Source organism: Rhinopithecus roxellana, chromosome 9 (assembly GCF_007565055.1).
Source record: "Rhinopithecus roxellana isolate Shanxi Qingling chromosome 9, ASM756505v1, whole genome shotgun sequence".
Lineage (NCBI taxonomy): Eukaryota > Metazoa > Chordata > Mammalia > Primates > Cercopithecidae > Rhinopithecus > Rhinopithecus roxellana.
In genome coordinates, this window is record NC_044557.1 from 78,372,216 (window position 1) to 78,516,394 (window position 144,179).

Consider the following 144,179-nt stretch of genomic DNA (forward strand, 5'->3'; position numbering starts at 1 on the left):
TTTGAGTCTTTATTTCAAAGATCAATAGCTCTCTTATTTTTAAAAACAATAATAAAAAGGGTGAAGGGAGGGCAGTTGCATCTCTAACAAGTAACTAAGAGCTTTTCTTCATCCTAAGTAAGCGTTTTCTGGACTGAACTACTGGTTTCGGGGTAGCTGAAGGTGAGGTACAGATTAGTAGAAACCCAGAAGCAATGCTCCAGGAAAAAGCTGAGGATAAGAGTCTCAGGTTTGAGAAGCAAAGAATTCTTTAAGCATTTTATGGGTCTCAGATTCTGGAAAATATTTTTCTGGACTGGCTAAGCACTTTGATCTGTAAGCAAGAGACTTGGAATGAAGGCAACAATATGTAAGAGAGGGATTAAAGGACTTATAAATCTCCAGGTTTCCATATGCAAATGTCAACATTCATACTTGTGGTATAATTTTTAAATGGTTTATATAAAATATTTTGTACTCTATACTCCCAAATCCTCCTGATAAGACCTTAACTATTGTATTCCAAGTATTCATGTACATTTCTTGCTTACCTATGTGTGTTCATAAACATTTTGATTCCAAAGACTTCACTCATCTCTACACCTACGAATTTAGCACCTGTGCTTGCCTAGATCAAGCACTCAGAGAAGATAAATGAATTAACAATAAGCAAATCTTCAAAAAGCAACTGCTAGAATGGAAGATGCCATAGTCTTACAGTGAATGGGCTTTTGCCCAGAACTATAAAAGCATCAAACATAGGGAGGAACCCTAATAAATTGTAGTTTTTATTATCCGTCTTAAAGTAAAAGCAGAACTGCGAAGATGGAGAAAATATTTTTTTTAATTCTTAACATCAATTTCACAGTGCATTAAATAAAGTTAGTTACCATTCACCTAATTGAACATTATTTTATGTAATAATATTAACATAAATGTATGTGAAGTAGCTGCATACTAATAAATTTTTATGAAAATTACTCAGAACAGATTTTATTTAATGGGCAATGCTAACTGGGCTCACAATATATTAATTTATAATACCTGAAACAGAAACAATGCTTAAACATTTAATTTTCTCACTCACTGATCAGGAACATATACATAAACACACATGACTATGCACATGTTTATGCATACATACAAATACATATATAGTGTATGCATGTGTGTATCCATATGTGTATATGTGAATACATATATGCAAAAGAAAGAAAAAGTCTGGATCAAGGCATATTGCAATCTATGAGAATCTATGAGAATTATTCATTAATGTAACAAACTATGACTAAAAAGCAGGAATAAAATCTCATTATTCATTTGGCATTCAGCACATACATTAAATCTAGTCTTTACAGTTTATACAGTTTCTAGTATTGGTAATGTGCTGATTTAAGAAGACACATATCTTTTTCAGTATGAATTCCTGTAACCTTCTTGTCTAAGAATTCCTGATTATAGCCCTGATATTGACATTTTGTGAAGTAGCAACTAACTTTTTGGAAATACCAGTATAGTAGTTCTAGAGTCATTAAGTTGACAGAGAACACTGTAAATTATAATATAGTGATTAATTATAACCCTGATTTTCCTGATAAATTAATTAAATTAATTTTAAATATGTTATAGGTTAATGATAGACAATTACAATTATAAGGCATTTTATGTTATCCATATTAAATTTGTCCCTACTTAAATAAATTGACCTATTTATGTGTATGTGCCTATATAGATACATATTATTTATTAATAAAGTTATTTTTAATATTATTTGCTATATTTCTCTTTTAAAACTGCAACTTAATATTTAGTCTAGCATGATATACTTTTACTTAATTGTCAGAAAGGCCAGAGTTTAAATCTTGGCTCTGCCCTTTGCTATCAGAATCCTATAATACACTCAGTAAAACTGTTGAATAATTCCTTTCAAATCAATTAATTTTTCTGTACCTTACAAAAGGAGGGCACACATTCTTCTCATGTACACATGAAGTATATAAAAATTATGTTCACCAAAATGGCAGAGTAGAAACAATCTGGCTCCACTCTTCCTCAAAGGAAACCAAAACCAAATATACAGTGCCAACATTATCACCAGCGATATCCATGTCTAAAAGCTGAGGATCATATAATCCCCAGGGCCACTGAGAAGTGAAAAACTCTGAGAGGATTTTAAGAGAAATCGACTTCTGTGTCTATCATGCCCCTTTCCCAAGATGTCAGGTACCATGTAAAAAATACCTCTTGGAATCATGGTTTCTACACTGGAAAAAGATTAAAGTGAATAGTCAACTTTCTCACCATTTTGGGTTCTTTCAAAGGAAAAATGTCCCTATTTCAACTCACAGGAAGCATGATGAGTGCCTGAAAATAGAGAAACTGCTGAGGCAGCTTGATACAAAGAGAGAAGGCAAGACTTGCAACCCTTGCCTGCTAAATGCGCTGTTTATCTAAGCCAGAGGCGATGTCAAATCAGAGTGGCTGCTCAGTGACAACACACTGTAATAGGCGCATTCTATGAGCACCTGAGCATGAACTCTAGCCAGACTTCTCACGTAACCAAGGTATCTCCTTTGTAATCCCCGCCATCTGGAATGGGCAGCGCTCCAAACAAACCTGTGCTTAAAATGCCATCTAGAGCTGAATAAGAAACAGTAACCTAAGGTAAAGAGGATTCAACCTATGAATTAAAAAAAAAAAAAAAAAAAAAACCTCTAAGGAAACATACCCCAGTGTTACAGTAGGTAGCCAGTCAAACCATGAGTGGGGCAGGAGAGGGGCCCCTGACCTCCAACAGGAATGTCAGGCATCGATGAGGTGATTGTCAGGAGACTGCTAAACTTTCTCTATAAAATAATAATTAGTCCCAGCTGGTGCCAGGGAAAGACCGTCTCCCAACAGGTAGAATAAAACTGAAACTGGTGATCAGCAGCCTCCTGATAAGATCTCAGAAATTGGGCGAGTGGACTCAAACATGCACACTACCTGGCAAAATTAAGAGTTTAAGTGGTATATGACCTTCCTGTAGCAATGCTAGGCTAGTAAGGGAAGAAAGATTCAAGTGAGCATGTATACAACTCCAGTAAATACACTGCATTTGCGGCTCCTCCCAAGTGCTGGCAGGACGCGGTGCATGCAGACAGTCCACCCCAAGTGAAGAATCAGGGGAAAAGGGACGCAAGAACCCGGAATAATGGACACATGTAAAACCCAGAGTCAAAAGTCCAACAGTGCACTTGATATCTCAAGTCTCCTGCTTGGCCCTCTTCCGAGGGTACTTCATTTCCTTTCATTGCTGCTCTAAAGCTTATTAATAAACTTTCACTTTTGCTTTAAAACCTGCCTCAGTCTTTCACTCTGTCTTATGCCTCTCGGTCAAATTCTTTCTTCTGAGGAGACAAGAATTGAGGTTGCTGAAGACCTATACAGATTCCACCATTAACCCTGGAAAGACCAAAACAAGTGGACAGAGAAGACTGAAATAAATAACTAATCCCTCAATGTGATGACACAGATGTATGTCCACAAGAAAAAGATGGCAAACAGGGAAACATGACCTCCCCAAATGAACAAAGAAAGAAGCCAGTAACTGACCCTAATGAGACACTGACATGAAATCAAAATTCAAAATAGCCTTTTTAAGTAAACTCAGTGAACTACAAGGTAACACAGAAAAGCAGTTCAGCAATGTATCAGAGAAATTTAACAAAGACATTGAAACTTAAAAAAAAGTGAAAATCATGAAACTGAGAAATACATTTGCTGAGGTGAAAAATGCATTAGGGACTCTTAATAGCAGAATGGTTCAAGCAAAAGGAAAAAGACTATTTGAAAATATGGTTAGTGTGAATTTCTTCTTGTCATCATGATGCTAGCTGGTTATTTTGCAGACTTGTTGATGTAGTTGCTTCATAGTGTCATTAGTCTTTATACTTCATTGTGTTTTTGTAGTGGCTGGTAAGCGTTTTAATTTTCCATATTTAGTGCTTCCTTCAGGAGCTCTTCCAAGGCAGACCTGGTGGTGACAGATTCCCTCAGCTTTTCTGAAAAGTATTTTATTTCTCCTTCAATTATAAAGCTTAGTTTGGCCAGATATGAAGTTCTAGGTTGAAAATTATTTTAAGAATGTTGAATATTGTCCCTCAATCTCTTCTGGCTTGTAGGGTTTCTGCTGATAGGTCTGCTGTTAGTCTGAAGGGCTTCCCTTTATAGGTGACCTGCACTTTCTCACTGGCTGCTCTTAACATTTTTTCCTTCATTTCTACCTTGGAGAATCTAATGATTATGTGTCTTGGGGTTGACCTCCTCACGGAATATCTTCCTGGGGTTCTCTGGATTTCCTGAATTTAAATGTTTCCTGAATTTGAATGTTCCTGTCTTGCTAGGTCAGGGAAGTTCCCCTGGATAATATTCTGAAGTGTGTTTTCCAACTTGGTTTCATTCTCCCTGCTTCTTTCAGGTACCCCTATCATCATAGGTTCAATCTTTTAACATAATCCCATAGTTCTTGGAGGTTTTGTTCACTCCTTTTCATTCTTTCTCTCCAATCTTGTCTACCTACCTTATTTCATCAGGATACTCTTCAAGCTCTGATATGCTTTCTTCTGCTTACTCTATTTGGCTATTGATACTTGTGTTTGCATTGTGAAGTTCTCATGCTGTGTTTTTCAGATCCATCAGGTCATTTACATTCCTCTCTATACTGGTTATTCTGATTGATAGCTCCGGTTATGTTTATCATGGTTCTTAGCTTCTTTGCAATGAGTTAGAACATAATTTTTTAGCTCAGCCAAGTTCATTATTACCCATCTTCTGAAGCCTGCTTCTGTCAATTCATCCATCTCAGCTGCAGCTCAGTTCTGTGCTCTTGCTGGAGACATGTTGTGATCATTTGGAGGAGAAGAGGCACTCTTTTTGAGTTTTGACATTTTTGTTTTGATTCTTTCTCATCTTCATGGACTTATTTACCTTTGATCTTTGAAGCTGCTGATGTTTGGATAGGGTTTCTATGGAGTCTGTTTTGTTGATGTAGCTGTTGCTTTCTGATTGTTTTTCTTTTAACAGTCAGGTGCCTCTTTTGTAGGGCTGCTGCAGTTTGCTGGGGGTCCACTCCAGATCCTGAATAATTAAAGCAATCCTGAGCAAAAAGAACAAAGCCCCATTAAAAGATGGGCAAAGGAGATTAACACACAGTTCTCAAAAGAGGACATTCATATGGCCAACAAACATGAAGAAAAGCTCAACATCCCTGATCATTAGAGAAACGCAAATCAAAACCACAATGAGACACCATCTCACTCCAGTCAGAATGGCAATTATTAAAAAGTCAAGAAACAGCAGATGCTGGCAAGGTTGTAAAGAAATAGAAACACTTTTACACTGTTGGTGGGAATGTACATTAGTTCAACTATTGTGGAAGATGGTGGCGATTCCTCAAAGCTCTAGAACCAGAAATACCACTTGATCTGGCAATCACATTACTGGGTATATTCCCAGAGGAATGTAAGTCATTCTATTACAAAGATACATGCATACATATGTTCACTGCAGCATTATTCACAGTGGCTAAGACATGGAATCAACCCAAATGCCTATCAGTGATAGACTGGATCTAGCAATCCCACTACTGAATATATATTAAAAAGAAAAGAAACAAATATATCAAAGAGATATCTGCATTTTTGTGTTTATGGCAGCACTAGTCACAATAGTCAAAATATGGAATCAACCCTTGTGTTCATCATCACATGAATATGTAAAGAAAATGTAGTATATCTACATGATGGAATATTATTTAGCCATAAAAATGAAATCTTTTTTTTTAGAACAATATGGGTGAAAGTAGGGGACATCATATTTAAGTGAAATAAATAATCTCAACAAGGAAAGATAAATATTGCATATGCTCACTCGTATGTGGAAGCTAAAAAGTTTATCTCATGGAGATAGAGAATAGTATAACAAACATCAGAGGCTGGGAATGATACGTGAATAAGAAAGGATGGGGAGAAGTTGGTTAAGGGATACAAAAATGCAGTTAGATAGAAGGAACAAATTCCAATATTTGATAGTACAGTAGATAAATTACAGTTAGTAATTTATTGTACATCTCAAAATAGCTAGAAGAGAACATTTTGAATGTTCGCAATGTGAAGAAAAGACAAATGTTTCAGGCAATGAATGTCCAATTACCCTAATTTGACACTGACACATTGTATGCATGTATCAAAATATCGCATGTACCCTAAAATATGTACAATAATTTTGTATCAATTACAAAGCAAAAATGCAGGAAAATTCAAATAAAAATATTAGAATCAGCAGCAAGAAACAACAAACATGGATGAATATTACTGACATAATATTATGTGTTAAATATCTGGATAGTAAGCAAAGAATGTCAACATTATTATTAAATAGTAATTGATGAAAAACATTAAAATATATAAACTATAGGTGGCAGTAAGTGTGCAAATTATGACAGTGGGTCATTAATCAAGACCATTAGTAGTAAGTTCTATACAACTGTGGTTCAATTAGAACAAAGAAAGAATAAGAATTTTGGGGATGTAATGGGATGCAGAGATAAGTCTAAATGAGAAACAGAGACAAAGAGAAGTCACTATGGTTTCTGAATATACATGTGGAGGTATGCAATAGGTAGTTAATTCATATGGTATCATGGAATGATAAAATAATATTATTTCTGTTTCGTACTGTATGACCACTGAACATATCTAAATGTGTGTATGTTGGTGTCTACCGATATAAATATATGCATTTAAAAGACTTAATGGATAGAGCAATATTATCCTACACATATGTAACAATTTCCAAATAGTGTAGAGAAAATATTAATGAAGTAATATTTGAAAACTCATTAGTTGAGAATTCTCTATGATTGAGGAAAGATATGTTTGTAAAACAAAATTATATTGTGACCTAAGAAAAAAAAGAAACATAAATTTATAGTCCGATACATTATAATGAAATGCAGAAAAACAATGAAAATTCTGCTTATCCAAAAATAAATGCTGAGTGAACTAATAGCACATAGTTTGCATCTATGAAGTTAGAAACACTATATATCTTGCAATGCTGAATAATATTATCACATTTGAATTTTACAAACAGATAAAACATCTTGAAAGATTGAGACCAAAAGAAACACATTTTTAGAAAAGTGATATGAGCATTTACCAGGCAAAAAATACTTAAAAATTATTATTGTAAAGCTCACTTAAGGAGACAACAAGTTAGAGATAAATTTGACACACCAAAACTGATGTAATTTATTTGTAAATTGCATTTATTATTGAAAGTAAAGTAAAACCAAAGGAAAAAAATTGAAAACTGGGAAAATACAATTAACTTTCCATATATATGGGCTTCATACCCATGGAGTCAACCAAATGTGCATAAAAAAATTTGGAGGAAAAAATGGATGGTTACATCTATGCTAATTATATACAGACTGATTTTTCTTGTCATTATTTCCTAAACAGTACAATATTACATCTCTTTACCAAGCATTTACATTTTTAGGCATTATAAGTAATCTACAGATGATTTGAATTATACAGGAGGATATGCATAGGTTATATGAAAATACTATGGCATTTTACATGTAGGATTTGAGCATCCATTTTGATATTCACAGGGAATAGTCCTGGAAGCAATTTCCCACAGATACTGGCAGACAAGTATACTTCAATATTGACATTTGTCATGAAAGAGATAAAAGTATAAAATAAAATCAGGACTGCTCTCAGATACCAATAGTCAAATACACAATTCCATTGGCATATGTTTCTCCATTTTAATGCACCAAATTTAGATCACTTTTTGACAATATTATTTCATCCTCTCTCTTAATTTCATCTGTCAATATAATTTTATCACACATTTTTTACTTAAATCAGTATCAAATATGAATATGTAAAAATTTAAATTTAAGGATCAAATAATGAACAATTATTGTATTCATACAATTTTGTCCTTAAATATATCAGTTGGCTAATTTTTTCATTGCTTTGACTTTTGTGTACCTCGCACCATATATTTGGCATACTTCCATAAACAGATCTTGTCCAAATACTAACAGACCTCAGATATTCACTTTTTGTACCTTCCTTTTCTCTTGGGGCTGCCTCTCTTGTTGTTACATTGGGTTATTCCCACATTGGATGAAATAACTCCCATCTGGTCCTTCCCTTTGACACTTTTCTGTATTAGATTACATATCTTCTCTCTTGTTTCCCACCCCCGCCTTACATTTCTGGAGAACAGCTTCCAGTAATTTTTTAAGAAAGAAGACAGTAATTTGGTAGGTAAAATATTGAGCCCCGGTGTGCTTCAAAACAACTTAATTTGTTCTTTGTATACATAACTTGCATATTTCCCTAGAACATGGAAGTATTTTATTATTTTATAAATGTTGCTATTGAAAATCTGTTACTGCCTCATTCCTGCGTGGGTGATTTATTGTGTTTCTCTGTGTATGTTTCTTTCTTTTCCTTTATGAGATATTTAAAATCTTACTTTTACCTGGCATTCTAAAATTCCACAATGGTGTGTCCTGTTTTGTATCATTTATTTTATTGAACTGGGCTCCCAGTGTGTATTTTCACTCAGAAAACTCATATCTTCACAAATAGATAAGTGTTTATTCATTTGTTTTAGTTTCCACTTTCATGTTATAAATGAGTTGAGGCTTGATGATCTATGTAAAATACTTAATAATTAATAGTGAGAATTTTAAATAACTGGTACCATGCCCTTTGTGCATGGAGGAGGTTAATCAGCCAGTTGACACTAATAGATAATCTGGTGATAGTTTGCCATGCTATTCAACTTGGAAACCTAAGGGACAGTGTCTGGAGCTTTTATTCTTCTAAGCCTATTGAGTTTTCCAGTGGTAATACATGAATCTATTATGGGAAAGGGTAGGATTGGGAAGACATGTATATTATCAGAAATCTGTGAACAACCTGACTGAATGTTCCTTGGGACTCTTTTCTGTAGTCACCTAAGTTACATTATGTCTATATTTGGCCAAATTAGGTCTTATATTTTATTTTCCTAAAAGTGGAAAATCCCATCCATTATTGTCACTTTCCTTATTCTCTTTGTCCCTGTGAATTTACAGCTTTTTATATGTCATTTCTATCATTGCAACATGATTGCATTAAAGAAAGAAGATAAACATAAATGGTCAATTGATGATGTTTCATCATTCAGTTGGCATAAAGTGCAATAAAGTTCATATTTTCTTTTTCCTAATGGTGATATAAGCCTTGTTAGTGTAGACAATTGACATCTAAAATGTCTTTGGAAGTAATTAATTATTTGACTAAGCATGTATAGATATGTTAGATAAATTAAGTAAAAGTACTTAGGATTGACACTGAAAATAGTAATTGACAGGCCAATTTCAACCTAGAGGGCTGATATTATTAAACAGTTTTCAATTGAACTTTGTCTTTAACTCTGTCCTTTTCATATCTTATCAGTAGATGGGTTAAGATAAAAAGGTACAATAATAAAAATTTAGTATGACCTGAAGCTTGTAATGAAAATTTATATATCAACTGAAAGATCAAGTTGCAGAAAGACACATCATGAAGTAAAACAATGTGCCTAGACCATAAATATAAAATTTAATGAATTGAAAGTATTTCTTAATGTAAGTTAAATAATTGAAGAAATAAAGCACTTAAGATCAATGGATTGATAACAGTTCATGTAAAATGACATGAGGATTTTAATTGGCCTCTTTAAAAGGAAAGAGAACATATTTCCACCACACAATAATAATAGAAACATATTTCTATTTCTCACTTTGATAAAATAACTTATACCGGAGTTGCCATTCCATACAACACAACTATAAAGCTAGATAAACTGTATCAGGCACTTCTCACAGTCATTAGACAATAAATAATACATGACTCTATTTTTTGAAAGAGGAGAAACACACAATTTAAGTTTTACACTTGACTTGAATTTCCACCCAGGACCTTTTTTTTGAACTGTGGTACAGGAAGGTGGAGCTAAGACAGAGTACAGCACACTTTTTTGAGATGGGTATGGGGGAGATCAGAATTTGAAGATAATAAAACACCTGGAATGAGGATTGGTATAGGGTAGAAAGAAGTTGTACAGCGTGGTGGGTTAGCTGTTGATCCTTGACTGCATGCAAAGGGTGATATTCCACATCTCCTGAAAAGTCTGCGATCCTTAGAACTGATCAGACATAGCTGACTAAAGCCCAAATTAAAATAGATTAGCTCTAACAAAGAATACAACCATCATTATCGGATCAAGTGAATTTGTAAAAATTAACTGTCTGCCAGAACAAAATTAAACAACCCTTAAAAAAATGCAACATATTCTAGACTTTTCACAGTATATAAACCATAATGTACAGCATACAATAAAATATGTGAAGAAGCAAAAAAAAAAAAAAAAAAAAAAAAAAAGACCCATAATCAAGATAAAAGAAGTCAATGTAAGAACCAAGATGACATACAGGTTCAAATTTTTAGGCAATTGTGTAATACACACGTTATATGTATGTCAAAGCATTTAATATACAGATGAGAAAAATGAACTACCAAATGAAATATTTCAGTCTCAGCGGAAGAATTGAAAGTGAAATAAAAGAGTCTGGGCACAGTGTGGCTCATGCCTGTAATCTCAGCACTGTGGGAGGCCGAGGTGGGAAGATTGCTGGAGCCCAAGATTTCAAAAGTAGCCTAGGCAACAGAGTGAGACCTCTTCTTTACAAAAAAATTTAAAAATAGCCAGGCATCGTGGTATGTTCTTGTGATCCCAGCTACTTGGGACGCTAAAGTGGGAGGATCATTCAAGCTGGGAAAGTCAAGGCTGCAGTGAACTATGATCCCATTATTGCACTCCAGCCCGAGCAACAGAGCAAGACCTTGTCTCTAAGAAAAAAAAAAATTAAAAAGAAAAATCTAAAATAAAAAATTACAATATGTGACACTGATATATTAAAATGGAAATAGCAGAAGTTTGAGGATGACAGAAGAAAATAGCAGAAGTTTGAGGATGACAGAAGAAAATATTAGTTAATGTGAAAAAAATAGAAATTTCAAAATCTGAAGATCCAAACAAAGGCTTAAATTAAAAAATAAAAAGAGAGAGCCAAATGACATGTGAGACAACCTAAAACAGTCAAATATATATGTATATGATTTTACAAAAAAAGAGAAATAAGAATGATTTCTCTCATTTCAAAAATGCAATATTTTTTAAAATTTCAAAAATACAATATTTTTGAAAAGGTAAATGTCGATGATGTCCCAAATGTAGTGTAGCATAAATTGCGCGATGGTTTGAATATTTATGCCATCCAAAACTCATGTTGAAATTTAATTTCCTTTGTAACAGTATTAAGAGGTGGGATCTTTTTTTTTTTTTTTTTTTTTTAATTATACTTTAAGTTCTAGGGTACATGTGCATAACGTGCAGGTTTGTTACATATGTATACTTATGCCATGTTGGTGTGCTGCACCCATCAACTCGTCAGCACCCATCAATTCATCATTTATATCATGTATAACTCCCCAATGCAATCCCTCCCTCCTCCCCCCTCCCCCCTCCCCATGATAGGCCCCAGTGCGTGATGTTCCCCTTCCCGAGTCCAAGTGATCTCATTGTTCAGTTCCCACCTATGAGTGAGAACATGCGGTGTTTGGTTTTCTGTTCTTGTGATAGTTTGCTAAGAATGATGGTTTCCAGCTGCATCCATGTCCCTACAAAGGATGCAAACTCATCCTTTTTTATGGCTGCATAGTATTCCATGGTGTATATGTGCCACATTTTCTTAATCCAGTCTGTCACAGATGGACATTTGGGTTGATTCCAAGTCTTTGCTATTGTGAATAGTGCCGCAATTCCTCAAGGATCTAGAACTAGGTGTACCATATGACCCAGCCATCCCACTACTGGGTATATACCCAAAGGATTATAAATTATTCTACTACAAAGACACATGCACACGTATGTTTATTGCGGCACTATTCACAATAGCAAAGAGGTGGGATCTTTAAGAGCTGATAGGTCATGAAAGCCCCACCCTCATGGGTTGGATTATGAAAGGTCCAGTTCGGCCCCTTTTTGCCTCTTTGCCCTTTGCCTTCTACCATGTGAAGATATAGTGTTCCTCCCCTCTGGAGGATGCAGCAAGAAGGGGCTTGTCAGATTACAGTACCTTGATGTTGGACTTCCCAGCCTCCAGAACTGTGAGAAGATAAAAATTTGTTCTTTATAAATTATCCAGTCTCAGGTATTCTACTATAGCAGCACAATTGGACTAAGGCATCAACCTACTTATGTAAGTTTTGTGAACTCAAAAAAGAAAAAACCTCTAAAAAATTACAAACAAGTCACAAACCCTAGATATATTATTATAAAATTGCTAAATACCAAAATTAAAGTAAAAATATTACATGTAGTCAGAGAATAAAGATTTAATATGTCTAGGGTTTGTCAGCCATTTAAATGCATGACTATATCTTAATTAAAGAGAACATAGCACTCCCAGAACTTTACTAACAATCTCTACTACTTTATTTTGTTATCCACAATATCTACTTTAAAACTACTCTTCCTTGAGGCTCCTTTCTTCTGACACAGCAGGGATAATAGTGCTGGGTCACTCTTTCATGATTCAGGACTTCTCTAATGAACAATCTTTGCTCACAAACTGCTTACCAAGCTAGTCAAGACTTTCTTAGAAATCTCCTGCTGTCTAACATTCATCTTACCTAATTCTTTTTCTCTCTCTTTTCACATGTCAGACCTGTATTATGGTCTATAATAATAAAAGTCTTCATCTATGAGCCACTCGGTCTTAAATTATTCTTCCTAGGCATTTCTCCCAAATAATCTCTTAAATCCCTATTTCCTCTTGACATACGTTTTCCAGAGACCCAAACTGGTATAGGAGAACAAACTGAATTTTCATTAGAAACAATGAAGATTGGAAGATAATTGAGTAGTAGATCTAAGATGATAGTATCTCTGAAATCAATTCATTCATAATAAATTGTCTGAAATATTATTCAATAATTAAATTGATTTGGATTTTATACATTAAAAAACACAGCATACTAAAAAAAAAAAAAAAGGCTGAGTAATCAGCAGAATTATACTAGAAGTATTGCTTAAGCAACACTCCTTAGAAGGAAAATGACATGATGTGAGAGACCAGATGTATAAGGACTGAAAAGCCTAATAAATCTTAAATATGGTAATCAATACTAAAAATATTATGAAATATTATCTTTATTTTAAAGATAATAAAAATTTAAACAATAAATGAAATATAAAGCATACCTAAAATTGAGAATATTTAAAAGTCAAGTTAGTTTTTGAAGAGATTCATAAAATTTTTAAGCCCCCAAAAAAGTAATGAAAAATGATTTAAAAATAGCAAATAGTAATGAAAGAAAGATATTGATATAGATTGTATGAATAATAAAGAATAAGGAGAAATTATTAACTAACTTATGCTAATAATTTTAAAAACTCAGATGAAATGGACACATTACTTGAAATGCAAGTTATAAAACTTGCAGAAGAAATAGAAAACATGAATAGCTTTATAATCTTGTGAAGAAATTGAGTCCATAACGAAAATCTTTATCAGAAAAAAGGTCCCAATTCAAACAGTTTTATTGCTGATTTTTTTCAAGCAATACTCCTAAGGATAGACATAAAAATTATTAACACAATATTAGCAAAGTGCATATAGTAATGTGTAAAATGGATGACACATCATAACTACGTGAGGGTAATTTCAATAGTATAATATTGGTTTCCAAATGTTCATTCTTGTAATAAAATGAAGAACATTATTTCAGAAAATACAGAAAAATAGATGACAAAATTCAATGTCTAATCATGGTTCTTTAATCTGAATTAAACAATCTGACAACTGTTTAGGTATCATCATGCATATAGCTAACATAATACACAAAGGTGAAATATTGAACTTCCCAGGGCAAGATGTCCATTCTTCATTTATATTCAGTTTGATCCTCAAAGTACTAGTCAGCATAAAAATGGCAATTAGACCATCATGCAAGTTATAAAGGCTATAAATTAAGTAAAGTTTATTTATTCAGAGTGCAAAATTGCTTATTTAGAATAGTAACATGAATATTAAGCTACTATAATTAACACGTTAGCAACATTGTAGCATGCAAGATCATTATCCAGATATAAATTGTATTTTACTATGTTGACAGTAAACAATTGAAATATTACATTTAAAAATGTAATTTACATTTTCTTAAAAACATAAATATATTAATAATAAATTTAACCAAATTGAAGTAAAAACTTTTCTTATTGATAAAAATTAAAAGACATTCCTAAGAGAAAATAGAAAGAACATAGAATAAAAAGAAAACTATGTATGTAATGGTCGTAACTGTGAAGGCCTAGTTTTGTTAAGATACCAGTTCTTCCCAGATTGTTTTGTAGTTTCAGTACAATCTTAATCAAATTCACATGGCACGATTTTTTTAACAGAAAGTTAAAAACTGATTTTAAAATGTATATGGAAATGCATGGGACATATATTAGCAAGCATAATTATTGAAAATAAAAAAAAATTGAGGAAATACACTCCCTGATTTCAAGGGACAAGAAAAAAATCAGTAATCAGTGATATATGGCATTACATTAGGATAGACAAATCAATGAAACAAAATTTGATGAGCAATATAAAATTATTTTTCTCAATAAAAAAAAAAAAGCCTCTCATCACGTATGCTGGAAACATTGAATAATATATTTAAAACTACAGCCCTCAGCTCCCACATATTCCCATATATATACTAGAATTAATTTAAGATGAGTCATCAACATGTATGTAAAAGTTAAAGCTATAAAGCTTCTGGAAAATAATATAGGAGAAAAACGTTTTCAGGAATGGTTTTTTAAGGAAGATCAAAAACCACTTCATAGAAAAGAAAATGGGAAACGTAGCCTTCATCAAGATTAAAATGTCTTCTGATTAAACAATACTGTTAAATAAATGAAAAATTAAGGCACAGACTAGGTGAAAATTCAATATCTACTAAAAAAGTTGAATATATTAAAATCAAATGAATAAGAAATAAAAGCCTGATTACTCAATAGAAATTGGCAAAAGATGTGAGTAGGTTTTTTCAATGAAGAGAACATAAAAATGACCAATAAGTACAAGAAAACTGCCCAACACAATTCATTAACAGGAAAATATACGTTGAAATCACATAGAAGTATCCCTTATATACACTAAAATGGCCAAATTAAAAAGACCAACAATACCACATGTTAGTAGGGGAAGTACACAATAGAATAACCAATTTGAAAAGAGATAGGGAGTTTCTTTTACAGTTATACATACCGCAATACCCTATCATTCAGGATTTTCATTCCTGACTATGAATCCAAAAGAAAACAATGTTCGTACCATGAAAATCTTGTAAAGGAAAATTTCCAGCATTTCTGTAAAGTCCCAGACTGGAAACAACCTGAATGTCCTAATAGAAGAGTGGTCTAATTGTGGTCTAATTAAATAATGGAATAGTAATAATTGATAACAGAAAAAAACTGATAACATTCAAAAACATGAAATAATCTCCAAAATATTAGGTAGAACAAAATAAGTCAGACACAAAAGCATATATACTGTATAATTTTAATTATGTGAGTTTCTGGAGAAATAAGCTGTGGTGGTAGGAAAGGGTTGCTTTCCTCTCAGTAGGGAGAATTGACTGGAAACCATCTAATGGGTTTCTGTAATAGATGCTTAAAATCCACTTTTCAGTTAAAACTGCAGATTTCATGGCAGCAGAGTTATATCAAGTGCTTATTATGTCAGAACCTGTGCTAAATGCTTCAAATGCATCAATTTACTCTTCATAGCAACCCAATAATTTAAATGGTACAATTATCCTTATTTTAAGTAAGTCAGAACTGAATCTTAGAATTCTTAGGTAACTTGTCAATGACTATAGGGCTCACGTTCGGCAGAGTCAGTTCTAGTTAACACAATCTAATTTAATAGTTTTGCTTTTACTTTTGTGACATTCTATCTCTTAATAAAGCATAGATGTTTTCCATGAGTTTACAACCACATTATACATGTTTAAACCTTAAAGTGCCTATATTTGCTACTGTTTTCCAACACTTTAGTAAATAACTTTAGCAACTAGCTAAAACAGTGCCCAAGGTTTTCAAGTGTAAAGACCCTGAAGACCCTGAAGTTCCTCTTCACTGAAAGTGGAAAACATCCATACTATTCACTGACGTTAGTATCAGACTAACAGTATCGGAACCTGTTTTGATGTTACAATGACAATGACTTTTTCTGGCATATAACTGGCCAGAAAATTAATCCTAGAGTTTGTGTTTTGTTTTTGGAGACAGGGACTCACTTTGTCTCCCAGGCTGGAGTGCAGTGGTGTGAACATGGCTCACTATACTCCGGACTTCCTGGGCCCAAGGGATCCTTCTGCCTCAGCCTCTTGAGTAGTTGGGGCTACTAGCATGGGCCAGTTACAGCATTTAAAATCAAAAATCTAGGAGTTAAAATATCAATAGCAATTTTTGGTAAATATCCACCCCATGGTATTTTTCTGAAGCATATAAATGGACATTGCAATCTCAGTTTTGGAATAAATTTCTCAACTATGGTGGATTTGGAAAAAATGTAACATTATTTGCAATGTACCAAATTGAAAAGTTTGACAACACACCGTGGAAATAATGGTTTGATAACTCTTAACTAGATTCTTCTAAATTTGCTATTGCTAAATACGGTAACTAAAATTTTTTAAATCCCTTAGCTACAATAAGCATTATCTTTTTTGGAGATTAGATAAATGTACAGGAAGCACTATAAAGGATTACTATGTGTTTACCAGTCTAGTGAATTAAATTAAGGAATATGTAGCTCCCATTCTGGAGGGTACTCAGGAAGGCAGTCATGAAAAGTTACCAAGACACTTAGACGCTTCTATGGTTTTACATGTCATATGCTTTATCTTGACTTCTTATAAACTGTGTAGTAACATGGAACTACACATTGGGTCCGGGCATATTAATCTATGTGTTCCATCTCTGCTTGTAATGTAAGATCTTTGATTATTGATGACAGGTTGTGCCTCTGTGTTTTATAGTATTAGGTGCTTTTAAGTCAAAATGGCACTGAATTATCTCTTAGTTTTGCAAATCCACATTTTTGTGATTCTTGGAGAGGAGAAAATTTTTCTTCAGAAAGAAAAGATTACATCTTAAAGCATTTGTAGAAAATATATAAGCTAATGCTTGTAAGTATACTAAAGAAATAAGGAAAGTCACATCAAGTTAATATATTATTGAGTAAAAATTAGTCAATGTTTATATATTTGACACACTTCTAATATTTTAAAGAAATTTTGATAGCATAATTCCATGAAAATCAGTCATTTAAACACTAAATGAAATGCCTCACCAATTATGATAATAATTCAGTTGCGTTTACCAAATAATATTTTATTGGAAGTGACAGCAGTAAATCTCAAATCAAATCAAAATGTCAAAAAATGTCAATATCAAAAATATCAATATGTTTTAGGGATAATTGAAATTCTGGTGACAGCTAAATGTTTCTCACTGCAATTCATAAGCTTTTTGTATTATCCATGAGGTCCCCTAACTGATTGTTCAATACCTTCATTTTAATGCAAGTTATGTAAAGAGTCTAGATATTACCGTACTGTTGAAATTAAGAATTATATTTCTTGCCTTTATCTGAAGTGTGAAAAAACATTTATAAGAATTTTATGATAGGACTTTTTAATATCAGACCTATATAACTAAATTATCAACCCTTTACCGAGAGATTCTATACTGAGGTTATAACATCTCCACCAGAACGGAGTTATGACATGTAATATGAATGGTGTAGTTGAACTTACTAACTTTATCACATTTTGAAAAAGGGAGACAATTTAACAATGTTTCCAAATTTTGAGATTTTTATGAATACATTAGTAAATACTATTTATGTATCATTATTTTCAACTCCCAAAAAATAACTTTAAATTATACATATATTGGGATATGACATATTTACCAGTGCTAATTCTACTCTTGTATAGTGGTACATGGTTCTAATTATTAAAGTACTTGGATCAATTTGATTTTCTTAGAAATAGTGATCATACATATTTTACCCTAATATTTTTATGACAATCTTTTAAAAATAAATTATGATATTTAAAAATGAATGTGTACAGCAATATTTAAAAATACTTTCTGGTATTCTGTGAAGAATTCAAATAATGTTTTAAATTTAATATTATAATGATTGTAATATATATTAAGAAAAAAATCATTAAAACTTCATGTTTACTCAGTTATTTAAAAATTCTAATTTAGGAGATATTTTCGGTGGCCACCTAATATGTTTATGCACCTACCTTCACAAACACTGGCAAAGAGCCTATTCAAGAAATTCATTCTCTGTCTCATAGAGCTAACTTGTTTTAGAAATAAACAAAAATCAGACAAAAATACTCAAAACACAGAAGAATAGTTTAATTGTTGAGGGAACCCATGAAGATCGGAGTTTATATACATTTTTCACAAGGGAGTCACTAGATTCTTGCTTTTTCATCAAATCTTTGTGTCCCTTTAGTTTAATAGTCACTTGAATATAAAGATGAATAGGGATAGTCTATGCCCTACATGAGTTTATTAGCCAGTTGGAGAAAGAGAGCTGTAATATAAGGGAAAAATACGTAAGGTAAATGGCAAATAGAGCTTTGAATAAAACAGGGTGGATTACAAAGGAATGTGTTATTAATTATGCTCCAGAGATTAAGATAGAGCTTTCAGGGGAAAAGATATTTGAATGTGGCCTTGAAAGAGAGGAGAAGTTAACCAGTCAAAAATAGGAAGGATGCCCTAGAAGGAGGCAAGTCACATTGCAACAGTTCACACATGTGAAACATCAGGAATAACTGGAGTACATGATCATGGATCCAAAGAATTTCTACTACTAGACTTTATTTCTCTAGCAGTTTTAGGACATTTGTAAAAGCTCCTTGACTTAAACAACTGCTTCTAAAAGACTGACATTTTCCCAAGGCATGTCTGAAGGAATATAATTTATTAACACATATATTAAATTACAGAACAATAACTCTCAGATAATTAAAGTTATTTACTGAAATATAAAAATATATGGAAGGCACCTAAACAAAACTTTTGAAGAGTTTATTAAGAATAAGTTGGGAACACTATGGAAAGGAAGAGATAATAGGAAAGTTTCCAAAATTTTGCTAAGTAATGATCTCTCTTCCTCTTCCTTCTCCTCCTCCTCCCCCTCTTCTCTTTTTTGTTTAAACTAATATTTACATCATTGCATGGAGTGGGGAGGAGTGGTATTATACCTATAGCATCTTAAAAACATTGTGGTAGAATTTGCCTCTTATTAATAAGTTCCAGGATTATGTTTCAGGACCAGAAAACAGGAGATAGAGAGGGAAATGGGGGGGAGGAGGTGAGGGAGAGCTAAAAAGAGAAGGAAAATAAAGGAAAAAGAAAAGAAAAATAGTAAGATGGCTGAATTCTCTAGACAATGAATTTCTGGTTCAATAGAATGTGAATGTCTTAACAAACTGAGTCACATTAAATGTCTTCATCTCAAAACTGTATCAGAACTGAAGCTGTTGAATCAGAAACACATTTCTGGAGTGAAGTTGGGCAAGGTGACCTCGTACATTCTTCTTGTTGTTGTTGTTAAGTTACATTGTTTCAAAAGGCCAGTTTGGAAACCATAACACATATAGTGTACATGGTGAACACACTTTTGGTGATTATGATTACAAATACTATTGGTCTTTTCCATTAAGTTTGATAAAAATGTCTCTAAAAGAAAATAAGAGGGAAAACTGACCGGTGTGTTTGTTTGTTTTCATCCATAAGGATTCCATGCTTTAGGAATCTTAATTGCCTTCCTCCTATGTCTGTGATTTGAGAATGCAAGAGCTAAGTGAATTCTAGAGAGGAGTGCTTCTCCCCACTCTTTCCTGTTAATAGAAACTAAAAGAATATCATATAATGTGTTAAACTAACAGTTTTGTGAACTCGGGCACACTCTGAGCAAGATTTTAAGGCTCTTATGTTAAAATTCTTAACTCAAAAATATAATATCAATAGCTTGTACTTTGTAGGACTGAGGATTAGATATGGTAATACAAGTTAAGTGCCCTTTAGTATGCTTAGCATACAGTTAGGAAAACATTAGCAAAATGCCTTAATTATTGTTTTGTTGTTATTTTCATCCCTGTATTCCCTTAATATGCTTAGATTATAATTTGAAGATAGTTATAGATATAGATACACATACATACACACACAGACACACACAGACACACACACACACACCTTCTTAACTTTAGGAATATAGCCTAATGTTTTGAATGTAATTAACTTTAGGAATATAGCCTAATGTTTTGAATGTAATGTTAATTCAAATATATATATATATATATGTGTGTGTGTGTGTGTGTGTGTTTATATGTATATACATTTCCACACACCCTCTATGGCATATGCACTAAATACTGTTGAAGGAAGACAAAATAATTGGTAGAGAACAGAGGATGCAAAGGTACTTCGACCTAGCATCTATTTCCCATGATTGAATTAGAGAAAATACATTGTTATGAAAAGCCATTCAGATAAGAAAAGCCATATATATGTTTCATTGGATAGATGTATGGGAACAAAGCATCATCCAACCTAATAACAATTCTTCATTCTTTTATTGGCATATTGGTGAATTTAGCTTAAACTAATTCAAAATGATATCATTTATAACTTCTGCCACATCTTATAGTCAACTTGAAACTTAAATTTCTACTCATTGTAGTTATTCCAGTCTCACAACACTTTTTTTCTCCCATTCTTTATGATACTGCTGTAAGGTTATTATTATTATTTTGGGTTTCCACAATGTTTTTCAGAAAATTATATTTTTCAAAGTCCTATGAAAAAGGTGAATGGAATCATTTCACAGGAAAATGAAATTAAAACATTGAAGCATTAAATAACAAAGTTTCACAGCTGTGACTCTTGATAAATAGTGTAGATTCTAGGTGACTTTTAAAATTCTATTTTGGTATTGTTATCTTGATCATTTTCTATGCAGTATTGGGTCTCCAGAGCATTATGGTAATCTTTGTGGGCTTTTTCTGTTTTTTCTTTCTTTAACTACTTGTGAAAGATTTGGCTGGCTTTGTACTGCTTGCAGATTATATTCTGCACATAGGGACATACCATTAATTCCTGTTTTATTTGTCTATATTAAAGCCAACACCTGCATCTTGTTTAGCAATTAACCTGCAGAGCAGGATAAATTGAAGTGATTAAAAGGATGTGTGAGATTTAGTCCACATTGTCTTTATATTTTCAACTTCCTAATATCTCAAATCAATCAATTTTTTCTTAGTATCACTGATGTTTGAGTGTAATGCATGCACAAAACTTTACTGTTTTGGAGATTTGTTACATTGTTCTATTCAACAATGTCTATTTAGTTTCCACTATACGTTAGATGATTTCTACATTTTCCTGGAAGATAAGCAGTAGAGTTCCATTATACAGATGAACACACTGAATCTAATGCATATAAAATGCTGTGATCACATCTCTGTAGGCACAAAGTGATGAAGTTCCGTTCTGTTTGAATTTCATATACTCTTTCCATTAAAGCTAAATTTCGCGATTGGGATTGCATTAGTCAGCGTTCTCTAGAGGGGCAGAACTAACAAGATTACATATATATATATATATATCCGGGAGTTCAGTATTAAGTATTTATATATATATAAAGTTACATATATATATATGAATTAAAGATTAACTTATACAATCAATAGGTCCCTCAATAGACTGCCTGCAAGGTGAGGAGTAAGGAGAACAAGTCCGAGTCCCAAAACGGAAGAACTTAGAGTCTGATCTTCGAGGACAGGAAGCATCCAGCACGGAAGCAAGATGTAGGTTGGGAGGCTAGGCCAGTCTTGTCTTTTCACATTTTTCTGCCTGCTTTATATTCTAGTCACACAGACAGCTGATGAAATGGTACCCACTCAGATTAAGGATGGGTCTGCTTTTACCAGTCCACTGACTCACATGTTAATCTCCTTTGGCAACACCCTCACAGACACACCCAGGATCCATATTTTGCATCCTTCAGTTCAATCAAGTTGACACTCAGTATAAACCATTACAAGTCCACCCCTCCCTTGTCAACTTGAGCCCATACACATCTCCTGAGATTATATGTAATTTTCAAATAAAGACAATAATAAAGTCATAATTACACCTAACATAATACAATTATCCTTCGTACAACTGGAAACACACCGATCCCCAAATCAAATACTATAGCATAAAGTTAACAATAAATGCTGATGTGAAGTCAATAACTCTTATGTCACATGATAAAGGAAAAGAAAATAAAATGAAGATATTTTCTTAATACAAGTGTATACTTGCACAAACACATTTTTAACAAAAGAAGGAGGAAATACTCATGACAATCACAGTCCTTGTTTCTGCCACCGGTTACATGATCATAGCTGGTATTGATGACTGCCTTCTTCTACTACCCATTCTGTATTCCCTTTGCCTTCAGCAAACACCTCAGCAGGGTGTGTGTGTGTGTGTGTGTGTGTGTGTGTGTGTTTGTGTGTGTGTTTTCCTGGTGGAGTGACCCAAATCTTCATTCCAGAAGAATCTGGGCCATTTATAGTCCTTCCTGGTAGGGCTGTTGTAGTTTCCCATCAACCTTAATCACAGGGCATGGTAATATTAAGAGATGCCCTAATGGATTTGTATTCCATGCTTACTCTTCCTTACCTCTGTTGTGGAGCAGTAGACAGATTTCATCTTGATAGTCTGGGTCAATCACCTCAGCCAACACTGTAACTCCTTTCTTAGACTGTTGAATACACCAACAGCGATCAAGTGCAGAATCAAATCAAGAACTCAATCCCTTTACGATAGCTACAAAAAATAAAATAAAATACTTAGGAATATACCTAACCAAGGAATTGAAAGATCTCTACAAGAAAAACCACAAAACGCTGCTGAAAGAAATCACAGATGACACAAATAAGTGGAAACACATTGCATGCTCATGGGTGGGTAGAATCAATACTGTGAAAATGACCATACTATCAAAAGAAATCTACAAATTCAATTCAATTCCCATCAAAATACCACCATCATTCTTCGCAGATTTAGCAAAAAATATAAAATTTATATGAAATAAAAAAGAGCCCGCATAGCCAAAGTGAGACTAAGCAAAAAGAACAAATCTGGAGGCATCACACCCCCTGATTTCAAACTACACTATGAGGTCATAGTCACCAAAACAGCATGGTACTCATATAAAAATAGGAACATATACCAATGGAATAGAATAGAGAACCCAGAAATAAACCCAAATACTTACAGGTGATCTTTGACAAAATGATCTTTGACAAAGGAAACAAAAACACAAAGTGGGGAAAGGACACCCTTTTCAACAAATGGTGCTGGGAAAATTGGCTAGCCACATGTAGGCGAATGAAACTCTTGACTTAAAGGAATCAGGAGCCCAAAGTGTCCAGGTGGCACTCTTCCAGTTTAATAAAATTGTTGTTATGTCTCCTGGTGGCAGGGTTCCTCCCTCTGAAACTAAGATCTCTAGACCAGCACAACAGTATGTCATGGGAACAAGAAGCAAGCATTTTGCTAGTGGATCACTAGGGGTGATGGTGAGGGGTGCCATTATCACTTCCACTCCTTGATTCCTGTACCCATGAATCCTGACTATGGGAGAAACAATACCATATATTGGATGCTGATTCAGAGCATACACAGTCTTCTGGAGAACTTTGCTCCAGCCCTGCAAAGTACTGTCACCAAATTGACGTTGTAATTGTGACTTTGAAATGACATTCCACAGTTCTATCAATCTGGCTGCTTTAGGATAGTGGGGAACGTGGTAAGACCAGTGCATTCCATGAGGAGCACGAGCCCACTGCCACATTTCTTTAGTCGTAAAGTTGTAAAGGGACAGCTTTCGTCAAAGGTAATGCAGTGTGGAATACCATGACAGTGTATAAGGCATTCTGTGAGTCCACTAATGGTAGTCTTGGCAGAAGCACTGCGGGCAGGAAAGGCAGACCTATATTCACAGTGTCTATTCCAGTGAGGACAAACTTCTGACCTTTCCATGGTGGAAGAGGTTCAATATAATCAACCTGCCATTGGGTAGCTGACTGATCACCCCGAGGAATGGTGCCATATCGAGGGCTCAGTGTTGATTTCTGCTGCTGTCAAATTGGACACTCATCAGTCATCATAGCCATGTCAGCCTTGGTGAGTGGAAGTCCATGTTACTAAGCCCATGTGTAACCTCCATCCCTACTACCACAGTCACTTTGTTCATCGGCCCATTGGACAATGACATGGGCGGCTGTGAAAAGAGGCTGAGTGGTGTCCACAGAACAGGTCATCCTGTCCACTTGATTATTAAAATCCTCCTCTGCTGAGGTCACCCATTGGTGAACACTCACATAGGATACAAATATCATCACAGTTTTTGATCATTCAGAGAGGTCCATCCACATACCTCTACCCCAAATTTGTCACCAATTTTTCAATCATGCTTCTTCCAAGTTCCTGACCATCCAGCCAAATCATTGGTTACAGCCCCTAAATCACTACATAATTGCACATCTGGGCATTTCTCCTTCCATATGAAGTGCACAGTCAGATGCACTTCTCAAAGTTCTGCCCACTAGGAAGATTTCCCATCACCACTGTCCTTCAGGGATGTCCTAGAAAGGGGCTGCAGTGCTATAGCTGTCTGCTTTTGGGTGGTGCCTGTATGTCATGCAGAGCCATCTGTGAACTAGGCCCTAGTCTTCTCTTCCTCTGTCAACAGATCATAGGGAACTCTCCATGGGGCCATCAGTGCAAACCGATGAGAAGGCAGAGTTGCAGGAGTGGAGACCATGGACATTTGAGCCACTTCCCCATGTAACGTACTTGTGCCTTCAGGACCTGCTCGAACCTGATCGTGTATATACCACTTCCATGTGATGATGGAATGCTGCTGTGCATAACCCACTTTATGGCTAGATGGGTCAGAAAGTACCCAGTTCCTGACAGGCAGTTCAGGTCACATGGTGATTTGATGACCCATGGTCAAACATTCAGTTTCCACCAAAGCCCAATAACAAGCCAAGAGCTGTGTTTCAAAAGGAGAGTAGATTATCTGAAGAAGATGGCAGGGCCTTGCTCCAAAATTCTAGAGACTCCGCTGTGATTCACCAGTGGGGGCCTGCCAAAGGCTCCAAACAGCATCTCTTTCTGACACTGACACCTGAAGCACCATTGGATCTGCTGGGTCATATGGTCCAAGTGGCAGAGCAGCTTGCACAGCAGCCTGGACCTGTTGCAGAGCCTTCTCCTGTCCCGGACCCCACACAAAACTGGCAGCCTTTTGGGTGACTCGATAAATGGGCTGGAGAAACACACCTAAATGAGGAATGTGTTGCCTCCAAAATCCAAATAGGCCCACTAGGCTTATTTTGTGCCTTTCTTGGTTGTAGGAGGGACCAAATGCAGCAAATTATCCTTCACCTTAGAAGGAATATGTTGACAGGCCCCACACCACTGGACCCCTAGAAATTTTATGACACCTAGAAATTTTACTGAGGTAGAAAGTCTCTGAATCTTAGTCAGATTTTTTTCCCATCCTCTGGCATTCAAATGTCTCACCAATAAGTCCAGTGTGTTTGCCACCTCTTGCTCACTGGATCCAATTAGCATAATGTCATCAATGTAATGGACCAGTGTGATATCTTGTGGAAGCAAAAAGCAATCAAGTTCTCTCCAAATAAGATTATTACACAAAGCCAAAACATTAATATACCCCTGAGGTAAGACAGTAAAAATATATTGCTGGCCTGGCCAGCTGAAGGCAAATTGCTTCTGGCAGGCCTTATGGACAAGAATGGAGAAAAAGGCATTTGCCAAGTCAATGGCTGCATACCGGGTACCAGGAGATGTGTTAATTTGCTCAAGCAATGAAACCACATCTGGTACAGCAGCTGCAATTGGAATCACCACTTGGTTAAGCTTATGATAATCCACTCCCATTCTCCAAGACTCATCTGTCTTCTGCACAGGCCAAATGGGAGGGTTGAACGGGGATGTGGTGGGAATCACCACCCCTGCATCTTTCAAGTCCTTGATGGTGGCGCTAATCTCCGCAATCCCTCTAGAGATGCAATATTATTTTTGATTTACTATTTTTCTAGGTAAAGGCAGCTCTAACAGCTTCTGTTTGGCCTCTCCCACCATAACAGTCCCCACTCCACCAGTCAGGGAGCCAATGTGGGGGTTTTTCCAGCTGCTGAGTAAGTCTATCCCAATTATGCATTCTGGCACTGGCGAAATGACCACAGGATAATTCTGGGGACCCACTGCACCCACTGTAAGTCAAACCTGTACTAAACTGCATTAATTACCTGTCCTCCATAAGCCCCTACTTTAACCAGAGGACCACAACATCATTTTGGGTCCCCTGGAATCAAAGTCAGCTCAGAGCCAGTGTCCAGTAGTCCCCAAAATGTCTGCTCATTTCCCTTTCCCTATTGCAAACAGTTATCATGGTAAAAGGCCAGAGGTCTCCTTGGGGAGGATGGGAGAAAAGTAACAGAATAAATTGTCGGTAGTGTGGTGGGGCCCTTCCTCAAGGAGACCCAGCCTCTCCTTCATTCAACAGGTTCTGGGTCTGTAAACTGGCTCAGGTCTGGAAATTGATTGAGGGGCTGTGATTCTCTGTTTTTATAATTTAAATTAGTTTTTTGTCCATTCGACATGGAAGTTTTCTGCTTATATAAGGTAAGTAAGAATGCAGTAGTCTTCTGATCAATTTCACTTGTAGGAACAGAGTTATTAATTAGCCAATGCCAGAGCTCTACACAAGCCTGACTATTCTGACTGCTGCTTTACCTCTTCTGTCCATTAGGTAGCTATGCCGACCTTGCCATTGATTGTTGAGTGTCAATGCTCGGCCCCTGCCACCTCGGGATCTAATTATTCCCATTGTATTTAAATTTTGTAGTTGAGTGACTGTGGTCTCCACCCACTGTTAGATCTGAAAAGAGCTATTACAGCATTCTTCAAAGATGCAGCTGCTGTCCTCACAAATCTATTTTGCAAACTGCTGATCACGGGTATGTCTTCTGGACCCTCTCAGCTGGGATGAGTAAGTCTAAAGTGACTAATCCACTCCACCATCCCAATTTCCCTAAGCCTTTGGATCCCTTACTCTACATTAATCCAAGGGAGATCAGGCATTTCCAGCTCACTCACTGTGGGCCATCTTTTAATCCATATTTCAGCTAACGAAAGCAAATAAACTATTAGAACTTTTTTTTTTTTTTTTTTTTTTTTTAAACTCCCTGAGCTGCAACATTAAAAGCAGAGTTCCTACTTTGTGGGCCCAAATCAATACATTCAGCCTGATTCAACTCTATGTTCCTTCCACCTTTATCCCACACCCTTAATATCTATTCTCATGCCTGTTCTACAGATTTCTGTTTATATAAATTAGAAAACCCAAGCAGTTCTTTTCAAGTGTAGCTCACCTCCTCATGGGTCACACTTTCAACCTCACATCTAGGGGCCCCCTGGGACTTTAGTTATAGGTCTAGAAGCAAATGAGAGGTGTTGGGGATGGCTCCTGAGGAGAATCAACATTATCTTGCCTGGCAACTGCCTCAGTGGAGGCTATCACTGTTGCCTTGGGCACTGTGGGTTTTATATCCTCAGACAAAGGTGGAAAGACTGATGGCAGCTTGGGCCAGGGAGGGGATGTTGCTGCTAGTTGGGATGTGGAAGCTGTTCCTTCTGGCAAAAAAAAAGTTCATCAGAGTTTATAAACTCCATGTCCCAGCTTCATCGGGGTCCTCCCACACATCCCCATTCCAAGTTGCAGGGTCCCATTCTTTTCCAATCAATGCCCTCACTTTAACAGTAGACACCTGGTGAGGCTGTGCATGCACCTTTTGTTGCAGGTCAGCCACTTGCATGATAAGAGCTTGTGTCTGTTATTCCACAACTTCAGCTCTTTCTGTACAGGAGATAAGACTCTCACTCAGGGCAGTCTTAGCAGATTTGAGGCTCAGTATCTGCTTCTGAAGCTGGGAGATAGTATCCCTGAGATCATTATTTTCTTTCATCACTTTGTCCGCTGGTAGGAGCAACCAACTAGCTTCATTATGTTCCCTGGTTCTCCACATATAGTCAAAGGTAATATGTATAGAGTTACTAAACTCCTTGTCTCTCATAAGTGATTAATCAGAAGTTTAAAATGCATTTATTTGCATAACTCTCTAAACAGTTCATGCCAAGGGCTATCAGTGTTTGCCATACTATTAGAAGTAGATTCCTTAGCATTTTGGGGTCTAATCAAATTAAGCAGTCAACTCTAGAAACCCCAAAACCAGTGAAGGAACTCCACCCTTAATATTCTGTTTCTCTAAAACCACTCCTGTTATCAACATCTGTATTAGTCAGGGTTCTCTAGAGGGACAGAACTAATAGAATATATATGAGAATTTATTAAGTATTAACTCACATGATCACAAGGTCCCACAATAGGCCACCTGCAAGCTGAGGAGCAAGGAGAGTCCCTCTGAGTCCCAAAACCAAAGAACTTGCAGTCCGATGTTTGAGGGAAGGAAGCACTAAGCTCGGAAGAAAGATGTAAGCTGGGATGCTAGGCCAGTTTCATCTTTTCACATTTTTCTACCTGCTTTATATTCTAGCCTCACTGGCAACTGATTAGATGGTGCCAGCACAATTAATGGTGGGTCTGCCTTTCCCTGCCCACTGACTCAAATTTTAATCTCCTTTGGCTACACCCTCACAGACACACCCAGGATCAATACTATGCATCCTTCAATCCAATGAGGTTGACACTCAGTATTAACCATCACCACGATAGCATTCTGTGTTTCTGTTTGCAGAAGTGCTTGAAAAGGACACTGTCACAAATCTATAAATATTTCTATCACATTGAATTATTTTGTTTGTTTTTTTGTTTGTTTGTTTTTTGAGATGGAGTCTCTCAATGTTACCAGGCTGGAGTACTGTGCTGCAAATTTGGCTCACTGCCTACCTCTGCCTCCTAGATTCAAGTGATTCTCCTGCCTCAGCCTCCAGAGTGACTGAGACTACAGGCACCCACCACCATGCCCGGCTAATTTTTACATTTTTGGTAGAGACAGAGGTTTCACCATGTTGGCCAGGATGGTCTCGATCTCTTGACCTCGTGGTCCACTGCCTTGGCCTCCCAAAGTGCTGGGATTACAGATGCGAGCCACCAGGCCCGGCCCATTGAATCACTTTTATATTGTTTTCTAAGAAGCAAAAATTGAAATACCACCGAGGAAGTCTAAGTCTATGCCTGTTAGTCACTTACTATCAAGTATACTGAACAAATCACTTTGACTTACTTGTTTCATTTATCTGTAAGTGCGGGATCCATTACAGTTAGATCTTAATTTTGGTGAAATTATGTATTTAAAAGAACACAAGATAGGGTAGACTAATTTATAATTCATAGTTTAGAGGTATTTGTGTGATATTAGGCTGTTTTCTATTCCCTAACAACAGAATGGAACAGAGTTGCAGAAAGAGAGTCAACAAAATTAAGCACACAAGTAAATAAGTAGGCTGTATTCTATTTAATAACTAATTACTTTTGACCAGCAGTGCTGTTTTTCTTCTCCCCTGACTTAAGAGAGCATAGTTGTGAAAAATGTAAATGTTGTTAAACTTCTAACATAGTGACTTAAAAAAAAAACTACCACAATTCTTGAGACTCTTCTGCTCTCACTGCTTTCATTTTTACCACTGCCATTCCTTTCCTAAACCGTATCAATCCAGCTCTGTCTGCACCCCATTTCACTGAAACTGTTGTCACTTTGCTGATTCTTCCTATGTGCATGACTCCATTTTCATTTTAGACTTGTATCATGGTTGCCACTTTTACCCTTTGGAACCTATTTTCTCATTGCATTTCCTATTTATTTTTCTTTGTTCATCTACATCTTTTGGATAATTCTTTCTCTGCTTTTTTTTTTTTTTCTCTATGTTCTTCTCCTTTAATTGTGTAGGTCTCCAGGTGCCCATTATGAATACTCTTGACAGCCTTTTGTCAATGATATGCTTGTTTTTTTTCGAAATGGAGTATCCACCCAGCTGATTAAACACCTACTCAACGTCGAAATCAGCTTTTCCATCCCCTACTGCCATTAAAAAGAGCTGTGTTCTTGTTCAGTACATTTTTTTGCCATATCTAATTAGACCAAAAGCATGTATACATCCAAGCTGAGAAAACGTGACTCTCTCTCTCTCTTTCTTTCTCTCTCTGTGTTTCTCTCTCTCCTTCTCAGCAAAATTCACACCCAGAGCTGGAAGACTGCCAGTCAGTTTTTGCTTTTTGACAAAATAGTAACAGGTAAATTTAGATAATGAGGGTTAACAAATGCTGGTAGGAGGATGGAGAGGCAGAAAAGGCTGGTGAGCAGTGATAGAAGCCATTTAGCAGATGCTAAAAAAAATAAATATGAGATATAGAAATAGAAAGTGCTTTTTATGTTTTTGATCTCTCTTCAAGTCCTGATTTCTTTCCTGGAATTTTGGGATAAACATTTTCTAATGTATGTATGTTCACTGTATTTTCTTAAACAACAGACTATTTGTTTTTATTAAATTCACTGAAAACAACCTTAACGTTGCAGTGTTTTAAACTATAGTTGATATATTTTCAGGCATGTATTTTCACACACACACACACACACACACATACAAACACACACACACACACATATATGGAATATATAAAAGTAATTCTATATACCACCTGCACTATAGGTTATTTCAAATAGAAATGCCAGCAATTCAAACTTAAAATGCTACTAAGATTTCTCATTTTTCTTTTTACCTTCATCTCTCTCTTTGTAACTACAATCCCTTCGCCCTAAATGGTAATGTCTTTATTCAGCCCAATAGAAGAAAAGGTATGGCCATTTTTATATTAAGAAAGTGGCCCGAATGTTTTCATAGAAAGTCAGAGAGAGCTGATGAAGCTGCAGATCTGTGTTCAGAAAAAAAGAACCCACTGCCAGGATCATTAGCAACTGACTGCATAAATTTTGCAAATAGTAGTTGTGGAAACATTGTCTGAAATATAAAACTTATAAAGCGTGTACTTAAAGAGAAGTTGCAGCAAGGTCAAACGACAACAGAGTTTAGTATTTTCTGCAATTAATAGAAAAACAGATATCATCTATCTTTCCACTTCTCTTCTATAATCGCATCACATAAAAATGGAAAGAAGTGACATTTAAGATGGATTCACCTAAAATACAACTTCTGTGTACAGTATACAAAGCTAATTTGGGTGCCCTGATAGAGGTGGCTTCCCAACAAGTTGGGAGTATGGAGACTTTTACATGGGGGATTGAAGACTTTTACGTGTATATCAGAAGGAAAAGCATATAGAGGGTCGTGGCTAACAGAAATGACTTTAATTCATGCCATTTTCCAGAAGGATTTCAAGGAAGGAGATTGCCATAGAATTGTGAACATGCCCTTCTTATATGTATATACGTTATGGTTCAAAGAAAGATAAATCCAACATATGAATGCCCTGTCTTTGGGTAAAATGTAGGAGGCAGCAATTCCCAGTAGAGCTAACGAGGCTAACATAAAAGGGCATGTAGATTGATACAAAATGGAAAGCTCTTCCGCTATCCTGCAAAGGAAGCTGGCATATTACCTCGGTTGGGTTTGTTCAAGAGAAGAAGCTTTTTCCCTGCTTATGTTGTACCCTCCAATGTTCCTATAATGACCCATCAAGTTCAATGACAAAAGAGTAGAAGGAAAAGTTTAAAGGCTTCCAATTCAACCTCACTAAGGGATGCAGAAAGAGCATCTACCAGTTTTTACAATTTTGTTCTTTGTCCCCGGGAGCTGGAATCTCTTTCTGAACTCCCACTTCCTTTCCCATCATTTTTAATCTGAGCTCCAATTTTCCTTCTCATCAGTTTTAACCTCTAAGCAGGTGACTTATACTTCTTTTAAATTGTAAATCCGCCTTTTCTATCCTGGTGAATGCCTATGGTCTTGAGGTCTCCCCCTTTGTTTTTTTCTTTCTGGTGCACTCTGTAGACTAAGCAAATACTTGTTGAATAAATTGGTAATTTTACAGGGGGAAAAAGCATAGGCAGTTATCTTGCACAGTGGCTGAAAATATTTCTAGGGCATGCTTATCAGGATCTGACTTAAGACAGACTTTATGTGGCGTATACAAAATGAAGTCTGTGGAAAACTTGGAAGCACTTCACAAAGTAGACATTTGTCATCTAAGGTAGCCAACTGCCTGTGAGAGTTTCTTATGACATACTACATGCATTAGATGACTGTGATTCTGAATTTCAGATACTGATGTGTTTAGGCTGCCTCAGACATGGACCACTCTAGTTAGAACACTACCGAGGGAACTGTAATAGAAATGTACTTACTTACTTATGGCTACCTATCTGCCAAGTCCAAAGTCATACTCATTAGAAATAAGTATCTTGAATGCAAAGCTAGCATTCTAGTTCAGAACCAGAACACAGGAGCTATACATAACTAGCCTACTTCGCTATATCTCTATATAAGCTACATATCTATGTATAATTTTAGTATTTTTTCATTACAGAAAAAAGTGTTTTAAGACATCTCAGACTAAACTAGAATTAAGACAATTAAGGGTTTCACAAGTTTCTTGTAATGAGAAACTCACTATATGTCATTCAGTATTTATTATATGTACTTTATTTGTAAGTATGTCTATGTTTATATTTCTATGTTACTCTATTTTTAATATAAAATACATCTCAATGCTTTTTAATTGCTTTGATTAATATGTATATAAAAATGCCATCTAAATATTAACATTCATTACAGCTAATACATAAAACTGAACTGATTGGGACACACTAGAATGTCTATACCATGTAAGGACACTGTCCATATTGTTGTAATTAGGTTTTATGTGTCTGCTCATACTACCTATTTTGATATATGAAAATTTGTTAATGGGACAAAAGCTCATAGAACTTGTTAGAAATTTTATATATTAGCAAACAAATATTGGATGAAAGTTATTACAGCCAGTTTCAAAAACAATTGTAATTATTTTAGAGAATGTGTTTAAACATTTTGAAGTGTTTTCAGATAAAATGCTTCCAAAACTTTGTTTTCCATTTAACATTTATTAGGTATCTAAGTTACACTGACTTTCAAATTAATGTTTTTATTAATTAAAGATCTCTAGAAAGCTTTCTATTATGAAGCTGTTTAGCTGCTTAGGAATCAAATGGGTGTGGTTAAGTATAAGGAAAGGTACAAATATCTATTGTTTTCTACATTCTACACTTTTTGTATCTGCTCAGCATTTTCCTCTTTATCTGAAATATGCTACCAGTGGTGATGAGATATACAGTATACATAACACATTTACAAAGAATCTTAGCTTTAGGAATATACCCTAATGTTTTCAAATAATGATATTATTGGGTTCTATTGGTAGTTAAGAAAAACATGTTTACTTATATCATATACATGGCTATAACTGGATAATTATAAACATTAATATTTGTCAGAATAAGATTAATCATAAGATTATTGGCCAGGTCCGGTGGCTCATGCCTGTAATCTCAACACTTTGGGAGGACGAGGCAGGCAGATCACGAGGTCAGGACATCTACACCATCCTGGTCAACATGGTGAAACCCCATCTCTAATAAAAATACAAAAAATTAGCTGGGCGTGGTGGCACGTGCCTGTCATCACAGCTACTTGGGAGGCTGAGGCAGGAGAATCACTTGAACTGGGGAGTCAGAGGCTGCAGTGAGCCGAGATCACACCACTGCACTCTAGCTGGTGACAGAGTGAGACTCCATCTCAAAAAAAAAAAAAAAAAAAAAAAAAAAAAAAGTTACAGGATTATTGTATTTTATAAATTTTGTCTTTGTTGTCACCTTCACATTAAAAACAAGGTTTTGGCTAATGTAATGTTATTTTAACCATATCATGCAACATTGTCAGTAATGTAGACGTGATTGTAGTTCATTTTTTCTTCTCAATTATGGATGATATGAACAATAATAATTATCTGGAGAGAAAAATGAAGCCTTCTCAAAGTATTAAGTGGTAGTTGTTATTTAACTTTTTGACTAAGTAATGGGGTAGAATATGATGTTTAATATCCAGTTATACCAATTTAAATTTTTCTCAAATGATGATGCAATACAGGGAGAGCCCTGACTTTTATCAGAGTCAATTTTTGCCCCATCCTTGTTTCAGAGATAGTTCTTTCTGTATGCAATGCTAAGTTGCCTAATTAAATATTATGATGACAAAATGTGGTGAAGTAAAAATTGCACAGTATTTAGAACTCCAATATCTGAAATACAACTCAGCTTTATGATTTTTCTAACAAACTCAAATGTTTCTAAGTCATAGTTTCTTACTTTGTAATATGGGGGTACTGGGGCTTACCTTACCTGTTTGCTTTCGTTCTCAAATAAAATATTATCAATTCATAAATTTGTTTCTTTATTTTAAATTAGTTTATTCAATCTATCTTTATGAATACCTGTATTGTACCAAGTACCATATGAAGTTCTAGGAAAACTAATATGAGACATCTACTGAATAACCTAATATTAATTAATATTATAAATTCATAATCATATAGGTTATACATATTAAAAGACCTAAATTTTTCCCACTTAGGGCAATGGAGAGCATACCAGCTATCATTAAATGGATTACCCTATGGTTGATATTATATAACCTAAAAATTTGAACTAATTGTATTTCTCTGACTCCAAAAAAAAATAGAAAATAAAATCACCTGAGAATTCCACGAAATACTTTCCGCTCTTTTATAATGTGTCAAAGAGTTTAGTGAAAGATTTGTAATGCACTTGAGATTTTGTTAAACAAATTTGTAACAATTGGGCAGCCATCCCACAAAAAGAAATTGGAATTAATATATAAAAATCATATTCATCTGTTTTATGGTTTTTCTAGATGGGGTTTGCGTATAAATTACATTAAAGTTGATGCCTATTCATTTAAAAGCCAATACTCTAACAGGTTCCACTATATATTAGAAATAGTAAGTATGGTATATTATAGCATCATCATGATGGAGATAGAACATGTCATTTATTATGGTAATAAGTCAAATAATAAAATATAACTTATGTTGGAGCTTGAGGATTAAAATATATTTTATGTCAATTTAAAACAGTAAAATCCAGACATTTAAAGTTTATGCTAAACTAAGATAGAGAATTAACCTCACTAAGAATAAAGTGCAAAGTCTTGTCAGGAGTTCAGTAGAGCTAAGAGAGAGTTGAGCTGCCAGTTGTTGATGCTGCCAATTGAGTAAGCCAAAATGAAAGTAATGGTCAAGCTTTTAATCACTTACTGTATTAGTACAAGTGATAGTGAAAGAGACCAAACCAAAGAAGGTGCCAATTTCTCCCCCTTCCAGTTCCCCCCAACCCAGAACAGCACGAGGTCGAGAGTCAGGTGGATCAGCACAGTGGAAAAGTACTGAGTATACGGGCATACCCTAGAGATAGTGCAGGTTTTGTTTAGACTACTGCAATAAAGTGAATATCCCAATAAAGCAAGTCAGACGATTTTTGTAGTTTCCCAGTGCATATAAAAGTTATTATATATTCACTATTCCAAAGTTTATTAACATGTAATAGCATGATGTTTAAAAACTTTACATACCTATTTTTAAAATATTGTTTAAAAAACTGACACAGAGACATGAGAACATGCTGTTGGAAAATGGCATCAGTGTAGGCTTGCCACAAAACCTTCAATTTGTAAAAAACACAATATCTGCAAAGCACAATAAAGCAAATCACAATAAAATGAGATGTGCTTATACTATCAGGGTGGAGGAAATTTCAAGGTTCCCTCTCTCACCCAGTAAGGTCTCCTCAGAGGCTCCCAAGGAACACCATGGCCAGCAGAAAGCTCCAGATGCAAAGACCTCTGAACCCAGCCTCCTAGTTTAGGAATGCAAATATGCATAAAAGCAAGGGCAGCCAGGGACACCTGAGTCCTTGACCGCAACTCCTTTCTGAGACCAGCAATGCATTGACTGGATCCTTTGGTGTGGGAAGGGCCAGTTCCCCCAAGACCCTTGCCAGGTAAAGTCTTTGTAATTGTCTGTTTGAGCCAGAAAAAAATCACATATAAGTTTATTCAAGCAAGGGCTGCTCAATCCTGTTTAATCCCTGGAGTCCTAGAGATTCATACATGTCACTGAGACTCGTTGCTTATATTTATACATACCATGCTATGGTTTGAACTTTTGCCTTCTCTGAAATATATGTTGAAACTTAAATCTTCAATGAAACAGTATTTAGACATGGGGCATACAGGGGAATAATTAGGCCTTGAGGGCTCTGACCTCCTAAATGGGATTAATGTCTAATAAAAGGCTTGAGGGAACTAGCTAGGGCTCTTTTGTCATTCCATCCCATCTGCCATGTGAGGATATCATGTCCAAGGCACCACCGTAGAAGGAGAGACCAGGCACTCACCAGAAACCAAAGCTACTGGCACCTTGACCTTGGACTTCCCAGGCTCCAGAATTGTGAGAAACATAGTTCTATTATATATAAACTACAGTCTCTGTATAGCATACAAATGGACTAAGGCATATGTAATTTTAATTGTCTTTCTTGTTTATAGCAGACATTTGTTGTCCCAAAGGGATATTTCTGCATATTTTCATGACCCTTCTTCCTAATCTTGCATGCTCATGAGAAAAGGTCGGTTTTGTGTGGCAAAATCACCTTGCTATATTTCCATTTCACTTCTCACTTTTTCCACTGATTGTTTTGATTGTTTACAATGTATCTATTTATCTTTTTTGGGGGTTGGTGTTAACCAAACAACGGACTGAATTTAGTCTAAAGTCCTCAGAGAGGTACCATGAGCCTAGGATTGGTGTATTGAGGTCATGGTATGGCAATTGACAGAATGATAAATGAGATGTAACTTAGTTTAAGTCTCGACATTCATCACACATTTCTCTAGTTCCTCTCATGGAAACTACTAAATAGTTTCATATTTGGAAAAAAAAAGTCTATCTTCTCGTATGAACCTTAAATACTTTTCATCCGTCAGTGACACTCCAATGTATTTAAAATAGAATTCCAAATTCTTAATATGCCCTACAAGGCAATATATTAAATGATCCTGACCAACCTACGTAAATCTTATCCTATTCTCAGCCTCTGTCCCTATACAACAACACTGGACTAGGAGCTAGTTAGCATTCAGTACATCTATTATATGTTTAATACAGAAATAAATAAAAGTAGCACAATTAGTGAAAAAATTCTGTGTGATATATGGAACATACTTTCATATATATTTATTAAATTTCATAGGGATGACTTCAAAGATACGTTACCTTATTTGACAAAATCTTCAGACACTAAAATTACTACAAAATTAAGCAACTGAAGCTGAATTGTAAACATAATTGCAAAATTAAGGTTATTTTAATTAAGATTTTTATTTTTAGATAATTTTAGATTTGCAAACAATTTAAAGAATTAATGCAGTGAGATCCTGTGTATATTTTACTCAGCTTCTGCAATGTAATGTCTTGAAAAACTGTGTATGATATTACAATCAGAATATTGACACAGATGCAATCAAACTGAAAACATTTCTGTTATGACAAGAATTTCTCCCATTTCTTTGTATAGAGACTCTCATCTCTCACGTGTTTCCAGCACCTTCTTAACCCATGGCAGTTACTAATACGTTCCCCAGTTGTATAATTTTATCATTTCAAGAATGTTGTATAAATGAAACCATGCAATATGTAACCATTTGGGTTGCATTTTTTTTTTTTTCAAACAGCATGATTCTATGGAGATTCACTGAGGTTGCTGTGTATGTCAGTTGTTTATTATTCCTAAGTGGTGTTCCCTGGTATTGATATACTGCTGTTTGTTTAACCATCCACCATTAAATGACATCTGGGTTGTTTGCAGTTTGAATCTGTTATAAACAACGCTATAAACATTCATGAACGAGTTTTTGTTTATCTTTATTTCTCTATAATAGAAGCACAGGAGTGGTGCAATTGCTGGGTTCCATGGTAGATGCATGTTTAGTCTTTTTGCTTGTTTATTGTTATTTTTGTCTTTGTTTAAATAAACTCTCAAGGCTGGTCTGAAGGTGGTGAGTTACTTCAAGTGACTGTTCACAGTCAGTTACAGATTGAACTCCTTGTTCCACTCTTTCCCCTCGTCTTACTACTACACTTGACTGGTCATAATAAACAAATTATGTTTATTAACCTATAAATAAATAACTACCAAATAAACAAATAAACTACCAAACTATTTATTCCATAGTAGCTGTATCATCTTACATTCCTACCAGCAAAGTATGAGAGATCCAGTTGTTCCGTAACCTCTTCAGAATTTCATGTCTCACTATTTTTTGTTTTAGGAATTCTCATAGGTATTTAGTGATAGCTCACGCACGGTTTTAATTTGCATTTGCCTAATGGCTACTGAAGTTGAATATATTTTTATGTGGTAATCTGCCATTGTCTATATGCCTTTTTTGTTGAAATGTTTCTTCATGTCTTTTGTCAATATTCAAATTGTTTTGTTTGCTCCTACAATTTGGTTTTGAGAGTACTTCCTACATTCTAGACACTAGTCCTTTGTGGATATGTGGTTTGCAAGCATTTTCTTTCACTCAGTGGCTTGTCTTTTCGTACTCTACAGGATCTTTCGCAGAGAAAAGTTTTTAATTTTGGTGCAATCCAATTTATATTTTTTTCTTCTATGACACACAGTACTTATTTCACATCTAAGAATTTTCTGCCTAGCCCTACATACTGAAAATTTTATACTATTTTTTCTCATGTTTATAGATTTATATCTTACATTTAAGTCTGTGATACATTTCAAGTTACATTTTTCTTAATATGAGATTAAGGTTGGGTATTCTTTGCCTTCCTGTTTTTCATTATTATTATTATAGATTTTCATTTACTCCAGCACCGTTTGTTGAAGAGGTTCTTTCCTTCATTGGATCACTTTTCACTTTTGTCAAAAATTGTTTGGTGATATTTGTGTTTATTTCTGGGTTCTTTAGTCTTTTCCACTGTTCTATGTGATATCTACCCCTCTGCCAATACCACACATTCTTTATTACTTTAGTAATATAGGAACTCTTGAAATTGAAAGAATGACACTTCTTGAAATCGGAAGAATGACACTTTATTCTTCTCTTTCAAAATTGTTTAGCTATTCCAGTCCCTTGCTTTCCATATAAATTTTGTAATTTTCTAAATCATGTCTAAAATTGTTACTGGGATTTCCTGGAAATTGTGTTAAAACTATAAATCTGTATGTCAATTTTGGGAAGATTACTATCTTCACTATTTTGAGTTTTCCAATCCATGAAAATGCTAAGCTTCTGCATTATTTAGATCTTTGATTTCTTTCATTGTGTGTAGTTCTCAGCATACATGTTCTGTATATGTTTTATACCTAATTATTTCCTATACTTAAGTATTTCCTTTTTTCACATGATTGTGTTATTGTGCTTTTAATTTTTCTTTTCGTATGTTCAGTGCTAATACATAAAAATGGAATTTATTTATTTAAATAGTTAAAATAAAATTGATACTAATTCTGTCCTGTTTAAAAGAATTCCTAGTGAAACCATATCTGAATACTCATTTATTAGCAGTAAGAGAGGAGAATTTGTCAGTTTTTTGTTTTTTCTTTGTTTTGTATTCCTTGATATTCTCTACATAGAAAATCATGTCATCTGTAATGAGGGACAATTATATTTCTTTCTTCTGGTCTATATAACATTTATTTTATTTTCTTGCCTTTGTGAACTAATTATAACTTCTAGCAGTGAATCGAATAGAACGGTGAGACTAGACATCATTGTCTATTGATCATAGAGGAAATTTCAGTTTTTCACCATTAAGCACAAAGTTAACTGTAGTTTTATTGTATATTTTATCTATTGATAATTTTTAAATTTTTGGTTAACTTAAGAAAGTTCCCTCTATTCAAGTTTGCTGAAAGGTTTTGGTTGTTTGATATTTGTTGTTGTTGCTGTGTTTGAGTGTGTCATTCCATCACCCAGGCTGGAGTGCAGTGGCACGATTAAGGCTCATTGCAGTCTAGGCCTCTCAGACTCATTTGATCCTCCTACCTCAACATCCCAAGTAGATGGGACTACCAGTGCGTGACAACACACCCAGCTAATTGTTTCGTTGTTGGTGATGGTGGTGTTATTGTTGTTCGCTTTGTTGTTGTTGTTGAGACAGGGTTTCACTATGTTGGCCAGGATGGTCCCCGACTTCTGGGTTCAAGTGATTCATCTGCCTTGGCATCCCAAAGTACTGGGATTATAAGGATGATGCACCACTCCCAGTATTTCTTTGGTATTTTTTAAATCATGAATGAGTGTTGAATTTTGTCAAATGCTATTTCTGAATTGATTGATATGATCATGGAATTTTTCTTTCTTACTTAGACTATTACTCTGATGAATTGCACTACTGAAATAAACCTTTTACCCCTGAAATAAACCCTATTTGATCATGATGTATGACTTCTCATATATTGCTGAATTCTATTTTCTTATAGATGTCTGCATCGACATCAATAAGGGATATTGGCCTGTGGTTTTCTCTTTTGCACTCTTAGTCGTTTTAAGGCAGTGGGGTAATACTTAGCTTCATAAAATGAATTGGAAAATGCCCTCTAGTCTTCTATATTTTTTTAAATAGTTAAAATAAAATTGATATTAATTCTGTCCTGTTTAAAAGAATTCCTAGTGAAACCATATGAGTTTGGAGAATCTGTTTTGAAAACTTTTAAATTATGATCTCAACTTCTTTAATGGTTATAGAACTATTCAAAGTACTTATTTCATATTGAGTTAAATGTGTTTTTTTGAGGAAGTAGTCCCTTTTGCTCAAGTTATCAAATTTGCATATGTAGACTTGTTTTATGTCATCATTATGCTTTTGAAATCTGCCAGAGTCAATAATAGTAGCCATTTAAAAAATTACAGGCATTAGTAATTTGTGTTCTCATTCATTTTTAAAATCAGTCTTGCTAGAAGTTTGTCAGTTTTATTGATCTTTATGGTGGACCATCTCTTCGTTTCATTAGCATTTTCCATTTATTTTTCCGTTCTTAATTTCAGTTTTTTAAATTATTTTCGTATCTTCAAGATTTCTTTCCTTCTTCATGATTTGGGTTTAGTTTTCTCTTCTTTGTTAGGCAGTTGTCTAAAAGTTGTCCAACTTACTACACTCCTTCTTTTCTGATCCTCTTATAAGAGAACAGGCAGTCCTTGAGGCATTGATTTTCTCCTCCTTTTGGAATTTCCAGATTTCTGACTTCTTTAGCTGCGAGTCTGGTGCGTGAGGAACACAGAAAACTCACATCTGTCTTGTTATTTGAGGCCTGCACTTTTCAGTGTCGTCTTCTGTTTGTTTGATATATGATGTCAAGGTTTTATGTTTGTCCTTAGCCGGAGATATAAGGAAAAGTATTTCTTTTCAAAAAATGACATCTTCTTTGAAATATCTTTGACATATCTTTTTCAAAGAAGTGTCTTCTATTTTCTGCTTAATAATAGAACATTTTGATCTTTGCTACATTTCATAGAACAAATGCAACAAATTAAGTACATTTCCCTTAGGTATGAAGTATGAAGTTAATTTACTATGCAGATAAAGAAGTAAATGGAACTGAATTATAATTTACAAGACACAAAGTCAGAGTGAATTTGGTTTTTACCAGTAGTTGTTTTTCATACATTAAAATACATATGTAAGCAAACTTGACTGGGGGAAAAAAGAAAGCTATTACCCAGGGAAGTAAGCTTACAAGTAAGCCTGCTAAAGCATTTTAAGAGAAACAAAATAGAAAATTATACTTAAATTTACCCTGTGGTAGTTAGACTGATGCACCTTTTTGTGCAAAAAGTTTATAAAGTTATTTGCTATGCAAGCATGTTTTGTGAAAGACTTCATGTTTTTCCCTACTACTTAAGAGATACCTTTGTATTCATCTTAGTGGCCATATTTCAGTTTTGAAAGCAGTAAGAATGTTAGAATCTGTTGGTGTCCATCTAAAAAAGTTTTACTTCTTATATGTCCACATTCCTTTATATATCTTTGTCTTTCAACCATGGTATTTACCCATTTATGGTAGCGGTTTTAGTAATTAAAAAATGTCTATAAGGTGTTTATTTAACAAATAATTTTCCTTTGTTTTTATAGGATTCTTATTAAGTTTTCTAAAGTGGGTAGAGAAGGAACAAATGAATATAATACTTACTAAAAGACAACATAAATGGCAGGCACATAACTAAAGCATCTATGCCAACTAAATGAAAACCATATATATGTGTATGCATATCTATATCCAGATTTAATTATTTTACTTGAATCAGAGTAAGATTTGAGAGCTGATCTGGTTCTACATTCTCTCAAGAGTTTCCTCATTCTTTTTGGCTTCATCTCATCAAAATGCATCTTGGGAATGATATTAAAATGGCAAAAGGCCAGACCCTTTCCCCAACCAAAAATATCAGCATTAGTGTGGGCCTGTAGATAAAGGTACAATTTTAATTTTTTCAAATGTCTACTGGTTGATAAGAATATTGTATACATTTGGAATAACATTGTTTAAAAATTCAAATTCATATTGGCAAGGAGTTTCGAAAGGTCTTATAATTAAAATTCCTCTCCATATTATATAATGATGGTCTCAGGTAATAGTGTAGATGGAAAACAGTAAAAGTATGTTAAACACTTGTTATTGTATCCAGGGAAGATAATAGACCAGGTAAGTCTCAGAGGGAAAATGATTGCCTGCAGTAGATAATTATGCGCAAAAGACTGCCTGTCACATAGATGATTACAAATGACAATGGAATTAGTAGACTCCTCAGGTCATGGAGAGTTATCTGCCAATGGCTGGGCAGACTCAGAAGGAAAGTAGTATTGTTCTGAAATTCATGTATCTGCCTAAGCTTATTCTTATTTATTCCCTCTTTTACTCAATATACATTAAAAATCTGTGTACACAGGGTGTGGCTTCAGATGTAAAGAAAATTATAAGTGTTTCTCTGCCCTCAAATAGCTTAGAAACTTTCGTGACTTTGACTGTATGCCATATAGAATAGCAGATGGGAAGATACCTAAGATTAAAAGAAAACACATAAATAATGTAGGCAAAAAAAATTCTGAAAGGAAAATGAGACCTTACTGGAGCCAGTAAGATTTAGGATAAATGACAATTACAATGCATAGAAGTCAGATGTGCAAAAAGAAGAAGGTAAGTAATCTAGGTAGTAGGGTTCTCAGCCTCGGCACTACTGAAGTAGTGGAAAATTAATTATTCATTGTGGGGACTGTTTTATGTCTCCAGACATTGAAAAACTGGCTCCACGTGTTAGAGTTGCCAGATTTTGCAAGTAAAGTTAAGTAGTTTACCAAATAAAAAATAAAACACCACTTAAATTTGAAATTCAGAAAAACAAAAATAACTTAGCACAATTATGTCCCATATTAACCATTGTCTGAAAATCAAATTTAACTTGCCTGGCTGTCATTTATCTGGCAGTTCTAACTGGAGGATTAAGTCACCACTGGCTGCAAACCACTGAGTTAGAGGAAAAGCAAGACCAGATTTCACATGTGGGAATTCACTAGCTGTGTTTGAGGAACAATGAATTGACTAGGTTTCAGCATAACTTTTTAAATAAGTGTGTATCTCCTATGTACCTGCCTAGGATTGTTCTTGGTAGAGGGCAAAGAGTAGGGAAGAAAATGCAAAAATTTCCCTGCATGGTGGAAATTATGTTAAAGCAAGGTGAAGACAGTAAAAACAAAGCTGAGTAAATTATGACTCACTGGTCAGTATAAACCAGATTTTGTCGCTACAGGATCAAACAACCCCCAACATTTCTATGACTAAGAACAGCAAACATACATTTTGTTGTTGTTTGTGACATGTGCATCCCTGTGAAGAGACCACCAAACAGGCTTTGTGTGAGCAATAAAGCTTTTTAATCACCTGGGTGCAGGCGGGCTGAGTCCAAAAAGACAGTCAGCGAAGGGAGATAAGGGTGAGGCTGTTTTATAGGATTTGGGTAGGTAAAGGAAAATTACAGTCAAAGGGGGGTTGTTCTCTGGCGGGCAGGAGTGGGGGTTACAAGGTGCTCAGTAGGGGAGCTTTTTGAGCCAGGAAAAGCAATTTCACAAGGTAATGTCATCGCTTAAGGCAAAGACCAGCCATTTTCACTTCTTTTGTGGTGGAATGTCATCAGTTAAGGCAGGGCAGGGCCTTTTTCACTTCTTTTGTGATTCTTCAGTTACTTCAGGCCATCTGGGCGTATATGTGCAAGTCACAGGGAAGGTGGACCTGCAAGTCACAGGGGATGCGATGGCTTGACTTGGGCTCAGAGGTCTGACAGTTTGCTTGCTTGTTTGCTTCTTCCCTGTTCCTGTGTTTCATGTCCATCATGACGGTTCGCTGTAACCATGCTTCACATCACCTTCACTCCAGCTCCAAGGTTGATAGAGAAGTCTGCATCTGCGACGTTTCTGCTTTTCTTGGGTTAGGAAAATGAGAGTGCAGCAAAACATAGGCTGACTCTTCAAGGTTTCACTCAGATTTCATTAACCAATGCAACCACATTGCCCTAAGTAGAGGGTGAATGTGTAAAACCCCCACCAGTAAGTGTAAAAACTACAAAATGTTAAAAATATATGGTAAGTTAAGGATCATGATATCTTGGATTTCTTTCCCACGGAAAGGAGCATGAGATATGGAGTTGGATTTAGGTAGTTTTTATAATATGTCACTCCAGAAAATTAGAATCAGGCTGTGTGGAGAGTGAGACAGAGAAGGAGGAAAGAACTATTATGAGAATACCCTACAGAGTTCACTGTGCTGCTTTGGGCAAGGGGGGTTTGTATTGTCTTTGCTAGCACTTCCCGGGTAGCATCAAGAATATTTATTAGGGATTGTCCACTAAGAAAGAGAGAATGCTAGAGCATTTCTCCACTGGCTCTGCTCCTCAGTGAGTGACACCAAATAAGAGAGGAGGAATACCATCTACCATGTATGGAGTTTCTGATTCAGGCTGGTAAGTGATACTGAGATAAAGGGAAAACAAAACAAAGGAACAGAATGGGGATGAATATACAACAAAGGCAGTGGACATTTGATTTTTATGATATTTGTTGGATGGTTAGGAGAGGTGACATTTGAGGGAAATTCTGAAAGCAATGCAAGAGATCTTCACGGATATATCGGGGAAAAAAGAATCCAGGCAGAGCAATGGCAGTTACAAAGTGCCTGACGCAGTACATGTGGGACATTCAGGCAACTGGAGCTGGAATGCTGCCAGGGAGAAGGACAGTTGAAAATATTAGGTCAAAAGGACAGTAAGGGCCGAGAGATTATGTAGATCAATGTAGGCCATTGTAAAGATTCAGGATTTACTCCAAGTGAGATTGGGAGCCATTGGAAAATTTAAAGCAGAAGAGTGACATTATCTAACTAGTTTTTAAAGAATACTCTTGCTGGTGTGCTGAAATATGCTGTAAAAGGGCAAGATCAAAAGCAGAGAAACTAGTTCAAAGGCAAGGACAATAACAGAAGTGAGGATCACACATTCAAAGAAGGTGGTAACAACAGAAGCAGTGGAAAGTCTATAATCTGGATATATTATGAAAATACAAGGTTTGCTTTTGCTGATGAATCTGTGTGTGATGTCAGATAAAGAAAATAATCAACCTAAGTAATCCACAAGCTGAAGTTCCTGAGATAGAAAGCCCCTAAGGAAAAAATTCTAAACATACCTGCATGTGACCACCCCCCCCCCCCCCCAAGCTTACACAAACAACTTATCTAGAAAACCCCTAGCCATTTGAGGTTGCGAAAAAGGCGGGAACCAGCCAGAAACTACCGAATGCTCAACTTTAAATGTTAACCAATAATAAGCTTGTAACTACTGTTTCTCTGTGACTTGTTTGTACCTCGCTATAAAAGAAACCCTAAAACAGCAGCCGGGGCCTCTCTCTTTACCTGCCATTGTATAAAGCGGAGAGGTCCGGGTTCGAACTCCTAATAAAGCGACCCCGGCTATTTGGCTTTGACTCTGGACTCTGCTGGTCACTTACTCGGGTCTCGCTATGTTGCCGAGGCTGGAGTGCAGTGGCTATTCACAGGCGCGATCCCACTGCTGATCAGCAGGGGAGTTTTGACCTGCTCCGTTTCCGACCTGGGCCGGTTCACCCCTCCTTAGGCAACCTGGTGGTCCCCCGCTCCTGGGAGGTCACCATATTGATGCCGAACTTAGTGCGGACACCCGATCGGCATAGCGCACTACAGCCCAGAACTCCTGGGCTCAAGCGATCCTCCCACCTCAGCCTCCTGAGTAGCTGGGACCTAAAACAGCAGCCGGGGCCTCTCTCTTTACCTGCCATTGTATAAAGCGGAGAGGTCCGGGTTCGAACTCGTAATAAAGCAACCCCGGCTATTTGGCTTTGACTCTGGACTCTGGTGGTCACTTACTGGCGTCTCGCGACTTCGGGCACAACATTCCCATTGAATTTAAGAAGACCTCAGAAGATTTAGGAGTTGAGCACAAGAGGCTTTTGTCCTGGTCATGCTGAGTTTGAGATGCTTACTAGACATCTAAAGCGAGAAGTTTTATAAGCATTTGAAAATGAAGAGAGATTCAAGCTAGAAGTATAAAATGTAGAATTTCAGTGTGTTAATTGACTTTTAAATCATGAGATTCAGCAAAATGATAAAAAGAGTAAGGTAAGAAAGGCATAATTTTTTTTTTTAATCTTTTCATTCCCCTGGAGAAACAAACGTTATCTTGACTATTGTATGCGTCCACCAAAAGCTAAAAATAATTGTTTCTAGAAACACACAAAAATCAGCTCTTCCTATACCAGTACTATTCTGTATTATAATATTTGCTTCAGAGAATAGGGAAAGATATAACCTGTGTGAATTATGCCAAAGATAAAAAGTGTGTTCACATAAATAACTGTGATTGATATTTTAAAACGTTACTTTTTATTTCAAATTTGCAATACTTTTATTATGGGGAGACAATTCTCCATAGATCTCTTACATTTTGGCACATCTTTTGAATGGACTGTCATTCTTTTGGTTTATCTTTTTTCGTATGATTATGTAACAAAAAATCTTGAAATTCTGCTATAGTGTGTTTCTCCTGAGCAAAGGTCAGGCATGCTTTGTTGCATGTTTTAATAGCTTCAGGCTCCTCAGGTCTGAATTCCCCTCAGACAATGCAACCCACTCTAGGTCCAGGTTGAACCTGGCTCTTCTTGCATTGCCTTGCATAATCAGGGCCTTAGGAAACTAGACCAAAACAATCCTGATACATTGGCTATTGCTTTTACTGAGGACTAAAGTCCTTTGTCTCTGACCCAGGATACTTGTGTCATCTGCTAGTATCTATGAAACTGTGGCTGGTTACCTTGACAAGTTGTACTCTGAGTCAATATCTCATACTTTTTACAGTTCTAAATAGTTGCCCACTTTGCTTCTCAGTGATCTGATGTGTCTCTAAGAAGCTGCAGCAAAATGTCATATCCTCTTCACTAACCCTCAGGATTCAGATGCTTTGGAGATATCTGCTATTGAGAATATGTATCTTTCGAGACTCCAGAGCAGAAACTCTCAATAAAGTTAGGATTCTTCAGACCTCTCTAATCCCTGCCCTACATCCCTTCCCCCAGGGGTCAGGTTCTGTGACCCTGAGCTCTGCTACCATACTACAAGATTATTCAAAAGCCCATGAATATCCCCCCTCTTTCCTGTGGTTTACTTTTGACCTGCAGCACCAGAAGCAAAGAAGACATTGAGGTGCAGAAGGCCATCCATAGCTCAATTTTCTAAGCAGTTTTCTGTAGTAGAATGCATTTTTAGTCACCTCATACCCATTTACATCTGGATCATGCTAGAAAACCTCTAAGGCTTCTGAAATTCACCTGCTATCCTGCCATATCTCTCAGCAGTCTAAATATTACCTTATGTGTATCCCTTCCTGGTTAGACGGAAATTGCCTTTTTTCTGTCAAAGGACTGAGCTAACTGAGTAGTAAATGTTACCAAAAATGAGGCTGCCACAAAGATACTCATGGTGGGGGTTTCTCTGAAATGTAATCAGTAGTGAGTAGCCTCCTTCCTGCAGTACACCAGGTCAGATGACCATCTCTGTAACACTGTGCGGAAGAACCATGCCCTGGTGGAAAATTGGATTAGAGGACCTCTGAGGCTTCTTATAATGCTTCTGAATCCTGAAAGCCTTTGTATGCACTTACTCCCACACACAATGCATACACATGAAAAAATACACACACAAAAAAAAACTTACAAAATCCAAACTGATTGTTCTTATAAATTGTGTGTGTTTTTGAGTGTGTGCTGATTTTGTTTCACCAATAACTTGAAATTCATATCTTAGAATATTCTAGCATTTTATGAAAGTCACAAATTAAACACTAGTCCTGGCATCACTTATTAATAGCCATGAAGTTGATAAATGTTTTATTTTACCAAACAGTTTGCCAAAACTGTGATGTTTAAGATAAATAGTATTTACAGAGGTAACACAAATATATCATTCTTACTGCAATAGGTTTAAGAGCAACAAACTGTATCTAATTTATATTAAAGCTTCAAAGTATCTAGAAATGTGAGAGTAACATCATAGGTTTGTTAATGTCTGCTAAATTAATAGAATGTAGTTTTCTCAAACAAGAAAAATAGTTTGTAAATAAAATTCAAAATAAAAATAATAAAAGAAAAATAACTGCAATAATAAAAGACATTAATAAAATAATGAAAATAAAACGAAGCAACTATAACAATGATAACACCAAAGATAAAGCAATCAAAATAAATATTATTTCAGTTATTTCCTATATTATTGTAAAACTAATAGGGCATTGATATCATAGATTAGACTATCAAGAGTTGTAATGAAGTACCCTTATTTTGTAAGTAATCATAAATAACTAGGTTATTTCCCCAATAACCTAGGCTGTTGCTTATAATAACCCAATAAACTAGGTTATTTTCCCCAATTACTAGGTTGTTTCCCCAATGGGGAGATTCAAAGGATCTAAGGATCTAGAAACAACTTTAGTAGGTTGAATAGTGTCTCTCCAAAATTAAGGTACAGCAGGAACCTCAGAATATGATCTTATTTGTAAATAGTGTCTTGACAGGCATAATTAGTTAAGATGAGATTATACTGAATTAGAGTGGACACTAAGTGCAATAACTGGTATCCTTAGAAGAAGGTGATGTAAAGACACATGGAGATACATGGAGGGAATGTTATGAAGATGAAAGCAAAGACCCTAGTGATCAATGTACAATCCAAGGAATACCAAGGATTGCTGGGAACCACCATAAGGTAAGAGAGAAACAGAAACAGATTTCCCTTCAGAGCCTTCGGAAAGAACCAACCCTACCAATATGTTCATTTCCAAATTTTTCCACTGCTATGGATATTTTGTGTTCCTCCAAAAGTTTTGAATTCCTAACCACCCATGGTTATGGTATTAGGAAGTGGGGCATTTAGGAGTTAACTAGGTCATGAGGATGGAGCTGTTAGGAAGGGAATTAGTGCCTTTATAGAAGGAAACCTAGAAAACTCTATTGCTCTTTCTCCTGTGTGAAGATAAAATAAGAAGGCTGCAGTCTGTTACTCAAAAGAGGGAGCTCACCAGAAAGTAATCATGTTGGCACCGTACTCAGGGACTTCCAGCCTCCTGAACTCTGAAAGAATAAATTTTTTTTTGTTTGTTTTGATTAGGTTCATTTTTCATCATAAAATTAGTCCATATTCCTTTTTTGCAGTCTCTATTTTAATTTTTTTAATGTTTTATTTCAATAGTTTTGGGGGAACAGGTGGTTTTTGGTTACATGGATAAGCTCTGTAGTGGTAATGTCTTATATTTTGGTCCACAAAATTTTCTGATATTTTAAGCCACACAGTTTGTAGCACTTCGTTCAAGAAGTCCTGGGAAACTAATATACAAACTAAAAGAAAAAAATAGAATTGGCATTTTGGAAAAATAGTCATTTTACTAACAATTTGACAAAATGACAAAAACTCTGGTAAGCAATATATATGTCATAATTTGAATTTTCTAATATAGACAGAACTGTACAGTGTTACATTTTCAATTACATAAACACTTATCGTTGAAGAAGAGTCCATTCTTTCTCCTGTGTTTGAGCTTGTCATTTATTTTTATTCATTATCATCTTCATCATCAAATTTGCACTGTTATCATTATCATTGTATCCATTATAATCATCTTCAACAAAACTATAAACAAATATCGAACTATTTAAGCACTTAATTTGGTTTAGCATAATTTCAGATGTATGATCCCTGTCATAAAGGACATAAAGAGGAACCAAATACAGAATACCCACATAAATAACGGAGAGTGCACTTTTCTTTCTTAAACTCATTTATAGCAAACATCATTACAAAGAAATGTTCTTCTTAACCAAGTTATTTCTACCATAGGCAGATGGCCAATATTGAGTGAACTACAATAATGTGATTGCATCGAACCTTCTACAATGAATCAAATTACAGTGTAGATAATTCCTATGGTCTCAATCCCAGAGACAGCCATTATCAAAACAGAATATAAATGTCATTTGCATTACCAGAGTAAGTCAAGTGAGTCCAAGCCCAAAAAGTCTGAGACCAAAGAAACTGAAATGGAGATATTATTTTTCTAATTCCTCCATTACCCATTTTCAACTTATATACTTCTAAATCTCAAATATTGTCATCCCATTCCCCAAAGGCCTCCTACAACTTTAAACCACTCATTGAAACTAAATGTTCAGGATCTTGCTGAGAGAGAGAGAGAGATAGAGAGAGAGAGAGAGAGAGAGAGAGAAAATTTGGCAGTGAAATAAGGGAAAAATAAGAGAAGATGGAAGAAGAGTGAGAGGGAAAGTGTGACAAGAAAAGAATTAAATTATTTCTCTAGTTTATTGCATAGGGATATAAAGATGACAGTAAACATTTCCCTTTTTCCTCTGCTGAGTTCAAAGTATTTTTTTCTCACTAATGAATTAGAAAAACTGGGCATCAATTCAAATTTTACTCAAATTCTGCTGACTGGAAATTTGATAACAAATAAAAGATTCATTATAAGATAAGCCTATAACGACAAAACAGAGTGGAAGTACTGCATTTCATCACAATGGAATTTTACCTCTATCAGCCTCCTCAACATATTAATGAATTATAGAATAAAAGTACAAGTATTTGAAATTCAGAGAATTTTTGTTTAAAATTATGTGACGATGACACATTTGTACCAGACAGTAAGCACTTACTGTATTTATAAAAACTGCATTACTATTATATATGATGTAATTGCCATAAATTATTTTTAATGTGAAACATGTAATTCTGTAGTTTAATCTAAAATAGTTAGTGTTTATTAGTGAGTTAGTATAAGGAGTGATGTTCATTATTTATTTATTTTTCAAGATAAGAAATGGTACATGTTCAGAACAAGTGATGCATAGAAGGTCCATTGAAGGATGAATTTTTGTCAGAAACTTACATTTTCAAAATTATTCTTATGAGATTTTTCTCTTCCCAGGATATCCAAGCAGGTCAAGACTAGTCACATTCTGGGATGGGAGACCTAAAGAGTCCTTTGGGACTCTTGACACCTATTCGAGAATTAGGTAATGTTCTAGACTTCCTTTAAGTTCTGCTAAGGCAGCAATGACTAGAAATAAGGTCCCATCACAATTCCATTTCTCATGATGTATGTTCAATAGGCATGATCTTTCCTGTTTTTGTGAGAACAGAGGTCTTTCACAAAAGCTTGGGAAGTGTAAATGTTCTGTTTCTTACAAAATGTGCAGTTTACTTTTTCCTAAAATGGATACACAAGAATCTTGATGTGATTTTGTAAAAATTATCATCAAAAGTTATAATTTTTATTTCTATTTTTATCTAGAAGTGAGGTGGCATTAAATACAGAGTGAGAGGAAGCTTTAGGCCTAAAAAGAAATGTATAAGGGTCTCCTAGCAGAATTAGAAACATACATCTTAGTCCCAACCTAAGAGGACAAAAATAATAATAATAACCATGTCTGATCAAGTAACTTTGGAGGTAACAGTAAATTTGTAAATCTATTTTTGTTTACTCCGCATAGCACCACTATTGACATAGGCATCATAATCAATATGTTACTTGTGAGAAAACTGACTTAAGGTCTCCTATCCAAATAAATAAAACTCATCATTTGTAATTACAAATTATCAGTCTAAGTTCTTTGCTACATCCAAGAAATAAAAAAAGCCCATGGTACTAACATGAATTGCCTGTCCTACTGCAGACCCTGAACACTGAATATTCAAAAAATGATTTGCCAGTTTTAAGCTATAAAACACATTATTACTAACTGGTCATGATGCTGTCCAAAAAATCACTAAACTTATTCTTCCAGTCTAACCGAGACTTTGTACCCTTTGATCAACACCTTCCCTTTCTCCATCCCTCTTTCTCCTACCCAGCCTGTGGTAACCACCTTTCAGTTCTTTTTTATGAGACTGACTTTTGTACATTATATATATAAGTGAGGTCATATAGTGTTTGTCGTTTGTGTCTAGCATATTTAACTTAGCATAATATTTCAAAATCGCTAAAATAATAGATTTTTAATGTTCTCACCACAAAAATAAGTTGGTGAGATGGTGGATATGTTAATTAGCTTGACTGGATCTTTTTACGATCAAAACATCACATCGTACCCCATAAATATACACAATTAGTATTTGTCTATTGAAACGAACTAAGTAAATTAGCCACTGTCTAGTAAGGAGAGCAAATATCTGACAGTACAGTGAAATAAGCATATAATGCAAACACAAGTCCTATCGGATCACAAAGGAGAGACATTAAATCCAAACAAGAAGCTCACCGGAGAGAATGCAATAGGCTGAAGATTTGTGTTCCCAAAAAATTTCTTAACCCCCCACAAGGTGATGGTATTAGAAGGTGGGGAATTGGGGCGGTAATTAACTCGTGAGGGTAGATTCCTCATGAAAGGGACGAGCACTCTTATCAAAGGGACTCTGAATAATTCTCTTGCCCTCCTGCCACCATAAGAGAATACAACAAGAAGCAGGCAGTCTACAAATAAGGAAGCAAGCCCTTATCAGAACCTGATTATATTTGCACTTAAATCTTGGACTTCTTGACCCAATGCTGTGAGAAATATATTTCTGTTTATTAAAAAAAAAAAAAAAAATGACCTGCCGTTATGGTGTGATTTCAGAAAAAAATTCTTTTGTGATTCTGTTCTCCTTTTCATCAGACTGAAAAACGACTGCCACTGATCTTGCAATTGCTCAGATATTTAAAAGCAAGGTCATTAACGTGAAATTCTGCATTTCTGTAAAACTCTTTAGACAAACCTATCTCAAAGTCTTATTTCCTCTCCTTTCATGCCCTGGTATTACCTGCGTAAATATTGTATCTCCTTGTCTAATTAGATAAGTGCCCTGAAAGTACAGGCTATTTTATTTCTTTTATATTCCTGCAATAGTGCCTAGAGTAATACACATTTTTAAGAAGTCTTCTGAGAATAGTAGGGGGACTTTATATAGGCGGCTTCTCCCTTTTCTAACAAGTCTTCATATTTTGAGTAATAAAAGCATATACTTTTGCACAAGATTTTAGTGGTGGTTCCTTGGGCAACAATCGGGGGTTTTTCTAACAGAGGAGATCTCTTTCTACTGGCCATAGAGGCAAAGACATTACTCATTATGAAGAAAGATAACTAATATATATTGAGCACTTCTAGAAGGCAGAAATATGATTGGCAAACTTAACCCTCACAGCAATCCTAAAGTGTATTTTCTTACCTCCATTTTGTATATGAACATAACAAGGTTAATAAGGTTTGCAAAACTCTTCCAAATTACTCCCCTTTTAAGTAGCAGAGACAAGACTAGAAATTAATATTTTTTATTTCAAGTATCTGCTTTCATCCATTATAGTAAGGTATATAAAGAGATCTTCAAACCAGAGGCTTCTGGCTTTCATGATTATCGTTTATAGATTGAAACTCACAGCAGTCTCTTGAAAGCAGCCATGGCTTTGCAGCAATAGGGATTTGTACACGGGAACACGCGCAGCAGCGAAAGCAATGAGTTATCAGACAAATCTGTAGCAAGCTGACTGAAAAATGGGAGTGAAGGTTGAGAGGGCTTCTACTGAGCAGACAATGGAGGACTTGCCCTCCAGGTGGAGATAATGCCATGAGCTAGGGCTTAGAACTTTCAAGTGTATGTTGTGATGAAGCAAAACAAAGCAAGCAAAGAACAAAACACAAATTTCTCTTAGTGGTGACAAGAGGAAAGTTTCAGAAAATCAACAAGGTCCAAGGAGTATGCTTCTGTTTCAGAAGGAGGAATGTATATTTGAAGAATTAAAAAAATGAAGAAGTGAAAGAGATGGAATACATTCTGAAGATGCTTTTATTGTATGGGGCTAGAAATTTAGCAGTGGCTTTATAGAAAAAGTATCCTATTACTTGAATACAATAAGATGAATAATATGTTAACAGTTAAAATGATTAAATACTAAGTGTTAATAGATTTCTTTAGATGATTTTTCTCAGAATTGTGTAAGTTTAAATGCATGGTGCAAGTTAAACAACTATACAGAAATAGATTTTGCTTTTGTAATTATATAAAGTTTTGAAAATGAAGTTTATAGCACAGAAATGTATAGAAACAAATTAACATAACAGCTCACCATCTAGAATGAACAAATATTCATTTGGCTTTTTAATTTTAGACTTTTTTTTAACACAAGAAAAAATACTACAGATAAGCTCATTGTTCCTTTTCTCTATTCTTTCATACCATTTCTCCTCCGTCCTTAGATGCAGCTCTGGAACTTATATCATTATCACTGAATGTGTCTGGTTTTTTTTTTTTTTTTTTGTCTTTTTAAAAATGTATAATAATATTACACATATGCATTAATACATAAAATGCATTGTTGTTTTGTTACCTTAAAAATATGCGATAAACACAGGATATTTACTTCTTCCCCTTTCATCTCTTTTCTACCAAATGCCTTTAAATCATAAACCAGCTTTTGATTTTTTTTGGAATAAAGAAAACTAGGGACAAGAAGATTTTCTGGCAATAAAGATACTTCCTTTAATTAAGGATTAAGAAAAAAAAATCTCGGAAAATACAGTGTGAAAGAAAAATGTTCTATATTTACAATGATATGAGTCAAACATATTTAGCCAACAACCAATCTTATGTAAGTTAGATAACGACCAAATTATGATATTCCCATGTTGAGTTAGGGTGAATCTAAAATATAATATGATTAAGGTCAAACCAAAATAAGATTATTCTTTTTCAAGTCTACCAAAGGAGTTAATTTATTAAAATATATGAATATGAGCTTTATAAACACCTGAAATCACATCTTTTTGAATTTAGAAAACACACATAGTTTTAAGGGAAGTTCCTGATTGCTGTGGGTATATACTGTAGTTAGCAAGAAGATAGAATTCAGAAATGTTTTTATAACCTGGAAATGACCTATTCATATTAATAGTCTTTGTTCAAACCAAGCCCTTTAATTTTTTCATCATTCCCTCAAAGGAGTTCTATATTGTTGTTTAAACCCTTAAGTAAATAGTTTGAGGAGAATTCAGAATGTGAATAAAATTCCCAGAGTTCAGAATATCTGAGCTATTCATTTAACAACTTGGAGATGCAATTCAACAAACCATGTATGAATACCCATGTGTTCTGACATATTGAAACAGCATTTTCAATTAATTAAGGAATTATTAATTAACTTTCATTAGTACAGCTATGGTATGTCTTTCAGGATTAAATCTCAGTGGAATTAATTTACTCCACAAATGTTTATTGGGTGCTTCCTAAGTTCTGGTCATTATTCAAGGTTTCAATGATACTACCAAAATAATAATAATAAAAACAAAAGCAATGATAATAAATACATTTCTGTCCTTGTGGAAGTCTAAATAAAAAGACAGAAGAACAAAAAATTAAACAAACCCTTTATGAAGTATTGCATAGTATATTCTTAATTGGAATACATGAACTTCTCAACCAGTTCCTTACTCTCTCACTCTAGGTTTCTTTTGTCTCATGTATGAGAAAATGTTTTCAGTATTAGAATTTTTAAATTTTATTCTTTTTCATCTCTCTCTGCTATTTTGAGCTTATTATGTGTTTTTGTAAACAAATATTTTTATACTTTCAAAAAGATTAATTCATTCACTCAAATTCCATGGGTATATACTGTAGCCAAAATGTGACGCTGAATAGTTGGAAGGAAAGTGTATCTACAATGTTTCAAATAATATGAATAAGTCATTGACATTAAGTCATCATTAAAATAATATAATTTAATATATTATACAATATTTTCCAGTGTGTTTTTTTCAGAACATTATTTTTGTTAAATATTCCTCCAAAAAATTTTCTCAAGAAAATGCTGCTCAAAATACTTATAACCTATAAGAAAGGTTATAATGCACAATGGCAGATTAAATCTTTAAAGTAATCATGTAAAAAATGTACAGTTTTACACTAGTATTTTTAAAATATCTTACCCTAGGATATTTTACCTCCTTATTAGCAATTAATTTCCCAGGGAACCATTACACAACATAATATTTTGCTGCTTCTTTATATTAAACCAAACTTTGGGATCATTATGGCTTTAATGATAAATGTTATTTCCATGGACACTACTAATTCCCCACAATATTCATTTTTGCCATTTAAAAAAAGAAAAGAAAACTACTTGTTTTGTTGAGGAGCATCAGTGCTCAGAGGGAGACTATTATTTTGTTTAAAGACACATTTGCTTATCCTTCTCTTTCTCTTTTGATTCCTTCTGTTTGTGAAGTAGTAAAATGAATACCTCCCTTAGGTTCAGTGAGCTTGATAGAATTGTCCAGCTAAATGGGTTCCACTGACAACCTCATGGAAGAGAGAAGTAAACATCAATATTATGTGAACCGTTGTATCTTTGTGTATCTTTGTTATAAAGATTAATATGCATCCTAAATATTACAGAAATAATATTTGTTTTTGTTTCAGCTAGTTTCATTTTTTTTTTCACTTTAACATTAAGCTCAACCTTTCATGCCCAAATATGGTGTAGATTACTTAAAAATTGGCTAAAATAATTTTCCTTCCTATATTCACACTCCCTTGAAGTGTGACTTTGAAATTATTCCCATAAATGTCTTAATGCAGCTATATATTACTCTTTGACAGTAAAATTACCTTTTAAATAAAAGTAAATGTGGATGAATAAAACATCATCTTTATTCTTCATGCAATCATATAACTTTAAATAAATTGTTGAAATTAGGATTTAAACAATACTATCCCTATATGCCAAGTACAAATAGCAGCATCCATGTACAAATATCTTTGTGAACATAAGATTTCATTTCACTGGGATAAATGCCTAAGAGTTCAACTTTGGGTCATGTAGTAAGTTCATTTTTAGATTTTTTTTAAAACAGCCAAGCCCTTTTCCAGTGTGGCTATAATACATTCCTATCAGTTATGTATGAGTTATCAAGTTTCTCTACATTCTTGCTGTCATTTAAGTTTTTGTTGTATTTTAACCATTCTGATATGTACGCTTTTAATTTGCATTGCATTGTAGTTTTAGCTGGAATTTCTATAATGACTAAAAATGTTGAATATCTTTTCATGTTCTTATTTGTCGTCTCTGTAGTGTCTTCAGTGGATTGTATTTTTATGTCTTTTTCTCATTTCCTGATTGTATTATTGTTGCTGTCATTTAATTTGAGATTTAAGAGTTATTTAGAGGTTTGGATCATAACCCTAAAAGACACAGTCTCAAATGCCATAATTCTAACTGTTAAATTCCTGACAAATCAATATCCCTAAAGATCAAAATTCCTAATCTCTAAAACCCATAAATCACAATCCTGAAACATTAAAATCCCAAATGTTGAAGTCAAAAAGCCGAATTTTGGGAATGGAATTACTACATTTTCAGTTGTATGCAGGATGGTTACATCATGTTAATTGCATCATTTTTGGTGGAGCTATTACCTTGCTATTGCCTTTATTTGCATTTGGCAGAAAACTCAGTTGAGTGAGTTGGCCGTGTGATATGGCAATGACAAAAACTTCACTTTAAAAATTCATCATTTGCGGACATTGGCATTACTTCCAGTTGATGACATTCAGGACCTTTTAATGAATTAAAGCCTCATTTGCCTGAAGAATCCAGCAAAGTGACTGACTAGTTTGAAAGTAATTATGTGCATGGTAGGATATGAGAAAACATGCCATGATATTGCTGTTCAATCACCAGTATTGGTTCCACTGAATATGTGGCCTGAATATGTATGCACATGGAATGGATTTCTAGGTACACAGAACAACATAGGACCATGGCACAGAAGATGAGAAATTTAAAAAGGAATGTTCATGTTGGTCAATGTCAAATTATAGAAGAATATCAAAAAAAGAGCAGTGCCACATAGAAAATACGTGTGGACGCAAACTATAAAGGGAGCCATGTCCTAAATGTTTTTAAAGCTATTTAGCATGACACGAAGCTTCAACGTACAGTAAATGATTGTGAAAATCCATCAACTTTTATGTTCCATCATTGCATAACTGCCTGCAATCAATTCCTGCAGTATATTTTTTTATATTTCAATTTTTAATTGATTAATTTTTTTTTACTATTATAAATTGTCAGGACTATATTTTACAATATATGATTCTATGTATTTTTATCTTCACATTATTTCTAATACTAGAAGTACAAATTGTGGAGAGACTTTTAGAGAGATCTAATTTGTTTTATGCATTTTTGCAAACTTAGCTCCAGGAAATTGCATTATCACACATTGACTTTTTGTGTAAATATTGCACATGTACGTAAAAAGGCTGAAGCTTCTTCAATATATAAAGTGATGACTATTTTGTTTATCTGGACTAGTGAAAGATGAAATATCTCGAGATCTTGGCTTTTTGGGTGACTTCCTATGCGGTGGTGACCTACTGCAGTATTTTATTGATCTCATCAAAAGGCTTAGGCTTTCATCACAGTATTTGAGATAGCCACAGTTTTAAAGCTGGGTACACACAATTAACAACCATAGTGAGGTCCATGTATCCAATTCTCCTTTTGACTTATTTCTTTATGAACATGTTTAGTTTGCTTGCAACTGAGCTACCATACCCATACTACTTTCATTAGTATACCTGAGTGCTTATGACTTCCAAAAATATGTATGATTGCCTATTTTGTTGTGTAAAGTGGCATAAGATGCATTCTGTTATGTTTTATGTTTTGCAAATAAATTATCTCTTAAAAATGTAAATAAATATATTTTAAAGAACTTGTAATTATTTTTCCCAGAATTGTATTTTTAGGATTCTCATCTTTTATAGTTCTGATTTTCAGGATTTTAGATTTTAAGAATGCTGTTTTTTCAGAATTTTAACACTCAGGACTATGGCATTCTGGATATATCTTTCAGGAATTTTTTTTTTTTTTTTCTTTTTGAGACCAAGTCTCGCTCTATTGCTCGAGCTGGAGTGCAGTGGGCCAATCTTGACTTGCTGCAACCTCCACCTCCTGGGTTCAAGCGATTCTCCTGCCTCAGCTTCCTGAGTAGCTGAGATTACAGCCTCGCACCATCACGCCTGGCTAATTTTTGTATTTTTAGTAGAGACGGGGTTTCACTGTGTTGGCCAGGCTGGTCTTGAACTCATGACCTCAAGTGATGTGCCTGTCCCGGCCTCCCAAAGTGTTGAGATTACAGGCATGAGCCACTGCACCCGGCCATCTTTCAGTATTATGAATGCCTCTTATTCTTTAAACACTCTAGATACAAAGCAAGACAGCGTGGTACTTGCAGAGTGATACACACATAGATCAGTGAAACAGATATAGACTCACACCAATGTGTCCCCTTGAAAAAGGTGTAAAAGCAATTTAATGAAAGAGGGTTAGATTTTTCTACAAATTGTGCTGGAGCACCTTGACCTAAACTTTACATTTTGCAAAAATTAACTCAAAGTGGTTCATGAACTTAAATATATATGTAAACCTACGTAACTTTTAGAAAATAAAAGCATAGAAGAAAATTTTCAGAACTTAAGAGTAGACAAAGTTCTGACTTGACATTAAAAACATGGTTCATGCAACTATAAATTTATAAATCTGACCTACTATAAAATTTTGCTCTGTGAAAATCCTTGTTAGGAGGATGAATGGAGAAACGGGAGACTGGGAGAAAAATGTCGCAGATAATTCCAATATTTTTAAGAGCAGGAATTATGTTTAGGTCTTTTCCTCACAGTCTACAAAAAGTACCTAAGTATACATAACACACAGTAAACTTGAGTATACCTGTTGAGAGAAAACTTGCAAGTTGACTCACAGAAATATTATCTTTCTACTTCAATGCCAAAGAGGGCAAGTTATTATGGAATGCAAAGAGAAAAGTTCAATTTGGTATTACATAATTCATGAAAAATAATGCAGAACTTTTTTTTAAGCGCACTGATCTTCTGTGGATCTTTTTAATACGATGTTTCTGTGAAAACGATTTGCATTGTTTACCATGAATGGGTCATAGTCTAATGTCCTTGTTGACAAGTGCAATTGATTGCAATGGAACTATTGTTGACAGGGCTCAGTCTCCTTGCTTTGCAGAATATGAGTGTCCTACCACAGGATTGCTCCAAGTCAAGAGGAAAAAAAGTACCAATCTCCCTGAAAAGTCCTTTTAGGTATAGCCTGGCTATCAAATGTCAATACAGCTGACAAAGTGGCCAGCAAACTGCAAGTACTAGATATCACACAGTGATTATAAAAATGTACAGCTGTCAGCTAAAATGAAAATGTCTCCCATGGGTGTGAAAGTAAAATGTGAGGATTAGCTGATAAAGCATTCTGCTCTGGCTTTTTCTTTCATGAACTAAGATCACAGAGATGTGAAAATGTCATCCACAAGGTTTAACAAAAATGTTCACCAAGATTTAGGACACAATATTGAATTTTTCAAAAATATCTTCCTTGTACAAGACAAAAATTTTTAACTACTTAGAAAGACAGATAAAGTTGTTAATTGGCAAGATAAACTCAGAAACTATTTAAATGCCCTTTTATTAGCATCCTACATTTTAAACAAAAAGTCATCTTTCAAAGTAAATATTAATTGTGGCATAGGTATTTCTGTAATGTTAAGGATACTCCTAATTTAAAAATAAGAGTAGGGCCATTATCTTATCTATCATGTCTAGAGAAGTTTAGAGCTTTTGAGAAAAGTCAGGCTATCACTAAATTTTGACCTAATACTTGCATTCCTCTAAAATAAAATTTTATATTCAGTCAACGTATTCATATTATTATTTGGAGACATGTCTTTATGAAATACTACTGATGGATTCAATATTTTGTTATTAGAATTTTGCCTGAATATAGACAGACTCCTGTTTAAATAGAGAAGTGGTTAATTCAGCATGCTAAATGGATCAACAGAACATATAAAAACTTCCTAGAGGTGAAAAAGACAGATAAGGAATGAATAAGAGACACACACAATTTGTTCCCTGTAATTCAAAATTTTTTCTTACTTCATCCTAGTACCACATTCATGAAATCAAGCTATCTTCCTAGTACCCAACTTTCTAATCAAACTATTATCTCTAATTCAACACGGTATTGTCTCTCTTGATTGTGTGCTGCCTAGATTTCTCTATTCTCCGGATTCCACTTACATTACCAGGGAAAATTCTCTAAAGCACAGTTCTGATCACAGTATTTACACACTCACAAATGTCTGTTATTCACTTTTGGCTTTCAAGTTAAGCCGTACCAATTTCACATGGTATTCAGAGTCAGCTGTTAGCTCTTTGGCTCCAATTTACCACTGCAGGAGTATTTCTCACTCTTTCTCCTCACTTATCTAAGTGAATTAGATAAACCATGTATCGTGCCCACTCTTACTGGATCCTCTCTTCACTGAAATTTTCCTGCTAGAATGCATCATTTCATTTCAAGCAAATTACACTTGGAATTAGTATAAAACGTTGGAGAAGCCTATTCTTACAATTTACTAGGAAAATAGGCAATGCATATACTGGTACATGTGTAATGACTTGTTGAGGAAAATAAATCTCTTAAAAACAAATTTTCTTTTTCAACAATTTGCACAGGAAACAATCATTTGGATGAGTTGATTAGCAATGAGTATTGATGCTAGGATATGTGTATGTGGGAGCCTTGAAGTTTGATATATAAATCACTACCATACAATGGTGCATTCTCATTGCTTAAAAGTTGGATGCCCTCAGGCATGATCAAAATATGTTAATACCGGCACCAGAGGCAAACTACGTAAGAATTCAGCAACTAGAATACTACAGAGCAGGAGTCCTGATGGTATTTTCAGTCAAAGGGAATCTTACTTGACTCTAGTGCCCATAACACCCACCCAGAAGATAATGATACTGCATTAACTGGGTTGAAGATTTCAATTCCGTTAGGTTTGTTGAGAAATTATTTTTTCTATTCCCACCGATCCTTCAATATGGTTCCAAAAATTCTGTCTAGATGCCTGCTTCCCATCAGGTTCACATAAGTGGTAATGACCTCAGAGCATGCCTAAGTGTATTCTGGGAGACTCGCTCATTTCCAAGGTCATGATTTGAATAGTAGTCCCAGAATTCATGCCATTATAAGCTTATTCCTAGAATAAATTTTAGAATGATTGCAATAGTTTCTACTCAGCAGGTTCAGAGCAGGTTTCATTTAGTAGGTTCAGATATTTTCTTATGTTTATTTTTAAAATAACTTTTACAAATCAAGTACATGACAAACATCACGATTAATATAATTGCATTTTTAATTACTCATTTAAGAAAATGGAGTATATCAAGCAAGCTAAAGTCTTTATATCATTTTACTTTTTTTCATCCTTGGTTCAATAATCTTGGGATTATTCCAACTTAAATATAGCCCTCATTAGCATCATATCAGCATCAATTAACTGACTAGAAAAATTAAATTCTTTATAAAAAATGATAAAGACTAGAAGGGATATATAATTAATAGAAAATAGCAACAGTAAAGACAACCCATACATACATTTTATGTTTACCTATATTCTCTTTTTATTTATATGTATTTATTATTTTATCTTTAAACACTGGCAACAAATATTTTTACAATTACAGTTTTTCAAAATATTAATTTTCAGTATTACACCATTCTAAATTAACAAAAATTAATTAAGACAGAAAAGTGCAATGAAATTAATGTCAGGAATCATCAATATTTTTAAAACATAATAAAAAATTTCAAGTGAAATATGTTCTTGATATATTTTCAAAATATTTTCTGGGATTTTACAAGTACCAAGACTTAAAAGTCAAGTTTTGAATTAGATTATGACAAGTTCCATTTACATATTTTATTCCTCTTACATTTGTATAGTGCCCCTCATACTTTCAAAAATAACTTTTAGCCATTTCATATCCATTTTCACAAGTTTTGTTCTAACATCACAATAGCTAATTCAGCAAGTGATAGCTACAGAATATTTCAAGTAAATAACTCTTGGGGGTTGATTACAAAGAAGCAACAGTTTATTTGAATTGTCTCTCATTGAGACTTGTAAAGCAAGGAGCAAAACTCTCCTGTTTACCTCTTATCTTTCTTATTTAAGAAATTATGGTTGCAAATCAATATATATATATATTTAAGACTTAGACATGTTATGTTGAAGGAGCTAAATTGGACAGCCTGTTTCTCAAGTATTTCCATTGACTTGGGTCCAGAAAGGAAAAAATATGATCTCCATGAAAATAATGACTGTCGTATACAATCTTTGTAGTTGTAAGGATGATGGGGGGTAATAATAGATATGTTTGATGCAAGAGATCAACTGTAACAGTCAAAGGGCACATCACCTGACCCTTTACTGTAAGAAAACAATAATAATAATTGTATGAAAATGGTTCTTTATATTACTGCAAGATACCAACGTGGAGGGATATCTTGTCTGATACCCTCAAATATCTTTAAATATCTTCTAATTATATTACTGCACCCAGCTATGGAGGCATGATTGCCAAGAGATACCTCAAGAAAGTTTCAACCTCTTCATTGTACCAGTCTTCTCTGGAGACTAGGAGAGAATATGGGCTCTAGAATACAGTCCCTGCCTCCATTAATTTGCTTATCTTTGAAGTGACTTTGTCTGGATCTAACAAATATGTTCGCTCTTAAGAATATATTCTAATAAAAATTTTGTCTATCTATGTAAGCATGGAGCAATCCCTCCTTTCCATTTTTTAAAATAAAAATAGCCAACAAGTATAACACAAGGAAACACCTCAGTAATAGATTTAAGACACAAAATGTTGTTATCTGTGTGCCTGACACAGTAAGAAATTTATTTTAGATGAATGCAGATGAAATTCAATAGGAGGCATTTAAAGCTCATAGCATATTCTTCTTTCAACAAAAAGAGGGGTGTACCTTCACAACAAATAGAGGACACATTTTCAACACACCACTAATAATTTTAACACCAATAGCCCATATGGTAAAGGGCTTTTTCCATAACAAACCTATGTCACAAGCAGAATCCTCCTAAAGAGGCAATTAAAATAATTAGACAAGTTCGTGTTTTGTTTTGTTTTTTTCAGGATAGTGTATCTTTTGACTTAAATGGAGAAAACCCTCCATATTTCTCACCTGAACCATAGCATCTGGCATAACGTAGATTCTCAAAATGTCAACTGAACATATTTATTGAATAAAATCTGTTTGAAACTGTATGTCAATATAATTTTAATCTAATATTGTGAAATATTTTCAACATTGCAATAAGAGAATATAAACTAAATTAACTATCATTAATTCTAAAAAAAAAAAAAAAAAAAAGTATGGTTTAAAAAATTCCATAGTATGAAATTAGAAGCAGGGATTTTGTTTCAAACACTGAGATAAACAAGTTGCATAGACCAAAGCATAAAATTTGATAGGAAATATCTCTAAAAATTATCATGGTAAATTAGAAAGCACTGCAATCAACCACCATCTGGTGATTGTTTATAAGATGAATTGTACAGGGATCTAGGCATTTCTGTTGGGATTTAATGAGTTAGTTAGAAGGAACAAGAATGCAAAAAAAATTCTCTACAAATATTTTAACTAGGTAGTGTTCCAATTTCATACAATAAAGATTACTGGCAGATGAAATGATATCATATATTCAATTCTTCCTTCAGTTTTGTTTTGCAACATGTATGACATTCATCATCCTCATTCATGTTTCATTTCCAAAGTCATTTCAGAATTTTTTGTATGTGTATATGAGAGTTGAGTGGGTGGGGCATTCAGAGGAATAGTTAAGAATTGTGAGATTCTACATTGAAAAATCCTGGTCAACATTAAGTGATAATTAGGCTCTAGAAATTAAATACATTTGTTTTGATAAAAGGATAAATACGCGTTTTCAAATTTAAAAATTTTTTTATGTTAAAATAGTGGCAATTTAAGCAAATAATAATTTATGGAAATTTACATTTTATTCATTTTCCTTCTCTGTGTTAGAAAACAATTCCCCATTTTACTTATTTAAATAATTAACAGGATAGCAGTATATTTGACTGCCTCTTTGAGTAACTTGAGCCTCTTTAATTTTAATTTTTTAATTCATATTAGAATCATAAACTACATTTACCCAGAGAATAACTGGCAAAATTAACAATGCTCTCTTTCACTGCCTTTGTGAGTTAATGAGTCATTACAGAATGAAGAAAAGAATACATGAAATTTTTGACAAAGTATCACAGGACGTCTTATGATTACTGGCATAAGATGTATTGAGCTTTCATGACAATATATCAGTCAAATACATTATGCCACCAGATAGATACGTTGCTAGATAGATAGATAAGTAGATAGATGACTTAAATGGAGAAATATATATACATGATGTGTGTGTGTGTGTGTGTGTGTGTGTGTATAGTACGTGTGTATACATATCTATGCCTTAAATGGAGAAAACCCTCCATATTTCGTATCTGAAACAGTGAGTGACATAACATAGATTCTCAAGATGCCTACTGAATATAGTTATTGAATAAAATCTATTTGAAACTGTATGTCAAAATAATTTTATATATATATTATATATTATCTATAGATAGATATGTGGCATAATGTATTTGATAGCTTGGCATGAAAACTCACTACATATATATGTTTTATGTATATGTTTCTGAATAGTATAAAGGATCTAGTAATGTGATTATATATTACATGAAGAAACTGTTCAATTTTGAAACTGCTTCTTTTACAAACTTAGCCATTTTTACAAGTATATCTACGTAATTTTATGGGATAACAAGAAAATATGTATATAGGTCATAGGAGGATAATGGTTAATGAAATAACAGATATATTGGAATTAAGATTTGTAGATAGAAATAATAATTCTATTATAAACTAATTAGTGATGTGAAAATATTAAATATCATTCTTTGTGTATGTGTTTATTTTATTCTTTCTATTTCATGATCATTTATTCACTAAATCTTAGTATTTGGCATATTGAGTGTCCTTATCCTCTTACGAGCATCTTCCATTTCAACGATATGAATCATAGTGGAAAGATATCAGTATCATTGAGGCAAAATATTGAACTGGCAGTCTGGAATGAAGGTCTGAATTTGGATCAAGTAAAAGAAATGTTCAGGACTACGTCTCATAATGAAATATATTATTAACTGAAACTCATTACCTAAGATGTTTCCTTGGTCCAATCAAAAGTATTTGGAAATAATTTTTCTCTTGTACTATCTTGTAAGCCTTGTTGTTTCATAAGTCTGTGTTGAAGGATGTTCATAAATGATATAATACATATTTATGACTAACAACTTCACTTGTTTTATATTTAAACAGGGATAAAAGATCTATTTCTACTTGTTTACTTTTGTAGTTACACTGGAAATAGTCACATTTTATTTTAGGTAAATCTTATGCTTTGCTGAGCATCAATGTTTCCACTAAGCCATACATGTGCAAAACAAACAAATCTATGTGCATAGTTACACTTGTCTGATTTTAGAATTAAAGATGAACAGAGTCAGCCTAAGGCAAATTCGTGATGAAAGAGATAAAGTTGAACATCAGCTCACCTACTTCCTTCTGTTTGCTTTCAGAATGTAACATCTCCTTTTCTAAGCTTTGAGAACTCTCTTATTCTTTTCTGTGCTCCCTGTCATGAAGTATGCTGAAGTATTTACGGCTAATCTGGTAATTTAATATTTGAAATGAAAGAACATAAGTAGAATAATGACTAGAGAATTTCCGTCAATTTATTCTGTCTCCTACATTGTACACTACTAACACAAGTAATCAAACTGAAAAATACCATGTAAAAGTCTGCCTTGGGAATGAGAGGTCATGAGAGTGGACTCTAGATTGTTACAAAGTTTGTATGTGTGTGTGAGAAATATTTGCTAAGGACGTCAAAGACCCAAATTTTTCCTTCTCTTATCTTCTTATAAATTGCCCTGTGGCAAAAAGCATGATAACACCAGGTCTTTATGACTGTTACTGCCCAAACTAAGTCCCTATTATAACATATTTCTTCACTGAAGTGGGTCTTAAACTGTGGTCTCCCTAAAGCTGATGGTCCTAGAAACCTTTTCAAGATATCTAGAATCTCACCACTCTTTTTATAATAATACTAATGAGTTATTTGCCTTTTCCACTGTGTTGACATTTGCACTGACAGAGCAAAAACAATGGTGTATACAAATGCTAGTAGCTTAATAAAATCAAGTGAGTGCCTGAAATCGCACTCATTGCCATAATGTTCTTCACTGGCAGGCAATTGTGGTTAAAAATGAAGAAGAAGAGTCGGGGTAAGATGGCCAACTAGATGCAGGTGGAAAGTGCCACTCCCACACAGAGAGACTGGGATTTCGACTAAATCAGCAAAATTTGAACAGTTATTCGGACAGAAAATGCTGAATGTGGATGGAGAAAAGATGCAAACAATGAGGCTTAAACGGGAGGCACCTGGGAGTGTCGCCTGGGGTGCCTGAATCTCAGGGCTGGTTCCTAGCCCTCAATGGTCCCTGAAAAAAGGGTGAATGAAAGGGCTGGGGGACTGCTTACTCTTGCCATGGACCTTTGATATCCTAGCTGCAGGCGACCCCACATCCCTATGGGCATCTGAGCTGGCAGGGGGATTTTCCCAGAAATTAGATGGAGCTGGAGCTGTAGCAAGCATGGAGACAGGAAACTTTTAGTATGGGATAGCTCTGGCGGAGCCTAGCTGTAAGTGCCCACCCCTGCCTCTCCAGGGCTGCCCATCTCCCTCTTGAGAGGTTCTGGCCCCAACTAATCACTGTGGAGAGACCTGGGCTTGCCTCCTTGCAGAACTGGGGAATGCCTGTTCTGCAGGCCCACCTATCCATCAGTCCCATTCAGGGCATCTGCCTGGCCACCCCGCAGGAGAAGGTACACAATGCAGCCTCCACTGCTAACCTGGGCACTTCGTTTCTAGAGAGTGCATTGCATTAGCCTAGGAGTATTTGGGGTCACCCAGTGAACCTGGAACCCCACCCTGAGGGTCTGGAGGAAATAGTCATGAGCAGATCTTGGAGCTTGAGGGCCGTAGCCTGTGGTTCAGGGGTGCCAAGACAGGATCTGTGCCTGGCTCTTGATGAGGGGAAGAGCAGACACTCTCAGAAAATGAGAGGGGTAAATGGCACAGGTCCATGGGTTGGTATGGGACCTGGACATACCTCCCTCCACAGGGTTTGTCCAGTAAGTGTGTGGCTCATCTTCCTACTGGACCTCTCCCCAGGAGAGCCCTCTGGTCAGACAGACCTAACAACAACAACAACAACAACAACTTTGTGGGCACAGTGCCAGTGTTTAGAGATGGCTCCCCCAAAACCCAGGAGTGCGAGTATTGAGGGGATCATATCTCTCCCCCTCACATGGCAGTATATAGCTACGAAAGTGAGAATACACAAAAAGCCATGGCTGAACAAGAGCTTATTTACTGCCCATTGCTTTCAAGTGCCATCTACTGGCTGGCAGCCTAAACTACAACACCAAAAAGTACGCATTCTCACCCCTGTGTAATCAAGGACAAGAATTCAATAACAAAGACCCTGTACAGAGCCTTAGCCCTCTGAAAATTTCCAAAACAAAGCCTAACTGACTAAACTCAATTTACACCACAGTTAACGGAATAACAAACCTCCCAGACGAAAAAGAATCAGGGCAAGAACTGATTCAAAAAGCCAGTGTCCCCTTGCCCCCAAACAAGCCCACTAGCTCCGCAGCAATGATCCATAACCAGTCTGAAATGTCTTAAATGGTAAACATGGAATTCAGAATCTGGATCACAAGAACACTCATCAAGATCCAGGAGAAAATAGAACTCAATCCAAGGAAGCCAAGCAACCCGGTAAAGTGAGTCAAGAGCTGAAAAATGAAAAAGCCATTTTATGAAAGACCCAAACTGAACTTTTTGAGCTGAAAAATTCACTATAAGAATGTTATAAGATGACCGGGCATTGTGGCTCATGTCTGTAATCCCAGTACTTTGGGAGGCTGAGGCGGGTGGATTACCTGAGGTCAGGAGTTCGAGACCAACCTGGCCAACATGGTGAAACCCCATCTCTACTAAAAATACAAAAGTTAGCCAGGCATGGTGGCGGGTGCTTGTAATACTAGCTATTCAGGAGGCTGAGGCAGGAGAATTGCTTGAATCTGGGAGGTGGAGGTTGCTGCGAGCCAAGATCAAGCCACTGCACTCCAGCCTTTCCAAAACAAAGGGGGAGACTCTGTCTAAAAACTAATAAAAATAAATAAAGAAAAGAATGTTGTAATACAATTGGAAGTATTAATAGCTAAACAGACCCAGATGAAGAAAGAAATTCAGAGCTCAAAGACCAGTTCTTCAAATCAACTCAAGTTTTTTTTTATTAGAAAAATGAACAAAACCTACAAGAAATATTGATGTGGTATCATTGTCTGGGGTAAATACCTGGGGCTTGTCTCGCACCAAGAAGATTAAGGACATGAACATGCACGAGGAGTTGGTTTAGGAGAGGAGGTTTTTAGGCAAAAGAAAAAGGAGAACAGCTTTCACCCTTGTGAGAGAGAGGGGCTTCCAAAAGGAAAACCCAGCCCATGGCAGACTGCATTAGATTTTATAGGCAGGCTTGAGGAGGTGGTGTCTGATTTATGTAGGGCACAACAGATTGGTTCTGTCAGGTGTGATGTTTATATAGTTCATGAGGTAGGCTGGTCACCCCACACTAATCTTATTATGTAAATGGACTTTCCACTTGGCCGGCGCTATATTGTCTGCTCTTCACTGTACACGTGGTTGGCAAAGAGAAGGGAACATGGAGCTGTCATTTTGCACATGCCTTTGAACATCCCAGGTAGCCTTTCCTATTGGCACAACTGCCAGCATTCATCTGTGCAAGCTTCCAGCTTGCTTGTCTATGTCTGCAGCTTGTTTTTACAGGTTTCTTTTGTTAGAAAAGAAAATGATTTAGGGGCTACTTTTCATTAAAAGGAAAACCTTTCTGAGGACTCCTGTACCCTCACTGTCTACCTAAGTAATCTCTTCTTAACTCGTATATCAATATGGGATTATATATAGAGATCAAATCTACAGTTCACTGGCATTCCTGAGAGAAATAAAATAAGAACAAAATAAAATAAAAATTTTATTTTCCTCAGAAAAGAAGCAATTTCAAAAATATATTTTGAGGATATAGTCCGTGAAAATTTCTCTAATCTTGCTAGAGTGGTTGGCATACAAATCCAAGAAATGCAGAGAACTCTGACCAGATAATATACAAGATAACCATACCAAAGGCACATAGATATCAGATTCACTAGATCAAATAGTGATCAAAGTCAATGCAGAAGAAAAAATCTTAAAGGTAGCTACAGAGAAGGAGCAGGTCATTTACAGTGGGAACCCCATCAGACTAATGAACTAATGACAGACCTCTTGGCGAAATATTACAAGCCAGAAGAGACAGAAGAGATTAAAAGCCTATTTTCAGAATCCTTAAAGAAAAGAAATTACAACAAAAAATTTTATCCTGCCAAACTATGCTTCACAAATGAATGAGAAATAACATCCTTTTCAGACAAGCAAATGCTGAAGGAATAGATTTCAACTAGACCAGTCTTACAAGAAGTCCTTAAGGGAGTGCTAAACATAGCATCAAAAGAATGACACCTGCTACAACAAAAGCACCCTTAAGCACACAGCCCACAGACACTATAAAGCAATTACATACTCAAGTCTACATAATGACCAGATAACACAACATGATGACAGGATCAAAATCACATATACCAATACTAACTTTGAATGTAAATAGGCTGAATGCCCCACTTAAAGACACAAAGTAGCAGGCTGAATAAAAAGATAAGTTACTACCATGTGTTGTCTTCAAAAGATCCATCTCTCACGTAATGACATCCACAGGCTCAAATTTAAAGAGTGGAGTAAGATCTACCAAACAAATAGACAACAAACAACAAAATAAGACTCACTAATATTATATCAAATAAAACAGACTTTAAGGCAATAAAAATTAAGAAGGATACTGAAGATCATTGCATAATAATAAAGGATATAATCCAACAAGAAGCCTTAACTCTCCTAAATATATATGCAGTCAGCATTGAAGCACTCAGATTCATAAAACAAATTTTAATTAGCCTATGGGAAGACTTAGACAACCACACAATAAAAGTAGGAGACTTCAACACCACACCGAAAGGGATAGATCATTGAGGAAGAAAACTAACAAAGAATCTCTGGAGTTAAATTTGACACTTGACCAGGTAGACCTAATAGACATCTACAGAATATTCCACTTAACAACCACAGTGTATACATTCTTCTAATCTGCACATAGGACATATTCTAAGATTGACCACATGCTCAGTAATAAAGCAAATATCAATGATTTTTTAAATTGAAGTCATATAAAGCACACACTTGGACTACTTGAACCACAGTGTGCAAAAAAATAGAAGGCAATATCAAAAAGTCACTAAAAACTACACAAATACATGAAAACTAAACAACTTACACCTGAAAAACTCTTGGGTGAACACTGAAATTAAGGCAAAATTTAAAAAAAAATCTTTGAAATTAATAAAAATTGGGACACAACTTATCAAAATTTCTGGATGCAGCTAAAGCAGCCTCAAGAAGAAAGTTTATAGAAACAAATGCCTTCATCAAGAAGTTAGAAAGATCTCAATTTAAATATTTAACTTTGCACCTAAAGGAACTAAAAAAAATAAGCTTGCAGAAGAAAATAATAACTAAAATTAGAGAAAAACCTAATGAAATTGAGATGCAAACATCCATACAAAAGATCAATGAAAACAAGAGTTTTACAAAATAAGTAAGATTGATAGACCACTTGCTAGATTAACAAAGAAAAACAAAAAGATCCAAATAAGCACAATCAGAAATGACAAAGGTGATATTACAACTGATCTTGCAGAAATGCAAAAGCTCCACAGAGATGACTGTGAGAAAGTCTATGCACAGAAATTAGAAAATCTAGAGGAAGTGGATAAGTTTCTGGAAGCACACAATCTCCCAAGATTGAACCAGGAAGAGATTAAACCAGAAAACAGAAAGATAACAACTTCTGAAATTGAATTGGTAATAGAGAGCCTACCAACCAAAAAACAAACAAACAAACAAACAAACAAAAAAGCCCTGGACCAGATGGATTCACAGCCAAATGCTACCAATCCTACAAAGAAGAACTGATACCAATCCTACTGAAAATATTGAGCAGGAGGGGCTCCTCCCTATCTCATTCTGTGAAGCCAGCATCAGCTTGATATCAAAATGTGGCAGAGATACAGAGAAAAGCAAGCAAACAAATATAAAACACCCCAGGCCAATATCGCCAATGAACGTAGACACAAAATCCTCAACAAAATATTAGCAAAGCAAATCCATCAGCACATTATAAAGTTAATACACCACAATACTGTAGGCTTTATTTCTGGGAAGTAAATCTGGTTAAACAAATGCAAATCAATATATGTGATTCACCATGTAAACAGAAGTTAAAGCAAAAACCACAAGATCATTTCAATAGACACAGAAAACGCTTTTGATAAAATCCAACATCCCTTAATGATAGAATCCTTGAACAGACTAGAAATGGAAGGAATATACCTTAAATTAAAATAAAAAGCCATCTATGATAAACCCAAAGCCAACATCATGCTGAATGAGAAAAAGCTCAAAATATTCCCCTTGAGAACTGGAACAAGAAAAAGATGCCTGCTGTCACCACTCCTGTTAAACATAGTACTGAAAATGCTATTTAGAGCAGTCAAGCAAGAGAAAAAAAAAAAAAAAAAGCATCCGAATAGGAAGTCAAATTATCTCTCTTCTCTGACAGTATGATTCTTTACCTAGAACAGCCTAAAAACTCTGTAAAAAAAAGTCTCCTAGAATTGATAAATGACTAATAAGGTGTTAAGGTAAAAAATAAACATACAAAAATGAGTAGTATTTCTACACATCAAAAAAATCCAGGTTGAAAATGAAATCAAGAACACAACCAGATTTACAATAGCCACAAAGAAAATGAAATACCTAGGAATACAGCTAACTAAGGAGGTGAAAGTTCTCTACAATGAGAAGTAAAAACTACTGCTGAAAGAAATCAGCATGACACAAATGAATGGAAAAATATTCCATGCTCATGGATTGGAAGAATCAGTATCACAAAAATGGCCATACTACCCAGAGCAATTTACAGATTCAACACTATTCCTGTCACACTATCAATGTCATTCTTCACAGAATTAGAAAAAAAAAAAAAACAAAACCCTATTTTGTAATTCATATAACAGCAAAAAAGAGCCTGAATAGCCAAAGAAACCCTAAACAAAAATAACAAAGCCAGAGGCATCACCCTACCTGATTTCAAACAATACTCTAAACCCACAGTAGCCAAAAGAGATTTTACAGGTACAAAATCAGACACATAGACCAAATGAACAGAATAGAAAACTCAAAAATAAAGCTGCATACTTACCACCATCTGATCTTTGACCAGACAATAAAAAACAAGCAATGGAAACAGGACTCCCTATTTAATAAATGGTTCTGGGATAACTGGCAAGCCATATGCAGAAGAGTAAAGCTGGATCCCTATCTTTCACCATAAGTAAAAATTAACTCAAAATGGATCAAATATTTAAATGTAAGTCCTCAATTTATACAGATTTGTAAATTTGTAAATTTTTATAAAATTTATAAAATTTGTAAAATTTGAAATTTTTATAAAATTTATAAAAAATTTATAAAATAAAATTTCCAAAATGTTGAAAGACAACTTAAGGAATACTTTTCTCAACATTGGCCTTGGCAAACAATTTTTGGCTAACTCCCCAAGAGCAAATATGACAAAACCAAAAATAGACAAGTGGGACCTAATTAAACTAAAGAACTTCTGCACAGCATAAGGAACTATTAACAGTTTAAACAGACAATCTACAGAATGAGAAAATATATTCACAAACTATCCATCCACCAAAAGACTAATATCCAGAATATTCAAGGAACTTAAACTAATCCACTAGCAAAAAACAAATAACCTAATTAAAAATGGGCAAAAGATATGAACAGACACTTCTCAAAAGAAGACATACAAACAGCAAACAAACATAAAAATGTGCTCCATATCACTAATCATCAGATAAATGCAAATCAAAACCACAATGAGATACCATATCACACCAGTCAGAATGACTATTACTAAAAAGTCAACAAACAACAGATGCTGGTGAGACCATTGAGAAAAAAGAATGCTTATGCACTATGACTATGGGATGGAATGTAAATTAGTTCAGCCACTGCAAAAAGCAGTTTGGAGATTTCTCAAAGAACTTAAAAACAGAATTATTATTTGACCAGCATTCTCATTACTGGGTATATATCCAAAAGAAAACAAATATTTCTACCAAAAAGACATATGCACTTGCATGTTAATTGCTGCACAATTCACAATAGCAAAGACATGGAATCAACCCAGGTGCCTGTCAATGGTAGACTGGATAAAGAAAATAGATACATCTACACCATGGAATACCATGAAGCCAAAAAAAAAAAAAAAAAAAAGTGAAATCATGATCTTTATAGCAACATGGTTGGAGTTGGAGGTCATAAACTAAAGTGAATTTATGCAGGAACAGAAAACCAAATACCACATGTTCTCACTTATAAGTAGGAGCGAAAGATTGAGCACACATGGACATAAATATGGCAACAATGGATATTGTGGGCTACTAGAGAGGGGAAGGTAGGGGTTTTGAAAACTACCTGTTGGGTACTATGTTCACTATCTGGGTGGTAGAGGTCATTATTCAAATCTCAGCATTATGTAATGTTTCCATGTAACAAACCTGCCCATTTACATCCTGTATCTAAAATAAAAGTTGAAAATTAAAAAAATGAAAAGCTTATCTTCTGAGTTCAGTAGGTACTAATATTTGATGGTAAATATTTATGTCTTTGATGCAGTTTTGTTAAGTTTTGTTCAACTCTGAATAAATCATTTAATCTTGTTTCATTTTAGTTCCCAATTATAAAAACAGCCTCTACTATTTTTTATTAAATTATTATGTGTCAGGAGAATTAATTAACAAATATTTGTCAAATACTTTTTCCTCCCTGGGTTCCAAAACAAGCCTAAAGGATAACAGTAACAAAATTCTATACCAAGAAAACATGTGAAAAATGAATAATGAAACTACTAACAGGATATGGAAAAGCAAAATAAAATATAAAAATTTAAAATGCTTACTATTAAGAATAATAGAGAAATATGTTTATGTTCAAAAATTAGTATAGTAATACCAATTATGGAAATATGATTGTGCAAGAGAGTTACGGCATGAGATAAAACTAAGTAAGAAAATAATTGCCAACTGATGAATCACAAAGCCTACTAATTTGCTCAGAAGAGCTGTATTTCTTATAAATGACTGCAGCATGCATCCTGCAGGGTGGAATATACAGACTTCAGCAGAGACCAAAAGCAGGCACTTCAAAGGAGGAAAGGTAAGACAGAAGTGTATGCAGAATAAGTTGGCTAAATACACATATTTAACAAGTTATAGGAGGATCTATTAATCACAAAGGGGGAATACCCATACGGGTAGTGAGCAAACAAGCATGTTACATGTGTCCCATGTTCACTTTGGGGTAGAGATTTAACCTTTAAATGCATTAACATTAAGTCCTATATGTGAAAGGTGAAGCAGAGGACACAAAGGCACTTAGTACAAAGCCTCTGTAAAACCAGCCAGAATCAGTCTCTGGCCTACAGTCTCTGAGCAGAGAAAAGGTACTGAAATGAATCACTTGTCCAATCAAAGCTGTAGATATGGTTTGTGAAACAGATGGGTGAGTTAGTCCACTTCTGGCAGTCAGTCGGCTATAATTGTTTCAATATTGCCTATCTCCCGACCAGTTCTTGTTTAGTTACTAGAGAAAAAGAAAAAAAATTGTGGCAGTTAGACTATAGTTTATTCTTTAAATGTAGAAGTGCATAATTTAACTCTTATCTGGCATAGCCCTAAGTCTTGTTTATAGTTCAGTATCTTATTGTCACAAAGATTCAGTTCTGTTCAACTTACGATTTTCATTTTAACGTAATATTGCATGTGAAATTTTCCAAATTTCAAGGACCATTGTTCATAAATCACTTTCCAAGAATGAGAAGTGGGATGTCTTATTCTATAAATAATAAAATCAAAGCATTCACAAAATACTAGGAAGATATATAAAGAAACTTTTCTTTCATTAAAGTATATTGCAAACTTTAAGAAAATTCTCTGTCTAGACTCCACATTGCAAGTAAATATCCAATGTTTATCTTGAGGGGTCTAATTTAATACAAATGTCTGTTTTTTATTTTTTTGAAATTCCTTAGTTTTTAATTTCTTTCACAGTCATAAATATTTTAAGTCAGGTGTAAACCTGGCACTATTTCCAGGGCTTCTTAGAGCATTGTATAATGTAAGTGTATTTGCCGTGGGTCCTGCTTATCCATGATTTTCTGCAGTTTCAGTTACTTGAGGTAAGCTACCATCTGAAAGTACCCAATGGAAAATCATAGAAATGAATACTTCATACATGTTAAATTGTGCACCATTATGAGGAGCATGACGAAATCTTCAGTCATCCTTTTTATCTTGCCTAGGATATGAATCCTTCCTTTGTCCGGCATCTCCACACTGCATATGCCGCAAACCACTACTCACTTAGTTAGTCCTCTTGGTTATCAGATTGATTGTCACAGTACTTGTGTTGAAGTAACCCCTATTTCACTTAAAAATGGCACAAAAATGCAAAAGCAGTGATGCTGTCAATTCTGATATACCAAGAGAAGGTGTTAGGTGCTTCCTGCAAGTGAAAAGGTGAAAGTTCTTGACTTAATAAGAAAGAAAGAGAAATTGTATGCAGAGGTTGCTAAGATCTATGGTAAGAACAAATCTTCTATATACAGAATTGTGCAGAAGGAAAAATAGATTTGTGCTGTTTTACTGTTGCATGTGAAACAGGAAAAGTGATGGCCATAGTGTGTGTTGTGTTTAAAGATGGCAAAGGCATTACATTTGTAGGTGGAAGACATGAACAAAAATGTGTTCCCATTGACAGAAATCAGGTTTGGTACTATCTGCAGTTTCGGGCAACTCTGGGAGTCCTGAAATATATTCCCTATGGATAAGAGAAGACTAGTGTTTATGTTTTTATCCATCTGCCTGCAACGGGTCAATAAGATTCCGGGAGTAAAGAGAATGATGATAACACTATCTAATATTTGTTGAGGGTCTAGCATACACAGGCTTGGTGACAAGTATGTTATCTATTATCTCTAAACTTACAACAAAACAACTCTGCGAACTAGAACACAGTCTCCTCTGAAATCTTGGTTGAAACAATTGGATGCAGGAAAGAGAGAATGCAACATGAAGAAACCTTTCAGCTGGCAGATTATTAACCGCATGATGTTCAAGTCTAAGATATAGAAGTAAACTATGCCAGGCCATGACTGATGTAGATAATTTTATACAATTTGTACAATCTCTCAGTTTATAATAATTTAGCAAGTTGTCTCCAAACAGCTGTATTCCTATTTGAAAACAGCTTCTTAACCACCCACAGCAGATAAAAGAACTGAAAAGAAAACACCTTGGCAGGCCACTTAGCTGGCTGCTGAATCTTAAAATCCTAATTGAGCTAATCTTGTCTTCTAATATCTAAAATAGGTCACCTTTCTTTCTTCTGTACAAAGTAAATACCAAAAAAAAATTCCATATAATAAATTTTGCATAACTAGCAGGGAAAAAACACATTCTTACTCTTTTTCGCCATTACTTCTATTGACCTGAGTTCAGGCACAAAGATAAGCTATATAGATTCTGTTTAACCCAATTAGGGACAGAAAAGGAAAACACAGGAAAGTGTTCATGTAAATGACGATCATTTAAAACAAGAACACTTTTTAGAGTTTAGAAAAAGAATAAAGGAAATAGATTAATTTCCAATTTTTGTTTTGCTTTGTTTTTCTTATTTAAGTTCATCTCCAATTAACTCACAAGTTTAGGCTGCTAGTATATATAAGAGTAATGATGTCAACAGCTCATGTTTAGAAGGGGCTCTTTGGATTATACCACACAGCCGCATGTAAATGTACTGTTTTTAGGCTAATATGTATTTCTCAAAAAATTCTGAAATATAAAATAACTATTTCATCTGTCTTCTTTATACCACTAAATGAAGAGTAGATAGCAAAACTAACATAGATTGATACAGAATGTGGCATTCAATTAAAATATGGAATTTCTTATGTTCTTTCATTCAAAATAAAATACCAACAAAAATAAATATTAAACTTGGGTAAACGTCAAGCATTATGCTACAAACAAAGAATGCAAGATGAATAGCTTTTTGAAATTTTGAAGCTGATGGTCAACATGGAGGGAGAAAACAAAGTTAATTTTTAAATTTTGTATTGCAGTTAATTAGTGATCACTTAATATACCTTCATTTATCATATTTCATTAAACTTTTATTGTCTACTGTGCTAGATGTTGGGAATGTAAACATAAAAAGCCCTATGCCTCAGAAAGGAGACACTATGCCAACAGTGAAATGTGTTAAGCTAATTGCTTTCCTCAGGGTAACGTCCCATAAGGAAAAGAAGTAATGCACCTTCTTTAGTAGTAAAGTTACAAAAACATCTATATGTATATATCCACATGTATGTCTGTATGCCTCATATATGCACATATATTTATATAGCTCTGTATATGTATATGTGTATATATGTACATATTTATATCTCTTGCTATTTTAAAGGTAATGTAAAGATTTACTCAGGCATAATGTGCATTTCTGTAATCTAGCTGAACTATTCTCCCTAAGACAAACCAGAGAGCTGTTTCTGTTGGTTGTTTTTTTCTTCTTTCATATTTTACTATTCAAAACATGCTAATAGTTGAATTTTGGGCACAATTTAGGATTTACTTTTAAGTGGAAAAGCCATTTTGGACAAAAATTAAAATTGAGAAAAAATAGACTCATATTCACTTTATATGAATGCAGTCACTTCTCTCATGGTTGAAAGCTGCATTGTCCAAAGAACTTTCTGTAATAATGGAAAATTTTATTTGTGATTTCCAGCAGGCAAGTACTAGACACTTGTAACTTTTGAACAACTGAAATTGTTGTTGTGCAACTGGAACCTGGATTTTTAACTTTATTTACTGTTCATTTGTATTTAAATAACCTCAGGTGGCTAATGGCTGCCCCATTAGACAATGTAGTTCTTCAAAATTTTGTTCATGCTGAAATCATTCTCCCATTTTATTAAATTTCTTTGCTGACTCATCACTATCAAATAAATATACTATAGTATCATACATATTAAAATATTTCTTTTAAAGACACATTTTCCTAAATTCCAAAGACATTCTAGCTTAGCCCTATTTTCTGTTATTTTTTTCTAAATCACAGTCACTCTTCCAGACCCCTCATATCTTGTTTTTTCTTCAACCAATTCCAGTTGATCTTCAATCCCCAGTACTCCACAACATTGTCTCTTATTAAGGTAAGCAATGACTACTAGTTTGTAAAATCCAAAGTGTTTTTCTTGTCCTCATCTTACTTAACTCCTCACCTGCATTCAACTTGCTTAAACTATTCCCTCCTTTAAATGCTTTCTTCATTTAGCATATGTGACACAATTTCTTGGCTTTCCTTTCTATGTCACTGTGCCCTCTTTTTTATTTTTTCTGACTCCTCTTTCTCTTTTCAACCCTAATGTTAATATTCCCCAAATTTGTCTTCTTCAACTCTTATCTATTTAATGTTCTCTCAGACTATCTGATTACTGTGATGATTAGTATCAGGTGCCATTTTGAGTGGATTGAAGAGTGCCTTGATAGCTAGCTGGTAAAGTACTGTTTCTGGGTATGTGTATGAGGGTATTGCCAGAGGAGATTGACATTTGAGTCAGTATGCTAGGAAAGACCCATACTCAATATGGGTGGGTACCATCCAATCAGCTGTAATTGTGGCTAGAACAAAGCAGGTGAAAGAAGGTGGGATTTCTTTGAGATAATTTCTCCTCTTTCCTCCCAAGCTCACCAACACAGGGCTTCACTCTCTTTCTCACATATGGGAAACATTTTCCTAATGTAGAGAGTTTGTAGTTGTTAAGATGCTCTTCCCACACAACTTGGAAGAGACTGCCTCTTTATTTATTCATGTCTCATCATCTTATTGCAACAGTCAACTCAGAAGTGAGGCATTCCTAGGTCAGCCAATCTAGAAAAACCCTCACTCCCACCCCTATTTTGTTTTCTTCATAGCTTACCCTATCTGCAATGATAATATTTGTTTATTCAACCCATTTGAAAATGAGAATGGTCATAATATCAACTGTATATGATATTTTGAAAAACAAATGAGTCAATATGTGCTATGTGCTAAGAACAATAGCATATAGTAAATGCTTAATAAGTTTAACTATTACTTATATTATTACAGTCTCAATAGAAAGCCAACATCTCAAGACCAGAGAATATATCTAATTTTGGTTTGGGAAATGTATTCTACAAATTCAGGATACTTAGCTCATGGTAGTCATTGAATAATCATTTTTTGGATGAATGAATAAAATTGCAAGTAACAAGAAGGATTTTTTTTAAATAGAGACAATTCACAGCGACGATTCAGAGATCCAAAAAGTAAGATTTCTATGAAAAAAAAACTTAATAGAATTTTAATTATTAAAACTATAATAAAGCCAAGGGTTGTTGTGAAGGTTAAATAACTATATAAAAGCAATCACATCATCAAATTTAGTCACATAACTTCTGCTCATTTAAATTGTGAAAAAAGTCAAACTGGTAATTAAGTATCACAAGGCAAATAATAATAGTTATTTCAGGCCGGGCGCGGTGGCTCAAGCCTGTAATCCCAGCACTTTGGGAGGCCGAGACGGGCGGATCACGAGGTCAGGAGATCGAGACCATCCTGGCTAATAAGATGAAACCCCGTTTCCACTAAAAAAAATACAAAAAACTAGCCGGGCGAGGTGGCGGGCGCCTGTAGTCCCAGCTACTTCGGAGGCTGAGGCAGGAGAATGGCGTGAACCAGGGAGGCGGAGCATGCAGTGAGCTGAGATCTGGCCACTGCACTCCAGCCTGGGTGGCAGAGCGAGACTCCGTCTCAAAAAAAAAATAAAAAATAAAAATAATAATAATAGTTATTTCATTGAGTTTTCACTTTTTAGCCATTTGAATCAATGTAGGTAAAATTGGTGTTGATGGAGATGACCAGCTGTTTTCCATTTCTACTGAGGATAGAAGACATAAAAACAAATACTAAGTAAATCATGAAAATATGGGTAGCTAGAAGGAAGACATTCCTTAGTATGAAAGTTGTTGTAGCCCATTTCAATCAGTTTTAAAGAGGGCTTATAAAAACTTCTTTGTAAAACTCTTTCTATATTCTCATGTTAAAGAAAATATAGCCAAATTCCTCATTTATATGGGAGGATCAAGCAGATGCTCTGTATAATACACATATTAATACACGTATCTGTCATCTGTCAGAATTTTAAATATTTAACTAAACATTTCCAAATATATTAGTAATTAGAATAAAATTGTAACAAAATATTTACACGTAGTCTAGAGTGCTTTGTAGAGAAAGAGAACATGCTGTTTCTTTAGGCAAGTAAAATCTGAGTACTCCTAAAACAATTTTTATTTCTCAGAGTAACAGTTCAAACCATACGAATGTTCTTAAAAGTTCGGTACAGATGTCTTAATAATTGTTCACTATAAGATTTTTTAAAAATGTTTCATTAGTGTATAATGAAGTAGGTTTTATTAAAATTTATTTGATTTTCCCCAATATTCATCTCAATATTTTACTTGAGCAGTTAAGCAGGAAAAAACATATTATTTTTGAGATGAATATCAAAGAAGCAGTTTTTCAGAGTGTTTTAATCGTATCCAAACTTCTTATCATCAAACTATATTTAAGAATTTTATAATAACATAAATACAAACTTAAATTGTCTAGTCTTTCCTTTACTGTAGGAAATTTAATTATTAACTAAAATAAGTCTCTTGTTTCACAATATACACATAGTTAATATTTACAGATTACTCAGCATTGCCAAGTGGTAGAAAGGTGATTTACGTTAAATAAGATACTGCTTGAAATGTTTTGAAAACTTAAACTTTTCCAGATATATTTTGTCTAAACATGTATTGAATGATATTTTGGGAGTAAGCATTTGTAGTTGCCATCATGGTGTTTTCAATTGTTTAATAATTCATGTTATTTGAAAAGTAATTATGGTCTAACCAAAATGATAAAAAGAAACTTTTAAGCTAAGTAAAACAAAGTAGAAGTAACAAGTTAAAAGCAACAGATGAAAAATAAACTGATCTGTGCCATGTATCTTCCTTCCTGTGGTGAAGAGAATCAAGAAACTTTTTGCTTGTTTTATTTTTTTGCATTTCAATAACGTTATTGAAAAGTATATCTTTTAGTAGCAAACATAAAGTAACATATCTGATGTAGTAGGTTAGATTACCTCTGTCAACTCAAAATTTACCTTGGTATTTCCAAAATATTGAAATATATCAGTCATATGGAAAACTGAAAAGTTATCCACAAAACATGGTTTATATATTTGTTAATGATAGTAAGTACTGTAGCTCCTTGGTTTATTGTATAGCTTTTATTCTACATGCAGAACTCACCACTACTCCAGCCTGATGCTCCATGGAAAGCACAGATGAGCATTTTAACTCAAACTGAAATGATGCAACAGGTTTAATCTATAATAGTTTTGGGGTTTTTGTTGTTGTTTTCTTTTTGCATGTTTTGTATTTTCTCATACAGGGCTCGGCATGCTTTTAACAATTATGCGGGGACATTATTATAAATATAGAGCAAATGATGGTAACAGAATATTTTATGTCCATTTAGGTCAGCTTTAACCACTCAAATACACTTCTAATATGTCAATCACTTATGTGGTAAACTTGATGACATCTTATTTAGGCTCCCGTGCATGGGTGCGGCATTAGTTGCCCACAATACAATAGAAGGTAATTCTGTGCCACCTTTTCAATCACATACCTCTGGGATGTAATTATTTATCTCTCTTTGATACAGTGTTTCTCAACTGGAAAATTTGTTTTATTAATGCCTGTGGACTATTTTTGATGTCACTACTGTAGAGTTGAAGGGGGAGCTGGTTGCTACTAGTATAAAATGGGGAGGCCAGTGATGCAGCTTACTATCTTACAATGCACAGGACAGCTCCTCACAACAAGGAATTACCTACCCCACAGTGTCAAAAGCGCTGAGGTTGGAGAGACCCTGCCCTAGTAGATTAAGTTGTCTATAGGACATTGAGATGATTCCTGCCACATCTGTAGAACCTAGCACAGTATCTGGCATGTCTATTGCATCTAAAAACATCTGTTGTTTATTAAGGTTTCACTGAAGACAGTTTAGAGAGAGGCCTTCTGTCATATATGGTGCTAAAAAGACTATTCTCATTCTATTCCAAAAACTCTACTCCACAGAAATTGCTTTATCAAAAGCCCATCCTACTTACTCTTGATTAAAATTCTTCAATAGTTTCCTTTTACTTCAGGATAAAGAGTATTACAATCTGTGTACTACCCTCAACTATTCTGTCTGTTTTTTATGTGCACTAGTCTCCTAATTCCTTGAGTGCTCAAACTAAATCTAGAAGTAGTCTATGCACATTTAATATGCAGTTTTTAATTAATCTTACATGTGAGGCAGTTTTTTAAACACACTCACTTGTTTATAAAAAATCTCATTTAATGACCACAGCAACCTTATATGATGGTACTATTATTATTTCTATCCTTAAAACGAACAAACAGGAGCATTGAAGACTTAAATGACTTGCCCAGGTATATCCACAGCACGTAAGTGGAGAAGCTCTTGAAGCAAAAGTGAGGAATTAGTACATGCCAGATTGAGAGTTTCTAGAAGAAAAGACAAGATGACACAGAGAACATAGTCAATTTGGATAACTAAACATAGTTTGTTATGGTTGAGGTAAAATAGGACTCACTGCAACATGCCTCACAATGCTAAAATGATATATATGCCACTTTATTATATATTTTCCTTTCAAAAATCTATTCTCTTCTTCAAGACACAAATGTCTAAAGGAATACCTACTCTATATCTGTGTATATCTATATAATTATGTCTACATCTATCTATTTCTATATTTAAAGTTTAAGGCCAGTCACGTCTCTTCACTTAAAAATGCATGCCCTAATATGTTTACAGATTGCAGAGAAGACATCTGAAAATTTGCTAAAATATAAGCAATGCTGAACTATTTGGAATTCTTAGCAATTGTTATCCCTGTATTTTACAATGTCTCCTTCAACTCTGAAAAGTAATGCCAACTTTTTTTTTTTGTGGCTCCATTTCTTTTATTAATGAGGTAATGTCAGTAAATAAAAGCACCCATAATAATCATTTTAAGGAATAAAGTAATTTATACATAAATGTATACATTAATAAATGAAATCTAAACAATATGTAATTTTACTATTCAGTTATGATAAGAACACAGTCTATTGATTGACAAAAATAGGCTTAAACTGTAAAATGGATTGCTTATAAACAAGAATGTCATTAAGTTTCTAATTTAATAAAATCGTTACCTTTTTAGTGTATAATTCTACAAAAAGTAATTGTATACAAAGAACGGAGAATATTTTTCAAGTAGTTTATTAAGCTACAAACTGAAGGAAACAAAATTTGATATAGCAAAAATAAATTTGTTTCAGGTTATTTTTCCTTATTTACACTGAATAAATATTCAGCTCCAGTAGATGATTGTCCTGTAAAAGTTAAATAAAATATCAGAGAAATGACAATTCCATGAGAATTTGTGATCCATTGATTAAACTACTTTGGAACTACACTTCACAGTATTTGAAACTTAAAAATAAGGAGTCATCTGGGAGAAAGAATATTTAGGAAAAGTTATCCAGAATGTATACCGGGCTACTCTGAAGATTATCTTTTATGTCCTACGTGTCCTGAATTTTTGCTGACTACCTTCCTAGCATCCATTTTCTATTTTCACATACACGTAGGAGTATCCAGATATTTTCATCGGGTTTCCATTCTCTCCAGTAATGACTCTTTGACTCCAGTTCCACGGGCAAGCTTTTATTAATGTAAGACAATTGGCATAACCTTAGCTGTTTCAATCAGTATGATTTCTGGACTCTTACTCACATAATCTTTCTTCTTTTGCATTTTATGTGTGTCGATGTGGAGCCTAAAGAAAATTATTTTGCCAATATGAAATAAGCAAGCTTAAGACACGTTAACGTTGAAGAGGACAGGGAGGTAGTAAAAAGACACTGGGTCCTTGATGACATATTTTACTGATGAAACAAACAATTTCTGGACTTTTCAATTCTTTTGTTAACCAATAACCAACCCCTAAGAGTTTTGTTATGTGAAGTACAGCTTCATGACTGGTATGTAATGATAAAAGAATGCTTACAACTTTAGGATTTAGGAATGGATTTGTGCATACTTTCATCTTGGTTTCCTAACAATCTAGAAAGACAGCTCATCTAACAGTGTAATTTTAACTGTTCAGTGACTGTAAGTTATGTAAGAATTAAAGTATGACATTAAAATTAGGAAATCAAACTATAGAGGTAAATTCAAGTTAGTAAATTAAATATGCTAACATGAGCAAAATACTAATACAAGCAAAATAAAGCAATAAAATGCAATGAGTTATTTCTGTTGTAGAATGAGTAAGTTGTATATACATGGTGGCACACACACAGATAAAGTTAGATTACATACATGGGAGGTGGCTAAATAAATATGGAGTAACTTGAATTGGTCCTGTCCTGTTTTCAGTTAATCTGGGTAACTGAAGTAACCAACCAAAATGTATTTGCTAAGTCAAAGAGATCAACATATAGAGTCCATGTTTACTAAAGTCTTTACAGTAGTTCCCCCTTATCCACTCCATATGGAATACACTCCGAGACCCCAGTGGATGCCTGAAACTACAAAGAGCATCAAATCCTTTATACACTATATTTTTTATTTGTTTGTTTTATTAAGTCAAGAATACTTACCTTTCTTCTTAAAGTAAGCACTTTATGACTTCTCTTTAACATATCAAAATTGCCATATCCACACTACTTATGTGATTTGGGGCCATTATTAAGTAAAATAAGGGTTACTTGAACATAAGCCTTAAGAGCACAGCAATCTGGGAACAGAAATGGCTAGTCAGTGACTACGGGGCAGGAAGCATGGCCCCAAGCTAGACAGGGCTGGATGCCATGAGATTTGATCACATTATTCAGAATGGCATGCAACTTAAAACTTACGAATGTTCATTTCTAAAATTTCCTAGTTAATATTTTTGGATCATATTTGACAACATATAATTGAATCCAGAGAAAGTAAAAATGGAGATAAGGGGCTGGGGCTACTGCACTTTTTCTGGGTGTGCATAGTTGGTTATAATAATATTCTGGTAATTTAATAGGTTAAAATTTAGAGGCAAAGCATATATGGGATCATTCCCTTAGGGAAGAAGAAATGCATCACCTAAAAATAAATCAGATTATCCATACTAGGAATTTCTGTGATAAAAAGCCATCTCAGTCTTGCTTTGCTTCGTATTTCTTCTTCGGAATAGAGAGCAACTTCATTAAAATCCTTCTTACTTCTTTTATTTATTCATTGGCAAATGTAGAAGTAGAGTTGAAGTTATATGTATGGCTCAATATATTTGGAATAGTAAGCCATAAATACATATTTCAAAGGAAATTTGTTTTCATATCACAGAATCATAAATTCAATTATAAAAAATGCAGCAGAGAGAAGCACAGAGACTATACAGACTTGACATTGTGCAATATTTCTGCATGGGATATCATTTTATAGGAAGGCATCCATGCAGATATGTGTGTGTGTGTGTGTGTGTGTGTGTGTGTGTGTGTGTATATATATGGCATGTAAAAACTTATTTTCTTGAAAGAAATGTAGTCAAGTTTTGAATCTGCTACTTACTAATAGTGTGGCTTTATCACATAAGTTTATCTTTCTTGAACAAGGTTCCAATGGGATGCTAAATGTTGCTTTTCTTTTTCTGCACTTTTGACCACACATGATAGAATCAAGACCATTTGCATAAGGTAAGCTCAGAAATTAGGGAACTGACTGTGGGACTTAGTTCATCACTCACTTCTCCAGTTACAATAAAAGTCAAGGAAATTGACCAAGAGATGACAGTACTGGAGATTCCTTAGAAAAAATAAACAGTGTGAAGTCCATATTCAATCCATACCTCTCTGGGGAAAGATGAGAGTATCTTTTCCCATGCCCCAAAGTAACTAAGGTGAGCTTCAGGGAATTATAAGGCAGACTGATGTTAGATTTCTTGAATATAATTGGGACCATGTAAATAAATTTTTACTCATACCTGGAAATATTTAAAGATTAAGAGTTGACTAGAGCTACTCCTGATTTCAGAGGAAAAGGAGAAGGCAAGAATGGGAATGCAGATCCCACCAATGTCATGGCAAAGATGTGTGCTTCCTTTTGGCCAGTTATGGACCCCAAGGATGAATACTGACTTCATTTATTTTGAAAAGGGCTTTATTCAAAAGAATCATGGTGGTATTTTGGGGAGAGGGGTAAGACACTAAAAAAATTCTGTATGGGTTAGTTGGTCATATGCTAGTGCTAGCAGGTGAGGGGATAGGAGTATGCTGTGAAAATAATCAATTTCATCATCTAAAAATAGAAGATGCCAGTTATCTCAAAGTGGTTCACTTAATGATCCACAAAAGCTTTTTTGTTTTTAAGACAAGATTTTACTCCTATCACCCAGGCTGGAGGTCAGTGGAGCAAACACAGCTGACTCACTGCAGCCTCAACCTTTTGGGCTCAAGCGATCATCCTGCGTCTGCTGGGTCTACAGACGCCGTCACACACAGCTAATTCTACAAGTATTTGTAGAGGCAGTCTCACTATGTTAGCCAGGCTGGTCTCAAACTCCTGGACTCAAGATATCTTCCAGAACTGACTTCCCAAAGTGCTGGGATTACAGGCATGAGCCACCAAGCCTGGCCTCACAAAAGCTTGAGTGGGGAAAAATACTGTGTTTGGAGAGCTATCATATATGACAGTGTTTTCAAGAGCTCAATACTGATATGTTGCAACGTGAGATTTTTATTTGTTTGTTCTTCCTTTTCCGCTCTTTTATACCTTTCCATTATGTGACAATTTGGAGGAACTAGAAATAGCATGGGGAATGGAGGGAAAATTGCAAAGCCAAAATGAATAGTAGAAAGAATGCACCCCTTTCCTGCCCATCTCTATAGCTTTTGGAGTCTAGGTTAGGCTTGAACTTAAAGGGAGAAAAAAATATTTTAAAATATGAGAAATATATATTAGATTGTACTAGACCTTTAGAACCTGAGAAACAACTTGTTAATATCTTGAAGTTATTCGAAAATCTTGCTTAGATATAACTAGAAACTGTGATGATGTGAAAGACTATTGTTACTTTTTGCTTAAAACCTTTAAGTCTGTTTCAGTCAAGAAGCTATCACAATGTTATATACAATCAAATAGTACCATGTTTTCCCCACACAGACTCTGATAATGAGCAATGTTGTCCTTTGATTTCATAAAATAATAGTTGTAAGTAATCATTTTCTAATTTTAGTTATTTTAGTAATTAATGTAAATGCTTTATCATACATTGTTGAAAGATAATATTAAATGCATTGTTGAGAGATTAACATATCTTGTAATGTAAATGCTTTATCACACATTGTTGAAAGATATGTTAATCTTTCAATAATCACAAGAGGTAAGAATAATTAATGTCCCATTTGACAGAGGCATAGAGTGAGACTTAGAATGATTAAGTAATACTCTTAAAGGCATGCAGCCAGTAACAGAGAATGCCTGCATTTTAACCAAGGACCGTCTGACTCCAAAGTCTTAAGGACTATGCTCTATTAGGTCATTTCTCATTCTTGTTTAATATGCTCTGTCTCCAAATAAGCTATTAGCCAAATTTTACAACCAGAATAATTTACACTCTTCTGACCTGAGTCCAGGGTTAAATAAAGAGGGCACAACATTTTTCTGGCCTCACTTTTATGCATGCTTTTCTCTAGGGCTGTTTTATAAGCTCATTATATGGAAGAGATACAGAGTGGGATATCATAAATGTCAGCTATGCAACTCCATATCAGGGCAGCATAAAAACTCTACTAAGGAACTTGTCTTAAAAACTGGGCCAGGACGACAGCTGTGTAAATATTTATGTAAATGAGTCAAGGTTTAGTAAAAATTCCATCTTTGTGGCTGGTTTTTACAATTGTATTGGAGTCTATGTTTCCACTTGATCCAATATTGCTCTAAATACAATCTCAGATTTTATGACTTACATTTAGTAAATAATAATTAGATTTTTAAAGCAATTGTATCAGCTTACTCTTTTAAGGAAGGTAATATCCAACTCTGATATAAAGTTAATGTAAGGCAGTGAGTAGTTCACCTTTCTAACACACTATTGACAAAGGTGACTTGAAACAGAACTAAGTTTTTGTTTCAGTTATTTTTTCTTTTTTTTTCTTTTTTTTCAAATTTATGGGGCTATTTTAAATGAAGTAATCAAATCGTTTTCCTCTAATTATTATCACAGGTATTCAGTATATTGTGCAATCAAGTCATATTGTTACAACAAATTGCTGAAAGAAAATTACTAACAACGTGATTTACAAAATTTGTATGATACCTTTTAAAATTTTTTCTTTTTAAGAATTTCAGGTGCAGAGAATTGGCTTAATTAAAATACTTTCTTCCTGAAAGATAACTTTATTTTGTATAAATTGTGGTTTTTAGATTTCATCATGCTTTATTTTATATATTCTTTACTAATAGAGTGAACACCTGTGTACCACAAAGCAAAACATAGTCAATAATTACGATATACCTATATGCTCACTTTTACCATCCCCTTGCCTCTCCCTCAAAGTTGAGACTATTCTAAATATTGCCTTTAGCATTTCCTTGTTTTTTTTTTTTTCAAATTTAGCTCATTTGTGTGTGTAAGATAGATGTATATATTGCTTAGTTAGCTGATTTGTGTGTGTAAGATAGATGTATATATTGCTTAGTTTTGTTTTTCAACTATTTATAAAGTAGATGATGCAGACAGCATTGTTTAATGATTCACTATTCAGCTTTAAAAAACAGTGATATAAAAGTTTAAATGGTAAGTGTAGAAACATTAAAATACGTGCATGCTAAATGTTACTTAGATTTTTAAAAATTTTTAAATCTGTTTTAATTCTAAGCCTTTCTAAGGCTACTTAGATTTTTTAAAATATTTTTCTTCTTTTATTGATGCACAATATTTTACCTATGTATGAGGTACATGTATGTTTCACATGCATAGAATATATAATAAGCTAGTTTTATTTAGATTTAGCATGACAGATGGAAAAGAATATTAGCATACAACTAAGAAAATCCGGATTTTATTATTTCTGATTAAAATATATTATAAATTAGTATAGATCAGAACTTTTTATCTTGGGCTGAAATTTTATGTTGGAAAAGCACACGATTAGGATCACAAGCAAAATGAAACAGAAACTGTGATTTAAAGAAATATCATAGAGCCGTGGCCCCCAATCGTTTTGGCACCAGGGACCAGTTTCATGGAAGAAAAATTTTCCAAGGACTGGGGAGGGGGAAGGTTTAGGGATGATTCAAATGCCTTACATTTGTTGTGCAGTTTATTTCTATTATGATCACATTGTAATACATAACGAAATAATTATACAACTCATCATAATGTAGAATGAGTGGGACCCCTGAACTGCTTTCCTGCAACTAGCCGGTGGCATTTGGGAGTGGTAGGGGACAGTGACAGATCATCAGGCCTTGAATTCTCATAAGGAGCGTAGAATCTAGATGTCTCACATGCACAGATCGCATTAGGGGTTGCGCTCCTGTGAGAATCCAATGCTGCTGCTGATCTGACAGAAGTGGATGCTGGAGTTGGGAGCACTGTCAATACAAATGAAGCTTCACTTGCCAGCCCGCCACTCACCTCCTGCTATGCAGTCTGGTACCAGTTCCTGGCCGGGCGGTTGCGGACCTCTGTCATAGAGTGTGGGGGAGGGGGGCATGTAACTAAAATAGGGCATAGAAGTCTTTAACTTCTTCCAAAGAGATACATTTGTTACAAGTATAAAGGGAGGGACAGTTAATATAGAGACACTGAACATTATGAAAATCAACATGCTTAAAGCAAGGGTCATTCTCTGGAGTATGTGAGTAAATAAAAAAGGGGCCAGGAGCAGTGGCTCACGCCTGTAATTACAGCACTTTAAGAGGCCGAAGCCAGTGGATCAGCTGAGGTCAGCGGTTCAAGACCAGCCTGAACAGCATGGTGAAACACCGTTTCTACTAAAAAATACGAAAATTAGCCGGGCACGGTGGCGGGCGCCTGTAATCCCAACTACTTGGGAGGCTGAGGCAGGAGAATTGCTTGAATCCAGGAGGCGGAGATTTCAGTGAGCCAAGATCGTGCACTCCAGCCTGGGCGACAGAGAAAGACTCCGTCAAAAAAAAAAAAAAAGAGAGGAGGAAGGGCAGGGCGGGACGGAAGGCAAGGCGAGGCGAGGCGAGGCGAGGCGAGGCGAGGCGAGGCGGGGCGGGGCGGGGCGGGGCAGAAATGGAAATGATATCATGGTCTGAGATTAATGCAAGGTCCTGACCAGCAGGAGATAGAGGCTCATGACTAGTGTAGCAAAATTGTGTATATGCTAGACAAAAGGATATCTCATGTCCTGTGCAGGGTAAAGTAGGATAGTTTGAGATTTAATCATGATACTCAGAACAGCACAGGATTTAAAACATGAATTATTTACTTCCAGCCTTTTTTCATTTAATATTTTCAGATGGTAGTTGACCTTGGGTAACTTAAACCACAGATAAGGAGGGACTACCATACTTTTTAGCTCTCTCATAATTCTTAGGAAATTATGCTTAATATATTCATGCATATTTCTATGTTTTGCTCTGCTTTTCAAAGACTTTGAAAAATGATGGTATTTGATGTTTACTCACCTGGTGTATTAAAATGTGTAGGATTTAATAATAAATAACAATTTAGCAACTGATTTATTACTGATTTATGTAGTTAAGGATATCTACATGCAATTCTTATTATTATTGTTGTTGTTACGAAACAGAGTCTTGCTCTGTTGCTCAGGTTGGAGTTCGGTGGCATCATCTCAGCTCACTGTAAACTCTGTCTCTCAGGTTCAAGCAATTCTCATGCCCCAGGCTCTGTAGTAGCTGGGATTACAGGCCCGCACCACCATGCCCAACTAATTTTTGTATTTTTGGTAGAGACAGGGTTTCACCATGTTGGTCAGGCTGGGTTTGAACACCTGACCTGACATATCACATCCACCTCAGTCTCCCAAAGTGCTGGGATTATAGGAATAAGTCACCATGCCCAGTGGCAAATGTTATTTTTTATTGGGAATTTTTATTTTTATTTTTGATTTCATCATTTTAATTTTGTTTTTCTACTGAATTTGATTTAATTGATTTCTCTTTTTTTTCCTCCTTTTCTTTCTTTCTTTCTTTTTTTTTTTTTTTTTTTTTGAGATCGTCTCACTCTGTCACCCAGGATGGAGTGCAGTGGTGTGGTTTGATCTCAGCTCACTGAAACCTCCACTTCCCCAGTTCAAACTATTCTCATGCCTCAGTCTCCCAAGTAGCTGGGATTACAGGCACATGCCACCACACTTGGCTGTTTTTTTACTTTTAGTAGACACAAGCTTTCACCATGTTGACCAGGCTGGTCTTGAACTCCTAGCTTCAGCTGATCTGACCCCCTCAGCTTCCCAAAGTGCTGAAGTTACAGGCATGAGCCATGGCACCTGGCCTGATGTAATTGATTTCTTTATAAGCCATCTACAGTATTTTACATACCTATAAATTCTATTTTGAAGAAACATTCTAGTCTATATTCTACACGAAAGTTTTTGTTTGCTTTTTATTTCAGAGTTAAAGGTTTAAAGACATTTGTCATATACAATTTTATATAGAGAATCTTGAATAATATATTGGACAATGTCCTCAGCAACAATTGTAAAATAGATACTGAAACCGTCTTGAAAGGGCTGTTTCTTGCACAACGCTTAATAAAAGCAGAACGTATAAGACTGTATAACTAAATAAAGGCGATTCTGATGAGGAAGAAAATAACATTTGTTGAATCGTCATTAGGTGACAGTCATTCTGGACATATTACCTGAATTATTTCAATATCATTTAGAGATTTATGGGACACCCCAAGAAAAAAGTGTGGAAAATGTCAAAGATAACAGACCTAACATCAGCCAAGTTGGGATGTGAATCCACTTGTATCTGACTCCTAAATCCATACTCTTTCCATCCAGTCTCAGCATAGCTCTACTGTCCTAGTCTAAATTAATGTTCTCCTTCAGACATCCTGATTGATTAAACTTAGAGTTTTTGGAGGGGTGGAGGACTTTATTCCATTAATCTCAAATTTTAAGATCCATGAAGATTGGATTCATCAAAGTTAAAATATAGACTGTTAGACTCCACTGCCAGAGGTTCTTATTTAACAAGTCTGCAATGGGGTTTTTGAACTTTTATTTTAAAAAGTTCCTAGATAATGGTGCTCCTGCTATTGTGGGGGACCATGCTTTGAGAACCATTGCTCTAAGTTAATAGACTCCAATAGGTCTGGTGATTTCCAAAAGGGGAACTTAGCGTATCTGAAGGAGTTGATAACCTTTTATGGATCTAGAGAACTCAAATTTAAAAAAAATAATAATAATAAATAGCAATGAAATTATTGTTTCCTTTACTAGACCCCATAGAACAAGTGTTACTACTGAGCATGAACTTGGTAACAGATAATTAGACTAAATGTTTTACATGGATGATGAAATTCTCAAGATATCTACAAAAGTGGCAGTTAAAACATGAGTATCAGCTGTACAAAGTGGAAATTGGGCAATGCTCTATGGAAGAACTGTAAGCACTGGCCTAGTTCATTGCCTTGGTATCTAGGTAAGAGGGTTTATTTTTATAAATATTTGTTTGCAATTATTCCTTGTCTTCTGAACTATCATTGTCTTTTGTGCCTTTTTTTTTTTGCTTGTTTTTCCTTTCCTTCCTGCAGAAGACAGTGATAAAAAAGCTTAAGAATGGCTTCTTTTGCTAAAATATATTCTTATTATCTTCTTACAATTTTGTAACACTGTCTTGTATGTCACCTCATTCTCAATACCTTTTTCACGTCTGATGCCTTACTCAATCTTAAATTAGGAGTGCTCTCTAGAGTTTTATGTTCAACCCCTTTCTATTTTCTCTATATAACACTTACTAGTTCTAACAGCTCTAAAGTATAACCTTTTCGTAACTGTTCATGTATTTATGATTTTGCACTTTCTGATTAATGTTCCTGTTATGCCCTTCATCCTTCTGTCTATCCAGTATATTACTCTTCAGCTCAATTGTCTCTCTTTCTACAATGACACTCCAACCTTCTTCATTTTTTCCCTTTGTGATTCCAAATACATGGCATTTGCCTTAAATGTAGTCTGCATCAATTTGCCTTATGCTTACTTATTTTGTTTCTGTCTCTTTTATATGATCCTGAAGTGCAGCTCTCATGACTTAATAATCTTGGTGCCCTTGCCTGTTGAATCTCAGAAAGTGTGTGTTTGAGCAATATAGTGAAAAATGATTGATAAAATCACACATGACAAATAATATATAAATGTATTACCACTGTAACTGGGAAAAACTCTTAAATAAGATTCCCTGGCATATTGGAGATGGTCACTTATTTTGACATCCTTTGCTATTCCGTGCTACACTGACTGCTCTCTGGAAGATTTATTCCTTTATATTATTCTAAATATCTCTAGATTAGATTTGTTTTTTGTTTCATTTTCAGATTTGTTCTATTTGTGTAAAAGTCCTGGGAAACCACATTTGTGTTAAATAAACATATTTCAAACACCGAATGCTCATTACATAGGGAGGGAATTGCACTAGAAAGTAGATATAGCCAGAAATATAGGTGAAAGGAGATCTGGAGAGATAGAAAAACCTATTAATTAAAACCCAACAGGGGCAATGTAGAGGGAAATTCATGAGTGTACACTATGCATACAGTCATATGTATTTTTAATAGATGAGTTAAAAACAGGGAATAAAACAATGGATATCATTGTTTCAGACACGGTGATTAGGGATCTGGAACCAGGTATTCTAGACTAAAGTTAAGAGTACAGACTCTGGGAGAAGAACAAAAACAATATGATCAAATGCAAGCCTGTCTTGATTTAGTGGCTCTCAAGAGAATCTTGGCTGTCTGGTGCTAGCATTTGTCCTAGGTCTGTGTAGAGAAATTCAGTGAGATAAAACTCCTGAGTAATGGCTAGCAGAGGAAAAATGTCAAAAAAATGCCAGATATATTCTGGAATTCTTTCTTTAGCTATTATGTGTGCAGTACATGGTATTAACCTGCATGGGTCCATATCTTCTTATTAATTTTTACAACCTAGAACAAAGCACATGCATGATTCTTAATAAATATTGTCTGAAATAATAAATAAGTAAATTAATAATATAATAAAAATATTTGACTTCTTACCTTTAACTAGTCACCTTGGTTCTCTTATACAACATCCACCCCACCTAATCCAGCATTATTTTTGTTATTTAATTGTATACTTCCATGCTGACTGCAGTGACTTAGGAAACTGTTGCACTATTTTCTGGTGAACTATACAATTAGGGTGACTTTGAAACTTTCTCTAATTCATTGTTTTGCTTCAAAGTAGCTCTAAAACTAAATAGACTAAAGGAAAATATAGAATATTTTAAATTTTATGTAATAACTTTCTTGATTTAACCCCCAAAAGCATGTTTTATATTTTTATTTCCTTTTTGATTTGCTTTAAAATCATTTTCTGTGTTATCAATTAATTACATATGTTTGTTAGTCCAAATAATGTTACTATAAAATGAATCTCATTTTCTTTCTAACTTTGGACATTGTTTTCTCATGACTAATTTTCAAGTAATATCAAATACCCCATTTGTAGAGACATTCTTTCAATTTTTATCTATATCTTATTCAATCTGCATTTCTCTTGAAAACAGCATAAAATCAGCATTCCAAAATGTTTGTTTATTGTAAAATGTACTTCTAATTGGCATGGATTACTTTAAGCAACTGTTTCCTCTGAAATTACTGCCTGACATATATTCAATTCCATAAGAACCAGTTAATTTTGCTAAAATATTTTAGCAATAGTTTTAGAAATATGTGCTTAAAAATGTTGCTTTCTCAGTTGGTTGATTCTTTCTTTCATGAATAGCAGTACAAGATGTACATATAATACTGTATAAAGAAGTACGTACATATAATAAAGCATAAACTTTACCCCAAAGAAATGATTGGTGATGTACATCACTAATTAATGCATTAATATTATTTGCAGCTATTATGATATTAACTAATATACTTAAGCATTGTAGAATAATATCAATTATTTTTAGTTAATAAATTTTTGGTTGGTTTCAAGTACTTTGCTTGACCCCAGGAAACAAATTCAGGCAGAACCAAATTTATTGATCACGCACTTTGTTTTTGAAATATACACATGGCTAATTTTAATATAACACTGTAAGTAAATTGTGTATATATAAATTGTGTATATAAAGATTGTATATAATATGTATAATAATTGTGCATATATATTATATAAATCATATAATATACATTATATAAATTGTTATATATATATATATATATATGTACCTAAACCTAAATTATACTGGGATGGGGCGGGTTGGTAGAGAAAAGATCAGAATGGGTTTCATAATAAATAATGACACAGAGTTGAATGTTGAGTGAGATATAAGAGTTAACCAAATAAAGATCAGACTCATCTATCCATTTTTTTTTTACATTGCCATGTTTATGGCAACCATCCTAACCCACATCATCTTGTTCTTATACTAATTTAAAAGTTTTTGGACTTTTGCCTTTCTGCAAAACATTGTTTCTATCGCTGCCAAAAAATAATATTGTTAAAATTAAGTAAGACCACTCTCCTATATGTTTTTCAATAGCTTCCTGGAACTTAAAATAAGATCCATATGCTTTATGCCCTAGATAGTGGCCTAAAATATCCTAAAACATATAGCCTCGGACTGGTAGCCCTCCTTCTTTACTATAATTAAAAAATCTGATTTTCCTTTCTCATTATCAAAAAGCAAAAACTTGTTTCCAGTTTAGGAATTTTGAATGTATTTTTCTCTTTGCACTAATTAATAAGTTCCTCATGGCTGACTTTTAAAGGTTCTAAAATGTGGACTCAATATTTTTGGCATTTCCCCTATAGATAGATCTGTCTTAACCCTTTGAGTCAAAGGACTGCTTCAACCACTAGAGTGTGACATAAATGATGTTGTGTGATATCCAAGGTTGCTTCATAAAATATGACACAACTACCATAAAATATGATGTAATTTCCATATATTTGTTCGGAAACTTCATGCTTGCTTCTTGAGCTGTCATGTGAGAATTCCAACTATTGTAAGGCTACTGTTCTTAAGGAAGCCTAGTCTCACAGAGAGAATACATTTAGATATTATAATCAGCAGTGAAAGTCTTTGAGTTATTCCAACTCAGGCACCAGGTACATGGGAATAATTGAGCCTTTAAACTATCATAGCTGTCAGCTGTCCCCAACCTTCAACATTTTTAAGTTGAAGTCTTATATGTGGAACAGAGGCAAATCATCCCATTATGCCTTTTAAGAATTTTCCAACCACAGAATTCTTGTGCATAAAAATTGATTGTTTTACGCTATTACAACCTGGGATAATTTGTTGAACAGGAACAATAACTGATACACGATATAAATTTCATCTCCTCAGAAAAAGCTTTATGAGCAATTTATTTAAAATTGACCTCTATCACAAAATGACAATAACTGTAATATTCGTTGTCTCCTTGTTATTCATTAACTATTTGTTATAGCCAAAACCTGAAAATAACCCCAATTGTTTATCTACAGTTGAGTGAGTAAATCAACGTTGGCATATTCAGAGTGGAATATTATATACTAATTATTATGAAGGACTCTATATACATACATCATAACTGAAATATCTAAACAAAATGTTGACCATAAACAATCAGAACAAAAGAGTACTGTACTACTCTGTTCTTACACTGATAATAAAGACATACCCAAGACTGGATAATTTATAAAGAAAGGAGGTTTAACAGACTCACAGTTCCACATGTTTGGGGAGGCCTCACAATCATGGTGGAAGGCAAAGGAGAAGCATTGGCATGTCTTACATGGTGTCAGGCAAGACAGCATGGGCAGGGGAATTCCTGCTCATAAAACCATCAGATCTCATGAGATTTATTCACTATCACAAGAGCAGCACAGGAAAGACCCACCCTCATGATTAAATTACCTCCCACCAGGTCCCTCCCACAACATGTGGAATTATGATAGCTACAATTCAAGATGAGATTTGAATCGGGACGCAGCCAAACCATATCAAGAACATTCTAAATAAATCGCTTTATGTAAAGAACAGGTGAGACTTTTAAAAAGTAGTTATTATTGAAAAATGGCAGGAGAGAAGCTGCTGGAATGTTGGTAATGGGTTCTGACTGCTGGCTGCAATCTGTACCTTATATGCAACCAGTGTCTAAAGCAGTAGACAAAAACTTTACAGTATTTGCCTCTAGCTACTTCCCCTTGATAATACACAGTTGCTTTTCTTTATAATTCAAATTCTTAAAATCCTGTACTGTCAATACAATTATTCATTTGTAACTGTGTTGTCATCCTACTACAATGCCATGAGAGCAGGACAGACTGTCTTATTAACTTTTGTATATGCATTTTCAGTTGAATTAGTATCAAACTGTATAATATTAATATGATGTAATATCTGGTAAATCATATTTTAAGATTTATTATATTATCTCATACAAATTTAGAAATGTTTAATAAAAAGTCCTATTGAGTGAATCATGGTAGATTCTGCAACTGAATCTGAGATTGTTCAACCTTTAAATTCGGAAAAGGATATAGGTAGAAACTGTGATAAAACTACTGTGTCATATCCTAATAAGCTAAATCACAATTTGATGCCAAAATACCAAGTTTCTTATTTGTTTGTTTGTTTGTTTATTTATTTATAGACAGGTTCTTCCTCTATTTCCCAGGCTGGAGTGCAATAGCATAATTGTAGTTTGCTGCAGCCTCAAACTTCTTGGTTCAAGCAATCCTCCCACCTCTGCCTGGGACTACAGTTATATGCCACCACACCAGGCTAGTGTGTGTTTATGTGTGTGTGTGTGTGTGTGTGTGTAGAGATGATGCCTCACTATGTTGCCCAGGTTGGTCTTGAACCCCTGTCCTGAAGAGATCCTCCCCTGTCAGCCTTCCAAAGTGCTGGAATTATAGGCATAAACCAGCACACATAGCACTAAATACTTGATTTCAAAAGAAATATTAAAAACTGGGACATTTTCAGAGAAAAAAAACTGCAAAATTAAAACAACTCCAAAAAGATTTATGTGAAGAGATTGAAGGCTGCCATCACTTGAAACTTCTATCTTGTATTTTATGTCTCTGTGTGTTCAGTTTTTTCTCAAAAAATAGCAAAATCCATAGGGAAATACTAATTTAATAATTCATTAGAGACCAAATCTTCACCAGAAGTTTATCACCTAAAGTTTCATCTCTGACTCTTAACCTCAGCAAGAATCTTAGCAAGAATACAAGGTTCTGTTTCGCTTTCATCTCTCCAGGACATATTCCAGAAACTGCATCCAAGAAGTAAACTGGGACAGAGATAGGAATAGCTTACTTTATTTCCTTCCTCTCACAGAAGTAAATCCTCTAGTGTCTTTCCAATATGTGAATGCAGTCTTCTAGTTGTTTATAACAGAAGGAAAATTGTAGTACTCGTGATTACATCATGGCTGGGCACAGCATTGTGACCACAGTTTCCAATCAGTTATGTATTTTTGTACCTAGAATCTGCCTCAGTCCCTAAATTACAATCTCTTTGAGACTGGAGTTCTACCTATCTTCAAAAACAAAGACAAATCAATGAAAAACACTGCTTACTCTGCACCTAGCACACTGCCTAATGAGTAATAGGTGTGAAGTAAATAAAGGTTGAATGAATGACTTAGGTGCTTATATATATATGTGTGTGTGTGCATATATATATAAAATATATAAACTCAAATATGTATATATAATATATATCATATATATATTCAAAGAAAGATGTATTTATGCACTTTTATTTAGTCATCACTGGCATGTATTTTAAAGAGGATAAGTAATGCAACTAGGTATTCCATGTATGTATTATGTACCAAGTTTCACCCTCCCTGCAAACCAAAAGAAACAAATTTTATTTTCTAATATTTATAATTTTATTTAATTCAACAAAAAGCTATGTAGAAAGGCTATATCGATAAGAAAAATGAGATTGTGAAAATTTTAATAATTTGTTAAAATATTTACAATTAATGTCTCAAAACTTCCATATGATTTCATTTATTTCTATTTCACTGCACTGTAGAATTTCAACTTTTATTACAATAATGTTATCTGAGGTTATCAAATACACCGCATAACTGATTTGCAATTAAGTTATTTTTTCCACGTGTTCATCATTTCTCAGGAATCATCTATAGCACGTATAAAAACATACTCATTAGATTAATATATAGTTCTTTCTTCAGACATTGTAATTTTTTAAATGGCAATGATCACTCAATTATACCTATATACCATAATATCTTAACATTTATAAGTGTGCATTACACATACTTATGATTTTATAGTAAACGAATGCATTAGTTTTGCATACTTAATATGTATTTATTAATTGATCATATAACATTAGATTGGGTATATTGTGCACCTCATTTATTGATGCTATATACACTTATGCAACAAACTCTAAATTTTGATTCTTACCTCTGCTCACAACTGATGAAATTCTATCCACTCCTCACCAAAAAATAAACTGGAATATTTGGTGCACTTAAACCTGGGAGATTTGGTGCCATTTATACTAAGTATGAACATAATACAAACTCTTTCTTCTGGCATATAGCATCTATCCTCTCTTCCTCTCATAATTTAAACTTCTTTTATCTTGTATCCACTGATATCACTTCTGCTAAATAAAACCCATTTTACTCCAGTGACTGCTGACATCGCATGCCATAATGCATAACATAATGGTTACTAATGTCCAAGATAGAATTTCCTGTTTCTCGATGCCCCAAATGCTATCTGATTTTCCTTCTTCCTTTGGCACTGATCATTACTGATGCAGAATTCATGCTGAATTAATAACTAATCTAGCATATAAGTATGCCAGATTTTCTCTACCTGTATGATGATTTTCTTCCAAATGTTTATCCAGGACCATATTCATTTACATGCTGGCCTTCTCTCCATTGAATGGAACATGTGGAAATTACAGCAGCAAAGACTGTGGGTTTAAACTGGGAATCAACATGCTTTTTATATCAACAGAATGAGAGCTATCAATGTGCCATTCTTTATTAGGCCTTGGTCTAGATTCATTTTCTTATGTAGGCACATCTCTGAGTTATTTAAGGTTAAGTTCCAGGCCAAGCTTTCAGCCCATCTTTGCTTTTGACATGTCTTTCTCTCTCTAAGCTTAATTATTATAGTTTTAATTTAAAATGAGAGACATGTTTTTTCTTTCATTTGAATGCTTAGAGGTCATTTTAGGGATATTAATTGGCCTAATTTCAATACTGTTGTTTCTCAAGGTATAGGGAGGAATGAAGAGAGGGAGAGAAATGGAGGAATAGCTGGTTGGTGGAGCAGTAAGAACTCACGAAATATTTATTAAGTTCTCTATCTTACATGAGTGTCATTTGTGCCACACCAAAATAATTACAGTAATAATGTCACATATCACTGATCACAGATCACCATAACAGATACAATAGTAATAATAATAAAGTTTGACATATTGTAAACATTATCAGAATTGTGAAACAGAGACACAAATGAGCACAAGTTGCTGAAAAAACAGCACCCATACACTTGCTTGACACAGGCTTATCACAACCTTCAATTGGTCAAAAAGGAAAACTCCACAAAACCTGAAAAATTTAATAAAACAAAGCAGAATAAAATGAGATATGCTAATACCTATTCTTATAACTGACATGGTCAAAATAAAGCATCAGGATAATTAAGCGATAAACATAGGTGAGAGGGGCTCAGTTTGGATTTCTTTTATTATTCATATTTTTCCTTATCTCTAAAGCAGAATTGGAAATGTTACTCACCAGATCATTGCAAACCTTCCATGAGACTTAATTAGTAAATGTGGACTTCTAAATGTGTGCCCTGATATTTTTACAGGATGGTTTTATATAAACGATCTCTCTGTTTAGATTAACTATAGTCTTTCATCAATCTCTGCCCAAATGTACACAAGAGAACACTAAAACAAATAGTGTTTGTGTGATAGTGCCATGATTTCTGGGGAGTATCCATAAATATTCATTGCAATATTAATTGAATCATTTGAAGTGAAGACACATAGGCCACTGTCTTGGTGTCAGTTGTTTAAACCACTCATTTATTGTCAGCCTGGGGGAAAAAAAAATGAACCTGCAAGGTAACTGCATTCAAAACAAAAGCACAGTACAAATGTAAATATCTGGTGGCTCTTCTAGGTAAAATAAAAGCAGTACATTCTTATGGCTACTTCGATATTTGTGAACTGAGTTTTAAACGTCTGAGAAATTCTCTAAAGCTGTATGTAAATTTTAGGTTACACAGTGTTCACATGCATTTTTTTTTGAAGAGAGAGTTTATTGCTTTTAATAAGTTATCAAAAAAGCTTGTGACATTATTCTACTTCTTTAATTCTGCCATGATCCTATCCATGCCTTTTTTCCCCACATTTAAGTAACTCATACCTATGCTCTATTCATAATCATAAATAAAAAATGAGATGCTTGCAATATTAACTCTCATCTTGAAACAATAGAATGGGGAAATCCCTTTCCCACATGACCCCTTTTTTCTCAAATCCATGTTTTCTGGTTATTGGAAATTCCTCATGTAGAGGTTGCCAATTTAGTGTATACACCATGACTGATAGGATAGGCTACATTCTTTGCTTTATGAGGAACCCCAGCAATACTTGGGAAAATAAATAAAGAAAATCTCTCTCCTCTCTCTCTCTCCCCGCCCCCTCCACACAGACACACACATACACACACACACACACACATATATATATACACACACATATATACATTTGTGTCTGTGTGTATAAATAAAGCAACTTTTGAAGTAAATATACATATATACACTTATATATGTAGTAAAAATCATCACAGACACTGGAAAGGATAAAGAGTAAAATGTAACAAATACATACAGTTATTTTGGGCAAAATTAGGTTTATTAAAAATAGGTAAGGAAGGTCTCATTTAACTGTGATTGGTAATAATAAAAAAATGGAATTAATGGAAATGCAAATATATAAAAGTGTAACAATTTGAATAAATTCTTGCACTACTAATGTAGGGAGGAATTCAATAGCACTGCCAAACATAAATATTCATTCAGAGTGCTGAAGTATTAGAACTCTGAGGGAGTATTCTACCTTGTGGAAGAAAGAAAGAATTTTATAAACCTTTAGCAAATGTTCAGTTAGTTTCAGGAATAGTTAGTCAAGAATAATTTTTGGATGAGGACGAATTTTCTTGTGGTTTAGCAACCAGTGTCTGTGCAACTTGATTTTAGTTAGAGGTCTGGTGAGAGTAGTTGATAGAGTTGGGATCAGGTGCAAAAATGGTGAGAAGAAGCTGCAGATGTCAAGGCAATGGGAGGGCCACAGTGGGCATCTCTCTTGGTTAACAGGGAGACTGAGTGTCCTTACTCAGCTACACCTTGGTTTGTACAGAACTTCAAGTCTACTGATGATTACAGTCAAGAATTCACTGTTGATAACTGCCATCGTGGCTCCTTAGGAATTTTGTCTTTGTAGTTGGGTTTCAATAATGTGTCAATGAGTGGCTAGAAAGAAACCTTAATATTCTTAAGAAAACTCAGCCTCAGGTAATGGAAATAACACATATTAGTATCATCAGAAGGCCTTGGCCAATAGCTTCTACTCAGGATTCTGTTCCTGTTGGTGTTAGGTAGGGGAATAGTTACTGTCCCCACCTTGAATCAGTAGAAAGGGTGAGTTCAAATCTACAGATTTGTAAAAACTTTGTTTATATTTTTATTAATGCATAGAATAAAGGTTAGAGGATAAAACATGGACAATCTCATCTTAGCAATAAAATTTATTAAAGCAATACAGTGGAAATAATAGCTTCAAAAGAGGGGAATACAGGCACGTACAACAAAGAGTACAGAATCAGTGATTTCTGTCACTTGGAAAATCTTAATCCAAACGTGTTGGGTAGAGTTACAATTATCAATAGGCTTCTGTTTGATCTGAGGTTCTTGGAAAGCTGGTTCCTTCATGATGTTGACTACTTCTGGAGTGCCATGAGATAGTCTTACATCTCCCTTTGACATGGAAGTCTAGCAGGTGGTATGACATCTTTGCAAGTGGAAAACATTAAACCAAAAGTTGATTTCCTGGAATTTCACTGCACTCTTTGTGGTTAACAGTAACTGGTAACATGCCTTCCAATGCGGTTCAATATTAGTCTTGTATTGGTGGTATTTCCAGTAAATCAGGTTTTTGAGCTAAAGATCAGGCAAAGATTTATGCAGTTTTTTTCTGGGCAAAAGCTACCATGACATGTTAATGATATTATTGGTAATACTGCATTAAATCCTTACAAATTTTACCATGTTTGTCTATAAGAGCAGAGTCAAAGATGGAGGTGAGATCTCTGGTTGCATAATCAATTCATGTGGAATTAATCTAAGATTTTTCTATTGAAGTCAATAATAGACATGAAAACTTTGCACAAGGCAAGTTGTTTAAATAGTTTTGCAAATTTTCTCCTAAAAATGTCGTAATTTTTTTCTATTTTCTCTGAGAAGTTGAGGGACTTTCTCTGAGAAATTCCAATGAGAACTTGAGAACTTGAGGGACAGGGGCACTTCTGGCTGAAGGGCAGGGCCTTAGAGAATTTTCTTTATTATCTTTCTAAATTAATTAGGTTCCTCCTTCACTGAACATATGGGCAAATATTTTGCAAGTGGGAAATACTAAGCTTACATGTTGACTTTCTCTTGCTGAAATAGTTGCTTTATGGCAAGGAAATAAATTTCACCAACCAGAAAGCAGTTGTAAATTGTAGAAACAGGAAAGAGGTAGTGTTTATATAAACCCATTTTAGATACTCTAAAGGCCTATAGGTTTTATCTGTAATTCATGTCCAATTTGTTTCTTAGGATTGTGGGAACCCACACCAAGGGCATATTTTGCAATCTTATTTAAAATTTTCTACCAATGCTTATTTACAATAGTCTTTAAAATTTTCATTCAATGGTGGAAAGAAAACATTTGTAAGACTCAATTTAGGATCTAAGGGCAGATCAAGAAATCATCTTGCTGCTACCAGAAACCATGTGGGTGGAGCAAACGATAAGATCTTTTCCATTAAGGCATTGAAGGACAAGTTGCAAACAATAAGATCCTTTCCATTAAGGCATTGAAGGACAAGGTGCTTAAGAATAGCGTGGACTCAAGATTTAATGCCAACAGTGAAGAGTTTGATTTGGCTTTGATTCTTGAACTTCGTGGATTGTTTAAATGTGTTTTAAAGAAACTTGCTTAGTATAGTAATTATCTAAAGCAATACCCTTTGCTTCTGAGTCTGCTTTACGGTATGTGTCTCACACTGGCAATCAATTCTTTTGGAGGAAGAATCTAGTAAGGCTTCTATGTAGTTGTCATATTTCATGGAGGCACTAGCCACAATTAAGGAGCTGTGTTGCTTCCACAGCATAAGAAAATCATTACTCACTTAAAAGGAATATCTGATATCTGTGCAGACATTTGCTCTCTGATCTCTAGACAGCCATAGTAAAAGCTATGGTATGAAAACCTACTACAGATTTGGATTCTGAAAGAAGTTTGAATTCAAGCAGCTTTAAGTAGGTTATAATTACAAACACAGCTTAAAAAACCTCTTTGTTCTATGTTCATACAGAAATCATCAAAAATAAATTATAAACCACAGTTTTCCAAAGGAATTTCATGGAGGTTAGAGGCAGGGAAAATTTCTGGCAAGTGCACGACTGTCCCAAGATCTACCATCCACTCTGAGGGGAAAAAGGTTGGTGACATTTAGGATCTTGGAGCAAAGGAGATAAATGTATGTAGGCAGGAGGAGCAGGATTTCAGAGGAGGTCAGTCTAGGTGCAGGAATATGTTTGAATGACACGAGGGAGTTAAGAAGATTTGGGATATCTTAAGATTTAACTGTTAAGAAGCCTCAGTTAATTTGGAGGCTGCTGCAATTGTGCATAAATCAAAGGGTAGGCTATTACTAAAAGGTCCATGAACAATGGATCTCTGATTTGTACTATCCTATTGAGATAGAACCCTAAAGGTTATCATGATCTTTCACATACAAATAGAAAGAAAGATTCATAGTAATCAGAAGTTCATGATTAAGGCAATTATAAAGGGACTCTTTGATGTTACAAAATACTATCTTTAATAATTCTATTCAGGGCAAAAATTTAGATGTGATGGTTTTTGTCAGATTATGTATATGACTAGCCAGTTTATAAGAACTAAGAATCCACTGTCCACAGTATCCTATGAGACGGAGCAATTCCCTAAGGTTATTTTTTGGTTTGTTTTTGTTGTTGTTTGCTTTTGGTAATTAGCCAGGAGATGTTAAGAATAACTTTCTAGTCATTAAGAAAAAAAAAAAAAACCTAAAAACAAACAAACAAAAAAACAACAAAAAACACTTCAATACTTGTGAAAGAAGGAGGCAGAAGCAGAGACAAAAGCTGTCATCCTTCAGTGGTCTGGTATTTAAATGAGGACTGGCCAATTTCAGCAAAGGAATAGCCAAATCAGTTGAGAACTTTAAGAGTTGACTGCTATGTTCCATACTTTCTTTCTTTGAACCAGATGATACTGTGAACAGATTTAAGGTCTGAGATACTGGTAGGGGAAGATATCAGATAGTAAATGATTAGTCTATGACATCAGTAAATGATAGTCCAGGAATATTTTTCTGAATATTCCAAGAAAAGGCCTTCTACTTTATATTTAATTGTACTACACTGTTTACAAAATAGGTCTATTCCAAAAGATTCACCAGACAGTAAAACATGTTATAGTGAGAAAACCCAGAGAGACAGGAAGCACTAAGACAAATGCAGAATCTGAAGGTCATTTGAGATCCCTACGTGTAAATCTTCTTTGCTACTCCAAGGACAAATGATGGAAAAATAACGAAGTTTATGGTTGAGAGGCTGGACAAGTATAAAATAGAAATACAACATTTTGCATTTGCAATTGCATAAAAATATTCCCCTTTTTTATTAAGGGAAATTGTGGGCTGACCAGAAAGGCAAAAATTTCCTTCTGTTAGATAAAATTTGTTCTTTGTCTATTTTGATTCTGTCTTTCAAGTGAAAGCAGGGTAATTGTTTTTTCAGTGATCCTTTTCTTTATGATAGTTACAGGTATTTATCTACACAGTTTCAGACATGTACTTGTACATAGATTTACCCAAATGCTTAATCAGAAGAGCTATTCATAAGAGCTTATTTTTATTTCCTTCTAAATCAAAATAATTCTAAAGTGTTCAGCAAGCTCTTATAACTCAGAAAGAAGGATACTCAGCCTCCAATCTTCTGTTTTCTAAATAAATATACCTTTCCAGGATTAAGACTATCAATAAAGAAAATAGATAGGTCAGTTGTAATGTTTTCTTCCCGAATGAGTGGAATATTCTCTTATGGTAGAAGTCAGATAGTCTCTAAATTCTGGGAACTACCTTTTCCCAGTTAATATCACTAGATATTGATCAATTGACATTGATAACAAAGATCTCCAGGTCAGACTGTAAGAGGTATTATCCTACTTTATGTTTTTCATATCTAACAGTGGTAAAAATTTGACACTTGTATTTGATGTAATTTTGGTATCAATTCATCCTACCTTACTCTAACAAACTTTTTAAAATCTCTCATGCTTACAGGGTGATGGATTTAATCCAAGACTTTTCATAAGCTGCTAGGACAATGTTAAATTATTCTATGAACATCTATGTTTCCTCAGGTGAGTTTAGAAAATTCTTAAGTATACAAATTTAACTTTGATCAACATAAATTTGGTTTTCCTTATACTTGCTTGTATGAGACAAGAAAAGCAAGTCATCATCTCTGAGTAGAAGACATTAATAGCAAACCTTGCCCAATAAGAAGGTGTGGTGGAGAGAGAGGAGAAGGGTGTGGTGATGATACTGATGAAGCAGGAATTGCAGAGCAAGTGTGTGGGATGAGACATTTAGATGGTCCACATGCTCTTTCCTTCTTGGTGCTATTCCTATGACTACAATATTTTACATGGTACAAGGGACAGAAGGGGAAGCCAGAGACATTTGAAGCATAAAAAGGGATGGAAGTGCCATTGCTGGATTAGAGAAACAAAGTATGACCTCTAAAAGCTGAGAACAAACCCCCAGCTGAAAGCCAGCATAAAAAGGGGGGCATTATTCCTACAACAGGAAAGAACAGAATTTTATAAGCAGCCTGCATGAGCGTGAGAATAAATTCTTCCCCAGAACTTCTAGACAAGAGTGCAGTCTGGCAGACACCTTGACTTTGGCCTAGTGGGACTATAAGCAGAGGACCCAGTCATGCCCAACTGGACTTCAGTAACAGAGCAAATGGGTATTGTTATAAGCTGATAAATTTGTAGTAACTTGTCACACAGTAATATAAAATATAAAAAATTCAAGGCACAGAGTTGGAGGTAGCCAGACTGGAGTTGAGTCAGGAGACGAAAATGAAAGTTTGAGTTTAGATTTTAGATTCTCTATATTTTTATTAGCTTTTTAGAAAGAGTCCTTCAGGGAAGCCGTTTTAAAATTTTCCTTTTAGAAGCCTCTTCACATCAAAAATAATTACACTGTCCAATAAATATTTGGAGTCTTTGAATCTTCAATTCTAAGGTACAACACAGCACCTTAGGTGAATTGCTTACTTTCTATCTGATGTTTTCCAATGTGGCCATCGAAATTATAAATTGTCTATGAAAAATCCTGTGAGAACTTCAATATTTAGTTCTATGGCACCATAATATATATAAAGGTGAGATCCTAGACAATGACTGGGAATGTCATTGACTGGATGTTGATTGTGCATATTAAAAGGAAAGGGACAAGTAACAAGATCCCATGATCTGCATAATGTCTCACCTCATCCATGGCAGTCCTGAAAATAGTAAAGATGACTTAAATCAAGAGGCTTACACCAAGAACTCTACAGAGAACAAGTGAAAGTTTGGATGGTGTTAAACACAAGGATGTGAAGTACTGGTCAGGATCAGGGTTCAAGAAGGAAGATGACAAGGGTATGCAACCTATGCACACTTGCTTAGAATAAATGATCTTGGTTTAGATGCAGCAGATCTAGTCCTTATCTAAGTCACACCACCAAATGCTGTGGAAGCCTATCCAATAGAGTACCTTTAGGTGTAAGCTTTTATTCAGAATATCATGAGCTGACTATAACCCAGAAAGATTAATCTGCCTTGGGGAAGAAAAGTAGACTACCCAGAGGGCTTAGCTGAAGTTCAGCTAATTTCTAAAATAGTTGATCAAAAAGAGTTCTAGTAAGAGGGAAGAATTTTTCTTGCCATTTAAACACTGTTTGGGCAATTTGGGTTTAACAAGAAAGGCAGAAAATGGAGAGGAATAGTGAAGTGGCTTAAGGTTACCAAAAGGTCATGGTGAAAATTTTTCAGTCTGTCAGAATTATTCACAAATAAAATGTTCATGATATATCCTAGCGAGAAAATTGTAGAAAATAATTTCTAAAGAATATATACATCACAAGCAAGGACACTGAGAAATAGCAAAACCTATATTTTGCTTTTTTTTTTTCTTTTTCTATGTGTGTGAAGAAACTGATATCTGGAATGAAATTCACTCAGTATTGAGGGTATTCTGGCCTACGTTATTATAAGCACAATTGTCTTAAGAAAATAAGTTTCTATGTGATTGCAGAATTCTAAAAAAAGTGCTAGGTATATATCACTGTTAAAGGTAATGATACTTTTATTAAAATTATATAGACATATTTTAAAATAATGATTTAATAAAATAAGATATATAATATAAAATGTATTCTTTTGCTTTTTATTTTTCTTATTTTGTTACTTTTATATATTTTAAAATATCTTTTCTGTTTACATCTTTGGAACATGTTTTCGACATTCTTTCAATGCAATCTTGTCTGCCTATGCTGTTTGCAATAGTTGTAAGTTAGCATTTTAGTTCTCCACACACAAAAAGGATTATATAGAAACATGGAGAACTCATAAAATTATTGTTTATTTTACATGTATTACAATAGCCCACAAAAGAGTATAATTCTACAATCCATTTCTGGGAGAAAATAGTGATATATTCATAGATTTTCCTGCAATGACAATTGGATTTCTTGTTTGATGTCCACAGGCATGGAGGAATAAAATATCTAAAATAAAATTTTATTTTTACCCTTGATGTTAGATGTCTTCTAGTGCATTCTGACACAATCAGTAACACTGCCATCTACTCAATTACTCAAACAGGAAAGCTAAAACACACCAATAATTATTCTCCTCTCCTTAATCCATGAATGAGTGGTGTCAGTTCTAACTCAGAAGTACTTTTTCTCTTTTCTCTTGTTCTACCCTAGTCCCACCAACTGTTTTCTTTATTCAGCTATTTTCTTAAACAGTTTCCTTTTTTCCACTTATCTCAAGACTCCACTTATCTCAGTCAAAATTCTGTGATTAAAATCACATTTAAAAGAACATTACTTAATTTTCATCCTTTAAAACCCTTTAATCTCTTCATGATGTACTTGTTTTTAAGTTTGATATTCTTATTTTGGTTTATAATGTCTGGTCTTTTGCTGTCTGAGTCTTCTTTACTTCTTTCCCTCCCAGAATACTTTTATTTATACTTCACCATCCTTGGTCACACACTGTGTTCTCTAACTGGATCATTTATTGCCTGAGCCATCCTCTGTTCTGGTATGTCTGGCCAACTCCTATTTGTTTGTCGTTGTAGAGGAACTTCTGCTGAATGCCACTGCCACCATATATACAAATTTATGATAGGGTCTTCCATTAAAAGATTTCACAGTGTGCTATATTTCTAATATTGCAACACTTCCTCCCTTGAAGTTATGTGTTTTACTTCTTTAGATGTTCCCTAAACATCTAAGCTCTGTGAGAGGAAGGCTTGTGTTTTCCTTTTTCACTGTTTATATCCTTAGTCCATAAACCCTACATATGCAGAAATTGAAAACTATTCTGTGTTGAATGTCTATGTAATTAACTATTAAATGATAAAAAAGTGTTTACTTATAGAAAGGTATTTAAAAAGCTATATGTTAATATTATTGTGGTAGTTTCTTGAAGTGTAAGATTATTAATTTTTAAAAATCTCCTTTTAATTAAATTTTATAATATTATATAGCAGAAAGTATTCTGTAGTACACTAACAAAAAATACATAAAAGAAAAAGGAGAATTAGAATTTCTTGCATAGCTTTGTTTTCTTGTGAATGAATTTAAAGCCAATGCAACTGGTCATTATTTTTGTAAAAGCAGTTTGTGCCAATTAATTTCCTTTGTTCAATACTCATAATTGATGGGATTCCTTAATCATGTGGGATTTTCAGACCTTTTAGGATAATAAAGAATAATGAAAATAAATATTTGGTTAATAATTAATTAAAATCAAAGGATATAAAAATTATAAAATTCCTAAAATTCTTAAAATTTAGGAAAATTTCATACTTAGAGATGAATGAAGAGTTTTGAAGCTGCTGTATGTTACACACACACATACATGCACTTATTAAAAAATTATAATTTTTAATCTTAACAATTTGATATTTTACTGTTTTTAGAATTTAAGCAAAAATAATCACACTTTAAAAAACAAAAAAAATTATACTTTGATGACACTATGAAAATGTAGATTATTTTTAGTAGTATTAATTTTCCTTTTTCCTTTTTTTTTTTATTATACTTTAAGTCCTAGGGTACATGTGCATAACGTGCAGGTTTGTTACATATGTATACTTGTGCCATGTTGGTGTGCTGCACCCATCAACTCGTCAGCACCCATCAATTCATCATTTATATCAGGTATAACTCCCAATGCAATCCTTCCCCCCTCCCCCCTCCCCATGATAGGCCCCGGTGTGTGATGTTCCCCTTCCCGAGTCCAAGTGATGTCATTGTTCAGTTCCCACCTATGAGTGAGAACATGCAGTGTTTGGTTTTCTGTTCTTGTGATAGTTTGCTGAGAATGATGGTTTCCAGCTGCATCCATGTCCCTACAAAGGACACGAACTCATCCTTTTTAATGGCTGCAATATTCCATGGTGTATATGTGCCACATTTTCTTAATCCAGTCTGTCACAGATGGACATTTGAATTGATTCCAAGTCTTTGCTATTGTGAATAGTGCTGCAATAAACATACATGTGCATGTGTCTTTATAGCAGCATGATTTATAATCCTTTGGGTATATACCCAGTAGTGGGATGGCTGGGTCATATGGTACATCTAGTTCTAGATCCTTGAGGAATTGCCATACTGTTTTCCATAATGGTTGAACTAGTTTACAATCCCACCAACAGTGTAAAAGTGTTCCTATTTCTCCACAACCTCTCCAGCACCTGTTGTTTCCTGACTATTTAATGATTGCCATTCTAACTGGTGTGAGATGGTATCTCATTGTGGTTTTGATTTGCATTTCTCTAATGGCCAGTGATGATGAGCATTTTTTCATGTGTCTGTTGGCTGTATGAATGTCTTCTTTTGAGAAATGTCTGTTCATATCCTTTCCCCACTTTTTGATGGGGTTGTTTGTTTTTTTCTTGTAAATTTCTTTGAGTTCTTTGTAGATTCTGGATATTAGCCCTTTGTCAGATGAGTAGATTGCAAAAATTTTCTTCCATTCTGTAGGTTGCCTGTTCACTCTGATGGTAGTTTCTTTTCCTGTGCAGAAGCTCTTTAGTTTAATTAGATCCCATTTGTCAATTTTGGCTTTTGTTGCCATTGCTTTTGGTGTTTTAGACATGAAGTCCTTTCCCATGTCTATGTCCTGAATGGTACTACCTAGATTTTCTTCTAGGGTTTTTATGGTATTAGGTCTAACATTTAAGTCTCTAATCCATCTTGAATTAATTTTCGTATAAGGAGTAAGGAAAGGATCCAGTTTCAGCTTTCTACTTATGGCTAGCCAATTTTCCCAGCACCATTTATTAAATAGGGAATCCTTTCCCCATTTCTTGTTTCTCTCAGGTTTGTCAAAGATCAGATGGCTGTAGATGTGTGGTATTATTTCTGAGGACTCTGTTCTGTTCCATTGGTCTATATCTCTGTTTTGATACCAGTACCATGCTGTTTTGGTTACTGTAGCCTTGTAGTATAGTTTGAAGTCAGGTAGCGTGATGCCTCCAGCTTTGTTCTTTGATTTAGGATTTTCTTGGCAATGCGGGCTCTTTGTTGGTTCCATATGAACTTTAAAGCAGTTTTTTCCAACTCTGTGAAGAAACTCATTGGTAGCTTGATGGAGATGGCATTGAATCTATAAATAACCTTGGGCAGTATGGCCATTTTCACGATATTGATTCTTCCTATCCATGAGCATGGTATGTTCTTCCATGTGTTTGTGTCCTCTTTTATTTCACTTAGCAGTGGTTTGTAGTTCTCCTTGAAGACGTCATTTACATCTCTTGTAAGTTGGATTCCTAGGTATTTTATTCTCTTTGAAGCAATCGTGAATGGAAGTTCATTCATGATTTGGCTCTCTGTTTGTCTGTTACTGGTGTATAAGAATGCTTGTGATTTTTGCACATTAATTTTGTATCCTGAGACTTTGCTGAAGTTCCTTATCAGCTTAAGGAGATTTTGGGCTGAGACAAAGGGGTTTTCTAAATATACAATCATGTCATCTGCAAACAGGGACAATTTGACTTCTTCTTTTCCTAACTGAATACCCTTGATTTCTTTCTCTTGCCTGATTGCCCTAGCCAGAACTTCCAACACTATGTTGAATAGGAGTGGTGAGAGAGGGCATCCCTGTCTTGTGCCAGTTTTCAAAGGGAATTTTTCCAGTTTTTGCCCATTCAGTATGATATTGGCTGTGGGTTTGTCATAAATAGCTCTTATTATTTTGAGGTACATTCCATCAATACCGAATTTATTGAGCGTTTTTAGCATAAAGGGCTGTTGAATTTTGTCAAAAGCCTTTTCTGCATCTATTGAGATAATCATGTGGTTCTTGTCTTTGGTTCTGTTTATATGCTGGATTACGTTTATTGATTTGCGAATCTTGAACCAGCCTTGCATCCCAGGGATGAAGCCCACTTGGTGATGGTGGATAAGCTTTTTGATGTGCTGCTGAATCCGGTTTGCCGGATTTTTGCATCGATGTTCATCAGGGATATTGGTCTAAAATTTTCTTTTTTGGTTGTGTCTCTGCCAGGCTTTGGTATCAGGATGATGTTGGCCTCATAAAATGAGTTAGGGAGGATTCCCTATTTTTCTGTTGATTGGAATAGTTTCAGAAGGAATGGTACCAGTTCCTCCTTGTACCTCTGGTAGAATTCAGCTGTGAATCCATCTGGTCCTGGACTTTTTTTGGTTGGTAAGCTATTAATTATTGCCTCAATTTCAGAGCCTGCTATTGGTCTATTTAGGGATTCAACTTCTTCCTGGTTTAGTCTTGGAAGAGTGTAAGTGTCCAGGAAATTATCCATTTCTTCTAGATTTTCTAGTTGATTTGCGTAGAGGTGTTTATAGTATGCTCGGATGGTAGTTTGTATTTCTGTGGAGTCGGTGGTGATATCCCCTTTCTCATTTTTTATTGCGTCTATTTGATTCTTCTCTCTTTTCTTCTTTATTAGTCTTGCTAGCGGTCTGTCAATTTTGTTGATTGTTTCAAAAAACCAACTCCTGGATTCATTGATTTCTTGGAGGGTTTTTTGTGTCCCTATCTCCTTCAGTTCTGCTCTGATCTTAGTTATTTCTTGCCTTCTGCTAGCTTTTGAATGTGTTTGCTCTTGCCTCTCTAGTTCTTTTAATTGTGATGTTAGAGTGTCAATTTTAGATCTTTCCTGCTTTCTCTTGTGGGCATTTAGTGCTATAAATTTCCCTCTACACACTGCTTTAAATGTGTCCCAGAGATTCTGGTATGTTGTATCTTTGTTCTCATTGGTTTCAAAGAACATCTTTATTTCCGCTTCATTTCGTTATGTACCCAGTAGTCATTCAGGAGCAGGTTGTTCAGTTTCCATGTAGTTGAGCAGTTTTGATTGAGTTTCTTAGTCCTGAGTTCTAGTTTGATTGCACTGTGGTCTGAGAGACAGTTTGTTATAATTTCTGTTCTTTTACATTTGCTGAGGAGTGCTTTACTTCCAATTATGTGGTCAATTTTGGAATAAGTGCGATGTGGTGCTGAGAAGAATGTATATTCTGTTGATTTGGGGTGGAGAGTTCTATAGATGTCTATTAGGTCCACTTGGTGCAGAGATGAGTTCAATTCCTGGATATCCTTGTTAACTTTCTGTCTTGTTGATCTGTCTAATATTGACAGTGGAGTGTTGAAGTCTCCCAGTATTATTGTATGGGAGTCTAAGTTTCTTTGTAAGTCTCTAAGGACTTGCTTTATGAATGTGGGTGCTCCTGTATTGGGTGCATATATATTTAGGATAGTTAGTTCTTCCTATTGAATTGATCCCTTTACCATTATGTAATGGCCTTCTTTGTCTCTTTTGATCTTTGATGGTTTAAAGTCTATTTTATCAGAGACTAGGATTGCAACCTCTGCTTTTTTTTGTTCTCCATTTGTTTGGTAGATCTTCCTCCATCCCTTTATTTTGAGCCTATGTATGTCTCTGCATGTGAGATGGGTCTCCTGAATACAGTAGACTGATGGGTCTTGACTCTTTATCCAGTTTGCCAGTCTGTGTCTTTTAATTGGAGCATTTAGTCCATTTACATTTAAGGTTAATATTGTTATGTGTGAACTTGATCCTGCCATTATGATATTAGCTGGTTAATTATCCTGCCATTATGATATTAGCTGGTTGACAAAATCTCTATGCATTTGCTTATCTGTAAAGGATTTTATTTCTCCTTCACTTATGAAACTTAGTTTGGCTGGACATGAAATTCTGGGTTTAAAATTCTTTTCTTTAAGAATGTTGAATATTGGCCCCCACTCTCTTCTGGCTTGTAGAGTTTCTGCCGAGAGGTCTGCTGTTAGTCTGATGGGCTTCCCTTTGTGAGTAACCCGACCTTTCTCTCTGGCTGCCCTTAAGATTTTTTCCTTCATTTCAACTTTGGTGATTCTGGCAATTATGTGTCTTGGAGTTGCTCTTCTGGAGGAGTATCTTTGTGGCGTTCTCTGTATTTCCCTGAATTTGAATGTTGGCCTGCCCTACTAGGTTGGGGAAGTTCTCCTGGATGATATCCTGAAGAGTGTTTTCCAACTTGGTTCCATTTTCCCCCTCACTTTCAGGCACCCCAATCAGATGTAGATTTGGTCTTTTTACATAATCCCATACTTCTTGCAGGCTTTGTTCATTTCTTTTTCTTCTTTTTTCTTTTGGTTTCTCTTCTCGCTTCGTTTCATTCATTTGATCCTCAATCGCTGATACTCTTTCTTCCAGTTGATCGAGTTGGTTAGTGAAGCTTGTGCATTTGTCACATATTTCTCTTGTCATGGTTTTCATCTCTGTCATTTTGTTTATGACCTTCTCTGCATTAATTACTCTAGCTATCAATTCTTCCACTCTTTTTTCAAGATTTTTAGTTTCTTTGTGCTGGGTACGTAATTCCTCCTTTAGCTCTGAGAAGTTTGATGGACTGAAGCCTTCTTCTCTCATCTCGTCAAAGTCATTCTCTGTTCAGCTTTGATCCGTTGCTGGCGATGAGCTGAGCTCTTTTGCAGGGGGAGATGCGCTCTTATTTTTTGAATTTCTAGCTTTTCTGCCCTGCTTTTTCCCCATCTTTGTGGTTTTATCTGCCTCTGGTCTTTGATGATGGTGTCATACTGATGGGGTTTTGGTATAGGTGTCCTTCCTGTTTGATAGTTTTCCTTCTAACAGTCAGGACCCTCAGCTGTAGGTCTGTGGAGATTGCTTGAGGTCCACTCCAGACCCTGTTTGCCTAGGTATCAGCAGCAGAGGCTACAGAAGATAGAATATTGCTGAACAGCTAGTGTACCTGTCTGATTCTTACTTTGGAAGCTTCCTCTCAGGGGTGTACTCCACCCTGTGAAGTGTGGGGTGTCAGACTGCCCCTAGTGGGGGATGTCTCCCAGTTAGGCTACTCAGGGGTCAGGGACCCACTTGAGCAGGCAGTCTGTTCATTCTCAGATCTCAACCTCCGTGTTGGGAGATCCACTGCTCTCTTCAAAGCTGTCAGACAGAGTCGTTTGCATCTGGGCAGGTTTCTGCTGCTTTCTTTGTTGTTGTTGTTTAGCTGTGACCTGTCCCCAGAGGTGGAGTCTACAGAGACAGGCAGGTTTCCTTGAGCTGCTGTGAGCTCCACCCAGTTCGAGCTTCCCAGCGGCTTTGTTTACCTACTTAAGCTTCAGCAATGGAGGGCGCCCCTCCCCCAGCCTTGCTGCTGCCTTGCAGTTAGATCGCAGACTGTTGTGCTAGCAATGAGGGAGGCTCCGTGGCTGTTGGACCCTCCCGGCCAGGGGTGGGTATAATCTCCTGGTGTGCCCGTTTGCTTAAAGCGCAGTATTAGGGTGGGAGTTACCCGATTTTCCAGGTGTTGTGTGTCTCAGTTCCCCTGGCTTGGAAAAGGGATTCCCTTCCCCCTTGCGCTTCCCAGGGGAGGCGATGCCTCGCCCCGCTTCAGCTCTTGCTGGTCGGGCTGCAGCAGCTGACCAGCAGCGATTGTCCGGCACTCCCTAGTGAGATGACCGCAGTACCTCAGTTGAAAACGCAGAAATCACCGGTCTTCTGTGTCGCTCGTGCTGGGAGTTGGAGACTGGATCTGTTCCTATTCGGCCATCTTGCTCCGCCTCAGTGTTAATTTTCTTACTTGTACTTAGTATTTGATTAAGATTTGATACCAAAAATCTCAGTATCTATATGAATGATTTAAAAATAATTAAGTATCACTATACTGAAAACTGACTAAATAATATATTAGTGACATTAGCATGTTATCACTTTTACAGTGAAGTATTGCAGAGAAAATTAAGACAAGAAACGTTCTGAGAAAGGAAATTGATAACAAAAAAGTATTTGAATTTTGTTTTAATTTTCTTGCCCTTTAATTTTCAATAAACCACCCAAAGAAACTTGTTCTCATACAATGTATCAAGTGTCCTAGATTATCCATTTATGAACTCTCACTTTATATAATCAGACATTTTCATATGTCTATTAATATTATTGAGCATTATGAAGTTATTCTCAATTAGTAAGAATTGAGAATTTAAGTCTCCTAGATTTCTCTTTTTGAATTAAAGGTTTTATTTTAGTAAGTTCTGTTCTTCTTTTTTTCTTTTTTTTTTTTTTTTTTTGAGACGGAGTCTCACTCTGTTGCCCAGGCTGGAGTGCAGTGGCCTGATGGCAGCTCACTGCAAGCTCCGCCTCCCGGGTTTACACCATTCTCCTGCCTCAGCCTCCTGAGTAGCTGGGACTACAGGCGCCCGCCACCATGCCCAGCTAGTTTTTTGTAGTTTTTTAATAGAGATAGGGTTTCACCGTGTTAACCAGGATGGTCTCGATCTCCTGACCTCGTGATCCGCCGGTCTCGGCCTCCCAAAGTGCTGTGATTACAGGCTTGAGCCACCGTGCCTGGCAAGTTCTGTTCTTAAACTAGGTAATGTCAGAGTTAAAAAGGTTTTAATGAATGACTATATACCATTTTGGAAAAACAGAAACAGTTATGTAATGGATCATGTGTGTGTGTTGTGTGTGTGTGTGTGTGTGTGTGTGTGTTATGAAAGAGCTCTAACCATTTCTGATAAGTGGAAAAGAAACTATCTTTGAAAATCAAAACCTTACTTAATAATAAATGACTGGGCTGTTCATTCTTTTAACTGCTCACAATGTAAGACGGCAATTGGCATCAAGGATACTTCACAGAATATTGTAGTTTAAAGGGGCTATGGTATTATCAAAAATAAAGAAGAAATATCAAAATTAGAATATGTCAAATACAATTTTCTCTGTTGGTATCAATTTTTACAATTGTGAACAATCTAAAAGCTTCTTCAGAAAAATTATTTCTAGCGTATTTTTCATCATTGGCAGACTTTTATAACTATTTCTTAATAGAGCTTTATGTATTTTTTCATTCATTATTCTCATCCCAACCATCTATTTCTGATATAATCATAGATGTCCCCTATTTAAAGTTAGGAACATACACCAAAGAGACAAATTATCTATCACAGTACTAGTATCATTCCAGCCACCTACCAAAAAAGCAAGCCAAAACAAGCAAACACAAATCTTGACTTTGAAGGCATCCGTTTTATTTCTAGGTCAAAGACCCTTGAACTAAACTTGTATGTCTCTCAGTGTTCATCTAATTTTTTGAGAATGATGTAGGTCTCTTAATTGCTTTTAATCTGGCCCTGAGTCATTCTTAGGTTGGCATCACTGTTTGTAAGAAATCAGATTTGGTTTTGTTTCGTTTTTTTCTCTTTTTTCTTTTTGAAAGCACTGATTGTTAGCCACTTGTCTCTACTTAAGCATCTTAATTATAGTTATTTATATAAAACAACTTATGTAAGTATATGCAACCATACAAGGCATTCAAAATTATTCTCATGAGCAACCTGATATACCATTCACTCCAACTTCTGTGCTATCTTTTGAATCACTAAAATTGTGCAGGGGTATTCATGTTTGCCTAAATGGTTATTCCTATGCAGTAAAAATGTACACTATGGATGATTCCTTTACAGCTGAGCATACCTACGCAAGCACCCATCCCCATTCCCCACAAATAAGGCTTAATCACAAATCTGCCATGCCAGATTTCCCTTAGAGAATTACTTTTAAAACTGATCTTTCATTGTCTAGAGCTCTACAGAAGTACCATAAGTGCTTTTTGGGGGTGAGTCACTGAACAAAGTTCTGGGGACTCTTTTTCTTCAATAAAATATCTTCATTCATCTATTTAAATCATAGAGATATAAATGCAATTTTGTTGGAGGGAGAGAAAAAAATCTTTTAAAGTTTGGAAAATAATGGTTATATCATAAACTGAAAAGGAAGACAAGATGATGAATTAAATATTAATTATCTAAAACACGTGGATGCCTTCTCTAACTTTATATTTTTTCTATAACCTCCATGAGTATATTTCTGTAATCAATATGGAGCCTATATAAAAATGCATTATTTTATGTGTATTTTGAGTAATACTTGATAAATATGAAATAATTTTTACTTGAGTATAGTACTAACAAGTTAAAATTATCATCTGCTTTATAAGTGATGAAACATAAACAGTGCTATGATCTTCTTCAAAAATCATATGCTCCAATTTGCCATTATTATTTTAAGGCTAGCAAACCATTTTTATATTCTTAATAAGATTAACTGCATACCTGCTATGTGCAAGAAAGTGAGTTAGCATCTCTGGTTTATACAAAGATAAATGGTCACAACTGGGGTTTCTACCTTTTAGGGCCTAACATTTTATGAAAGAGACCATTGTTTACTAAAATACAAAAGCAGGTTGGAATATTTGGAGAAGAATGTGATATGATCTAATCTGTTTTGAATAATGTCCTTGAGGGTGGAGACCGTGTAATGTTAATTCACACTAATGTGTGATCAGCAAATATCAAGCACATAAAAATAGTACCTAAATAAATATGTGTTGTTTTCATATTTGATAAAATATGAACAGTAACTTAATAGAAAGACTGAGGAAGTATCAAGTGGATGTAATAAGGCTAGTTTTAGGAAATTGTAGTTGTCTAAGTGAGTAGAAATTATATCTGATATAAAGAAACAGCAGAGGAAAGAAAGAGAGAAGGAACTTGAGAACATTCCTAGATGTAAAGCCAATCATATTTAGCAAGTTATTGGCTCTATGCTATAGTGAAAATGGACACTGAGTTGTATTTCTAACAAAACCAAATCAAAGAGTCAACTAGTATTTAAACCCTATTATGCTAGTGTGAACTTGCCTGCAGATGGGTAAAAGGAACCAAGGAGGAAAGGCTAACTGTTATAGACGGAATAATGAAAGAAAATGAAAGCTGAAAAAAATCAATAGAGAAAATGTATGAATTATCCAAGAAATGAATTTAGACATTTATCAATAAGGCAATTATCCAACCAGAAAGGAAGGTTCTATTGTTTGAATATTTGTCCTCTCCAAAATCCATGTTGAAATTCGATTCACAATGTGGCAATGTTGGGAGGGGAGCCTGGTGGGAGGTGTTTGGATCGTGAGGGTGGATTTCTCATGAACAGATAATCCCCTCTCTCAGGAGTGAGTGAGTTCATACTTTATTAATTAATTACCATGAGAGCTGGTTGTTACAAAGAACCTGGAACATCCCTCCCGGTGTTTCCTCTCTCATTGTATTATCTCTTTGCATGTGTTGACTTCCTTCTGCTTTCTCTGGTAAATTGAAGCAGCATCAGAACCTCATCAGAAGTAGATACCCAATCTTACCTTTTCCGAGACAACAGAATCATGAGCCAAATAAACTTTTTTTCAGTTACTCTGCATCAAGAATTCCTTTATAGCAGCAAAAGATGCACTAAGACAGAAGGAGAGAGTAAAATTGAGAAAACAACATATAGAATGTTTCAGACTTCTTATCAATACATAAGCAGACTTTTCGTTTTAAATTAGAATATTTTTGTGTACATTTTAATGATGTGTGTGAAACAGATAAAAGCATAGTTGAAATATTCTCTCCTCAGACTTACTCATTTGATAACAATCTTTGACTGATTAGTTCAATATATTGAAAAACCATATCAACAAATATAAGAATATCAGATTGCTCATTCATATTTTCCTTTATCTTTCTTTTTTTAATGTGAACATTAAGTTCTATAATCTAGTTGACTTCCATATTTACCATAAAAAATTTTCAAGAAAGGATTTTTAATTTGTTTGTGTGTTACAAAGATTATTGTTTTTCTTGTATTATTCATGTTTTCTTCTACTTTCAATTACAGTATTAAAATAAAATGTTTCTAGGATATATTCCATGTTCTTAAACTATGTCCAATATCAGGCATACTACAGCACAATAATACATAAGGTAAAGTGGCACTGAATAATAGAATTTGTTTAAGTATTACATGGGGGGATGGGTCTGCACATGTTGGCTGGGAGCCGGGGAATCAATCTTCCCATCCAACACTGACAGTATTTATGCACTCCTCCTTGGGGTCTGAGGATAGGCCTACATGCATCACCTGAAGACTGGCAGGCACAATCTGTTACCACCACTTCGGGCACCAAGAACTGTTGCCTACAGGCCTGAGTGTTGATCCAGTATGCCGACTGCCATCACCAATATCACTCATACCACCCAGGGGTCCAAAAACCCACCTACCTGCCTAGCTCCCTCTTGTCATGGTCAGCACATGAGCAGGCTTCCAGGAGGCTCAAAGATCAGTACACCTTGGTTTACTACCACCTGTATCTTCATAAACCACCTAAGGGATCAAAGATAAGCATACTATGCCTGGTGCTGCAACCACTGAGGCTTGAGAACTGACCATGTTTCTGTCCTCATGCCCAGCAAAGCTTCACCACAGCCTCAAATAACAACCACAGCCTAGGCCACTGAATAACTCACAGACACCAATGACAGTGACTATAACAGAAGAAATTATAAAGATTATACTGCCACACCCATTCAGATTTAAAGTCAAAGCACTGACTTTAAAAAAAATAAATTCCCTAGGAAAGCCAATCAACAAAATTGGAAGAAGTTACTGCTATACCCTATGTGCTGATATGAAAGCACAAGCTGAGAACCAAATCAAGAACTCACTCTCTTTTACAGCAACTGCAAAATAAATAAAATACCCAGGAATATATTTAACCAGGGAGATGAAAGATCACATTACAAGAAGAATTATGAAACACTGCTGAATGATATAATAAAGGACACAAACAAATGAAAACACATCCCATACTCATGGACTGGAAAAATCAATATCATGAAAATGATCATACTATCCAAAGCAATTTGCAGATTCAATGCTATTTCCATCAAAATGCCAATATGATTATTCACAGAAGTAGAAAAAAATCCTAAAATTCATATGGAACCAAAAAGAGTCCGCATAGCCAATGCAAAAAGAACAAATTTGGAGGTATTACATTACTGGGCTTCAAATTATACTGCAAGGCTATAGTTACCAAAACATCATGGTACTGTATATAAGTGAACACATAGATCAACAGAACAGGATAACAAATGCAGAAATAAAGCCAAATAAGTACACCCAACTGATCTTTGACAAAGCATACAAAAACATAAATTAGGGAATTGACACTCTTTAATAAGTGGTGCTGGGAAAACTTGTAAGCCACATGTGGAAGAATGAAATTGGATTCCTCTCTCTCACCATATACAAAACTCAACTCAAGATGGATTAATGACTGAAGTATGAGACCTGAAACTACACAAAATTCTAGAAGACAACATTGGAAAACCTCTTCTGGACATCAGCCTAGGCAAATAATTCATGACTAAGAACCCCAAAGCTAATGCAACAATCAAATATAAATAAATAGGACCTAATTAAACTAAAAAGCTTCTGCACAGCAAAAAATAAATAAATAAATAAATAAATAAAAAGATTTTATCACCAATATCTCAAAAGTACCAGCTACAGAAACAAAAATAGACAAATCAGACTATATTGAATCAAAAAAAGCTTCCTCACAGAAAAGGAAACAATCAACAGAATGAAGATACAACCTGTAGAATGAGATAAATATTTTCTGACTATTTAACAAGAAGCTAACATCCAGAATATTCAAGGAACTCAAACCAACAGGAAACAACAGAAAAAGAAGAGAAACAATCTAATGAAAAGTTGGCAAAGCATCTTTCTGAGTAGGCATATCTCAAAATAAGAGATACAATTGGCCTTGTTGGATGAAAAAAAAAATGCTCAACATCACTAATCACTAGAGAAATGCAAATCAAACACACAATGAGATGTCATCTTACCCTGGTAAGTATGGCTATTATCAAAAAGAAAAAAAAAAAAAAAGCAAATGCTGGCAAGGATGTGGAGAAAAGGAAACTTATACTCTATTGGTGGGAATGTTAAATAATACAGCCATTATGTAAAAACGTATAGAGGTTTCTCAGAAAACTAAAACTAGAACTACCATACAATCCAGCAATTCAACTATCGCGTATTTATCCAAAAGAAAGGAAATCAGTGTATCAAAGAGATACTTACACCTCCATGTTTATTGCAGTATTATTCACAATGGCCAATAAATGAAATCAACCTAAGTGTTCATTGATAAATGAATAAAGAAAATGTGATATATATATATATATGTGTATATATATATACACACACACACAATAGAATGCTATTCAATCGTAAAGATAATGAAATATTGTCATTTGTGGCAACATGGATGGACTTGGAGGTAATGTTAAGAAAAATAAGTCAGGCACAGAAAGACAAATATCACTTGTTCTTAATCATATGTGGGAACTAAAACAGTTTATGTCATGGAGGTAGAGAGTAAAACAATCATTACTGGAGGCTGGAAAGGATGTTTGGGGGAAGAAATGAAGACAGGTTGGTTAATGGGTGCAAACATAACGCAAAATAGAATGGATAAGTTATCATGTTTGATGACACAGTAGGGTGACAATAATTATCAACAATATATTAGATATTTTATAATAGCTAGGAAAGTTATGAAATGTTCCCAAGACAAAGAAACAACAAATATTCGATAGAATGGATATCTTGAATACGTTGAGTTGATTATAACACACTGTATCAAAATATCACATATACTCAATAAATCTTTACCATTATCTTACATCAATTAAAAATACAATAAATGACTTTCCTATTTTTCCAGACTTTGAATCTGATTGGATTTGATTCCTATTACAATGCTTAGAGTGAATGATGATGGGAGCTTGAACAGCTGAATAGTTCAGTTCTTCCTGCTTTTCTAAAATATTTTTAAAAAAGAAAACTAAGTTTAAAATGTATTTTAATTTTTCTGACTTTCAAAATGATTTATAGTTTTGTAAAATTTTGGTTGTGAGAAGAGATAAAACGAGATATAAATGAAAATAGGATGAAATAAGGGTAAAATTGGTAGAATATGAAATAAAAAGCAAAACAATAAATAAGAATTTCAGAGATAAATGCTAGAAATAAATACAATATTCATATATTATGATATGATTATTAGAGAAAAAACAAAGAGAGAATTATCTTTGTGAATTTTATTTTGTGTTTATTTTTAATTTTGGACAGAATAAAATGAGTCATATAATTAATATTTTTTTACAAAAGGGTGATAGAATATTTAAAAATAAAATTTCAAAAATAATATTTTTAAATTTAGAATCTCTCTTACAGAGTTCTGTTATCTGTATCTCTTTCTGCTTTTTGTTTTTCTGCTAATATAAATCTTACTTGTTTGGTTTGAAAATATTGCCACATGGGAAGGATTACTGTGGTTATAAACCATAAAAACAAAAAACTAATATTTCACTGTTTTTACAAATTCCTAAACAGTTCTAATATTTTAATTTAAAGTCCCACATGCATGAGCTCTGAATTCATGAGAATTATGTCCTCTTGTGCAAGTTGAGAGAAATATGACATAAAGATTGTCTTCTCTTCTGGGCCCACACTCTTCACCTCTTCAGTTTCTCTTACTTGTCTTTTAATTATTTGGCCTGTCCAGAGTGAGTAAAAAATATGTTATCTTGCTTTCTCTATTTTTAGCCTATTTAAATTATTCTGTCTTTTTAGTGCTATTGTTTTCATTCATTCATAATATGAAATAGTTTTTCTCTATATATAATCACTCCAAAACTATTTCTCAATACATTAGAATGCTTTACAGAGAAAAATATAGATGGTAAAATGCATCTCTACATTCCTGTCTGTAGAATATTTTGATCCTTTTCAACAGAAGAGCTTCATGTGGAAATGTGTATTAAACATTACTATCTGGGATCAAATGGTCTTCTAAGAACTCTGCCATCTTGTGGTTAGTCTCTTAAAATATTTTTTCATATCTGCATAGGCTGCACACTTTTGGGTAGGTAGGTAATTAGCAGTAAACATCAATTTTACTCCTAAATGATAAAGGATATTAGAATTTTTTTATTGAATTAGCTCATTACCCATTAGGAGTTTGAAAATTTCAATGCCAAAAAGTGTAACAAAGGCTGAGATACATATTCTTCAGGACAAAGCTTGTTTTTAAAATATAGTGCAAACAGAATACACCCAAATGTATGTCTAAAAATGACAACACTAGTAGATTTGTAGCACGCATATAATAATAATAATAGATAATGCTAACTTAGTGTTTACTGTTTATAAAACTGTTTTAAGTTCTTTATATCCATTAACTCATGTAATCCTCAACTACCTTAGTAATGTCATTACCTCTCTCTCACACATACACAATTATGTTAATACAGCATTATCTATTTTATATGATATTTATAAATTATTAAACCATAAGGCCATTCTTAAAAATACATACATACATACAACATGTGTGAAAATAATTGTATTCATTTGTAATAATTTGGTAATAGTTGTAATAACCTGGTAATAATTTAAATAATATCAAAATGGATAATATTTTTTCCACTCTTGTTCTTTAGATTCCCTTCTCAAAAGTGACCCCTCTTACAATTTCTTGGTATGCTTCCAGATAAATTAATGTATATTCAGATTAACACACACAAATTTACTTTAAAAAAATACTGAACTTCACTTTCTAGCTGTGTGACTTGGGCTACGTATTTACGTATTTCTTTGCCTCAGCTTCCTTTTCTTCAAGAAGAGATTAACAGTATTACCCACCTCATAGGGTTATTGGTAGAATTAAATTTAAATAATTCATAAAGAGTTAAGCTCTAGACTTATTTTGTGGCATTTTATTTAGTTCTTAAATTAATAGATATATTTATGTTATTATTGGCGTTATTATGATCATTATTACTATTGATACTATTACTACTACTATAGTGATAGAAAAGAAATTTCAAGTAATTTTCTCACATCAACCCACTAGGGGAAGCACATTATTGAACTCTGTATTTTATTAAAGGGACTTCTTTCCCAAGTAGATGCAATTATCAGTCATATCACAGGGTACTTTTACTTATATTAATTTCTTCTGAAAGATTGTTATTAGTAAATTACTTCTGTAAACTGGGGGACAGCAAAGTTTTAACATTGTTATAAATATTTTCTCCAGCCATATAGAGTTAGAAATGTTTATTTTGTGTCAATCATATAACAGATTTGATTTCAAAATTGTGTATATTTTAAATCGTAAAAGAAAACTATTGATTTTAGATTATTACTTTAAATTGTAGTGTCTGTGTTTTTTTATTTCTATTATACCTTTATAAATTTTATTTTACATTCTAATTCTTTTAAAACTAAGAAAAAGATTTTGAAGGTACAATCATGCTCTTCTTTTTATGAGTGTAAACTGTATCAAAGGTAAATTACTCATTACATAAAGTCATAAAATAGATTTTTGACAATCTCCTTTATTGTAGTCCTACCTATCTCTAATTTTTATGAGGTGTTTTTATTTCTGATGTCAGCAAATGTGTCATTGCATCTTCCCTAAAGTCTCACTAGGGATGACAGAGCCTGCCAAGAGATCACATTAATTTCCGGGAATCAAATCAAGGTCTTTCTAAGGTTATCAGGAATTGCTAACAACCAGAAAACGGTACAGTGTCCATATGTATGCCTGAGTTTCTGATTTAAAATCAATCTTCTTTATATATTATTATGACACATAATTTACCAATCAAAACAACCTTCTAATTACATCTTCTAGCATATTTTTACTATACACATTTTAATGTGTATAATTATTTTACAACTTGGGCATTAAATAGCGACACTCAAGTTATATAATTTCCACATGCATTTGAATAGTTAATGTTAAATGTTTAATGATATCCCTTGGAATAGAAAGAAAAAAATAACAAAAGGGTTTATTCTTTTCAAATATTTACAAGACAATTATGGAAATAATTCACTTCCCTGAGCTTTAGCTTTCTCATCTGTATCCTGTGCAGCGACTTCACATAAGCTTAGTAACAAAGCAGTACTAAAAAATGAAATATTTTCATACAATTTTATTCACAAAGGCAAAATACAGTTTTCAAATATAGTTTATAATAGTATTTTTACCTTTCAAAAAGAAAGGAACCTCCGCAGATAAACATATATGTGTTTCAAAGAAAAGTGTTTTGTGGGTCAGTAGCTTTGATTCAATTCTTAAAAATTGCCAAACTACTGTGAAAATTTATCTATTTGGTATACTCTCCTATCCTACCCATTTGTAGATATTTTCTGTATAAAATTATTATAAAATAAAATGTTGTAAAACTTGGACTTTGATGTATATGATCATATTTATTATCAGGACTCTGTTTCAACAGACTTTTATTATACTGGAAGTCGATTATTCCTCAGGACATTTGCAAAGATAATGAATGACCATACACACACCATATATTCTTTAGAGTTGAAACAAACATCACACCTCACTCATGCCAGATCTCCTTGAAATGATTCAGCAACTCTGTAAGAAAATTGTCTCTCAAGTGGCTCTCGCTGATAATCAGGGCTTTCTACTGAACACTTCTGCAGGGTATAAGGCATTCTATTTGTTCTCAGCAATTCTCTGTGAAAAGCAAAAACCAATGGATGTCTGCTCATAAAGTAACAGGAGTTCTGTTATTTTGAAAAAAAGCAAGTCAAGCCATCATGAGAAACAAAAAAAAGAAATAAAATATAGTAGACATATTTGAGCTGTTGTATGCATAATCTTTTTTCCTTTTACTCCTGATTACAATGTTTTATGGTTATTTAATTATCATATTTCAAGTGATTGAAAATGATGAATACTGAAACTGTAATAACTTTTGTCAAATGAGGAGACATATTTAGCAATAAATTTCTACATTCCTTTTTGAGGTGAGTATTTTGGGAAATTAAAGTGACTTGTAAAGTGATCTATGAAAATATGTTGTATGTGGAGATAAACATTTGGCATCCTAATTCTATTAGTCATCTGATTTATTCTTTGAACAGCCATATCTAAGATTATTTCTTCTGCAGGGCACTTGACAGTTCAAAGTACGTGGCATAAAGTTAAACTCATGAGAAAGAAGCTTCTTTCTCATTATTCATTTGTAAGTTCAATCATGAAACTAAGCTGTTCGAATGATGCCATATATGTGACACATCTTTCTGAAGTAGTTTGCCTCTTGATAATAATAGTGACCCAGTTATTGAACAGAAAAAAGAGGCTTGGCATGGTGGCTCACGCCTGTAATCCCAGTACTTTGGGAGGCCCAGGCAGGTGGATCACCTGAGGTCAGCAATTGGAGATCAGCCTGGCCAACATGTGGAAACCCCATCTCTAGTAAAAATACAAAATTAGCCTGGTGTGGTGGCGTGTGCCTGTAGTCCCATTTACTCAAGAGGCTGAATGAAGCAGGATTGCTGCTTGAAGCCAAGAGGTGGAGGACGCAGTGAACCAAGATTGCACCACTGCACTCCAGCCTGGGCGACAGAGTGAGATTCTGTCTCAAGTAATTAATACATAAATAAATAAATAAATAAATAAATAGAAAAAATAGAAAATAGATAGAAAAAATAGAAATAAAAATAAATAAAATAATAAATAAAATAAAATACATAAAATAAAAAATAATAAAAAATAAAAATAAATAAAAATTAAAAATAGAAAAATAATAAATAGAAAAAATAGAAAAAAGAAGAGAGGAAGAGGAGTTGAAGGAAATGTCTCAAAGCTTACAATAACATGCCCTAAACCATGTCCCTTAAAGGGACTGCCTTGACTGTTAGGCTTTAGCTGTAATTCTTCAATCAAAATGATAATACCCCTTGAACTCGGGAGGTGGAGGTTGCAGTGAGCAGAGATCCCATTACGAAAAAAAAACACAAAAACAAACAAACAAACAAACAAATAAAAACAAACAATATTCATTAAATGAAAACAAACAAAAAACAGAGAATATCGCACATCTTGGAACAGATATTCTTATATAAGCATGAAAAATAGTTACCTGACTCTCACATTTATAGAGAAAGTGCTCTAAAATACGCAACTGTGAGAATGTATCTGTACATGTGTTTTAATGATGATTAAAATTGAATGACACAACCATTTTCAAAGAATTGTAGGAAATTCTAGGCATATCTTATTTTAATCATTTCTCCCCTTCATCTGCTGTATCCCTTGAATTCCTCAAAAAACGAATGTGAACATGACCTTGTCATAACACCAGGGAGGCTCACAGCCACAAGTGCATTCATAAAATCTAAATGGTACCTTAATTATCAGAGAATAAATAATTGGTCAAGAGTTTAAAGTATGTTTACTCTTTAGGATGTTTTAAATTTGCTTATTTTATATACCTATAACGAGCAAGCCCTAAAAGCTAGTGCTAGTTGGGTTATATTGTTACATCATATTAAAGAGTTTGCTGGCAGCAGGATTTTTTTTAACTATAAAACAAAGAAGAGCCTGTTGATTAATTTCAAAGCAAAATAACTCATGAAAACACCAATAAGTAATAGAGTAATAAATGTCAGACTAAATTCTTCAGATGCACACAATTTAATATAATAAAATATTTAGTCAACATGTACCTCACATTATAAGCACACATGTCCATTATAAGGCAATATTATTTATTATTTGTTGTAATATCAAATGCTATGTTTTAAGGAGCAATTTTATCAAATAACATCACATGATTTTTAGTTTGTTTCACATTTACTTCAGGATTTACTTTTTCTGCTGTTGCATTTCTTTACTGATCTATTTAGTGAAAGAAAATTTATAGTACTTATTTCTTGAATTTCAATTATTTATAATTCTCTCTGTGTCAAAATCCTAGCTACTTACAATTGGTAATTTAGATTCTTTAAATATTGTGTATGCTCTGTATCTCATTTCCTTAGTTCAGTGATCAGATTTTCAATTAGCACCTCTGTGTAATAAGAACTACTGGAAATTGAATCAGATTAGTTGCTATAGGCCCAAATTTAGAAATACTAGGAAATATTAAAATTAACAACAGTTATTAAAATTATATACAAAGGCATTTGGAAGCAAAACTAAATTGTTGAAAGATTTAAACAATTGAATTATTATGGAAACACAGAATTTCAGGTAATAAATTAACTTTGTATACATATAATGTCACCTGATTTTTTTCATTAAATAAATAGATATCAAGAAAGATAAAGTAGGTGATTTGGTTCCTCTCTCAAGATTTTATTCACCATATGTTATGGAGTAGGAAAAATTTCTCCAAGGAAAATGAATGGCTTGAAAATATACTATACGAATATCCATCTGGTGAGTTATTTAACATATTAATAATGGCTGGGATGGAAAAGAAACATAATATTTTCAAAAGTTTACCAACTTATAAAGCTAAAATAGTCTAGACTGTGGTGTTAGTAAAAAAAATACAGTGATCAATGGAACAGAGTAGAGGGCCCAGAAATATACCTACATAAACATAGTCAACTGATTGACAATGGAGAAAAGGCAATACAATGGAGAAAAAATAGTCTTTCAACAAAAGGTGCTGACAAAACTGGATATCCACATACAAAAAGTGAATCTCGTCAAGGATCCTAACCTTTCATAATAGTTTACTCAAAATGGTTCACAGATTTAAGTTTAAATTCAAAACTATAAAACTACAAATATAACATAGGAGAAAATCTAGGTGACTTTGCTTTGGTGATCACATTTTAGATACAACACCAAAGACATAATTCATGAAATAAGTAATTGATAAGTAGATTACATTAAAATTATTATTATTATTGCAAAAACCAATGCCAAGACAATGAGTACACAAGCCATAGACCAGAAGAAAATATTTGCATAAGATACATCTGACAAAAAAAAAAAAATTATCCAAAATATTCAGAAAACTCTTAAAACTCAACAATAAGAAAACAAATAGCACAATTAAAAAATGCACCAGGCCAGGTGTGGGGGCTCATGCCTGTAATCTCAGTACTTTGGGAGGCCGAAGCAGGCGGATCATCTGAGGTCAGGAGTTTAAGAGCAGCCTGACCAACATGGAGAAACCCCATCTCTACTAAAAATACAAAATAAGCCAGGCATAGTGGTGCATGGCTGTAATCCCAGCTACTTACGAGGCTGAGGCAGGAGAATTGCTTGAACCCGGGAGACAGAGGTTGCGATGAACTGAGATGGTGCCATTGTACTCCAGCCTGGGCAACAAGAGCAAAACTCTCATTCATTTCTTGTAGGAATGCAAAATGGTACAGCCACTTAGGAAGATGATTTAGTGTTTCTTGAGAGACTAAACATACTCTTAGCACATAATCCTATAGTTATGCTCTGCTTTAGAACTTCTGAGGTGCTATAATAAAATAACTTAGACTGGGCAACTTATAAACAACAGAAGTTTATTGCTCATAGTTCCGGAAATTTGAAAGGCCAAGATCAAGTTACCGGCAGACTTGACGTCTGATAAGGACTCATATCTCATAGATAGCACCTCTTGCTATGTCCTCATATGGCAGAAAGGCAAGGAAGCTCCCTTCAACCTCTTTTATAAGGGTGCTAATCTCATTCAAGTTGGCTCCACCCTCATTATGTAATCATCTGTTTAAAACTCCACCTCTTGCTACTATTACACTAGTGATTAAGTTTCAACCTTTGAATGTTAGAGACACATTCAGACTAAAGTATGTATGTAAAAACTTATCTCTACACAAACCTGTACACTGATATTAATAGAAGCTTTACTCATAATTGCTGACAATTTAAGGCAGATTTCCAAGATGTCCAAGATTTCCCTCAGTAGGTGAATGAATAAACTGCATTGTATCTAGGTTATGGAATAATATTCAATGCTAAAAAGGAATGATCTATCAAGCTGTGAAAAGACATAGAAAAAACTTACATGCATATTACTAAGTAAAAGGAACTAAACTGAAATGGCTACATGCTGTATGATTCTAAATATATGATACTCTGGAAAAGGCAAAACTATGAAAATAGTAAAAATATCCCTAGGTGCCAGTGCTCAAGGAAAGGAAACAAAGAACAGGCAAAGAACAGAGGACTTTCAGGGCGATGGACACTGTCATATATTATAATGGTGGATATATATCATTTTATATTTGTCCATTTTCACAGGATAAACAAAAGTGAAAATGAATGCTATTGTATGGACTATGGACTTTAGGGAATAATGACATGTATTGCAGGATCATAAATTGTAACAAATGTACCACTCTGGTAGGAGATGTTGATAATGAGGGAGGATATGCATGTGTGGGAGCAGGAAGTAAAAGGGATATCTCTCTACCTTCTCAATTTTGTTGTAAACACAAAACTACTCTAAAAACTTTTCTTAAAAACACTTAGCAACTAATATATAAATATTTACCTTTCATTTATAGAAATGTAAATATATTAACTAAAGGGAAAACACATTGTTTAATTAAGTAATAAAAAAGAAGCTCATAACAATTTACATTGGGGTATATAAATATCACTTGAATATCCCACATCAGTTCTCTGTTATTATTTATTATCATCTTGCTAGATTTATTTACACAGATAACTAATGTAGGCATACATGATATGTCCATGTGATATGTGCTTGTACACATGTATTTGTACTTATATGTACTTTTGTGCAATATAGACTAACAAGGAAAGTAGAAAGTATTTTTAACACAAAATGTAGCTGCAAATTTTTATTCTTATACTTATCTGATGTACATTTTTTTAGAACTTGTGTAAGAACTTCTTATGTGCATTTGTCAACATGAATTGTTATTGTAGTAAAATCACTAGGAAGCATTTCTCTAGTATTCATGATGTGCCAGACCCACTTTTCAGTGCTCCAAATCTGTGAGCTCATTCATTGTTCACTGTAAGACTATGAAGTAGTATATTTCATCAGTATATTGCCAATTAAACAAAACTGCAGGTAAGTTAAGTAGCCTGCCCACTTACCTGGCTACTACATGGCAGAAGTTGTGTTTACTAATTATATGTTCTGTCTAGTAAAGCACAACTTCAACTAAAGGTAGAAATAAAATTTTTCTTCATTTATACAGCTTTAATAAGCAACAAAAACAATAAAAGGGGAGTGTAGTTAAGTGCAATAATGATTATTATGTAATAAACATAATGCTCAAATGTGTAAGATTCAAAATAAAACCCTCTGTAAATTAAAATAAATAAAAGTAAAAATAAAAGTGAAAATAAAAATGAAAAGGGGCAGTGTTGAAATCATAACTTTGTCAGTGTTGATGTATTTAATTTCATATCTTGGTATTTGATTTAGATTGAAGTTATGTCATATCAAATTATCATAAACATATTTTTGATTCAATGAAAACTAGAAAATGATTCATATTACTATTAATTCAGCTATACGTTTGATTAATAAAATGCCATATAATTTTAAAACAATAATTACATGGAACACTTAAATTTTTTCCCTGCAGGAATCATATTAAAATACTCTTAAAAATGAATTTTTCCAGGCTAGTGATAAAAAATATCAGAAAGTATTCACTTAAGTGGAAGGACTATATCACTAAAATGTATTTCCGGATCAAGATAAGAATATTTTTTCCAAGTTTTATTTACTTTCAAGCCCCTGGTTTATTTAATAACATGAAGGACACACAGGCTTCCTCAGTTCAGTTAGACGTCATCGGTATGTTTGTGTTGTATCATCTAAAACAGAACTGACCATTTGATCATGCACCTTGTTCAGAAACATTAGCTACCTCTTTTTCACTAATATTAAAGTATGTATTCACGACTTAGTATGTATTCACTAATATTAAACTATGTATATTATAGTATGTATTCAGGACTTTATTATGCCTTAGGGTGTAGCAAAAAAGTCTATGTGCTCAAAGAACTGGCACTACCTTGGAAAAGAACAGTCATCCACAACTTCCAGAACAATGTGTGTTCTGTAAGATTTATGTGTACAGTGTTGTGGAAGCAAGAGGAGAGATAGGCTGAATGTGGAATAGTTAGGAAAAAATATATCCTGTATATCTGAAACTACAAATATAAACATAAGCGTTTCCATTTAAGGAGGTGAAAACTTATTAGCCAGAAGTTACAGCATGCTCAAAGGCAAAAGTTTTAAGAATATTGTAGGTATAGGGAAGAGTAAGATATATTATATGAGAGTGGTAAGTTTTATGATCTATTTCAAATCGTTTAGGTACTCTCAATCTTTGTTTCCTCGTTTACATAATTATATAATAATTCCTTAGCTTATTTTTCATCAATATGAATAAAAATGTATCTATAGCATATGACCTGAATCAATATATGTCAGTTGTACTTCTTACCGTCATAATAAGTTCCAAGTAATACTTATGTAAAGAGGAAAACGCAAAAAGAGATATAATCTTTGTACTTAATTAAATTAAATTCTATTATAGACATCTTGATTATTATTCATGTTTATGTAGATTGACATAAAAGTTGTGATGTAAGTTGACCAAAGTGGTGCTAACGTTCCCTTCACCTTGGCTAATCTTTAAATGGGCTTCTTACTGATTCTGTGTCCTTATCTTCCTTTCCTTAGATCATTTACTTGAAAAAAACGTGTATTTTTGTTCTCTGGCCCATTTGATTTGTTACCTACTTCACAGCCCAGTAATGACTCGGCCAAGACATGATAGCCATCTCTTTAAATTGTAATTATCAACTGAGAAAGTGCCCTTAGCTCCCAGTTTCTGTGAGAGGATAGAAGCCTAATTTCCACAAGCATCTTGCTCCAAGTTGCAAAATTAACCCATCATGAAAATAGGAGATATTTACTTTTTCTTGGATAAAGCCAGTTAGGAAATGCGCATGACCTAGGATCCACTATCACAGTTCTAAATGCACATGCCAGCCCATTCTTTCAGCAGAGTTGAAACTACTTATTGAAGTAGCCTTAAATAAAGATATTCTTGCCTGCTTAATTTTGTCTACTGCAATTTTTATTTTAACAAGATAAATTGAGCATTACCATTTACAGACAAAATCAACTAGCATATACAATTAGAAAATGAGATAAATGAAGATGCATGTTATCAATTTATAAAAATAAATTTTGGAAGAAAAAGCTAAAAATTTAAAGTCATTGTCATTAGAGAGAATAATTATAAAATGGGCAAATTTGGAGCATGGGACACAAATAAATTGTTATGATAAGCCTTGTAGTAGTATTTTTAAGTTATAAACATATTTTATAGGTTGAAAATTTTTAATTAAATTTTAAAGACACCAAAGCAAAAAAAAAATTAGTTAATAAAGCACTCAGGAAATTAGAGTAAAGTAATTTAGCATCTATTAAATCATGGTTAAATTTGCATAACACTTTTTTTTTGCTTACTAGTGCTTCCCTATATACATAATTTCAAATTGATGCTTCTTTAAAAAGTCCCAATAGTAACAATGACAGCAATTATAATACTGTGCATGCTATACTGCTTTTCATTTTTCAAAGTGCTTTCACATAACTTATTATTGTAATTATATTATCTCCTTCTCTAAGCTAGCAAAACAGACACACTTTTAAGAAAGAGAGAAAGACAAAATGATATTCCTATATGTTAAGGAGGCCACCTTTTTCTTCACTGTACTGCAGAGTCACTGGTGGAAAAACCCAAATGTGTGAGTCTGTTCCTCTGTTTTATCCTGTTTCACTGGTTTGTCTTGGCACTGGTACCATATCACTGTCATCAATGATGCTGTATAATAATGCATGATATCTTGAATATCCAACCTTCTTTTAAAAGACAGTTTAAATTATTCTTATTGCTTTTATTACAGTCTAAAATTTAAATTCTGTCTGTTTAAAAAATCTTCTAAAGTTGTTGGGTAGAATGATCTGTAAATGTTTATTAGGTTGATTTTGTCTAAAGTTCAATTCAAGCCTAGTGTTTTTTGACAATTTTGTGTCTTGATAATCTGCTAGTTCCATGAGTGGGGTATTAAAGTCTTCCATTATCATTGCATTGCTGTCTATTTCTTTCTTTAGTCTAGTAATATTGGTTTATGAATCTGGGTGCTCCTGTGTTGGGTGTATATGTATTTCGTATTGTTATATTCTCTCATGGATTGATCTCTTTAATATTATACTATGACTTCATTTGCCTTTTTTAAAACTTTTTATTATTATTATTTTTTACTTTAAGTCTGTTTTATCTGATAGAAGTATAGCTACTTCTGCTTGCTTTTGGTTCCCATTTTCATGAAATATTTTTTCCTTTATCTTTATTTTAAGTATCTACTGATAAGTTGAATTTCTGTAAGCAGCATATAGTTTGTTCACGTTTTCTAAATCCATTCTGTGAATCTGTATCTTTTAACTGTAGCATTTAATCAATTTATATTAAAGGTTAATATTGGTATACAAGGTTTTGTTTCTATAATAATGTTTATGATTATCTACTTGTTTTATGGATTCTTTGATCCTCTTTTTCTCTGTCTTTGTGGCTTGGTGGTGCTCTGCCATGTTGCCATTTATTTATTTCTCTTCTTCCTTTTCATGATTGTTGTTTAAAATCTGTGGGTTTTATACTTTTAAGTGTTTTTACAGTGGCAAATATTGATCTGTCATTAATGTGTTTATAACTCCTGTGAACATTTCTTGTGGGGCTGCACTTGTGGTGACAAATTCCCTAAGAGTTTGCTTTTCTAAGAAAGATTATTTCTTCTTCGTTTTTGAAGCTTATCCTGGAAAAATTTGAAATTCGTGGCCGATAGTTTTTGTTTTTCCTCAAGTTCTCTAAAAATAGGATCCCAATCATCTCTGTCTTGTAAAGTCTCCGCTGCGAAGTCTGTTGCTTGTCTCATGGGGTTTCCTTTTTGGTGATTAGAACCTTTTTCATTGCTGATTCTATGATTTTTTTTTTCGGTTGATTTTAGATATATAGGCTGTATATATCATGGTGAGATATATAGGCTCTATATACATGCCTTGCAATGTATAACAGTGATATTCATTGAGCCTTTTGTATCTGGATGTTTAATCTCTTGCAAGACTACTGAATTTTCATCAGTTGTTTTCTTAAATAGATCTGCTAAACTTTATGCTCTTGCTTCTTCCTCAGGAATGTCAGTGATTTACAAATTTGGGGTTTTTTTTGTAGCTATATACTTCATAAAGGCTTTGTGCCAATGCACATATAAAAATGCTTAACATCACCAATCAGTAGAGAAGTGCAAACTAAAACTACAATGAGATATCACTTTACATTGAACAGAATGCATACTATTAAAAAGTCAAAAATGACATGTTGGTGAGAATGTGAAGAAAAAGCAATGGTTATATACTGTCAGTGAAAAAAAAATAAACTGTTGGTGAGAATGTAAATTAGTATAATTTCTATGGAAAACAGCACGGAACTATTTCTAAGAACTAAAAGTAGAACTTCCATTCAATCCAGTAATCCCATTATTGTTTATATACCTCCCCAAAAGATAAATTATTATATGAAAAGACACCTGCACCTGCATGTTTATTGCAGCACTATTAGCAATAGAAAACTCATGGAATTAACCTAAGTGTCCATCAGTGGAGAACTGGGTAAAAACAAAAATTTGTATGTGTGTGTACGCACAAACACATATACACAATGGACTTCTATTCACCCAAAAAAACTAAATCATGTCATTTGAAGCAACACAGGTTCTAATTTTATGGTAGAAAACAGAGGCAACAGTTTTCTCTTGGACTGCTTAACATTTTGAAAAAACCTGAGCTGCAAAGGAAAGAAGCTAGAGTGTTAAACTGACACAGGACAAAATCCACAGGAAGAGTTTACGTAATACTAAAAACATACTTTCTTCAGAAATTTACAAAAGTTGTAAACTTTAAAAATTTATAAGATATTATCTATAGTTAAGCTTCCAAACATTATTGAAATGAGTTAAAAGTGCCATAAGTAATATACATAAGTGTTACATAAGAATGTATCACTTAAAGATTCATAGGCTCAGTATTTAAGAGTGTTAATTGTTTGAAATTAATTAATTACAAATTAAATGTAATATCAAGAAATATTTAAAAAGATTTGTTTCAATTTTTTTATTTGTGTAAACTTAAGGGATTTTTGCACAGTTTTGTTATGTGAAAGAAATGGAGATCACTTTTAAAGCTACTGTAATAAGACAAAGATGTGTAAATATATATATACCTATATTTATAAAGATATATTTATTTTTCTTACAATTGGAGTGTGTAGCAATTGAAATCAAAATGCATTATTTATGAAAAACGACAAAGACATATCAATATGGTTTGGCTGTGTCCCCACCCAAACCTCATCTTGAACTGTAGCTTCCATAATTCCCATGTGTCATGGGAGGGACACGGTAGGAGGTAATTGAATCACGAAGGTGGGATTTTCCCATGCTGTTCTCAGGATAACGAATAAGTCTCACAAGATCTAATAGTTTTATAAAGGGCAGTTCCCCTCACAGGCTCTCTTGCTTACCACCATGTAAGACTTGGCTTTCCTCTTCATTTGCTTTCTGCCATGATTGTGGGGCCTCCCCAGCCATGTGAAACTGTGAGTCAATTAAACTTGTTTCCTGTTTAAATTACCCAGTCTTGGGTATGTCTTTATTAACAGCATGAGAACAGATTAATACACATATATTTCAAATATTATGCATATACATGTTCATATATACACACATAAATTGTATATACAAATTTATTTGTGTAGAAGCAAAAATCACATATAAGAATTAATTTTATAGCACTTTGATCAAGACCAATCTGTTTTCTGAGTTACTCCTTGCATTTGATATTAATTTCCATTACTGCCCACCAAAAACTGAAAGCTCATTCTGGATAACAAACCACCTATTGAAAGTTACCTAAATGCTTTTTAGTGCTTTGCTGAAAATATGTATCCTCATGTTCTATAAATGCTGGTAAACCTTTTCACCTTTTCATCAATCTCAAATAGCCCCGCCTAATACTTTCCAGTGATGAATTCCTGAATATTTTATAATTCATAATTAGAACTTTAAGTTTGTCATAGAAATTATATTTAGTTTGAAAATGCCATTAATAGATAGTAACTCAAATAACCACATTTTGGATTATTGCAAGAGCAAAATGAATTTCAAAAATAGCCATCCATGCATATATGGAAAGGAACTAATATATCCATTGTGGATTAGAAAATATATATTTTCTTTAATAAGAATTAGTGAATTACATTTGTGTACACCCATCTGGTAGAAAAGAAATATAATGGATTTTATTCAGTTTATGTAAATTTCAGTGATATGTCTAGGCTGCCAATCTATATGAAATATCTGTACAAGTAGATTTTCTTGTGTGAACTTCTAACTGGATTACCTGTACATAAAGTTCTCAACTTTTTATGAAGCATATAAAAGTCTAGAATTGTTTAGAGACTATATGGAAAAAACTCAATAAACGTTCAAAATAAGAAATAAAATAGCATTGCATATTGTATATTTGAATCTTGGTTTGACAACTTGGGTTGACATAATAAATTCTAAATAATTAGCAAATAAAAACCAAACATTTCAAATACAAATGGACCTCAAATATGTTCATTAGTATGCCTCAAGTCAAATAGTTAAATATTAGGGAAAGTTAAATTGGGAATTATTCTCCATTCCTTTCTTTTTTAGATACAACTGTGGAGTTTTTCAGATATTACAGTGGAGTCTTAGTACCATAAGTTGTATATTAATTGTTCTAATTCTTAAACTAATTGATCCCCAGGAATTGGCATGCTCATATATGATACATGGGCTTAGGCACCTATCTGGAAATTCACTCATAATAAACTTTATGAAAGTCCGATACACAATGTGTTTATAGCTGTCATTCACCCAGCAAATAGTTACTAGGAGTGGAGGCTGAATCTCCATGTATAATACATGAACTCCCAGGCTGTCGAATTCATGCATGTCAGAAATGCAGTCATACAAAATTTTTATGCTTTCAGAATATACTGTGTAACTCACCTTCACCTTCAGGCATCATTTCGATGGATTCACAAAGCTGGAAGAGAAATGTGTTCATTCTGATAGTCAGCCATCCCACAAGTAATGTGCATCAGGAGATGAAGTTAAGTAGAAAGAGCTTATTTTCCTCTAGGCATATAACATAATTGAATTTTTCCTTCTTTCAACCACTGTTAAAGGAGCATAGAGTTGTTGGCATAAACTATGTTGCAAACAGTTCATAAAGAATATAACAAGCATGCCACTTTGTCACAGTATGAAGACCAAATAAAATTTTTCAAAATAAAGCAATTGATGTTCATTTCCTGCCTAGAGCAACATAGATTTTACAGTTTTCCAAGGCATTTGATGTTTGTTTTAGCAAAATGGTTAAGTACATGGAATCACAGTGTGTGACTCTGAATCTTGCTTCTGAAACTTAAAATTGTGTGACCTTGAGAAAGTTCTCTAAAATATTGAAACTTTCAGTTTGCTATTCAGAATGGGGATAGTAATAATATATACCTCATAAGATTGTTTTCAGTATTGGCTTACTATCTTTGCAATGATTAGAACACTGTCAAGTATATAATAAACGTTCAGGAAAATGTGGTTATTGTGAGGAATATTCAGCGAGCCTTTAACTTAAAAAATTCAGGTATTATAAACTAAGCCATAAAATTTTATGCTTAAGGTAGATCTGTCACTTCCTACTTTAACACATGATCTTCTCAAAACTAAAAACAATGTCAAATAAAATTTAAAAAGAGAGACAGTATAGAAAGATATTTGTGTGAACAAAAGATAAATATCTCTATGAGTCAAAAATAAGACAGGAACTAGACAAAGTAAGTGAGTTTGAAACCACTGATCTACTCATGGCCAGAGACTTGCAATAAAGGCCAAGAAATTATTTGGACTAAAATGTACTTGAGATATGGCATATTGAAGCCAGATTCACTGTTTTAAGTAAACAGATATAGGAGAACTTATAAATGACAGTGAATGATAAAATGACTGCTAATCTAGAGCATTGATTTTAACAGAAGTTGTGGATTATACATCCACATATACAACAGGCAATACAGGATTATATAGAATGAGCAGGGAAGAGCAAAACCACAACATTGAAAGTTGAATTTAGCCAACTCTTACTAGTTTCATGACAATCTACAATAACTTCAAATATATAAGACTTCATTCTAGATCGGGGACTTGCCAGATTGATGGAAATGCAAAAGGGCTATCTGGAAGGAAGAAAAAGATAAAAAATATAAATAATAATGATAAAAGAAAAAATGGTTCCTACTTAAAATGAATCTGTCAACCAAAATTACAAAACACATGAAGGAATAACATGCTAAAAATATATCCTACAGAACAACAATAATGCAGGA